General features: G+C 36.1%; 1 protein-coding gene across 1 annotated transcript; it reads right to left on the bottom strand.

Moving 5' to 3' along the window:
• Positions 1 to 29,214: 29,214 nt before the first annotated feature.
• Positions 29,215 to 118,875, bottom strand: galnt18b (UDP-N-acetyl-alpha-D-galactosamine:polypeptide N-acetylgalactosaminyltransferase 18b). Its single transcript, XM_032561444.1, has 11 exons — positions 118,342 to 118,875; positions 77,305 to 77,500; positions 72,652 to 72,818; positions 62,793 to 62,976; positions 60,677 to 60,874; positions 60,389 to 60,503; positions 45,616 to 45,801; positions 41,653 to 41,790; positions 37,799 to 37,894; positions 34,599 to 34,763; positions 29,215 to 29,934 (listed from the first exon to the last, which is right to left on the bottom strand). The coding sequence occupies exons 1-11, from the start codon at positions 118,577 to 118,579 to the stop codon at positions 29,788 to 29,790; spliced, it is 1,830 nt and encodes a 609-aa protein (XP_032417335.1). The 5' UTR covers positions 118,580 to 118,875; the 3' UTR covers positions 29,215 to 29,787.
• Between the last annotated feature and the right edge of the window lie 25,304 nt (positions 118,876 to 144,179).

Raw genomic sequence — 144,179 nt, 5'->3', positions numbered from 1 at the left:
TATTGCATAAGTGGCATCTTATCTGTGGTACCAGGCTGACATGTACTGAGCTCCACTCTTTCACAACTGGTGCAAGAGTTCATACACCGGTGGCTAAAGAAGTGATTGGAAATTCAATTACAGTAACAGTATTCACAAAATCACAGCCAGCACAGACACAACAAAGCAAACTGAGAAAGTTTTTATTTAATGCCTACAGAAATTGTCCTTATCCAAACTTTGATTCATAAGCAGAAATAAACATCTCACATTATTTTTCCTATCATCTCCTATCACTGAGATTTCTGCTTTTCTGAAACTCTGTGTGAATCAGGCTAAAAAACACAAAATGTTGCTAAGGTGAAGCAAAAGTGAACATGAAGTAATGTTTGATTTTTTTTTTCCAGAAGAAATCCCACTTGTCAGACCCCAGGAAGAATATTTCCTGCTAATGTTTTCAGGTAATTTTCTGTTAATGTTGTCTAGTGATTTAGTCTAAGTGCTTGGCAGAGGAAATGGGATGAGGTAGACAAGATATTAATGTCAGAAACATCCATGTGACATTTAACAAAGGTCCCTGACCAGACTTAAAGTCAATTCATGAACTGCATCTTAAATCCATTCTATCACATCTTAAACCCCTCCATTCTTGGAAGTTTCATGTGCAGCATGACTAATTCTCCAGAGTCTATGTGAGAGATCTTAAGCATCCAGGACATACAAAGGAGAATGGACACCTGCTGTCACTTGTGTTTAAAGTGTTTGCAACATTGTCCCTACACAATCAAGCCAATTGCTTTTCCAAAAATAGCGTACCCTGCTAAATCCAGATGACAATACACTACATAGTGCCCCAAGACATCACAGAGGGACAGACAATTTTCTTGAGCGTAGTAAAGTAGAAGAGCTGCTCCATCTCAAGTATAAATTTAGTCAGTTTAATATACTGTCTGCCTTGGGTGATGTCTGTTGGCATCATTCTGAGAAGAAATCTAATATACGGCAGAAAAACATCTTCCCTCGACATCTAAGCAAGTAATAAAGTCATTTATCAAAATCAGACTGCGATGACAATGCTCACACTCAGTGGTCTAATCTAAGGCCCAGCAAAAGGCAACCAATAACCCTTTATTATCTCATTCATGAAAGCTTATTTCTGCTCTCGTTCAATCCATTGAAAAAGGCACACAATGTTGCACATGGGGATTATGGCTGAGATGCAAATACTTTGCAACCAGAGAGCATCTACTGCAGAAAATAATGTATTAATTATTCTCCTCTCACATTTGATTTCAGAATACGTCTGTACATATGCTTCATGAGTACAAGATGTCGGCATTTTTCAAGTGTGAAACCAGCCCATATCATTGTCCTTCCTCCACTAAGCTTGATAGTTTGTTAGGAGATGTTTGTGGAGATCAGGGGTGTCTTATGGCCAACTCCCCTTTTAGTGCTTACTTGCCTAAAAGTTTTATCAGAAATGTTGAGGATCATTCAGAGGGCTTTTCTAGCAACAAGCAAGTCCTACTTGTCAAATATTTTAATTGAAATTCAGCATATGAACTCTAAAGTGTTTTCTTGTTGTTTGACTTGTAGTTGAATAAGTCAAAGTGCTAACTCCTTGAGAGACTGGTAGCTATCCTAACTATTTTGGATTTGGCATTATGTTAGCACAAACCAAAGGAAAACCTTCAAGCTTCTCTTTCACAGATGTGGTCACAGTTGATCATGCTCAGTTATTCAAGTTTATTTAAGTAGCAGCACCTGGCCGCTTCTTTCTTTCTTAAATTCTTTGAAAATATAGTTCAGTTATTACATAATGGACAATGTATCACTGGGAAATCTTTGTTGACTTTGTTCTTGTGTGGAACTGAATTAATACGTAGCAAGTAATTCATAGGACAATGAAATTTTGTTTTCACATCTTGCATGCATCAGCAACAGATCCATGATGCAGTTTTCAGAAAACACATGTAGATGCAAACATGCTCATCATTTCTAGCTGATGCGAGAAATTTTAACCTAGTTTTAAATCAGGGGACATGTTGTGTGTCTTGTGATACAATTTGTCAAAATAAAAAATAAACATCTACACTTTACAAACTGTCAACGCCTCAATTAAATGTGGGCAAACTCCATCAGCACAGAGATATACTGTTTGTTATGAACTTTGTATGCTGTTTGACAATTAGACAAATGCATTACTCTAGTTTGCACACATTTAGTCAGTGGAAATTGGTTTGTGATTTTTGACCATTTTTGTACTGCATCACTGAATTCAAATGACAAATTAGGAGCAGTAAGAAAATTTGGATTTCACAGAAAATAATGAGGTTTATGTCTTTAACTAATGACAAACAATGGTTTAATTAGTGTTTAGTGTTGATCGTTTATTATTACCTAGCAGTTAGTTGCTCCCTGCTTTTCATCTTATCACTTATTCAGTTCATACAGAGCTCACTTTGTTGTCTTTAGTGTTAAGAGTTTTATAACAGTGGAAGTTCATAGAATGGGGCGTTACACAGGGTTACATTAGAAAAGTCACAAACAATCATAAAAAGTAATTTGTCAGTTTTGTATTTAACATATATAGTATTTTCCATATTATATATGGTATCTATTAGTGTAAGTGTCTATAGTTTACCTCCAAGTGTTTATGATCTAACCTTAAATGATGTTATGTTAAATGATGAATCTTAATTATATAGTGACAATTTGGGGGTCAATTCTGTTGTAAACTCTGTTGCAGCTGTTTGTCAGCACTTAATTTTTCTAAAAGCAAATTGTTTAATGACCTTCTTGAGTACAGTTCCTTTTTATCCTCATTTATTATACTCTAAACATTTTACAGTGTTTTCCTCATAAACATCTCAACCAAGGCAGTCACGGGGGTCTGGCTGTTACATTTTTACACCCTCTCTACAATAAACAATATGCCAGGAAAATATTACTCAGAGCATGGAACTGCAGCACAGCACTGAACATATAAAATACTAATTGTAAAGTGTCAAGTAAAGGCCATATGGGCCTTGAAACCAAATGTATGTTGTAAAAATGAATGACGAGAAAAAGAAATGCTGTTTTGATGCTATGTCCTCGCTTGCATCTTTTAATCCATATGCTTACCAAAACCAAATAATTAACAAAGAACACTTCATTTAGATAGTTAGTCCAAGCCTCTTTTTATGAGTAAATGTCACTTTTTGCTGCTTGTGAGATTGGTGTCTTTGCTCATTCCACTTACCTACAACTTTTAAGAAATACATCTCAAATAAAAATAATCATTAGAAAGTCTTGGAGACATGAAAAAACGTAAAAAAGAGGGAAAAAAACTTCTGAGATGCTGCTTTCTGCTTCATGTTTTTTTTTCTGAAATACAAAGAGGAGCTGTGTTATTGGCCATGGCAACTGCTTAATCATAAAGTATTGATTAGCTGTAATAGTATTTATTCTGCCTTGCTCGGACACCAGACACCACTCAGCATAGGTCATTTTAAATCTTTATAGATTTTTTTGTGAGTGCAGAGGGCTCTCGTTGATGGGATTCCTAGACCATCTTTAATTTACTCACTGCTCTTTACCTTATTCACTAATTAACAATTACACATTGAAGTCATTAAGATCATACAGACCACAGAAATAGTGTCTAGAGATAGCTTCATAATTCACAGAATCTGAATTATATAGTGACAATTTGGGGGTATTTTTTTCCTTCTTTCTGACAAATCAAATTCATTTTATTAGTTGACAGGATTATGAACCACACAATAATGCTTGTAGTCAAATGTATTGCCTAGCAAACCATTGCATAGTAATAAAAGATATGAGTATTGCTCCTCTCACCTCTGACATGCCAAAGAGAGAGGTGCCAGTGCTGCATAGTGTTCAAGGCAAGTCTGTTTGCCATCAACTCACTTTGCCAGATATTTTCATGGAAATATTAAGAAATAAGATAAAATCAGCAGTCTTTATCATTTAATTTGACATTCTGCTCAAATAAAATTAAGGTCAAATAAAAATACATTTTAAAAAGAATAACATATTAAAGTGGATAACTCAAAAAAAACTTGAGTGAGTACTATTTTCTCTGGTAAATAAAAAAGGCAATACTGTTTCAGTGTTTTGCTGTTGTCAGCAAGGTTAGATGGCAGTGGTATTAATGACCAATATATTTTTCTCTAGTTCTGAAGACAAGGCACACAGAGAATAAGATGAATATTATTTTAAGAAACAGCAGAAAACAGAGGAGGCTCTCTCACTTTGTATGTAGGTATGTGAAGATGAATTGTAATAACATTAAAACATTCTTTTATGGCTGTTATAACTTCTGTATATTCCTAAATGTAAATAATTATATATTTTGATACCCAGAAAAACGTATTTGACTATTGCAAAAACCCCTTTTTATGTACTAATTTTCAGCCTGACATGTTTTCTCCTTGGTCTTGTTGCATTGATGAAACACCACTTAACAATTAGGTGACCAAAACTTAAAAAGATGTACAAACTTCAGTTTACAATTGCTTTAGAAAGACAATCATCATTCAGCCAACTGAAAGGTGAAGCTAAAAAGTTATTCAGATCATTTGCATGTTCTAATTCAGAAATGCAGAAGAAAATCTTACAAAAAAAGATACATTAAAAATGGCAATTAATATTAAAATTTATTACTTAGTTTGTCCTGATAAGACATTGAAACTGACATTTGCAGGATAATAACTACAGTATCTTCAGTATTTGCATGGCCAACGAGTATATTAAGTGAATATATTTCACTTAATATATTATATACGTACTTAATATAAGTGAAGTATATTAAGTGAATACACTTCACTTAATATACTATTAAGTGTAGTATATTTCTTCACTTAATATATTTAAGTGAGTCATGCATTTAATGTTTAGAATTAGAAAATATAAAGGCAATGATATTTCACAAAACTAACAAAGACAGATGTTGATACTGAGAGATGTGACAGGAAGTGAACTTGAAATTACATTTTGACAGCTTCATACATGCAGTGAAGTTAAATCCTCACAAATTAAACATGGCTTGATTATGTTCCCTAATAGAGAGTGTTCTTGTGACACAGGAAGGAGACAACTGGAGCACTTTGATATGATAGCTCTGGTCAGAACTGGAGCAAAAAAAAAATAATTTATAATTCTTTTTCAATATTGAAATGTAAAGGTTTCTATTCCAACTTTTGCTGCAATTCTATTTGCCATGGTGGGATCTTTCCGGTAGATTGGGCTCACTGCAGAACACTTTTAAATTTGTTTGTAGGGTGCCAGTTTACTTAGGTTCTAGCTAACCAACATCCTTGCAAACCTCTTAATTCCTATTTTTTTTTACATATTATGCATTGATATTCCAGTTCTTTATATCAAATCCAGTGTGGTTTGATATGAAGTAGTTCTTCAGCAAAAATTGCTCTTCATCGGCTTTTGAGTGTGTTGTCTGCTGATTTTTGTTCTTTTTTTCTGATATATGTCTTGATATCAAACATGAAAATAAATTAAACTACTGTGAACTAAAAACCTATATAAAGCTGAAAAGGAAAGCTATAAAATTTAAATGTACATACACTACTAGGTCATTCAAATCCATCCTCTCCCAATTCATAATAGACCCACTAGATCACTGTTTAATTACAATGAACATGCTAAGGCTACGTGCATTTTACTGCCACAGAACTGTTTTCATATTAAACTTGAGTTTGGAAAACTTAAGAGATTTAAGAAAAAAATAACACATTTAGTTCTGGTCCATGAATATGTGTTTTTATTCATTGTCCCTCACTTTATATCCCTATTAGGCTTTATTTTTTCTCCATGCAGTTTGAGATGTATTGGCTCTGATAGCTCTCTCCCACATGGTGCATACTTTAGTTTTGTACTTCGGGTGTGTTACACATGTTGACAGATGTCTCACAGCATAGACTCCGACAGCGATAGATGCCAGGAGAGAAGATTGATGGGGTGATGCTTCAGCTGATCGGCTGGGAGCTAAACTACGTTCAGACTGAGGTGATTTGACGGGGTCTGAGAGCGTCCCCTCAGCGCAGGGAGGCCTGTCTTCCTGGATATCCGCTATCAGAAGTTTTGTCTGAGATTTCAGTTTGTCAGCACAGATTAGTCATTGCGGTCGAGCCTGAAATTTAACTGCTGCCTCAGTGATTTATCACAGTTTATTGTGAAAGTATCAACAACACAAGGATGCATCCAAAGATACAGTGTTTTGCAGTTTTAGAAGATTTATCATTATCCTTTTTTTTTTGTCTACCGGGTTGCCAGGTTGCACATAGACTTTCATCGGCCCCATCTGTATTGTCATATAAATAAAACTAACCATTGTTTAACTTGCAAGAATGCACCTGTGACTCTTGCAGTGATTTTTCATACAGCTGAATTCACTGAGGTTCATCTCTTCTCAGAAGTAATTGATTGTGCTTGTTTATTAAGTTCCTGTCTCTTTCATTTGATCATTTTATAGCTCTAAGTGTGGAAGAAGTCTCAGCATATTCATCAGGGTATGACACGTAAAAGTACAACACATCTACCTTCCAGCTTCAAATGAAATGATTTTCCCGCCCCCACTAAAAATATGATCAAGGCCGAGCATGATAGATTGGCATTTAAAGGAAGAAGGAAAGCGACTCGGTCAGACTCTGTCAGTCAATTCTTGATCTCATAAGCAGAACTCTGTAATATTCTCATTTTTATTAAGATCCTCAGGAGAAGGTAGATGGTTTTCTTTTTAAAACATGAACTGAACCTGTTAACTTGGGTCAACAAAGTTCTGCAAAATTCAAAAATGGAGACAAAACAAGCATGCTTCAGTTGTTACACAAATACCTCTAAGAAAAAACATAATTAAGTCAAGAAAAATCTGAGAAAAGCCGACGCAATTAGTGGAAGAAAATTAAAATCCTACTGCAATTTGTATGATTAAAAAACATTGCATTAAATTCTGTTTTTGTTATTTTACTGGTGTTCCCACAGGGCTTTTTTTTTTTTTTTGCCAGCTCTCAAAATCACTATAGAAGTTCATAATAATGAATTGTTTAATTGAAACTAAAGTTGTACCATTGAAATAGATCCAGGAGAGTGAAAGAAATAGCAGTGCATTGATTTTCAGGCAAAATATTAGTGCCCTGCTGCTATTCCCTTATTCTTATTTCAATAAGAGATTTAGATTTCTTTTAAAAAACCACTTGAATTTTGTTAATTCATAAAAAAGGAGAACCACAAACCACAACTAAGGTAAATGCATTGTAAATAGTGATAGTAATAAGTGTAATGTAATTGTGATCAAAAATAACAAGCTAAAACTGTTTATATTTCTACTATGGAAAACATGTCTACTCAGTCATAATATCAAATGAGGAAATAAAGAATAATAAAAATATATTTAGTATTGTTTTTCAGGTTATTAATGCTGCTGACGTTTACCTATTACTAATGCACAGGAAGAATATGTTGTTTTCTGAGCAGCTGAAACCTTGTGCACATATAATGAGCAGCTAACACATTATTTGACCTCATATCTCAATCCAAGATTGCGTGAAGCTGTGGTGCTGCCAAGCATCTCAGTGGATCATTTAAATCAGAGCTGTTTATTGTGAGCTTTGGATTTACAATGGCACTGTAAAAGCAGCAAAATTTGATGTCTCTTTTAATACGCGTCAAGCAAAGACTCCAGCTGCAGCATGTGCCTGTTCATGTTGAGCTCAAAGCTTGACAGCATGTGAGGTCATTTTGAGATGCTGCGCTGTGGCGTTAGTGTGTAGTGGTACTGACTTGTCACAACACTTGTGTTCCGAATCTGTGGATATTCAGTACCTCCAGATAAAAAAAAAAATCCTGAAGAAAAGCACTGCAACAAATGATTTTCTTTTAATTGGAGTGGGAAGATTTGCTGGCAGCGTGTCAGAATATGATGGGAAGTGTTGACCCAAATAAATTTAATGTTGAATGATCAGCACACACCATTATCCAATCTACAGAATTCAGCATATTAGACGACTTAATCCTAACCTCTTGAGCTTAATGAACCATCATGTTGCTGTTCAGACATAAAAAGCAATCTGCCTGATCTTCCCCACATCCCTGAGAATCCCTGTATTTGTTACAGTTTAAATGTCAGAATGAGCAACACTGCACATTTGTTTGAGTAGTGACATTTATAGTTTGTAACTTTTGTTTTCACTAAGGATTTCTATTTATTTATTACAGAGCTGAGCACGTATATGCACTCCAAAAAGAGACATAACAATAATCTCACTGTCTGACAAAAACATTAATCCCTAAAACTGTTAGGTTCTTAGGTTCTTTTGTAGTTCGATTTGATTTGATTCTAGTTTCAATATTATTTTTGTGTTAGTTTCTTATTTTAGTTAGATCAGTCTTGTTCCTGTTTTTATTTAGTTCAGTAGTTTCTCAGTGATTCTAGTTTAATTATGCTTAGTTTGCTTTACTGTTATATTAATTTCCTTGCCTCCTGTGTCCCTTTTTCCCCTCTCTTTCTCTATCTATCTATCTATCTATCTATCTATCTATCTATCTATCTATCTATCTATCTATCTATCTATCTATCTATCTATCTATCTATCTATCTATCTATCTATCTATCTATCTATCTATCTATCTATCTATCTATCTATCTCTCCTCTTTCTGCTCTGTTGTCTCACACCTGCAACCCATTAGCTAATCAGTCCAGGTCCATCGTTTCAGCATTCAACCTGCCAGTACTTAAGCACCTCTTTCTCAGTCACTCCTGGCTGGCTCCTCCTTTTCCGTGTACTCCTGTGTCTCCTATTGTCTTTTTTGTTGGGGGTTACTTTTTGTTTCCACCCTGGCTCTCTGCGATTTATGTAAGCTTTTTTTTTTATCAATTTTTATATTAAACATTCATTATCTACTTTCTGTTTCTGCCGCTGTTGCATTTGGGTCCTGCTTTAAAACTTCATGACAAAATGGGTCAGATTTATTTTGAATATGACCCATTTTAGGTCATATTTCTTTTGCTATTTCAGTGATATCACACGAGGAAGCTGTGTGTTTGAGGTGTTGCCTAAAAGTACATCCACAGGTGAATCTTGATCTAACTCAGATGTTACAGAATCAAAGCCATTACATCATTATCAGGGCTTTCTAAAATGACTTTGAAGCTCAATAATTTTAGCATGGTCTATGTAAATTTGTGATTTCAAAAAATCTTTGAACACTTCTCCTTCTCATTCTGGCATTTAGAAAATAAAAGCAAGAATTTTGTTTATCCTAACTGATCAGAAATTGAAAAAAGTCTATTCTGATTTAATATCAGACAGAAATCAAACAAGTCTTTATACACAGTATGTAGATATTTGGTTTCAGTTGTTTACCAAATCATTGTTCAGCAATTTATTAAACAAAGCCCTAAACACCATTTACTGACACAACTCTAAACTTTAAACTTTTATTTACAGACAGATCCTTTTATTTTGCCAAAATCAACATTCTCGCCATTGCAGTGACTTCTAGACAATAATAAGCTGGTTTCTCAACATGTTGCATGCTGTTCTTGTTTGACTCTACAAACAATTGCTGTACTTTTCCCCTAATATTAATTCACCATAGCTGTGACTAAAGTCATTGTCTATTCCCCTTCTTTTAGATGCCATAAAGAAACTCTGAGTTTAGTACCATAAGTAGTTGATAAAAATCTATTTATAACTGGGTCCTAAGTGACAACTTTGGTCACAAAGATTCACCCTTTTCTCTTAATGAGAAATGCATACATTAAAGTTTATTATCATTAAGTTTTATAGGTGCAAGAATTTTCTCATCTCTGATCCGTCATCTCTTCTATTTACATATTTTTTACTTCAGAAGAATAGACTATTTAGGATAACTTGCACAAGACTGATATAAATGTGTGTTGCTATTGAGGAACCAAGTGTTCTTGTTCTGCGTGAGTTCAAAAATAAACCTGTCTGCCTGAATCTGCCTTCCTCTGCTGGATTGGGAGCCTGTTTATCAGGGGGGCGGGGGGGTAAATCTACAAGGACGTTTTGGCTCATGGATAATAAAACTCTTTTTTTAAAGCACAGTGAAAGTGATGAGAGAGAAACATTTGCTTGGATTTGCTCAGTGTGTGATCAATGCCTCTCACTAGGATGCCACACCTACATCTCCAGGAGGGAGACTGTGTGGCCAAATGTCTTCTTTGTTCTGTTTTCATTTTCCTCTCTTTGCCTTAGCTAAATATAATTCGAGCATGTGAAGCTGCTCTGCTCCAGTCAGTTGTGTTTCTGCATGTAATTTTCTCTTCATGTCGAGTTTGGATTTTTATCACTTTTCAGGTATTTTTAGGCAATGAGTTTATCTTCTAAATGTGTTTAAAGAACTATTAAGATAACTCTAATCTGTTTTATTCATTCATTGCCAAATAAAACATGTGAATTGAAATTCCTCCTGCCTGAAACCTCTAAATGTTCAAATACTTACACCAATGTCAATATTTTCTCTTTCCCAATGCTGAAAGATGTAGCTGATTTTGCACTCTTACTTTTTTATTACTATTACATGGCAGATAATTATTGAATTATTTCCTGTATATAAATTCAGGAACATGAAATGATGATCACCATTTTGTCTGATAGGTGTACATTACTTTCTCCAACCTCCAATCTGTATTTCACATTTATTCTGTCCTCATCTAAAAATATCCAAAATACATTGAATTTATACTTAGTTATTTTACGTGCTGATCCTGATCAGCACGTAATTCCAGTCCATGTTTTATTTGCCAATAAAGCAGTGAATCTTTTATAGATTGGACTGGCAGAACAATAAAGTCATTATAATCAATGCTATGTACATTAGGGCTAAGTTTATTTGATTTCCCTCTGAGATTAATAAAATCAATTTGAATTAAATTGATTTTTTTTTTTTTTTTGCTTTTCTTGCATTATTGCATTTTCCATGCACACATTTCCATCTGTTTCCACAAAAGTGCTGGAAATGCAGCATAGTTCATTTTTGATTAATGAGAAATCTATACAGTATGCAGTGAAACTAAGCATAACTAACATCAGGGAAAATTCTTTACTCCAAGCGCTAAAGCCAGTGGCATAAACATCAGATCCAATACCATGTAGGTAAGAATGGCTTTTTAAATTTAGCTCAGGTAATGCCGTGTCGAGAGGTGAAGATGTACTGTGGCTCCATCAGTTTGTCACCTATAGACTGATAAATTCAGCTATTTATTCTGTAACTCTTAGTGGCTAATGCTGTCATTTTCTGTTTTAAATGAGCAACTAACTGCAGGCAACAAAAGTTAGCATGTTCCATCATAACTGTATGTAAAATCACAGACCAGGGGTTGCTAATCCTCAAGATTTCAGGATTCTTCTCCCTGATGCAAACATATCTTGATTGGCACCTCAAACCTATATTCGGGATCAGACCAGGATCACAATATTTTGATAAAGCCTGTGCCATTCAAAAAATATTTTCAAACTTGTAATTTTTGGTTTCTAAGTTTGAGGTAGTCAAAATTTGTGATTTCTTTATTGTTGTGTTTCCATTATTTTCTGTGATTCTTTAAATGGATCCTTATTTAGTTGTAGTTTCCTCTTGATTTACTTCCTGGCTTTTGTCTAAGTTTCAGTATCTGCAACTTTTTAATTAATTAATTAATTAATTTTGCTTTTGAGTTCTTTGGCCACATTCACCCATAACTATATCAGACCTCTATATTGTATCTGGGTTTTATCTACTGTAATGTTACTTCCTTGTTTGTTTTCTTCATGTTTTTGTTTCCAAGCATTTTGTATTACCTTGTTGCAGAAATGTGTTATATAAATAAAGTTGCTTTGGCTTGAATTGGCTCTAAAAATATGTTTTAATTCTTTATGTTGTGACGCAGTTAAGTCATGTTTTACATGCAAAAATCTTTGTCACACTATTCAATAGTGCTACAAGGACTTCTTAAGGGGAGATTTAAAAAAATTAAGATTCACAAAAGCTGAAAAATCTAAATCGTGTAAAAAAAACCTTGAAAGGAACTGTTCCAATTATGTTCTTCTGAGACTTTACAGTATTTTTTGTCCTAGTTTTAATAAACTCCTCCACTGCAATGAGCAATCTTATTTTCTATAGTTTTGTTAAAATGTGTGGTTTCATCTCAATTTTCTCCAGTGCTTTCCACCCATTTTTCTTTTACTCTGACTGAATCGGTTTTCCCCAACAGGGAGCTTGTTGTCTCCCAGAGTGTGTTGAGCCCCATTAAATTTTTAATGATGCTTTTCAGCATGAATTAGGAATATGACACAACTGTCAAAACCTGATGTTTGTCTGCATTATACTCAATGGAAAAAGTGAATTAATAATCTGTCACAAAACCCAAAACAAGACAAGACAAAATGACCCAATGCATCACCTTATTAGGTCTCACTTTTTTATGAATTTAGCTCTATCTGCACATTAATAGATGTCTAAAATGTAAATATTTGAGTTTCTTCTTCACACATGACATGATGCTATTTTTGCTGCTTTTCACATTGGAATATTCCAGGGCAAATTATATTTTGTTTAAGTTTGTGGTCTTAGCCTTTAACCAAAGATGTTCCGTTATTATTATCTTTGTCATTATCATTGTTATGATTAATAATAATAATAATAGTAATAATAATAATAATAATATCATGTAATGTTTCCATCAAGGCAAAGGTGTGGAGAAAAAATATTACTGTACTGTAATAAACAAAATTGAACTTCCTTTGATGGTCGAATGACCATGTTTGTCTGTAAAAAGACATATGCACAAGTTTCTGACTTACTCTTCTAGTTTACTGATTTGTTCTCCACTTTGGTTTTGTTTTCAATTCTAGTACTAAAAAAAAACTCTTTTAGTCTAATAAATGCTAATGCTGCTTCCATCTGTATGGTTCTCCAGATATGATAGAGATGCTTTTTTCTACATAATATCACAAGACTTTTTGTTAAAAGAGTTATGCTGAAAAATACCCCTGTCATTCCCTTTTTTCAATCAAACAGTTAGAGATATGCAATAAAAAATAAAATTAATTCTTGTTCTATTGGGCTGATTTTATACAGCCTGTAATAAAAGAAGCTGCACCATGGATCTTATGAACTTGTCATTGTTTTAAACAAGCAGCCATCCACATAAAACGTATTGTTATTGCTTTAAATTTAAAATTCACAATGTAATGAACCCCTATCATGTGGTTAAACCAAACCATACATTTTTGTTTATCAATTTGTAGGAATGACTGTGGCATTAATATGCTCAGCATGATACTGAGTGCAAGATCGATTTAAACCACGTGTTTCAACTTCATTTTTCATTTGGATTAAACATAGGCAGAAGTTCTGTGTTGCACGGCTGTTGCAGGAAGGCTGGCGGGACGGAAGACATGCAAACACAATGCAAGACCCAACTGCTTTGGATGGCACCGGTTGAGCTGGATCACAGGAACCTGATCTTAAAGTGGTTTGAGCTGTTAAATATGTCTGGGGCACTTCCGCTTGACTCTGTATGTGACTACAGATGTCATGTTCATCATCTGAAAACATAAATAGGATGAAAGGTAAACAAAATGTTTTACCTAAAACTATCTGAAGTTTGCTTGTAGCAGCAGGTTTGATTTGGCTATGAATTACTATTCATCAATCAAGTTTATTTGTACAGCACGGTTCAGCAACAAGGCAGTTTAAAATGCTTCACATCAGAAAAACACAAAAATAAAAATAAAAGTAGCATACTGTCACCAATTAAGAAACCCGTAACAAGCATTACATTTTGCTGAGTGCCATGATCAAAATCGTCAACACACATCTTATACGTTGATCAATGTCCCATTTATTATGGTGCAAAAGCAACTCCAAACAGATGAGTTTTAAGCCTTGATTTAAAGGAACTCTGTGTTTCAGCTGTTTTGAAGTTTTCTGGAAGTTTGTTCCAGATTTGTGCTGCATTGAAGCTGAATGCTGCTTCTCCATGTTTGGTTCTGGTTCTGGGGATGCAGAGCAGCTGGAGAATGCCAGTTCCACACTCTTATTTTTGGCTATAATTTCAGTCACCAGTTATCCAAACTTTAGATTGACTATTTATGTTGGTTCCAAAATTAGATGTGATTAGCCTAATGTAGAAAACATCAAAATGGGAGTAATTGTATTATGTTATGGTAAAATCTTCCCATGCTTGAATGCAGAAAGTCTCTTTCTTTGTAATGAAAGGTTCCAAAAACTTACCAAGAAGTCCCTCATGTTCATGTTGAAGCAGTACACCAACAAGAACACTAAATCAGCAGGCAGAATTGATCAAATACAGGATGGAGTAACAGATCTATCCATATCAAAAAAGGGAGAGAATTTCATACAGAATCAGGAAATAAATCCCTTTGACCATCAACAATAGCCCATTAAAACATAGAGTGTCATGGTAAAGAATTATTTACACATGAGAACATGAAATAATCTTTCAGTTCAGAATCACTTCATTAAACAGAGAATCATCATAAGTGGCCATGTAATTTAAGCTTCAACTTGTCATAAGTGATGATTTTACATTCTAAATTGTTCAGCTGGAAGGAAAAATTATAGTTTGCAAAAATCATAATATAGGTGACAATATACGCTTAAAGAGGATTAAAGTCACGTTTGTGTATGCTGCATACTGTTATATGTGTTTGAATAGTAATGAATACATTTTATTGAAACCTTGCAGTTTAATTTAATGAGCATTCCTGGTGTTAGCGTTATTTATTATTCATTTTAGGAGCATTGGGGACATTGCACCGTGTCATTCTGTGAGGCAGAACTGGCATGGTTCAATGCACTAAAATAGGATTGTACTATTGTACTGAGATAAAATAATAGCAAGAAGGAGCACAACTTTCCATAACATCTTTGTTGTGTAAGACAAAGATAAGAATTGCTAACCTGGGTTCAAACTGCAAAGGTGCTGTAAATTCAGCAGATTTTATGACAAATCGAGGTTGGAAATTCAAAAGAAAAAAAAAAACTACAGGATATTTTTCTGTGATCCGTTTAGGTTTTGGTGGTCTGCTATTTTAGCAAAGTGGCCACCTTAGTAGACAAATGAGGAGATTTCATATAAAATAGATAATACAGAAACCCACCTGTTTCAGATCTTGATGGATTGGTATGTTCCAAACTTAGCAAAGCTTTCATTCTGATTTAAAGAGATAAGTTGGGATCTGCTGTTGTGGATGACCATTGGCTGGATGCCAAAGTCCTCTTGTAGACCACCTTCCTCATGCTGTCACTCACAGTGTAACAAGGTCAGAGGCGCGGATGCCTTATTTGACGTCCTTGCCGAGGTGATGGCCAAGATGATGAATCAGGCCCTAAAATGAAAAGCTTTGATTTGTAGCTTCAGTCTTTCTTATCATCAAGGTCAGAAAGAGAGGTGGTGGAGGTACGAGATGCAAAACTCTTTCATCAATCACACACCTGTCAATCGCAATACTATTATTATTATTTCTCCTCATGTGCGCTTTTATCTGTGCCAAACATAGACTGCAAGTGTAGCGTTATGACCTGTAAGCCAATACCAATAGAGCTGAAATGCATAATTTATAATCTGTTCTGTAGAACAAATCAAAGCAACACAGGCCATACACCCAATAACCAATAATGAGCATTTCCCTGGCAGCAAAAGGGTTTACTTTCTTCAAAAACCTTTGTAGATACACATGACTTTTTAGGTTCATTAGCATTTCAAGCATTTAAAAATCTGTCACATCTTCTTATTTGGGAAAACAGGATCAGAGTTGCTTACCCCAGCCTTCAGCTCCACAGGTCATTTGTTTTTATTGAAGATGACATTGTGAGCAGCATATTAAAGAAGTGAGCGTTATAATGTTGCCCTCTGCTTTTGGAGGTTAGTCATCTCTCCATCAACACTCTGGCCTTGTTTATAAATGACTCCAGAGAGTTATTCACATGAGGCAAATTTGATTCTTGGACCAATCATCTTTTACATATTTTCCAAACCTTCCCTCTTGAGAAGATTCCCAGTTTTTTGTAGATGAAGACATGGATTATTATGTTATACAATTTATAGCTATATTGGGACCTTTTTAATATAACAAAATGATAAAGGTTTCAGCTGGATTCATGAATTCACTCACGTTTTTGTTGCTGCCTCGCTTTAGAAACCTTAAGAGTTAAAAAGCTGCAAAAGTAGCCGGAAAACTGGGGGAATAAATTCACCCTAGTGAAAAAAAAGGTCTGAAGGCTGAATTTTGATACATGAAAGCTACTTGTAAGTTTTCTGGCTGCTTTTGCATTTATGTTGAATTTGCCCCACAAAGCAAAGACTAATTATGTAGTTAGTGCCTGGGTTTATCCTCTGGAAAGGTGTAGCACAAAGACACTTGCAGTCAGCATATTTCTATAAAAACTGGTAAAAAGTACTATCCAGAAATTTTTTTCACTATGAAACATAAATACACTACCATAAAAAAGGACTAGACCACATTTTGCTTTTAACGTGTTTCACTTTGGGTGTTATATCTTTTTAAAAAGCCTATTCAATATCACAACATATCTTTCTGTCAAGAGTTGTGCTGTTTATTTGCAGTTGAATGCGGAGTTGAACCATTTCATCAAGCCTTCTACAGAACATTACAACACTTCTTCATGGGGCTTATGCCTGAACACCATGTCTTCATGCCTGTCTTTCACAAATAATCCAATAATCCAGTTTCCATGTTTCCTTGTAAAGTTTTTGTCAACCTCAGTGATGGGTTGTTTTCAAAAAAGAATCCAGCTTGTTTGCTTGAATACTCAAAATTTGTGAAAATGTCAGAAAATGTAAAACTGCTTACTTCATTATGTGTGATTAAATAATTTGCTGCTAGCTAACTTAATGGACTCAAATGAAATGAGAAATGTGTTCTCCTTTGTTCTAAATTGTGTTCCTAATGTATTTTTAAACCTTTGGTCAGAAGCCTGGAAACATGCGCTAATCTGAGCCAATTTTCTTTCCAATTCTCTTCACCAATGCTATTGATATCTGCCATCCTATAAACTCTGTAAAGTTTCTTTATGTTTTTGTCACTTCTTAAAAAATATTCTGATGCATATAAAGTTTGTGTTTTTAAATGAGCTGATGGATCACTTCTATCAAAGAAGCATTCTAAGCAATATTTTAATATTTTAGGAGATTTGCCTAAGTTTATTCCAGTTTAGTGCAAGACCTTAGAAAGAAATCAATTTCCAAACATTAAATTTTGAATGAAATTGAGACACACCTAGAATCACACCTTCACGTCAGTGAAATCCCCCATCCTAAGCAAGCACGGGGCTACAGTGGAGAAGAACAACTCTTGTTTAACAGTAATAAAAATCAGTAGAACCAGTGTCAGAGTGAGAGCTCATCTGCTGCGACTGATGGAAGACAAATAGTAACAATACTGGTTTACAGAGACACACCATTAAACAGAAAACAGAAACACACTTACGAAAGAAAATCTAAAGTTAACATGAGGAAGCCATTACCGTAAGCTAAAAAAAGAAAGGTTTGAGACTGGACTTGCTGATTGAATAACTGGGAGGTAATTTAACAAAAATAGAGCCTGATAACTCAAGGATCCACCTTCTATTGTTTTAGATACTTTGGGAACCAAAAGTAAAGCGTTCTCTTTGGAGAACATATCACTTTGATCGCTGCAATATACAATAAGGCCGTCATATAAATAACCATATATGTTTGTATTCTATGTATTCAGGAACCAATGGAAAGTAGCTCAGATTAAAGAAACATAAAATGTCCTCTTAGCTTTCACCAGAGCTACATGATATTACTTGGTCTGATCAAAGATATTAGAATATTTCTATTCAGAAATGTTCCAGCATACAAATTATATACAAAACTGAAACTCGCCCTGTACTTGTCTAACCTATTATATTGGAGTTTCTTGTTTTTCATAAGCAGCGCTATGATGCTTACTTCTTATCTGCTTTGTTTTACATGCCTTCCATTGAAGTGTAACTTCTGGTGCTCAGTAACTTTCTGAGACACAATGTGAATTTTGCTTTTCATCAGACAGTGGCACATGAGGTGATAACTTGTTTGTGAGAAAAATGTTTTAAAAAGGAAAAACCTGACTTGTTTTTGATTGTTTGTTGAGGCAGCTGTAATTGAGTTCTGTAAAGACATTTCAGGAATAGCTTATTGATAGATTTTTGTCCAGCCATCTAGTGAGGATTATGGGTTATTGTGCAGTGAGTAGCTTTGATAGGACCAGAGTCAGGGGGCCATAAGAATGATCTTTTCTCCATTTAGAGCTCAGACCACATCAGTGCTCTTCATCTGCTCTGACACATGCTGTTTGCCAGCAGTGATTAATTTTGCAGCTGGGTTAGAACGTTTGTTCTGTGCTTTGAAAGACAAACACACTAATCATGAACATTATATTCAAAAGGGGCTCAGATGAAGGAACTGTAAAGAATTCCTTTTAATCTAATGCTGATATATTACAGATCAAACATAAGCCTTCTCTTTAGCTTTTAATACTTGTGGTGCACATTCCTCGGTACTTTAAGCTCAGATTTAACAGAAAGAACACTTCTATTGTTTCTAAGGTTTTCACAAAGAAATAACTAGCCTTCATTTATGAAGAACAACTCAAAAGATTACAAAGGTGTGATTTAAAAAAACAAAACAAACTAAGAATGTTCTTTTTTTAACAGGCAGAGATTTCACAAATGACCAACTCTTTTTTAAATCATCTGTATTCAGAGAAGACCTGTTGAATCCAGCTTTGACCCTTTAATGCTGTGCGTTTCAAATGTGTCAAGACCGTATTTGAAATGCAGTGGATGAACACCACCCGAATAACCTTTGTCACTTTGTTTGCTGGATCCTGTGTCGAGCATAGCTCTCTGTGTGGTAGGACCAGAATGGAAATAAAGTTTTGCTCTAATACCCACATGATGTCTTTCTTGACAGTGCTGCAGCAGTATGAGGGCAGACTTTAAATCCAGATTGAGGTGATAGGACATTGTTAGAAGGAAGCAAGGTCTTCTCCTTTCAACTATTGCAGTTGTCTCAGGCCAGGCATGTCAGGGTTTAGTTATTCTCTGTGAATTTGTTGAAACAGCAGATACTGTATGTGTCTGCTTGAACCCGATATGTGGAAGGTGTGACAGACACAGACTGAGTCAGTCCTTGAAGTGTGATTAAATTTTGATTAACCCATGCTGTCTTTGGCTCACCTCGTTTCTGTGAGGTCTGACATGCAATCTTTCACTGAGACAAAATATCACAACCTCTGTCTGCAGAAGGCATTTCCTCACTCTGACGGATTTTCGAACTGTGCATTTTTGAAGGCCATTCAATTATTGTCTGTTTACTGTTCTTTTGCTGCAGAAGACTGGTTGTAAGGCGGGAGTATTTGACAGAAGAAGCAAGAATTATTGATGCGCAGTTAAATTACTTGTGGGTTTCGTAAGATTTAATTCAAGGTCAACGGGATCCATGCATCAACATATAGCTCCCAGGCATTTAATAAGGGCCTTGACCACCGATATCTGACTCATAGAAGGAGCTTTTTTTGGTGAAAAAGGTTCAGTGTTTAAAAATGATTTTCTAGTGTATCTGTGCAGACCTGGTCAAGTAGATTTGAAAAACATTTTATTCAATGCTCATAAATGCTTCATGGGTATAAAAACTAAGTCTGTTTGCCAGCAGTTACGTCACATGTACACTTATAATAATCCCTATATGTAACCTTAAAATATGATGTTGTTCATAATATGGACATGTTAAAACATTACTAGCCTTGCCATACTAAGAATGGTTCTGATGGTATTTTGACATGTTGTTCACGAGGAAGTAGTTACGTCCTGCTTGTTTAAAATGTCTGCTTCTCTTTTAAACATTGTTTGAATGGTGAAATAATAAATTAGTTTTTAAAGTAGCAGAAACAATGTAGAGTTTGCTAAATGCCTTTTAGTAAAATGCATGCATGGATTAAATAGACAATAAAGGTCAGGATGTTGGAAAAAACATTTTAGGTTAAAGGTTTATTTTCTCCATGACGAGTGACAATGTGTGTTAGAGCTATATTATTTTAAAAATCCTTTTCACTGGCAGCAAATTAGCTACAGAGCATGGCACTGACAGATAGTACAGTGATGTTTTTGGAGTTTTATCCTTCATTTTATAGTTAAGAGTTGACTTTATAGTTAAGAGCTTCCATCCATGCAAAAAAAAAAAAAAAAATATATATATATATATATATATATATATATATATATATATATATATATATATATATATACACAACTGTTTCAGATTACAGCATGACATTTTTCATATTCTGGCAACATGCTTTCCATGTTTGCACAATACACTTTCACATTACAAAACTTTTCATATTCCTACATTATAAATATTTTTGTGATATATTATAAAACATGGAAATATTGTTAGAGCAACAAAGCTTCCATATTATAACATAATACCTTTATCGTTGGATAATAATATATATTGATAATAAAGTTGATAACTAGTTGAGAAAATGTCTTATCTACTGGAGATGATTAAGTTTCATTTCATTCTTGGCTTGGATCCAATGCAAACATCATAATGTAGGAAATGGAGACTTTATATTTTCAAAAACTGCTTCTGCAGTTTTCAGAAGGTAGGACTGAGAGTAACCTTTTTTATGTCATACTATTTTTATGTCTTAATTTATAAATGTTAAGGTAAGGATGTTAATGTTAAAACATGTTTTATATGTGTGTGTGTGTATGGGGGGGGGGGTGGGGGTGGGGGGGTGGAGGGGGGTTGTACATATTTTTGCAAATAACTTTCACCAAAACAGTCACAGATCAACTTCAAAATACAAACTACAAAACAGCAGCTTTAACAAACAACATGAGTTTATAAATGAACAGGAATGTATGTTTCCTTTTAAAAGGTTTGGCACAGCTTACCTTGACAAAGTATAACCAAATAAAGGTATACATTTGAAAGAAAATAGGTAATTAAGACATTATTGATTGCTGATTCAAATATGGAACGAAACTCAGATTTTCCAAAGATGTCGAATTAGCCTCATGATGAAGCTACTAAAATGCAAAAGCAAACAGGTTGCAGATTCCAAAGTCAATACTGATTTTCACTGTTTAATCTGATTTATGGACCTCTAAATGGGAGCTCATCCATCACCGTCAAACGCAAGATCGAATCGATAAAATGTCACAGCCTACATCCTCTCACTGACTGGATATAACAGGAGTAATAAAAGTAATGTAGAGAGTGATTCTGGTTGTTCAGGCAATTAATCTTCTTTAAAATCTGTGCTTATCCCTCTGTCAAGAGGGAAAGACAAAGTTGAAAATGTTACGGCGATGCTCAATTGAACTCACTTCATCAAATGTACAAGTAAACTTTTTTAGCCTTCAACGTGTCTACTTGAAGAGAAAATTAAAACACTGCATGGCTTCAGATGTGTTGAACCCTTAGGAAGCCATTGTGTCTGTTGTACACTTCTGCTTTGCAGAGTCCATTATTTAGTTTTCTGTAGTAACAAGGAGCTGCTCTGTGTGCTGTGAGGCTGCAGTTTGGCACCAAACAAGAAAAGAGAATTTGATGGACCTGGGGAAATTACAGGAGATATTACCTCTGGAAGCAGACAGAAGAATGACCTTCACACATATATTTCTCCAAAACTGCATGATTTAAAATGAAAAACAAGGTTGTGAAGATTCTTTTTGCAATATTTAAAGTGAGAGCTAAATGATGAGAAGTTGTTTTCTTATTACAACTCTTTGCTATTTAGGCAACACATGAGGAGAAGAGAGTACTGATGGTTTAACAGCAACTAACACCTGGATTTGTGTTTCTTCAATATGTTTCATTTTTTGTGAGTTCTATCAATAATTATTTTTGGAGACTGTATACAGTCATCTTTATGTTCAGAATAATAATTTTCACAAGTGTTCTTATTTCAAATCAGTTTAGTGTTTATTACTGAATTTTTTGCCTAGTTTGTTTTGCTTAATTTATTTAAAATACCACCCAGAATCAGGGCAAAAAGGTAATTCATAAATATACCTCAATGTTGTTGTTTTTTTACATCTACATATTTTAACTGTTTGTGGATTTTTTTCCACTTTTATTTTCATGAATAAAAGTTTATTTTCATGAATTCCATGTTTTTTATGTAAACATATTATAAACACATAAAGAGTACCTGGTCAGAAGGGCAATGTGTAAAATATCAACAGTTTAGAAGAAAAACAACCCAAATATATTGCAATTAAATTAGATTTTTTTTATATGAATGTATTTTTTGAGGTTCTATAAACTCAAACTGTTTTTTAAACTTCTGTTTTGTAAAAGAACAACGTGAATCTTTTCAAACACCTGCAAACTTGGAGTTCATCACTATTACATGTGTTTTTTGCTTTGCTGGTTTGTTTGCTTTTTGAGAGTGATTGATATTTTATCCCCAGAGGAATTTCTACTGAGCAGCCTTTTATGGACCAACATGAGGTTAACTGGGCTTATAAAGCTGTAATGACTTTCTAACAACATCAGAGAGCCACGCAGTTGTAGCATTTCTTTCCAGAGGAATTCCTTGATATTTTTCTGCTAGCATCATATATTTCTGGGCAATCAAACAAATTGCAAAAACATAAAAAGAAGGAGTTTTTCACAATCCTTAGTGTTTAAGCAATATGTTTTGAATTCTTGATGGCTACGTTACAGAAGCATGCAAAGAGATGGTCACATCTGTTCCACACAGCTCCACACATTCAGAGAGCAGCAGCAACTATGAGGTCCCTTTCACTGTAAACATCAGGGCAAACAGTGAAAACACAGATTGTTGGGAAAACCTTCATAGTCCGTGTAATAAACTGGATTCCATTGTAATTGTTTTATTTTATTTCAACTATTCCGTAGACTTTTCTCAAGTTGCCAAAATGAAAAAAGGACTTACAAAAATGCTTACAGGCATCAAAGCAAAACTGTTTCTGCGTAGCAACTGAGGAGGTTTAATGGTTCTCATAGTTTGAGATCTTAGGTGGAATAAAAGGTTGTTTTAAGTGGAACCCCATGAGGTTACCTGCATCGAAAAAAATTATTAGTGATCAATTATATAAAAAGTCATTAAACATTACAAATATTTATCACATATATTGTGGGTTTGTAGATAAGTTGGAAAGAAATGAGGATGTATAGACTTCTTGGAGGAGTTTACGTTTATTTTGGTCATAAGATTCAAATACAAATACCACTAAGGTTTTTCATCCAATACTGTTTTCAACCTCAAACTAAGAGCTGGCAGAGAAGTGCAAGTGTAGCTATGAAATGTGATCTTGCATTGGAAGCTCTGTTGTAATAGGACTGAATATATTTCCACAAATCTAGGAATATTTGTGGACTTGGCAAGTTACATTGTGAATTTGATGTAAGATTGAATTTGACCATTGGCACAGAGCCAGTGTAGCCCAACAGTGCACTGTTAATAACCAGTCCATGGATATATTTTCATGAAAAGTACTGGTACCACTAATACCTGCAATAACAGAAACAGAAGTTGTTTTTTCATTATTATTTTTGGAAATTTTCATTACTGCAAATCCCATAATGTTCTTCTACTTAAAACACAGACTGAAATGCATAAAAATAAACAGATCGGTCAACTCATTCATTTTAATAGGTCAAAACACTAGAGTGTAAAAAGTAAAAGGCAAAGATTAAACTGCATGTGAAGGCAATTACCTCCTGTCACATATTTTCAGCTGATTTGTTCAGCTATACTTTGAGGCCTGGTGGTATCTCTCAAAATTATTTTGCTCATTTGAGCAAATGCTAACAACTAAAATTTTAATTTGTCTTTCGGAAAAAAAAAAATTAATAAGTATATATACTGTATATATACCCACATGTACCTCCTTTCAGGGACAAATATAACACCCACCACTGTTCTGGGAAATCTGCTTTTCTCTGCTGGGGAGCAATAGATTTTAAACAACAATTCATTTCATCTTTCAAGGCTTCATGTTTATTTTCAATAGAGAAGCACTAGCTAAAACAATTCCCAGTTTCTGCATCTGTTTTTGATGTCCCACATGCCCTGCAGTACTGACAGCTTCTCCTCAGCTGTCTGTGGCTCTCCTTCATGAGAGACAGCAGAGGAAATTTCCTTCCTGCATCCTAGGAGGGAAACAGATACTCTCGCTTCTGACAGGCCACTTCCCTTTTCCATGTACTATTTAAAACTCAGGTGATTCCCCTGATCACATCATGACTTCTGCCAACGTATTCCTTCATGTTTTATGTTTCTGCGTCTCGTGCAGAAAATAATGACGAGATGTGGGAGGCCTCCTTTCAGAGTCTGCTCCCTGAAGAGGCTTAAAGATGAATTATAAATGGAACACAATAAAATATGGGAGACGACTTGTGTTTTATTTTTAAGAGGATAGGGAAGAGTGTGACATATTGGGAAATAAAGTTGTCTTAAAAAAAAAAACTAAAATAAATGTCATGCCAGTGCTATAGAAAAAGCTTGAAAATTACCACAGAACTAATACCATTCTAACTGGTGTGTAATAAGCACCACAAGTTTTAAACCCAAAATATTTTATAATGATATGACCTATTGATTTTGGAGGCCAAATAAAAGTTTCCCACATCACTTCTGTACTATTTTGTATATAAGTTACATTGTGAATTTAATGGGAGATTGAATTTGGGACAGCATCAGATGTAATCCTGCACTATTAGTTAATTATAATTTTATTTAGACAATGGCTTCACTGCTTTCTCGGTTGCCCTTTTTGACATCTACTGTACTACACTTTCTCAGCTGCAGAGTGAGCAAAAGTGTCAGGACAACCCTTATCTTAAATTTAAAATGTGTATATGTTACTCTATGAGCACTCAGTTATCCTTTGGTTCATGCCATGAGTTTTTTTGCAATATTTTAAACAAAGTATATTTCTGCAAAAAAAATAAACAGATGAAAAACATCTTCTGTCAAAATTTAATTCCACTTTAGATAAGCTAAACGTCAGTACTTCTCCACCGAGACAGGCCAAAGACAGTCATTTGGCAAAAACTAGTTCTTAGGGGAGGACAGATATATTATAAACCTGTCTTGATCAAAATTGGGCCAGCACTTTTCTGAGATATTACATGTGACTCATGGACATGCAGAGACATCTCCACAGCTCCTTAACAGCATGAGCCAGTCAGGCGCAGCCATTTCTTCACATTTCTAGGAACAACATTCTCTTTGGTGGTAGACAATCAGTAAAGAAAAGCAAGTTTTTAGATCCAGCCTCAGCATTTATCATTTTTAGTACAAGACAATGTGCTGAAGCAGTTAGGGTGAAAAATATGCATTTTATAATGACAATATCAGCTGCACGTATTCCCTGTTCAGTGTAGTTCAAAGCTAAAAGTACTGTTTGGAAAGCACACCAGCAGGCGAGCGATCAGCTACATGGAGATGTAAGTAAAGTGCATGGGCGTACGCTTTTCTTTCACTCACAAATTTGCACATGCAGAGCTGCTCTTATCGCATACATTAGAACGCATTAGCAGGGTGGTCCTTTTGATGAAAGTGGGTTTCCATGTAAATTTAATACTATGGTTTGCCAAGCTCTACTTGAATGTGGAAGGTAATTAGGACGGGCATGTTGGAAACATGCTGTGCTACTCGTCTCCACCCCAGGTGCCACAGCAGAAAGCTGTTCCAGTTCTCAGCTTCTCTCCTTTGCGTTTGTCATGAAAAAGAGACATCTCACCTTCATGACTCCCTCCGAAGGCTGCCTCTGAATGTTAGTAGTCTGTGTACACCGTGTTCCAAATTATTATGCAAGTGATATTTTCTCAGATTTTCTTAAATGGTCAATGCAAATGATGGTCAGTATAATTTTCAAGTCATGAACTATTACAGTATAAATCTAATTTTACTGAACAAAGCTCCCCATGAGAACAGTATTTTTTTTTTCAAAAATAAACTTAAAATGCACTGTTCCAAATTATTATGCACAGCAGATTTTCTAAACATTTTATGGATTATAAAGAACTGCAAGCGGTCATTCTTTGAATGTGAAGCATTAAGTGGTCACATGTACTAAAATCAAAGTTATTTCAATCAAAAACATCTTAACAGACCAAGTTACATGTTAACATAGGAGCCCTTCTTTGATATCACCTGCACAATTCTTGCATCCATTGAACTTGTGAGTTTGTGGAAAGTTTCTGCTTGAATTTCTCTGCAGGATGTCAGAATATTTTCCCAGAGCTGCTGTTTTGATATGAACTGCATTCCACACTCAGATCTTCTGCTTGAGGAAACTCCAAAGGTTCTCAATAGGGTTGAGGTCAGAGGAGGAGGGTGACCACACCATGAGTTTCTCCCCTTTTATGCCTATAGCAGCCAATGACACAGTGGTATTCCTTGCAGCATGAGATGGTGCATTGTCATGCATGAAGATGATTTTGCTACTGAAGGTACTGCACTTCTTTTTGAACCATGAAAGAAAATGATCAGTCAGAAAGTCCATATACTTTGATGAGGTCATTTTCACACCTTCATGGACTCTGAAGGGGCCGGCCAATGATTCTCTCCCCATGATTTTGGTCCAAAAAATGACTCCACCACCTCCTTGCTGACGTCACAGCCGTGTTGGGATGTGGTGGCCGTCCACCACCAATCCACTACTGCGTCCATCTGGACCATCCAGGGCTGCACAGCAGTCATCAGTCTGTTTGAAAATTAATCTTCATGTATGGCTGGGCCCACTGCGACCGTTTCTGCTTGTGAGCTCTGGTTAGGGGTGGCTAATAGTAGGTTCATGCACCGCAAGCCTCTGGAGGATCCTCCACCTTGAGGTTCCAGAGGCACCAGCAGCTTCAAATAACTGTTTGCTGCTTTATAAGGGCATTTTAACAGCTGCTCTCTTAATCCGATGAATTTGTCTAACAGAAACCTTCCTCATTATGCCTTTATCTGTACAAACCCATCTTTGTTCTGAATCAGCCACAAATCTCTTCACAATTCTTCAGTTTTTGTTAAATATTTAATGTTTTCAGACCTTGTCATTTGACACTACACTATCTGATGATTTTCATCAGCAGAGAGATCCTTTCTCTTTCCCATATTGCTTGAAACCTGTGGCCTGCTTAATAATGTGGAACATCCTTCTTAAGTAGATTTCCTTTAGTTGAGCTCACCAGACAAACTAATCAACCAGCTCTCTGAAATTAATTATAGTGATTCAAAGAGCCCTGACACACAATACCATCTATAAATTTAATAGCACAACAAAAACTTTTATCTTTATGACACTTGAATCCAATTTGCATAATAATTTGGAACACTGTGTATGTTTGATTTGTTAAGCAAAAGAAAAGTTACACAGTCTAAAGAAATGTTTAAGTTCAACATATTTGGAATAAGAGGTATTCAAGCACATGCAGAGATGACTGAAATAACTTATAAGTGACAAAATATTAATGTTTTCAAAATAACTGAAGAATTACAAAGTCTCATCATGAAATATCAAACTCTTAAGACAACAACTTCAATTGTTTTCAGTTTCTTGGATAAGCAGAGGGAGAATATCCCTCAAATCAGTGTGCAACAAGTGAGACAAGCAAAGATATGAGACAACACAACTATTTTCAAGTCTTAGAATTAATCCTGAACATAATATGTACTTTTCTATGCTGAAGGTGGTAACCAAAGTACTTCTAAAAAGCCTGGGCATGGACAGAAAGAACACACAGAGTACACAGAAAAGCTAGGGCTTAGTGAGATTTGAAACAAAGACCTGGCCTTCAGGTGACAGCCATAAACAATTCAGTGCTGGAAGACGACGCTGCCAAGGCTGCAGAAAAACATTATGTTGACAATGGCTATGTTGGTGTTTTAGACGAAGTGGAAACTTGAAACAGGGCAAAAATAAAACCCAGTTTAAATGGACTTTCCATTTTTTCCATCCATCCGCCTTTGGCTCTGTGAAGCGTAACAGAAAGCAGGTGCATGTCCCGCTCATAGACTATTGCACTACAAACATGCCTCATTTTAACCTGTTAGATGAGTGATGCTCATCAGAATAGTTTATCTAATAAAAAATAAACATGGGAGGCCATATCAGTCAGTGCTAGAGCAGGTGCATCATAAGCTGAGACTATATTATTATGCACTAATAACAAGCCCAGGGTCTATTCACTGCATGCCTTCTCCTTCTCTCTCTGCCCTTCTTCATGTCAGGCTGCAAATGAATAATGTCCACTAGTACCACAAAACCATTAATAATTTCTTGCAAACACTCACTAGTCAGTGTTTTAGTCAGACATTTACTTGTAAACACAATTCAGCAAATAACGAATTCAACTCATTGCATTTGGTTGTCTAGATATGGTAGACACAACATGCTGAAGTTCAAACTGAGAAAGATTGAGCACTGTTAAGAAGCCACAGGCAACCTGAAGATTGTTATTGAACATCTCTGTCCCTTTAGGACCACAGTATGCCCATATACTGACGGATGCTTCCAGCAAGATAATGCATCATGTCACAAAGCTCAAAACATCTTAAACTGGCAATGAGTTCATTGTACTCCAGGGGCCTCTGCAATCACCAGATCTCAATCTAATAGAGGATTCTCCTCAAGTGCAGCTGACAAATCTGCAGCAACTGTCAATATAAACCAAACTCTCTGAGGAAGGATGTTTACCACAGCTTGTTGAATCTAAAACGGTGAAGAATGAAGGCATGTCTGAAGGCAAAAATGGATCCAACTCGAAAACACCAAGACTTACCTGAAAAAGTAGCTAGTGAGTATGTTAAAAAGAGAATCAAATAAGTAGACTTCACCAGGTTGTCATAACTTAACCAGCCACATAATTTTCCAAATGTAATGTCTCTGGGTGGTTTAATGAAATCTTTATTGGTTCTAGTACATATCCAGAACCAATAAAGAAATTGGTGACCATTTCTGTCTGTTCTGGAAGCCGAATAAATGGGTAGAAAAACTTGGAGGTACAAAATTAGCTCTGCTTTCTTTAGGGTCATGTGATTTTCTAATTGTTTCTTTCCAAATCTTGTAGCACATTAAGCTACAGTACATACACATTTTGAAATATGTTACTTGGTAAATAAATCTAAATTGATGTAAATAAATCTAATAAATAAAATGATCAGCAAAATATACAGATGAATTGTAGTTTTGAATACTTTTAATTTCAATAATGGTATCACACACCTTTGGGCAACAAATATAAAAGGCACTTGTACTCAGTAGTTCTCATAATTTTTTTACTGATATACATATAAGAAAACCTTTAACATTTATAAAATATTATGTCCCAATTTATTTCAACATTTCTCACAACTGTACAGCTTCATTGAGTAGTAAATCTACAAACCTGAGACACAAAAATAAAAATAATTACAGGTTTCGAAAGCTTGCTACACAGTAGCAAATTTAAACAAAAAAGCAGGTCAACAGAAATCTGACTAAAATACATTTACCATAAAATATACTAAATATACCATCTTGTCAAGTATGCAAAATATCTGCAACCTATGGCTGATCTCGTTGGTGAAATAAAATGTTTAACATTTAGGATGAAATGATGGCCGTTCATCAGAGGACATCATGGCTCAAAATGAACTTATCCAACCATGCAGCGTTTCCTGCTTCTTATCCTTTCACCCAGCGCTGATATGCAGCCAGATACACACAAACGTGCTCTGAAAAAGACTCCAGTGTTTTCCTTCGGCACACGATCATAGCAAGTTGCTAAACAACACATTTGTGATGAACCATTTCTGTCCGGCGCATTTCTGCAGAGCCAGTTGGTAGCCAAACTCATTGTCGCTGTTCACCACAAGCTCTAGGCATCTCTTTGATTTTCTGTTCTGAATAGATCCTCCCTGAAAAAGATAAAAGCAGGCTAGTTAGAATTGTGCTCGGCTCGAGAAGAGCAATTTGAGCAGAATGCAACTTCCCCTCTCTAAACCCACACTGCTGTTAAGGAATATCAATGTAAGCTGCAGAAGTGCCTTCCTCGTTGGGCCCAACAGATAATGTCAACATAGTTAAAGGCAAAGAATCAGAAAGGATAGAAAACATACTTTCTCAGATTATTGACAAAATGAAAATATGTAGTAAAGGAGGAACTGACTTCATGTTTACGTTCATGGCCAAAATTTCAATATTAGGATTTAATGGATAATACAAAAATGCTAAAGAACGATGCAGAATAAAACAGTCTACAGTATTACCTATATGATGGCCTGCCCCCCCGCCCCCTGCAATGGCACGGCACCCCCACTAGGGGGCGCGCCCCACACTTTGGGAACCACTGCCCTACTCCTTGCAGGGTTGACCCTGATAGGACAAGGAGGTATATAAAGGTCACTGAGGAACAGGCAGTGTTCACCCAAGACAGGTTTCCAGAATTTGAATTAACAAAATTAATATAAAAACATAAGCATGAAATTAGCTTGAATTCTGCTTGGGCTGTAGATTCTTGAATATTGGCTACATTCACTGATACCCATAAGTTCTTCCAGCAATGACTCATGCTGATTGAGTTGGTGGGAAGGAAAGGTTATGAAAGCTGAAACAATGACTGTCTGCTTGAAACATATGGATAGAAAATATTGTTTTCTGTTTACTGCCGACATCAGCCCTGAATCTGATTATGAAGAGTTGCAAAAATCTTTTCGCATGCATGTTTAAAATATACTTCTTTTGTTGTAACATATTTTGTTCTCAGTTCTTTCTTATAGACTTTAGTTGGCCCTGACAGATATAACATTGTCTCAGTCAATAATAAAAGCAGAAAACTATGATTTGCCTATTGTTTAACCCTTGTACAGTATTTAATTAAAAACGGCAACCTTTTAAAGCTACAACAAACTTACTTTAGATAGAGTTGATTGCTTATGATGCAACATGCCAGGTTTCTCTTTGATTGCTACTTGTAAATTTCAATTTCATGACGATAAAATCTATTCTCCCAAGAAGAAGCATTTGGTGTCATTACAGATAGCCTAGGTTAAGTGATCCCATTTATTTTGAGTATTTCCATAAGAATTGTTCTTGTTTATGCTGTGTTGTTGCTTGTTCTCTCTTTCAAAGGTTTTTACTTTTATTCGCAATGTTTGAATATGTGTGAACACATTGAAGTATTCTGTGAAGCAGACAAGGACAGAATGAAACTCAAATGCTTCTGAATATATTTTGAAAACTTGTCTGTCACAGAGTTTACTGGTTGTTGTGCCTCTTGTGATGTCATTGACAAAATATACACAAAGCAAAAGGCTGATCACAGCAGGACAGTTGAGTTTTTCTTAACATTGACAATGTCATCATTTACAGAAAGATATCAAGCAATGAAAAAAAGTCATTCAGAAGGATTTCATTGCACAATTTTCCTATTGTTCACAAATTTACCTTGTCAGCTCTTATTTAAAATTTTCACCCTCAACTTTCAAGAATTGAGATAATTAATTTTTCAAACGTGAGGAGTAAGTCCAAAATGAAACTCTGAATGACTATACATCTATACAATGAAATGCTGAGTTGCAGCTTTGCTCCTTTGTACGTACAATACAAATCTCCAAATATTTACTGATCAGTGAATGTGAGAAGATCTAATTTATGCTACAGTCTGTGGGGTTTAAACTGGATTTTCTGTCTTCCTGATAGAACAATGGGTATTTGTATATAATGAATAAAAAGGCATTCCTGCAATTCATCCAAGTCTGACTAATCTGCGTGCACATCTATACACATTACATTCATTTTGCAAAGCACAACTTAAAGTCAATCATAATAAGTGGATTTTGTGGTGACTAAAAGAAGTGAAACAATCTTGCAGTTTTAATGGAAAAAGATTAAAATATCTTGAGTCATGAAGGTTTTCTGCAGACTGGTGTGGTGTTTGTAGCAAGATCAAATAAACCCTCTCTTTTATTTGCAGATCTTTCTGTTTCGTAAAGTTGCTTTGGCTGCATCAAAGTGATCTATTTCCGTTTCAGTTCAACACTTTGCACATGTGCAGTCACAACCATGTCAATAATTGATGCCACATTTCAGGGACATGATAAGCTTCAGCCTCGCTGACACGCTCCCATAGCTCTTACTGCATTATGCAGCGTTAACTAAAATAAAGATCAGTGTGAAGATCTGTGACATCCGAGCTCGAGCATGAAAAACCTTTTTGCCGATGATGGTGTAAAACCAGGCAGACAAATGAGCGGTGGCAGTGCAGCGTTGAGAAGGTCAAAAGGATGATGTTTTTGTTCTAAAACAGGCCTAATTTCAAAGCACTTACATGGAATAAGTCACATCTTACTGCTAGAGAAACGGAAGCCTGTGATTACTGCGGCAATGACAGCCTTCAGAGGCCACAAAATATATGTACCAGCTTAATTGCTATTATCGGGTATGCAGTGAGATGTCTCCTGGTTCTGTTAAAATAGCTTATAGTTTCAAAGCTTGAAATCTCAAATGCATAGTTTCAGTGACTCACAAAATAAATGGTTCCATAAAAAGGGAATCCTACGTATATCTTCAAGCACCTGCCACAAAAAAAAAAAAAAAAAAATGTAACAGTAGGTGTATTTAGAGTAAACAGTTTCAATGAGTCTGTGCAGGCCAGGAGAACTGCTGCAGTTCCTGGCAGAACTTTTAAACTCACTAAGTTCTTCTCTTACTGCTCTATATTATAGTCATGTGTCCTTCTGTTTTAAGGCACAGTTACAAAGTAGCATTAGCCCATTCGCTTTGCAGTCGTCAGTCCTCTCAGTTTCCCTTTTGATCCAGACATAGTATCATACAGTATGATAATGTAGTATCATACATTAATTTAGATCATACTCAACATGTATGCATTGGCATTACTAACATCATTCATTTATGTATTTAGCTTAAAGCATCAACGACCAATGTCATGTCACTTTAATCACTTTGCCTGTTTACATGCCTTGTCTACTAGGTGGCGCAGTAGCATAAATGAAGCATTATGCAGCTTCTGCTCTTGAATGAAGAATAGGATGGAAAGCTGAAGGGCTTAATGAAGCTTCGTCTTGCGATCACTGCTATGTTGTTTGCTACATTCTGTTGTATGCCAGAGTACTGTTAATAAGTTTGGATGTTGCCATGTGAGTGCGCCGTCTTTGGCAGCCATCTTGTGTTGTAGCTAAAAAGGATGTCTGCTTCAAAACCACCTGTTGTATTAGGACGTTTGATTGGGCAACATAAATTGTGTATGTGTATATGCATGACAAGTTTGCTTGACATTATTGATCAATAATAAAAAATAATGTCAATGTTGACATAATATTTGTCTAAGTCAGGGGTCGGCAACCTGCGGCTCTAGAGCTGCATGCGGCTCTTTAGCGCTGCCCTAGTGGCTCTCTGGAGCTTTTTCAAAAATGTTTGAAAATGGAAAAAGATGGGGGTGGGAAATATATATATATATATATATATATATTTTAATATAGTTTCTGTAGGAGGACAAACATCACACAATCATTCTTAACATTTTCCAATGCTATAAAAATGTGTCAAATAAATATTAAATTTCAACATTTCTGTCAACAAAGATTTGCGTCATAGCCTGTGACACACGTTTCTTTTAGCTGGGCGGGGTGCGAGGCATGTGGCTGTTGTAAACAACCTGACGGGTGTGTGGTGGGCCATGGAGAGCAAAGCAGAAAAGAGGAAAATAGCAGAGGAGAGATTCTATAATTCTTGGACCGAATCATTTGCATTCATTGCCAATGCAGAAGGATTACCTGAATGTTTGCTCTGTAGCGAGAAGTTGTCAAATAACAAAAAGAGTACCGTACTTTAAAGACGAGCGCACCTTACTATAAGCATTACACTGACTTGTTTGGCATTTGCACAGAAATCAAACTTAGTGTATTAATTCAATTTTATATACTTTACCTTTTCAAAAGGCTACTGCTTTATTTTTTTAACTGGCGGTTGCGTTTTATTGCACTCCGTTTGTTGCCCAAATAAGGGGCACGTTATGCACGTTCCGTTTTGTTGTTTTTTCGCACATTTATTTTTGATCACGCACTTTACGGTGATTATTTACAAAGAGCGATTGTTATGCAAACTGCATTTGGGAGATGATTTTCCGAGTTACAAAAGGAAAAAAAAAGACCCTTTCCCTGTCGATCTTCATAATAAAAATGTACATCGTACAACAGAGTCACGTGGTGCATCATTCCTTCCAGGATGCACTGCAGGGAAAATAAACATTTAATCATGAATGCTAATTATGTATACACTTAAGTCATTTTGATAATAGGCTAATATAAACACTAAAAGCCTGTTTTGCCTTCATTATAAGCCTTATATAAGGCTTTTAATTTTTTGCGACTCCAGACAGATTTGTTTTTTGGGTCCGATATGGCTCTTTCAACATTTTGGGTTGCCAACCCTTGAGCTAAGTTAACCTTGTTTTTCTTTTTATTCTCTGGAAGGCTGATGTGATTGGTCAATTTGATTTGAGAAGGCGAAAGTGTAGTAGGTGCATGTAGTAAAGTTGACAGCATGTTTTAGGAATCATCACCTGAGTAAAGAGCCAGTGGAGCTTCATACGTTTGGCTGCGGCGTAGTTACACTCAATGAGACGTGGCCTGCCATTTACGTCCACCAGGCACTTATTGTCGTCGTCATCAACTGTGGGACTGAGCAGTCCGACAAGGAACTGCTGGTTACTGGTGTAGTACACATTCTGAAAGAGAGACCACATGCTAACGTGAAAAAGTGTTTGCTCACCGTTGACATTTAGCTGCTCCCTCACCCAGAGCTCCATATGCCCATAAAGGTGCTTAACTGTGCAGTAAATGAGGCTAGGTCATTAAGGATGAAACAGACATCTAAGGCTAAAAATACCCCGCTCCTGGGTGAATAGAAACATAAGAAAGGACCAGGTGATGCAAACAGGCTCTTTATTTATTCAGGATAGGAGAGAAAAATAAGTAATTACACTCGCTCTGTTGGAATTTTCTCAGTTGTAAGTTTTCTTACGATAAGCTGGAAAAAAGCTGTAAATTATTTGCAAGAATAATGCAAAACTGTGTAATTTATGTACAAAGCCTGCCATAGTCTGACTTTGTGCTTTAGAGCAATTAACAATAAATTCTTTGTGCTAAATGAGTCTTTTAATTCACTCTTGTGTGCAAATTTAAGATCCAGAAGGTAAAAAAAAGAACAGAAAGAGTGTCTGATTTTACAGAAAATCTCTGGGCTTCATTTTTGTGGTTTAACAAAAAGTAAAACGAGAAAATACTCAGGGAAGCTTAAAGGAAAAAGAACTAATTTATGTGGCAGAACTTTATCTTCTTTTTCTCTCTCCCACTCATCATCTGACGACCCCACATATTTAGTAGACGACCTGCTATAAGGGCGTAACACGCCTACGATGACTGGACCACTGTATCTAACTGTGCACTGTTGAGAGGAGGGAAAATTAGCTGCCCGCCTCCACCTCAACCAGCAAGAACAGTCAAAGAAAATGAATAATAATGTCACAGGGAACCTTTTCATGCATACTGTGTGCTTCTAATTTACTGTATATTATTGCTCTCAATATCCTAAATATGTCTTTCGATTTTTAAAAAAAGACTGATGAAAGCAATGGAAACATGAACATACCGACTGGTTAGTAAATTAAGCATGATATGTAGTGAATAAGGAAAATAAGATGTATATTATAGTAAATGTGTCATTCATAATATACCTAAAACAATTTAGAGAAGTATTTGCCTCTTTTCTTTGGCAGCAAAAAATATGTAGATTTTCTTTCACTCTAATCTTATTTATCATTCTTTGCCAAAAGAGCCTCCTTCACACCAGACTTTTTAAGAGGCAGCAATGAGCAAGCTGTCTTTCTTGTGGCTTTTGTCTTCTGCTGCTCATTTTTGGAGTAGCTCCGGGTGCCGGGCCGTATATGACGTTGTTGTCTATTGTTTTTGGCTTTAAGACCATGTTTTTTTGTCATACGTCTGCTGACAATCTGCAAGCTTGGCAATACTCTTCCTTCCATGTGTGGTGTTTCTTTCAGCATAATTATCTCCTTTGTTTGCAACCACTACTTAAACACAATATCTGAGGTGTTCTCAAAGCTTGCTCAAGAAAAAGCTACTTATAGTAACACATTTATGACATACTGCAAAAAAATATTGTGTTTTCTTGGAAACAGTCGAATCCCCGGCCGATGACAGGAGGTCCTTTCTGATTCTGAGGTGGGAGAAAATGCAGCAAGTCCCAGTCAAAGCATGAAGCCAAATCTCCCTATTCTCAGTGGGAACTCCCATTGATAGCAGATGCCAAAAAGAGAAAGCAAAAGAAAACTTGTTCTTGGTACAACTTGCATTGTTTTGCCTTTGGCAACTCCCTACATGATCCACAGCAAAAGTCTCCACTGGTGGGAACTAACTGTAGATGCATGAGCCACTTGGAGCAGAAAACATGTTCAAAGAACCAAGAACCAATATAAATCTGGCAAGGGGTCATGGTTATATAACAAGGGGTCTCTCTAATCGTCTTTTGTTTGTTCAGATGTTGCCTACCATGCTGAACCCTAATCAGAGGAGCTAATAAAGTGTCTGTTAAAATAATAGTTTCGAACTTAATTTATAAATGCAGATTGTGATACTGTTCACACTGTTAGCAACTGAAGCTGTTAAACTCTTAAAAGTCCAGATCATAGGATAGATATAGCGGTTAGCTTTATAGAAGAAGGTTCACAAATGCTGTTATAAATTTCTAAATTAATGTAACATGTCCTGCTATGATCAGCATGATGTAAATCCTTCATTTCCAGGAATAACCAGATACATTTTGACTACATAGATAAACTGTGAAGCTCCACAGAAACTCAGAATACAACAGAGGGAGGATGAAAAATTTACTGGCAAAGATATGTCTTTGTGATATGACATCCGCTGGCAAACAGTGTTAATCTGTTTTTATTTAAGTTAGGAATCATGTGTAGCAGCAGCAATGTGGTGAAAAAAAACTCCAAAGATATCTCTCTTTTGTTTCTGGTGTGTTAATTTTTTGAACAAAACAAAGAAAACATTTTGTAATCACCAAACAAGGCTGTAAGTTTGAATCAGGTTTTAAATCTGCACCGCTGTGATGTCATCAACACAGGTGTAATAAGTCTGAAAATGTGTCCTGCAGATTCCTCCGACTGAGCAGAGATAATGGGAGATCTCTGTCTCTAGGAAAGTTTAACAATGTCTGAAAGCAATCTGTTCAGATGTAATGGGATGCAACAATCAATATGAGCTGGAAGAGGCAGGAGAAAATAAATGATTATCATGCTTTGCTAACACTTAAACTCCTGGTTATTTAGCTGAAATATATCCTGAACAAGCGGTTCAGAGAGTTTAGGACATTGAGTAATGAGAACTGAGAAAAAACCCGCCTCTTATAAACAAGCTGTTATGATCTCCAAAACAATGGGGCTGAAATTTAGTCTAAATGTTTTTACTCTCTTATAATGCACTACTAAAATCACATATTCTGACAGAAAACTGAAAACAACACAATAATGTTTATAGTAACTTTTCTTGGAAAAAAAATGCTATTTCTATCCAGAAATTCCTGAGAAGTTGATTATGATATTTGGTTAAAAGTTACTGAAAAGCAAAGGAGGGCTTTTTCTTGATTGTCTACTGATGGAGAAAGATGAAAAAACTAAAGATGTACCACAGAAGAACAGAGAGAAAGAAAAGAATATAAAGAGAGGGCTCTAACCTGTGGTGTCATCCCATGACACAGATATAGGATGGGGACGTTGTCGTTGTCGGGTCCCTGGTCCAGACACAGATCGTTCTTCAGAGAGTTTCTCAGCTGACAAAAAAGAAACATACATAAAAAAAGCATTGTTTTACAGAGGTATAAAACTGTGACACTGTTTGACCAGATATTTGTAACAAATATTGTAACAAGTAACACATCCACTTCTGACGCACTAATTTTTTTCTCTACATACTGGGTGAAAAGGATAAATAGGTGTTTACCACAAACTTCATAAATCCACCCCTCTCCAGCAAACTGCTTATTTGTCACCTGAAACATCAGTCTGGCAACAAATAAAGCTGTCTAATGGGACGCAGTACAAAAATGAAATTAAATAACTAAGAAAATACTCTTTTCAGGCAGTAAAACACTTGTTACTTTAGTATAAGACATATTAAGATTATAGAAGTTAAAAAAAAAACAAACAAAAAAAATCAACCCTTACTGACCCCAGAATCTGGTAAAACCAGCATACAGAATAATTTGGCCTTAAAATTCTAAATAAGAGATTATCCTCATAATCATTTGTTGAAAAGCAGATGTGTTTTAGATGATTCTAAAACAAACAGCCCCCAGTCCATCTGTTTTGTTAAATAAGTCTGAAAAGTCACAATATAACTATTTATTACGTTGTCATCCATAAGTCTATCAACAAATCACTGAAATGAAAAACATAAAAAGAGCAAGAAGTGTCGACCAAGGAAATTTATTATACCATGGGGACTGGGAGAAATGAAAAAAATATGAGTTTGTAACATGTTACTTCAGATCCTGGGTGGGATTTACTTTGTAAATTATCAATGCAACACATGAAGAGGTTGCTTCATCCATAAATTCTCCTAATTCCTGCAGAGCATTATTCCTCATCTGAATTGGAGGGATCATTAAGTTTTCAGCAGTTTATTTTAGTAATTAAAATGTTTCCAAGAATGTAGAAATTTTGCAACTACAGAGGCAAAAAAAGCTGTTCATTCCTCCCATCTTTGCTCTGATTCATATAATATAAAAATTTAATCAAAATTCAAAAGTACAGAAGAAGCTGGAGTGGGTAAGAACATCTAAAATGAGAAACATATTCAGAATCTGCTTAAAGTCAATTTTGCGTTATAAAAATGCAAATCAGATGAGATACGCTTCGTGAACATGACTCAAGTCTTTCCAGGCCCAAAGGAAAATTATTCATGCTCGTCATGACAAAGGTCTCCCTGATTGCAAGGTACAAAGTGCACAGTGGGAAGCTCCAGGGATAGTGGTTTTAGAGGAGAGAAAAATAGGCAAACACGGGTGATAATAAAAACACATCTGGGAATGATTTCAGCTCCCAGCTTGCATTGGAGATAAATACTTCTATCTGATAATCAGCAAACCCACAGGTAACTTCACTGTTAGGTAAACACCACAAGACCCGACATTTTGAATGCAGGGGAAAAAACAGCAAACAAACAGAACTGATTGACACCTGTGAATGCATAGCCACATTTAAAACCCATTTGGGTTCCTGTAATGAATGTTGTATTTCAATGAAAGGTTTGAATGATGCCTGGTGATAACAGTGGTTTAAAACAATCCTTCAGATTTAACTTAACTGCTCTGACATCATCAATGCAAAAAACAAAAACATGATTGAGTTAAAGTGACAACTCATACATTCACCCTCCTGGGACAAGGATGGAGAGTCGGGGTAACCGAAGCCTGGAGATGCACGATTACATGTCAGGTTAATAAAACCGAACAAAACATTATGACCAAAGAAGGTTAAAGTAACTGCTATGGTTGCTCTATACAATTTCTGTTCTGGGATTCACGCGACCTCTAAACTTCCTGGGAACTCGTGTATTTGCAGAAGAGGGATAATCCACAAAGATGCCACACTATGCATAGGGATCTAAAGATTTATTAATGGCATAAATAAATCTCAAGCATTAATTGCTTGAGCTCTTTCGGGAGCAAAAGAAGGTAAATGAGTTGTCATTTGTGGTGGTTGATTGGTTTAGCAATAAAAGATTAAATTCTCAAAACTGCAACAGAAAATAAATGGGTTTGTTTATCATTTTATAATCTATAGCTAACATTAAGGGTTTGGAGAAAGTGAAACCATATTACTTGTAGGGGGACTTGATTAAAAATTTTAATTGAGTTTATTGCATGGTTTGTAATTAAGCAATCAGTTATATGGAAAACTGTATATTGACAAAATACAATTTTCAGTTCACAAACCCTTGGTGCTGCTATATTATTGAGCTCAACAATAAAAATATTTGTTGTTTTTATTTTGTTATTTAAGTTATCCAAACATTGAATTGGTGCAAAATACAATAGTGCCTACTCAGCCTCTAGTGTTTCAGGAACCCTATATCATTCATCTAGTTTCATGTAATTTCTTTTAATAAATCCAAGTTCCAGGTTGTTTCTTGAAGCAAAATTAACCCCCAGTGCAGCTCACTGAGAGAAGCAGCTCAGTCATCCATCACAGTTATTTCTGGATGTTGGAATAAAAAGGTTTCAGCTCGAGACTTTTGAATGGAAAAAAATATGTTTGCGTTAATCTCTTTTAAACATGTTGATTTTAACATGTTAAATTAATACATACCATGGCAAACCAAGTTATGTATTAGTATGTACCAAGCTGCTTTGTTATGAAACTACAAATGCCATGCAAGGACAAATAAAAACACAAAGAAGACTTAAGGAGTCTTACTAATATTTTGGAAAGAAAGTCGTGCAGCATAATTATAATATATATAATATATAATAATAATGAATCGCTCTTATTCTCATGGAATTATTTCATTATACACTTTTTGAAGATATAAATGTAAAATACTTTTTAATAATTTTATAATATCTATTTATCCACATTAACCAAACTAACAATTTACCTCAAAGTACAAAACTGCTTGCATGGTTATAATAACCTAGAATAAGGTAACATTTTAGAGGAGAATGTTTCCTTAAACTGGTACTTCTATTTCACTTTATGTTTATAATGCTTCATTTAAAGCTGTAAAATATCCAGGAGAAAAAAAAATGCTCGATACAAAGAAGAAAAAAAAAATCACATCAAATTAAAATCACAAGACAGGTTAGCATAACAGAATTATTTCACTTTAGTTCTACGGAAATTTTAAATAACAAAATGTCATCATGGATTATAATAAAAAAAAGACCTGTTCTCTCTTGCATTAAATGAGGTCAACATTCAGCGGCATGTAACAAATCCTCAAGCCATCCTGACCGACTACAGACCATCAAATGCCTGTGACAAATGTAGAATAATGAAGTAAACTCAACTGAACAAATTATTCTAAAGACGCCAGTTTATTCTTCCTCCGTGTAAGTCCACTGCATGTCAGTTTATAAAATATACAAAAATATCCATAGGACAGAAAAAACCTCTGCTTTTACAGTGCAGTTTGTGTGCCAGTCTGTGTTAGGATGCATCGTATTGATGCAAGGTGGGAGGACTGTGGAAATAAAGCTATTTGAGAACAACTAGAAATGGGTAAATAGAAGCGCAGCCAGCTTGTCCTGCTGGCTGTCAGTATTTCTGTCAAGCGTGGCTGAAAAGCTCTTCAAGGGAATGTATTTCACATATAAAGCTAGATTTGGTTAATTTATCTTTTCATCAATGCAAAGAACAAAAAATATCTAATGAAAACAAGCAAGTAAAGCAATGTTAGATGTGCAGTAAATTTATGCATTATCAAAGTAGCATGGTGGATTTAAAGGATTTGCTTGGGCACAGCTATAGGCATGTTCTGGTTTATTTTAGACACTGGATTAAAGCGGTGAAGGCAAGGAAAGCTTACAACTCCATATGCGATGGTGTCGCTGTACATCCTCATCTCGGGGTAGATGTTGACCAGGTACCAGCGGAAAGTTTTGCACTGCAGTCTCTTCCTCAATGCTTTTCTCTCTGAGATGTTTCCAATATCAATCCCTGAGTCCTGCATTAAAAGAGAACATTCATACACAAAGACATGGATATGCATGTACAGACAAAACAAAAAAGTTCAGAAGGTTTGCCAAGAGGCAAATCATGTAACATATTGCTAACAGGTATTTTCTACTAACTACGTTTGTGCTTCTTAAAACCGAAAGCCCTTAATTTAAGTTTTTTTTCTTTTACTGACATGAAACAATTTATTAACCAACTGCTGAGTAAAACAACCCCCCACCCTTGGCCCAGTCTTATCATAACATCATGAAAGTAAGTGAGAACATTTGCTTTGGGTGAATATAGATCCTTCATATAGTTTAGAGGCAAAATTACATCTTACTTTCCACTATTTCTTTCCTGTTAGCTCATACTTTCCTCCTCACAGACAAAAACAAAGAGAAAATGGACAGTTCTGAATGTGCCACACATTCAAGAGTTGCCACTCTTGTTTGAGCTAAATTTTTTCCGTGTGCGTGTGATTTTTGTTTAATGATTTATGGAAGGCTGGAGATCAGTGAACATGTACAGTATGGAGGACAGTAATTATGAGTTTAATTGTGGACAATGCCAGGATCATATGTGTCAACCTTTGGATCAGAATGAACTTGATTTCGCAATCCTGCATTCACATCTGATTTCACATCTCTCAGAAGAATTTGCATGCAATAAAGACGTAAGAAACTGTGCAGCTCTGGTCAGAGTTTTGTCGGGAGTTACAGTTTTGCCCTTGCCGGTGTAAAACACCGTAACTGCATATTAGTTACAGTGTGACATGCATTTTTCCACGAACGTGGATATAAATGTACATCTTTTGACAGCATTAATTAAATCCAAAAGGTTGCCTGTCTAAGAAAATAAAAATAAAATGCTAGAGTATATAGATGTGTGTGTATAGCACAATAATCAACTAATCTTATGGGTTTCAGTATGCTTTTATTTTATCTTCATTAAAAAAAATCTGGTTTTATTTGAGTCCATCAAAAACAGCAACCTTGAGGTTCTCTGTTGCTAAGTGTCATTGCAAACAATATTGGAGTATTGACGATGGCTCCTGCACACTCAGTGTCCGACCATGATCCTGTTCATATTAACAGCCATAGTGAGGGACAGACCGTAATGGAGATGCTCCAATGTCCTTTGAAATTTTTGTCTGACAAGTAGGCGCTATGTCAAATTAACTTTGGATTTTGCTCATCCTCCAGAAATTACATACTCCTGACTGAAAATAACAATTGAGGACTCTTTTGAGGCTCTTTAATTGGAACGAATATGTTTTAATTAGGCTTAGCATATAATTTCCATGTACTTTAAGTTGAAAGTGGATTTAGCTGTAGTTTTTATTCCTTCTCCTTTTCATTAAAGGATCCATTTTTCATTCTGCAATCAATTGTTGTTCTGTTTTGAGTCAAACTGAAGTGGGTGTAAATGTTGCTGACAAAGCTTTCTGATGCTCTGAGCTGTTCAAATGTGACCTCAGATGGGTGCAAACTTGAGATGAACACTGCGGATATTTGTGCTCTCAATTAACACAGACGATTTTTGTGTGTAGTTAGTTCATGGGACCGAAGCCAGGGCTAAATTTTATGCTTCTTGAGGGGAGCCTCTGTTAAATGCCTCGTTATTGACTGAATGAATTGCCTGCAGATGTTCAATTCGTCTATTTATAAAATAGATTTACATAATCAAACAAATTAGGAAGAGGAAAAAGGACTCAACCAGCAAACATTTAACTTCCCCTTGAGGGCATGCGAAATTGAAAACATTGGGAGAATTTTTGATATGACTAAATCCAGCTTAAAATAAAAAAAAAGACACCACCTATATATTGTAAAAACACAATAAATAAATAAATATCAAGATGTCGAGCACAACTAATGCTGAGATAGCAAGCATTTGTTTTTAAATATGGATTGCTATTGCCATATACAATTTTAGATATTCACTAAATTAAAGAACTTTATATGATTAAATTAGGAATATGTTGGTTTTATTAAATTAACTTTAGTTTTTGGAATAATATGAATTAGTTTTCAACCAAGTCACAGCTTTAATCCAGTTTCCTTCCCTTGTTGATCTGTCTATGTTTTATTATCAGCCTCCATCATGTCTTTATTGCCTATGTTTAGAACATTTCACTGCATATTAAGAATCCAGTTATTCTGTAGCACGAATCTAATTCAGAGCACTCTGGAAATGACAAGGGGGTCTTTAAGAGGTGTCAGGGGCCCTTTTTTAACAAAACATCTGAAATTGGAAGAGAACTGATAGCTCTCAAACTGTGACCCTCAAAGGATGTAGCAGCAGAAAAGAGTTTGTAACTTATTGCTCCAGTTTAATTGAGTTGTTTTTGGTATTTTACTCAGTGTACTCATACATGCAGGTCTATTTTTTAAAACCAAGACTAATTGTTTAAGGTTTCAGAAACATAAAATCCAAAAAATATCAATAGTTTACAAACTAAACAGTTGTGAAAATACCATTCAATGGCGATTTGTTTTATGACCTTACAGCTCACACTATAGCCTATCCGCACAATTTGTTGAAGTATTTGACTTTTCAAACTTTTTAGCCAGTTTAGATTTCACATTTGAAAAAAATGCATGCATGCACTGGATAATTATGCTGCCCATAAAAACTATGAAACGTCGTAACAGATGGCTCACAAAGGACATGTGATGAATGCAAAATCTAACACATTCAGGGTTGTTGCTTCTGGTTTTCACAGAAGATAACATTTCTAGCTGAATTTGGTGGTTTAATAAAATAAACTCATGTAATCCATGTTTTGTCTTTACTGGTATTCTGCCACATTACCCCTGCTTTGCATTTATTACCTTGGAGAAATGATAGTTCTGTCTGTTGGGTTTTGGAATGATATTAAAGGCTATCTTTAATCTTAAGCTTCATATCATTGTAGAGTGAATTACTTTGTGTGTTTTCTGCACCAGGAACATCTCATAATAATACAGGAAATAAGGTAGCCTGCAGTTTTTAAAGAGATAAATCCTACAGTGGCAAAGAGAATCTTACTTAATCATGCACACACACACACACACCCCCACACACATATATATATATATATACAGTATATAAAGTATGTTGGATTGGGGGGATGAGAACATGGGTTGTGCTTAGTTTTTAAACATTGTTTTCCACTTTGACTACATGCTATACATTGACTACAACGTTTATGTTACACAACCTAGTGAGGTTGCACTTATCTGAATGTTGTACAATGCAATGTTGCAAGGCCATATATAAAAGTTTTTAAATAATACTGAGCCTAAATATTTTCATTAATTGGTAATCTCATTTCGTTAAATTTTAAATTCCAATAAAATTTGAAGTAGTTCACAATTATTTGTGGATTTAGAGAATGACTATTTACTCCCCCAGTAATAAATATTGACTGCTCCAGGTTGAATCCCACATCCCCAACCAACAAGATGTCGCATTAGAGTAAAATCATTTTATTGCTACTCGCATCCAATATTAGCTGGGAAAATTCACCCAGATTGAGCTGCAGCTACTATTTTCTGTTCAATATCTCTTCTTTCTTAGCATTTAATAGACAACACAAACATCCACAGTTCTGATGCAAAGATGGACATCATTTTAGTAATTTACAATCTTTTTAGTTTGCAATTTTTCTCGCTTTACAATTCAAATATGACTTTTAGTCATAAAGAATGGGGATGAAAACAGTGAAAAATATTTCCTTGCAGAAGGCTCCATGTTCCTGAGGCACTCCTCCAATCTGTAGGGACCACAGCTCACATGTTGAAATATCAATAACATGAAAAATGAAAACCAGATTAACACAATCACTCACCTCAATGGGGACATTCCAAGCCATGTAGACATGACTTTTGAACTCATCCATCCAGACCTCGGCTACCCTGAGGGCGTTTCGCCGAACGTGAGACGTCAGATCCTCTGTGTACGGCTTATGAGCACGTTCAATGTGGGCTATACGAGCACAGGGCAGGACCTCCACACTGCCACCACACTGCCACACCTGGTATAAAAAGATCATATAAAGAAAAGTCAGTGTAGGGAACTTCAGGACGTTTTTAATTAACACTAACAAAAACTGAAAATCACTAATATGGCTTAAGTTTATGCAAGAAAGTTTTTTGATTTACTGTTGTTTGTAGAAAAAAAAAATTATATATATATATATATATATATATATATATATATATATAGGAACTAACATCAGACTCAAAACCTGATTCCTGCTTTGATGTAAATGCAGTTTAGGGATGTCCTATAAATCAGTATGCCAATCAGTGTCAATAGTGGAAGCATGCCTGGACTGCTTAAAGTACGCACTGGTTGGCAAGCAGCTGCCCTTCATCACCTCAGACACCCGCCATGGCCCTGCCTGTGAAGAGGGACGCTTTGTGCTTGAGAATGTAAATAATCCCAGAGCAGACGAGGAAAAGCCAATACCACTAACTCTTTACATAATAAATCTCTCTGGGACGTTCAGGAAAAACAGGGAAGAAATCTCTATAACTTTACACACCTGTGGTGTCTTCAACTAACATTTCTTCCAATAAGATTTTAAGAAGTTTTTTTTTTTTGCATATTATGTATATTAACATGCATATTATTATGCATTCCTAGTGTGATAAATGCTCCAAGCACTTTCAATTAATATGCAATCAGACAACAGTTTGGTTGGTTATCTCTTTACGAAACCCACTTAAAATAATTACATTCTTTTGCTTTTTATTACATTGTTACACACTTTAGGAACCCAGTCAAATGCATTTAATCACTTTCTAATAAACATTAAAAAACCTTCTTCAAAATATAAATATTAAAACTTGGAGGGAGCCAAGTCAGATAATTAATTAGGAGGATCACAAAGCTATTGATTAGTTTATAAAGACTCTAAATGGTCACTTAAAACAGTTCACAAAAAGCTATGAAGAAGTGCTAACCCCTTTGAACAGATCTATCCGGGTTCATCAAGGATGATTTTACTTGTAGAGATGGTAAAGGGTACTCGGAAATCACTTGTGTGTGCTCAACACTTCCCCAACGCGACCTCCTATGTTTTGGATGAATACTGTTAATATCATCACTGAGGCTTTTCTGTATGCAGCAAATTCCTTCCTCTCATTACCATCCAAAACAAAGTAACAAACAGCATTTAGTGGAAATCAGCATCATCAGAGACAAAAAGCAAACATCACATGTGAGGTAAACTGTTGGTTTGATTTGGGGATTATTCATGAGACACTGGAAAGCCTTTCAAGAGTAAAAATAGTCATGAAAGCCGGTCAAGTAAGCGAGATTAGTTTTCAGACTACCAAGCTGATCAATGTGTATTTATGTGTGTACTTGTATTTGTTGGATTAAAGTAGTAATATCTACCAACAATGACAAAATAATACTTTTTGCTAATATTAGTGTTACTGTATTTTTCATACCTTCTTGAAATAAATAAAACCTAATCACCAAACATAATAACTAAAACTTAAACGATTAGAAAAGGGTATTTTTTTCAGTTTTCTGAGCGGTTTTAGGTATAAACCAGTGGTAGAACCAAATACAGTATTCATAAAGGAAGGGTACGGTATATGTTTTACAGATATTTTATTTATATCTGTTTCTAATGAAGCAAACACATTTCTTGATGTTAATGCAACACAGGATATTGTGCTGATGTCCGAGTAAATAAGGGCAGAAAATAAAAAGGGAAACAGCACAGTCTGATCTAATACTGGAGGGAGGAGGCAGTCTGTCATTGTATATTTCTCCTTTGCAATTTATTTTTTGATCTATCAATGATTCCGATGGAAAAATGCAGTGCTGTCTAGAAGTTTATTTATGCAATACATTATTTTTTCTCAGGTTATGGTTTATACATGGCTATACGGCTGTAGCTTTAGGGCCACAAGATTGACTACAACAAAAATGACTCAAACATTAATAAAACATTTTTTCCAAAACTGAAAGTAAAAAGGAAAATCTGGAGTGAGTGACATGGATGCCGTCTTAATAAATCAGAAAACTTTGGATAAGACATATTTTAAAACTATGAAAGTCAGATTTATTGGTACTACCACTAGTAGGAATCAGCAACAGATTTCATAACGTTGCATAAGAACACTTTTGAGACGTTCAGTTCAAAAGCTAAATAATCTAAATAGTTTATTGGCTGATGAATATTACACTGAGATACCAGAGGTCCAAAAATATTGGATTTGAAAAAAGCTCAAGAGATCAAATTGCTTGAAAGGCTTATGCGATCTTTTGCCTAGTTTTAAAGCAACATTTTCATCTTGAAGTATTTTTCCATTTATCAAAAGTTGGTAATTTGTATCTTTAATGCAATGGTGCAAAAATTGTCCTTCTATTGTTTTGAATCGCATTTCATGTCTGCCTAAGAGCTTTTGCTTGATGGATATCCGTGAACTGCCTTCAGTGTTTGTTCCCTAAATTCATTACAATAATAAAGCATTGCTGTCAAGACAGCAAATTTGACTCTGTAATAATTTCCACTGGCTGCCGTCAAAGCACAGCAGCCTTATATCACCATTCCCAACAGTTGCATTTGAACAATCAAACCCACCATCTAATTTGCATCTTGACTCATGCAATCTGTTTTCCTATGTGCTAGTGAGCGAAAAACAATGCTGCAGCAAAACAATTATAGGACACTTTGCCCATATGCAGTCTTCAGTGTGACAATTTTCTCAATTTCCATGCTGTCAAATAGCCGACAAGATTTGTAAACACAATTACAGACACTTGCTTCATGTCATTTAGGGATGGAAGCATATTTCAGCCACACTGTGTTCAATGAAACCACCGCTTTCCCTCCTCCAGCGGATGTTTGAGTCTGTTTTGTTTCATTAGGAGTCAGGTCCGTCCTCCGAGTCTCTCTGACTCCACCGCAATGAGTCAATCTCAATCACAAGAGCAAAAGCACTTTTTTTTTCAAAAATGTACATAAAACATGGAGAGACACCACACCTTCTGTTCCATCTTCAAGCCATTCTCTCCCACCCCCTTAAAAAATTTTTTTCCCAAATGTATTTTGGGAAAACATTTTTTGCAAGTTTTTTGTTAGAGCAGTTGTCCCATATCTAATGTCATATAACCATTAGCATTAGTGTGAGAATTGTGTGAGAGATTAGTGTGAGAATAGACCAGATCACAAATCCCTAATACGTCCTTTTTAAAGTCTGTTTATTTGCAGTCCTAACCCAGAGAGGAGAAAAGAAAAAGACAACAGTCAGCACAGAGAATGCAAAATGCTGGATTTGTCTCCTTTGTTAAAAGGCGTAACAAGGTAACAAGGTTTGAATTACAAGACATGATCCCAAAATACCCGTCCCTTCCCCAGGGGCCGTCTCTAGGATCGGTTACCAATCTGAAGCCCCAAAGCAACAATCTTATCTGTTGAGCAACAGAGTAAGAGACAGTGTGTCATAAACTCTATGTTGTAAATCACTGACCGAATCACTGGAGAGTGTGAGATGGGAAATTGTGTTAATCAAACCGATCTAAGTCATTCTGTGAAAGGAACAGCATGGTGTGCTAAACATATTTGTCTAAGCAGCATGATACATAGAGAACATCTGCATTCTTATCGCTGAAAAGCAGTTCTTGCTTTTTTTCAGCATTTTCTGACAAACAACAAATACAAATTCAACAAGAATGAAATAAAATATTTTCCAATATTCCAATGTGAATGTCTGTAAAGCAGAGCTGCTGACTGTAAATGATACTGAAATGGTTCCTTCAAAGGGTGTTAACTTTAAATAGACACGTGCCAGATTTTTCAATTATTGCATGTAGTTTCCAGGAATATGAGCTGTGCTAATCTGTAAGTTGTCAAACCACTTTTTTTTCTTGGCTATCATTGCTTAGTATTGCACTCACTCCATCCTCTTTCCACAGGATAGAGTCTTTCCTTCTCCCTGAAAGCAAAAACTGTGCTCAGCACAAGTTCTTATTCAGTGTTAGTTTGATTATTTTAAATTATTCTGGAGGTCACAACCTATCTATTGGCATGTACTATAATTATAAGGTTTGTGCTAAAACATTTATGCAACGTTTTAACAATTTGTAGATTTGCAAAATACTGTGCAACATCTCAGGCATCGGTAGAAAGGGTTAACTACTGTATATACTCTGACATCTATGTAAAGTTAGCAGTGCAGGTTGCTTTATTAAGACTTGCTGTTTACACTCATGAATTATGAACAACTTTCTGGAGAACAGCCTGCTTGGCGCAAACAGCACAAGCCTTTTGAGAATTGGACACTTATACCCTAGATGATACAAAATATGAACAGATAAACGAGAGATACTCCTCTAAAATTATGCCTAATACTTTATTTAAAAGTAGCCAAACCATGTCTGCACATACAGAGCCCAATTGCCTAGAAACTTCCAGTGAAGGATTTGTGAATGAAGCTAATGCTCAAGGTTTTTCTTTCTGCTTCTATAGTGAATCCCAAGTGAGCTTTGGTTAAATGGCATAAAATAGAAACTTCTGTGCAACACTTAATAAACCCTATTCTTTTTATTTTCCCTTAGCTATGTAAAGTTTTGTCACAATTTTCCTGAAAAACATCACAAAACAATGAATAAGAGTCATATATACACACACACTATATATACTCAATCAAAGGGACTAACCATGTATGTTGCAAAAACAGTTGTTCCCTCTGATATGCACATGGTGCGTGACTGCGGGAAAAGTGTTTCCCTTGCACAAAATAAATAAGCCGAGAACGTGTGCAAATGTGAATGTTTGTGTTACAAAAGTGGTTTTTCAAATGTGGATGTTTTCATTTAAACTACTTTTTTTTATTTTGAATCCTTGTCAAACTTATCAAGCAAGTAGCCTGGATTTCTGATCTTAAACTGTTTTATATGATATCTGTCAAAAATAGGACAGATTCAGTATGAATTCAGGTAAAAACATTGTTTTTAAATAAGAGATCCATCATGAAGCACAGCTCTCACATTTAAAGGATGGCACTATGTATTTTCCAAGCACATAGCACCGTTTTATACCACTATCAAGTAAGTATATAGCATAAAAATTCTCTAGAGGAAGCCTTAAGCCTTGAAATTAGCCTCAGTCTTTTTAAGAAGCTTCTACCCTTTCTGTCTTTCCCCCTTCAGGATGTCATCACAACAATGCTTCTCCCTGATGCTGCTTACAACCATTCTTAGAAGTGTTGGACTCTTTTTTTTCTGCATCGTCTTTCAGCAAAACATTTTCTGCCCCCTGAGAAAATTTAATATCTTGTGAAAACATCCTAATATTTCTTAATTCATTTGACTTTAAAGTTCCTCAGTAGTAAAATATTTAATATCAAAGCTAATGTTAGCATTAAAGTCAAAAGACTAAATAATAATTTGCTGCCTGATGCACAACTCAAAGCAGTGCAGGCAGCCAGCACTGCCCCAGTCTGACTACACCATCTGTACTAGATAATAATTGTAATTTTCATTATCTGGAGGGAAATTTAATGCCTTTTCCAGCTATTTCCAGCAATTTTGTAAAAGTAAATAGGAAAACATTATCTCCGCCATGCATGTATTTCTGTGCCATGATCTATGACGAAATCTCACAAAGCCTTTCATTGGGAACAACAGTTTTGTTTAGCTTTGTTCAGAAATGCTAACAGGAAAAATAAGCTACTTGAAAGCTAAGAATGAGGATTTTATTGCATTTCAAGAAAGCTGGAGAATTGTTTCTCATTTGACTATAAACCGACTATAAACTATAAACATGACTATAAACCACATGCTAAATAATATTACCCTAGAGAGAAGAAAACACTGAGAGCACTTGGTTCTCAGACTGTCATTCCTACAGTTTCTAAAAGTAAAAGATCTTTTAGGTTACATTAACACAGAAAAAAAAACTAAGCCTAACCTCTAACTCTAAAATGTCAAGACAGCAAATAAACAATAAAGAAATGATAAAACAGAAACATAAAGGAAAACAAAAGTAGTAATAAGTCAGGATCATAACACAGAGAAGCAGCAGTCATATAGTTAAGACAAGGCTAAAAAAACACTCCTCTGTGGCTTATGTCATCCTGACTAGTGCAGTTATGTTGCTTTAGGCTGTTGGAGGACAAAACTGACCGTTCCTCACTCTGCTCAACCATTTATTTTATGTTTTCCTTTTTGTTTTCTCTTCATAAAAGCTACATCTGGCCTGGCATTCTGTTCAGCTGTGACATCTTCCTGGAGGGGGACAGGAGAAGCTATTCTGCTAAAAGCCCCATGACCATTATTTTCATCCCACAGCGACGGTCTCCTGTGTTACAGTGAGAATATATTGACAATTTAAAGAAATTTGTGAAGTTACACGGTCAAGTTCTCCTCTAAGCAATCATGAATTACTTTGAAATCAAATCTCATCTTACTTTATACTTCACAAAAAAATCTCTCTGGCAGCCAACCCACTATGGCACGCTTCTGTCATCACTTGTCCTCAGAATTTATTGTTTTTGTACAAGAATTTTACTTGATTATGTCAAGACTTTGAAATATCTGCAGGATATTTTGTAAATTGTTCTGTATACCTGATTATCCATTATCATAATTTCAGGATATATAAGTATTAAAACCCCCCACTATGTACAACATTCTACGTAAAAGGACTCGTTCCGTTTTTCTAGTACTGATTTGTTAATAATGTAATACTTTTCAAGACTTCTTATCTAATAAATGAACACACTAATGAGAAAATTATGAGGGATTCTGAAGTTTCAATAAAGGTTGAGGGAATGTAGGTTATCATCCCTCTTACTCACTTGGGTCTTTAATTAACATAAAAAGATTACCCAAACTTTAAATGGCTTAAAGTTTTTAAAATCCACTTACTCACAGCACATATTAACCAAGCATCTCCACTGTAGGGGCTGTCCTTAGTTTCTAAAGTCTTATTTATGTAATAATTGTAATACAATTCCAACTGAAGTATCTATTTACATATTTATTTGAAAAGTACATTAAAGTATTTGCTATGTCAGAATTTGTCACTGTTTGTACAACGTTTCTAGTTTTAATGGTTTCTAGATTCCACTGGGCCTTTTACTGAATATTGTTTAAAGCTGAATTGTTGCTTTTGATATATAAAAGTAAAGAAAAACACAACAAAAATCTCAAATTGGATTCTGGTCCAAATCTTTTGAAATTCTTATAACTCCTCTTCACTATTACATCTCTAACTATAAAGCAGCAGAGCAATAGATAGTACAAAGAAAATAAAGAATTTATAATGTTATGGTTTTTAGTAGCTCACATGAAATTCAGGTTAATATGCACCAATAAATCCCAAAAGTGCTTCTCCAGCATTGCATGCAGCTCAAGTCACAGAAAAGCAACTTCAGAGTCCTGCAGCAGATGGTACGGACACTTTTTGGATGACATGGGGAGAAAGTACAGACTAAATTCACAGGGGTTGTGTGGTAAGATGCTGCCAAGTGTCTTGAAAACTCAATGTGTAAGTGTACTTAGAAAGGCTACTGCTGTGTGAAAGGCAGGAGGGAAAAACTGCAGCAGAGAGACTGACACATGAAACCGAATTAGGCTGGTAAAGAATGTGGATCTTATTTTAAATGCTCATCCATATCTGCATCTTTTTGGGGTATTTTCTTGATCCCCATTGGATTTTGAATTCCACCCTTGAAAATAAATAAATAATGAAGAACAAATGAATAAATAAACAAATGTAAATCGTAGACAAGGCTGAAGTATTCCATATGGACAGCAGAGAGAAAATTCACACAGAATTGTTGAATTATGAATAGATCTGTAAATATTGCATTTATCTATCCACATTTTAGAGTAGCTACTTTGGAAAAATGTTGTTGATTGGTTTATTTAACATAGTTATTTGGGTTGTGTTAATTATTTTCCAAGAACCTCTTTTAGTGTTCAAACACAGGGTGACTGATAATTAAATGCCCCAGAAAACCTTCATGAAGGTATTCAAAACAAAGGTGGTCTAGATCAGACTAAAACATCCTGTCATGATTTGTGTAGAGGGATTTAAACTCCGGAGGAAAATTACTCAATTCATATTCAGATATTGCGAGTGTCTCTGAGTATCTGTGCTGGGAAAATCCCAGGAGACACTTGGTAAGGTGCATCTTCCAAAATAAAAAAACCTTCAAACTGAAATCACGTCTTTTAGCTCAGTTTTGCTGAATAGAAGCGGCAGAAAATTCCCATTTCTGTTTAAATCTCTACTCATTGTTATACACAGGAATCCTTTAAAGTGAAAAGTTTCACCCATTTTACTAGCCTGTCATCTATTTACATGCTAATCCAGTGACAAACCATCCGGGGCTTCAAAGAATTCAGAGAAGCCCTAGACTGACGCTTGCCTATAATTTAAGAAAGTAAAACCTCTTTAAGCATTTCTTCAATGACGGCTGCACATCAGAGTTTTGAGTCGGAAAATAAATTAATTGATAAAACGAACAAAAACACAGCCAAACAGGTTTTAAAGGTGCCCGTCTGTAAGTGTTTCAGCTGTGTTAGGTGTTTGAGAGACAGTATTCTGTATCGCAGTTAAAATACAATGACCAATTAAACAAAGTGATTGAAAAACATCAGGTGGACAAACTCATCAGCAAACAATATTTTGATTTGTAGCCAGTCTTGAATATTTGTAGCCAATCATTTGATGAATTCTGTAGGAAATGTTGCTAGAGAGACCTGTAGCACTAAAAACAGCATTGATATTGCTGTGGATTAACTAAACTACAACTGTACAAATAAAAAAAGTCTCCCTAAAGATGCTATGTATTATCTACCTCCTTTTAAATTTCTGGGTATATTTTATGTCATATTCTATGAAACAGTACCTACAGCTCTTTGCAAAGTCAAATAAAATTAGAAACACTGTAAGAAATGTAGAGATGTGCCTTTTTATATTTCAAATCTCTTGGTTTCATAAATAAATTCAATAATATAGAAAGTATTATAGCCTATGAAAAAGTCGGTTATGTGAGTTTTGCAGCTGCACCATGTAATCCTTTGAAGGTAATGAAAATAACTCAGAAATCCATTTCGAAACTGAGTAATGGGGCCAATCAAATGCAAGTAGACTGCCGCTTGTTAAAATGTAGTTTGCCTGTCAATATTGCAGCAAAAATTTACATTTTAAAATGTCACATAGATAATAAGGAAACCATAAAAATGAGTAGCTTGCTGGCTACTGTGAACTATTTTTATTTCCCAGTACTGAATTATATTTGAATAGTATATTACCAGCAGGAGGCACCTCATGACAGTTTTCATTTTGTACCAGAGTCCCATCACTATTCACATCACCTGTTAGACAAAAGACTTTCTTATTGATTGAGCTGTTGGTCTGAGATTACATAGTGGGAGACGATGGATTTTCTGCAGTCCAGGGGTCATGAAACTCCATCAGTGCTGTTCTACAATTATAGCCTCAGTCTGTGGTCTAACACTTAGTTATTCACCTTTAATGATAACCTAAAGCCTTCTTTCTATACTCAAAGGAGAAAGTCAAAACATCAATGCAGAGAAAGGTAAAGATGCCCATATTGTTTACTTGAAATTGATTTTCAGTGACAGTAATTATATTTAAGATACAGTAGATGTTAGGTCTGAGTAAACAAATAAGAGTCATATTCTATTTATCTCTTTTATTATGAATACTGAAGTTGAAAACTTGAGACTTAGACATAAGTGGAGATTGCTGTGGTAAAATGACGCTTATTGTTATTAGCACTGACCAAGCTCTGTCTGTTATGATGGTTTTTGTATGAACAATATATTATTTACTACAATTTTTGGAACATGCTTGATTTAGAGCCAATACTAATTGATTGATGAGTTTTCATTAGAAACCTTCAGTGTAAATCATTATGATGACAGTTATGGTGTTTTGTTTCCATTTCCATAAGTAATGTGCATAAAATCTGCTAATAGTTGTTCATAGCTCTCAATGGTACTCATTTTTCAAGGAAACCTCAGAGGGAGATTTGCTTTGCTCTTGTTTTGATGCATTGTCCCAGGTTGTCTTCAAAAGTGCAATATTGAGGATTCACGGGTGTTTGGGGAAATTTCTTTAATTATAATTTTGTTTCAAGGTCCTGAGGTAATTTTAGATGTATTCTCTACAGACTATGTTGCAGGACCACCTCAGATAAACTTGCATGTTTCATTAGAGGTATGATTACATTAGGCTTTCAAAGAACAATTTCAACACATACAGACAGGCAGAACTCAAAGCGACATTTCAGATTTATGTTGTAACTGAAACACTGTGGTGTTATTCATCCTGGACGCCGATTGCATTTACCAGGACTCTATTTCAGGCTATTGCAGCAGGAAGCTATCATCACAATTTTGCTGCATCCACTGGATCAATATGGGTACATATAAGATGTCCATGTCTTTAGTGGAGATGGACATCACCACACTTCCAGTATTGCCACTGGGTTTCCTGAAAACAGATAATAGCTGAGAGACTTTATTGCTCTGATCACCTCTAAAAGTCTGAAAAATGCTAAAGGCTACAGTTTTGTGAGTGTATTCTGTTTTGTGCATTTTATCTTAGCTTATTTGTGTTCATCCACATAACTAAAGACAAAGAAAAATTGTTCATTCTAATGTATGCTTTGTCCTTAAATCAACCAACCACTAGCATTCTACAACAAAAGAAATTATATTTATGAAAAAATATTCTTATTTTTATGAAAGGAATGGTAAGTATAACAAAGTTTAGTTGTTTTGGTCATACCATGTCTGTGTGTGCAGTTCTGTAGTAGTCTGTGTACTTGTCAGATGTTTTTTTTTCCTTTTCATTTTTGTGTTTTTGTCAATAATTGCACAAACATAATCGTTTCCGCAAATTACCTTTTTCATGGATATGCTGCAGAATGTTTGTCACAATAATGATTTTAAAACATTTGCTTGCAACCATAGAAGACACACGTGGGATCAGGGTAACGTCGAGCAAACTTCTGTTTTCTGTTAGCATTTTTAAATTATACATGAAAAGTCAACACAGTGGAACAAAAACCTGCCATGAGCAAGAACTGCAGCTGTGCATTTGCATAGCAATATAAATACACAATATCCAGATGTACGCATGTGTAATCGCAGAAAGTATTAGAAATCTAAATTTCAGGCATGCATAAGTTGGAAGCTTTATATAAACTCTGACATGGCTGTGAACCCAATCACTGACACTAACATTCAGTTGTTAATGACACCATTGTTTTGGTTAAATGTGCTGACATGCAGACTTAGTTATGAGAGGCATATTTTTTCTGTTTAAGAAAACTAAACAGTGTGGATCATTATGGAAAATTAAATGTTCTTTTCAACAGTGAGTGACTGCTGGAAACTGGAAAATTCCTTACAAACATTCACTATTTCTGCCAGAAGAAAACTGGCCTTATATTTCCCTTAAACTGGATATAGTTGTAAGCTGTCCAATTGTGCATGCATGTCCATGTTACCATGCTTCCTTTGGGACTATGCTTTAAATCTCAAAGTCCGTACAGATCCAGCCTTTGAGGAGGCAGAGAAATGGAGAGCATTGCATATTGCCTCAGAATGATGCTGAAAATCTAGTTCATACCTTTGTTACCTCAAGGCTTAGTTACTGCAATGCATTATTACCTGGATGTCCCAAAATCTCTCAAAGAAATCTTCAACTTATCCAAATTGCAGGAGCTGAAATATTGGCAAAAATGAATAAAAGAGGCAATATTTCTGTGACTCACTGTACAATACAGAAGTAATTTAAAATTCTTCTTTGTACCTAGAAAGAGTACAATAACCAGGCTCCATCTCATCATGAAGATCGTATGATTCCCTTTCATCCAATCAGAGCACTGTGCTCTAAGGCTAAAGGACTACTTGTGGGTCATAGAGTTTCCGCACAGAGCCTGTGGCCATCAGGATCCTGCCTGATTCAACAATCAGATGAGGTCTCTATTTTCAAGGTTTTTATTTTCTTTTTAACCACACAAAACAGCTTGTTTGGCTTTTGATTAGACAAACAATGTCCAGATAAACAAGGACGTTGTTTATCTGGTGAAACTATAACTCTACAACTGGATTTATCTTGTCTAGCATGTAAAAGCAGCATAAAATAATCCACAGTATTTCACTAAATACCCCAGAGAATCCTATAAAATTAACAGTTATTGGTGTCACAATATACAGTAATGTTTCCACAAAGCAAAAACATAAAAAGAAAACTAGGGCTTATTTTAACCATGTTACCACTAAACCTCATAAAGTTGCGGCCAAAGACTGTAGCTGCTGGCCTTGTTCAAATGCATCTCTGAGGACACAATGAGAGCCAGCCCTGTGTTGGCAGCCGGTCTGGGGGCCATGACCAGTATGCTGCAGGCGGGCAAACTCTGCTGGTGCTCCATAGCAGTGGTTCCCAACCTTGAACCTCAGAGCATTTTATCCTGAATGATTTAGATACTGCTCTTCTTCAGAATACTTGATTAAGATACATATTTATAAACAACCTATTTCAGAACCTTTAGGAGGTAAATCAGTAATTTCACTCTGATATGTGAAATTACAAAACAGAGCAGCAGGCCCTAAGGATCAAGGTCGTGGACTACCTCTTTCTGGGATTTCAAATCTTGGGTCTAAAATATATAGGCCTAACTTTAAATCTATATTTACCTAAAGTATGCCTGCTTTTAACCATATTTTTTCACTGTGACCAATTTTGCAGTGTCTTGTAGTCTGACATGCTGTCGACAAAATGTCATTGTAATGTTATACAAAGACAATAATTCTACCTAAATAGCAACTCAGTAAAGCACTTAGGTTAATTATAGTTTGCAAAATGTCAGCACAAAATTAATCCTAACAAAGGTTTTGAACTAAAGTGATGCTACAGAACTGTATGTGTTCTGTTTTAAAGCTGTGAACAAAAATCCAAACACTGCAGCTAAATGATTTCTGGGATTAATCTTCCTTCTGCTCTGCTAATTTGATCTCTGTTATTAGCTAGGATGGATAAATCCACATTTGGCATCCTGCTCTGAAGTTCCTTTCCACAGTATACTCCAGTAAGAAGAGAAAAAGGCACTCCTCTCTTGCTTTTATTGAAAAGGCTGTTAGCTCATATAATGGTCTTTGTAACTTTGCTGTGAGCTACCATTACCAATCCTTGAGAAGGACAGCTCCTGCTCTGACCTTTCTGTGTGTCATACTGCTATAATAAACACACACCGTGTATTTTTGTGGTTCACAGTCAGAGCTGACGGTGTATAACATAATGATATGGTGGAAATTATGGAGAGGGTACATCTGTCTGCTCTGTCCAGCATTATAAAAAGCAACACAGACTTTAATGCTGACAAGTCTCAACAGACGGATCAACGGGGGGGAAGATGATTGTTCAGACTTCAGAATCAATCAGTATTGATTTTTTGTTCTTGCTAAAACTACACAAGTAAGAAGGTATGTTGCAATGCCTTCTGAGTAGCTAAAGGATAATTTCTTCTGCTGTGTTGACTATTTTAGAAGTGTTGGGTCAAGTCGTTAAAAAATGTGATCTGCAAAGTCAAGATGACTATTTCACTGGTTTCTAACAATCTCTCTGAAGAATCATGAGTTACCTTTTAAATAATATCTGGAATGACGTCTACCTTGTTACATTTTGCAGGCTGGGGTTTTCTGAAACTGCCCAAACAGCTTTTCTTCTGCAGTAAATATCTGTATATGCTAAAATAGATAATGACTAACATAACTCCCCAGCTACATGTGGACAAACTGCTGGAATATTACAGACATGCATAAGCCTGCATGTGTTCATAGCATTTTGAGATCAATTGGACAGATTCATTCATGAGCTTGCGGTTGCCATGACAGCATTGTAGGTGGAAATAATGGAGCAGTATATTGGAGAAAAAAAAGTTTTTTAGAGTGATATCTGACCACAGATTTGGGAAAGCTTTTGAATTCCTGATGTTCAAAGGGGATAAATGATCAAAATTTGTATTCCTTTTAAATCTGGTGTTTCTTTAAAAAGAAGTGTGCTGCTCCAGATTTGATTCCTTCTCTGTGGTGTGCTTTTTACCACCTTCTCAATGGGGTTTTTATTGTCAGTGTTGCGCAGACTCAGCATTGTCACTAAAATCAAGGCTGCATTCAGTTGCAACACAAAAAGACCGAAAGGATTCTTGTAGGCAGGAACAGAAGATGAAATTTATGTCACAGGAGCTTTGTGGATAAGCCAAAGATCAAGCCAGCCTTGGTGTGAATCCCTCCTAAAATTGATTCGGACTCAAAGGCAGACATATTGTATGACAAACTAAAGTGATTTCAACTAGTTTTAGAATTTAGAAATGCCCAGCAATTACTGCACCACTCTGTAAAAAGCTCTATTAGCACTAATTGTTTAACATACTGCAACACCACCAAAATACTGCCACACACTTAAATCAAATACCATGTATCGAATACTTTTATGGTTTTATGGAAAAAGGTGAACCCTGGAGCTCTCCCCTTTACAGCCACTGTAATATTTTTCCCTCACATTTTCTGAATAAACAATGGACTTCATGGCCAGAGGCATTACTCACCCTGATGCCCAGCTCCACATTTTCTCCCCCATACACCTCCATGCCTTCATCCAGCAGACCAATCTCCTCAAAGTACAGTCTGTCCACCACAAAGCAGCCAATCAGAGCCGGGCTCCTGAAACATTTACAATGAAGATCAGTTTTGTTCGATGGTTCTCATACTGACAGTAAGGACCCAAATATATATATACAGTATGTAATAATGTTAAAAATCACAATCTAGAATTTTTAGATTACTGACATTTAGTAATTTAATGTCAGACATATAACGGTGCAGGTTTTACTTACTGGATTGGGGCACTTTTGTTGCCCCTGTGCCACCAGGTCTTGGGTGGATTGAGGTAGCGGCACCAGAGTTCCCAGTCAAAGCCCTGGGCGGACAGTGGATACTCTTCAATCTCAAACGTGTCGTACTTGATGTTGTCAAATGATGGGGAGATTATGCGTGTTCTGTCCTCTTTAATTCTCAGCAGTATTGGTTCAGCCCTGATAACATGGAGAAAGATTTTAATTTCATCATTTGCATTTAGTTTGACAAACTTACTCTCCATAGAACATATTTTAAAAGTGATTTCCAATAAAATATGAAAAAAAAAGATATCTACTTATAACAAATTCAATTTTATTAATGAAAATATTTGTCAGTAAAAGATATTTATGTAAATATGCTAGAATTAGATCAAAAAGCTACTTAACATATTTAATCCCCAGTAGTTCCAAGGTTGGAGTCCACACACCTTTGAGGTGGCTGTGTTGCTAACACTAATGAGTCACCTCTCCAAATCACTTAATTCAGTTATATGACCACAAGTGTATAAAATCCAGCAAAAAGATATCTTCTATAAAAATTTATGAAAGAAAGGGTAACTCTCAAGAGCTACATGAGTTCCACTGTCGAACCAGGACAGGATCCCACCTGTGCAAGTTTAGTCTAGAAATCTCTTCACAACTAGATAATGTAGATATGTTAGTAGTTTTATAACCAAGAAGATACAGTTGTGAATGAAAGCAACTCAGCCACAAAGTGGAGAGACAGAGGGGTCAGCAGATGCTGAGGTAAATAGTGCACAGAGCAATGTGCTGAGCAATATCTTTTTTAAGCAACACTTGTAGGCATTTAGGAACTGTCCAAACGCAGTTGCAGTTTCTTTGATGGTAAAATGTTTTTCTCCTAATTTCCTAATGTCAGATTTCAGCTTCTGAGTAGTTAGGGGTCTCCTATATCATATCTATTAATCACAACAACATTCTCTACGGACTACACTGTTATAACTGAGTTTTTTTTAAGAAATGCAAATGTATTTGATATTGTCATTGTGAATCAAATAAAACCTCTCCTAAATAAATGTAAAAAACAAAAATCAAAACAGGTTCAAAGTAACTACTGCGTATTATAATAGAAGGAACCAAGTCTCTCTTTTCAGAGGAAATGTTCCAGCAAGTTTAAAAGAAACTCTTGAATTACAAATGAGAGACAGAAAAGTGCATCAGTTCAAACAAGTACATCAGGCTGTTTTGTGAAGGATAAACACGTTGCCTGTATAACAGGTCACACACCTTTGTGTTGTAATGATCAGAAAAAACAGAGTTGGACAGTTTAAATGTGGTTTTGGTTTTCCCGTGTTTGTCTGAGAAAATGTTATCTGTATGCCAGGAATTCAAAACAGTTTCCACAAATCCAATTTCTTGTCTCAAGCTGATATACAACTTTAAACAACATAGTATATATGTATTTTATACATACCTAAGACCATTGTTTTAAACCCATGTTTACATAGTAAGAAACCATAACTAACAGTGACAACAGTCAGTGTCATAATCCTTCTTTAATTCAGATTGCTTTAAAAACATGCATATGAATGCAAAGTATTAAGAATGGATTAGCTGCATGGAACTTCACTGCAAACTTATTCTTGATAATTACCAGCTCAAGGGATTCACCTGCATTTTGTTTTATTTTTATAGTTTATGCATTTGGTTGATGGTTTCGACAAAGCACAAATTGGCTTAAGTGTGTGTGTGTGTGCAAGTTTAAGTGTCACAATAGTGTAAAATAAACATACGGTACATATTTTGAACATTATTAATACTAAGAGTTATAGTTAATAGCATACACAGTAATGTAATGAATGCACTGTAAATACAGACATATTTTAGTTATTGCGTTGCTTGAGAAATTAAAGAAATACAATTTCTTAGTCGTACAATTACTTATCAGTTATTACCTATTGTTACATTTTATATACAATGCTAGCTTTTTAGAATAACATTAATCTACTCAAGATTTATTGAAACATGATGCATTATTCTAAATTTCCAGAATGACTTTAAATGACTGAAGAACTTGTGAACATCTGTTAAACCTAGCTAATATCACTTCACGCTGCACTTGTGAGTGACTCACCAGCCGACATTGAACTCAACGTGGGCATCAAATAGGGCAACAACTGGGGCAGTGGCAGCCCTCCATCCACTCACTCTGGACCGGATCAGCCCCTCCTGCCTGGTGTGACGTACTATCTTTATGAATCCTGGATGCTGACTGTTTGTTTCCGACACAAAGTCCTGCAGTTTTTCCTTGAGCTCATCTGCGAACAAATCAAACAGAATGTATTTTGCATCAGTATCAGCAGTGCTTTTGAAGATTCCCTTCAGGATTAGGTGAGTAAAGTGAGAGTTGCCTCAAGCAAACCACCCACAAGACATCATCATGTTCTCCTCCAGTGGGCAGTTTTTCAATGGGCAGAGGCCAAAGGCACTCATGCTTCATTGCTTTGATCAGTGGACCAAATAGGGAGCAGCTTGAGCAGACTGCTGACTTCCATGGGGTTTAACAGCCATAACAGGGCCTCTGCAATATTGAGTGTCAGCCTGCAATCCTTTTCAACACATGGCAGATGTCCATATTAAAAGTTTATCTTCATTATTACCTGACTCATACACAGTTTGAGTGTGTATGAGTCAGGTAATACACACTCTGCAAGATGAGATCATACTGAGTGTTAGTGGAGCAAAATCATCATTTCTGGGCTTTTTTTTTCTTGGAAATGTAATGAACTACAATACTGGATTAAACTTTCTATTTTATTTGGTATTTATACATATCAGGATTTTTCAAGATATATCATTAGCTGAACATTTGTAAGTAATTGAAGGCTGTTTTGTTTTTTAAAATAATTTTACAGAAATAAGAAAGTGGCTTTTTCTGATTACAGAAAATTAAATATATCCTTCAATTAAATCCATACTTTATGGTAGAGAGCACCAGCTGTAAAGTGGAGCACTAGTACTGTTGTATCACATCTGGAAGGTCTTTATATCTATGGATGGTCTTTAAAGGTGGACTTTCCATATGCTCCTCTAGTAACTATGAATTTTCAGAAGTTACTCTGCTTTCCTTCCAGAAACATGTGTTAGTTGAACTTTGTCCCAGAATTTACTGGATGACGTTACCAGCAAGCTGTTTACTATTGTGCCTATAATGCCAAAGTACTGAAAATGGCAATTTTGCATGGCTCTAAATGTTCAGAACAAAGTAAAGTTTGTGGGACATCAACTCCTTTTCCTTCATGTTTTCTGTCTTGGCATTTCAGGCATACCTTATAGAGCAGCTTGCTGCCTTACATAAAAACTATGTCTTACGACAAAATTTTAATTCAATGATTGACATATTGGTATAACCTAAACCAGTTAGCTTATTTGCATGGATTTGTGGGTGTGTGGATGCATGTTTGTGCCAGTGGAGGGAGTGGAGGGGTGAACTTGTCACCTGAAGTCACAAAGTTGCTATAGCGGTGAGAAGGGCAGGAAGCCTGCAGCACTCATTACCCAAGAGCAGCAAAGAGCAGTTAGCCTTCAGTCATAAATGCAACAGCAGCCCCAGTCAGACACACAGGCACCCCCACAGAACAGCCTTAAATAGAGATAAGTTGGCAGTAAAGCACAGCAACAGCAGCCCTCAGGCTAAAGAGGCACTGGGAGTGAAGCAGGCCACCGAACTTCTCGACCTAGTCCCCTATTCCAAGAAAGCCTGGACCCAGTTATCAGGGTAGCCAGGCACCTGCACAAGCCCCGGCAGCAAGACTGCCCAGCACCCGCCAAAGAGGAGAGAGACCATCACACTGCAGCTGTGGGTAGTGAAGAGAGGGCGGTCACAAAGCCATACCTACTTCCTGAGTTAGAACCTAGAGTGGAAGGAGGAGTATGTGTTGCTTTTAATGCCCTCCTGTTTTGAATAGTGTGTGCATATTAGGATCAAGGGTATAGGATTTAATGTTCTTCTGTGTACCGCCATGACAAAATTCATTTCTTTTTTAATATTTTAGAGTCAACCATCTTGAAATAAAATTTCAATGTTTTATGAGTGATTCCACATCATTTGCTGAATTAATGAAAAAGTATGGCACGACTTCAGTTTCATTATCATTTTTAAGGACCTGGCAAGACATCTTCATCTCACAATGCACATAATGAGATTACTTTTGTGTTGTTCTAGAGTCTCTGCTACAATATTTAAGTTTTAGTTGTGTTGATTCTGTAGCAGTGATGCCATGCATAAAGTGCAGTACCCATCCTGCAGAATTTGTTTTTTTAGCAATGCCCAAAAACATCAATAACAACCAGGTTTATCTGGTGACCTGACTGTATGTTTCAGTGTCAAATAAGTTAGATATTTTTCAATAGCATCATGTCATTCTGTGCCATTAAAAGAAAGGCAGATAGAGTGAGTGCAAAGTTCTCTGATGTAAATTGTCTCTTCTTGCTTAATGACTAATGGGATAGACTCTATAGGTGTTGCATTACAATTTTACAAGTTAGAAAACCGATTATGTCTGTGTCTAGACTTAGCTGGGTAAATTAATACACATGTTTACTGCTTTTAAGAAGGAATGATTCATGGATAAATAGCAGAGACATTAGGTTGTTTTTCTCTTTTCTGTGCCTGCTGATTCTCAGCAGGGGTAGGTGTTTTCTCCAACAGACAGAAAGTAACTTGCAGCAGCATATTTTTTCCCCTTTCTATTTTTCTAATGTGCACAGCATGAAACAGGTAACTATCATGTTTGTTCATTATGGGGTGGTCAGAATTGTGTTCTCATAGACTTAATCAACCAGCGGTACCCTGTACCAACTCATGTTTTACAACACTTATCAGAAAAATTTGCTTCTGAAGTCATTTACGTTGGTCTTCTAAAATTAGCTGAAGGAAGTGGCAGAGATTTGCGTGAAAAGGCTGCTGCAACAGATTTAATAATGTTTATTTCTTCAATAATTAAGACACCCTAATGTGTTGGGAATTTAAAAATAAGAGTGATGTGGCATTATGGCTCATAACAAATCACAATAAAGCACACACCATTACGCGAGCAATGGCTGATGGCTACCGCTCATCAATCTTTCAGGACTGATATCCCGCTGTAGCTCTGCCGGAGTTACACTGAAGTTACACAAAAAGCAAGTGAGTTTTCAAGCATAACTGTGCAGTCATGAAATAAATCCAGCAGCTTATGATTGTAAATCTAGCTGAAATGTCATCTCAGAAGATAATGAGCAAAGTTAATGGTAAGTGAAAAAAAAATTAACATGTTATTTTGGTCAGATCAGTCTTGCCTTAAATCACACATAACACAGAAACAAACCACATCAATACTGATTTAGATTCTTGCAAAATATAGAAAGCAGGGGATATTTTAACAATTAGGATAATACCCATGTTTTGTAATATAATTTACACCTATTTTATACTTGTACAATTATGCTCATGGAAGTCTAACCTGAAATACGATTTTTGTTTTTAGAAAATGAACACTGCATTCATGCATGTTCCTCTGCAAGCATCATCTATTACCATTAGAGCATTTCTTCTCACACAGCAGATGGCAGATCGGCATGGTTACAGGTCTCACACTTGCTTTTTAGTTTGAGCTACAACACTTGCTTGGCAGCTTCTCAGTACATAAGTCCACCACAGCAAAATTTGTGTCTGAAACATCCAGCAGGTACTGGCTCTTCCTCGGCAATCAAACCCACGGCCCACTGGCAGTTTGTTAAAAAACAGTGTGAGTGAAGCTCTAGCCTGAAGTTTGGCTTTGCTAGTTTTGGCTGATATCACCCCACCTTTGTGTACCCTCCAGCTTTCATTAGCTGGTTTGGGAACAACATCGTGCAAGATATCCAACAGTGACTGGAACGTCTCTGCACACCTTAGGCTGCTGAATAAATCCACATTAGATTACTGCTCTCACAGCAAAACACAATGTTGAAATGGAAAGCGAGATTCAGGTTCTTCCTGGCAGACAAAACAATGCATTAATGAAACAAAAAATGTTAACATTTTGAACAGGATTAACATAAAATTAATATTATGACCTATTTTTTCATCCCAGATCAGTCTATTTTTAAGTGCGATAAATTGACAAAGTTAAAGTGTTAATTAAGAGCCATCAACCTCACTGTCTCCTTTTTAATTAGTCAAAAAAAAGGCTGCTTAAAAAAACTGAAATAGCTTAAAACACATTCATTGGAAGCAGTGGCTGCTTATTAATCTGTTCTGGTCTCTGATCTACCTTGTCTGGTTCAGAAACATGGCACTGAAGCAAAGAGGAGCCGCACCATCTGGAGGTATAAAATTTTAACTCCAATATGATGCAACATGTACTAGTCCTTAAACCTGATGTGATTCCATTCATATTTTATTGTAACATAGAATAACAATTGAACATCAATACTTCAATGAAAGTTATGAAGTCAGTTGCTTGATGCAGTATAGCAAAATTATAATCTTAAAAAAAATAACTGATTTTAAACAGTTTAAGTTTTAAAAAATCCTCAAAAGCATATTTAGAACAATTTAAATAATATAACACTGCATATGGATGTAACATAATATCTTACTGAGGTTATTCGGTGTGAAAACAAAAATTTAAGTTACTGTAATTATTCAACTTTTTCAACCAATTTGATATCCTGATGACTTGTGAAACCAAGCTACTATTGAATCTGCAGGTAGTTTTGGTAACACAAATGTCAGCATCACATTACATAAAAAGTTAAACAAAAATCGACAAACTTCTACTAAAAAAACCCCCAAAAACATAAACAACAGCAACAAAAAAAAACCTTTATGGTTAAAAAAATCTAATAAATTTAATAATATTTGACAAAAACTGGACGCAAATCAGAAATTGTTCCCTCTGTGCAATAAACCTCTGTGGTGTTCCCTTCCTGTAACTGTTTCTTCTCTATTAGGGGTCAGGGAAGAACAAATCTCCTGGAGCTGTGAGGATCACTCACAGCTGAGTCACCAACACTGGCAAGAAACCAAGACATCACTGACTGAGCTGAGTGTCTATCCTCATTTTCACTCTCAATGTGTACAAAGATCTTGGTATTATAAGACATAAAGCAATTTCACTTCCAACAGTAGATATGCTTATTTTTATTATTTACTCTATATGACATAAACATTTTAACTCTAAAATTCTCTACATCGTATTTTCCGGACCACAGAGCGCACCTTACTATTCGTTCACGCCGATACGTGCAGCGGCTCTATTTTCCTCCTGTACTGCCAGATCGATAGTCCTCAAATTAAAAGCTGCATCATATGAACTTCTTCGTGTGGTTTCCATGATGAGGAGGTATGAGTTTGAAAACATTTCTCACTCGTGCCTGCTGCTAGCATGTGCTTATTCTAAATGAAAATTAGCGCTTTCTTCTTTGATTTCCAATTTTGACTTATAATGATTCACTTCCTGTTAAATAGCCCCCTGTTGGATGAAGAAAAATCCACAGAAAAGCCGCACCAGGCTGTAAGTCGCATAGTTCAAAGCGTGGGAAAAAAGTACCGGCTTATAGCCCAAAAAATACGGTAGTTGATCACTTGAAAGACAACTTGGTAATGAATGCAACAAGCTCAGGTTGTTCTGGGTCGCTACAGATTCTGTAGTGACATTTTTTATATTTTCCATCTATGTGAGGAGATTTTCTCTGAATCCTTTACATGTAACTTTAAAGATCTAATCATTGTCTTCTGTACAGATCGTTTAATAGGTGAGCCCCCCTTCTTCAGTTTTCTTCCAAATCTGGCTGGGAGTTCACCAGTCGGGAGTTTTCAAGACACAGCTTGGAACACTATCCAATTACAAAAGAATCAGCTGGGTCAATTTGCCTTTTTCTCCCTTGATGGCTATGTATGTTCTCCTACATGCTAATGTCTTCTGGAGTTGAACTGTGACAACGCCAGGTGACTAATGTGAACAAGAGGGTGGCTGAGAGGTTAGGTGTGGACCCCTTCAAGAATCTCAGCAGAGTCAGGGGTCAACAGCCTGGCGATATTTAGAGCTCAGTCTTGGTTGAAATGATAGCACCAGGCCTATCGGCCGCAGTGTGGCAGAGTGCTCAAACAAATAGAGTGAAATGCCATCAGCAAAATGTCGCAGTGTCACTTGGGACTCTGAAGAAGCTGAAGACGACAACTCTCCAGCTCTCGGTTATGTAATGAAATATGAATGTTCCTTGCTCGTGATGTGGTAATCTGTCTGTGCTGGAAGGAGAATAGAGGTTGTGGAAACTTTTAGGTTTTCACATTTACATTTTTTAATAGACATCTTAAACTTTCTGGTCAATAATAGCCTGAGGGAGCACGACCATACTTATTCTAGAGTGTTAAATTAACAAAATTTATTTAAATTCAGTTTCAGGAGCCTCCAGGACATGCCACATTTTGGTCGATTGACTTTGGCAAACAGTTTTTCCCACGTTGATAATCTAATTCCTTTTTGAAAGCAGCAGAGCCAATTAAAAAGCATAAAACTTATAAATGGCTTTGGCACTCAGTCATTACCATTTTTAATAATGGCTTTCTGCCTTTATAATATAGTCCTGTAGAGAAAACTACCAGCTCCACCTTTCACATATAACTACAGGTTGATGTTTTTCCCTTATACATGGTACACTCTAACCTGACTTCTCAGGATACACTAACTATGTTTCTAAGTCAACAAGACATGCAGCGAATGCAGATGAAAGAATTAGGCTTAGAAATAAAGACAAGGCTCATTGCAAACACCTCATCACCTTGCTGGATTGTTGCGTGCCTCTGGGCAAATTTCCTGGCTCTGCAGCTAATTAGTGTTATTCATCCATCGGCTCAACCCAGCGAACACGGCCCCCTAATTAACATTAAGAGAGCCTGGAGACCATCAGAGGAGCAACGGACATCATAGATTTCTCTAAACATGTAAATGCTGATTTCTGAATTACCAAGGTGTTCCTGAATTTGCATTTTCCCCTCTGGATATTTTACATACATGAATGGTTAATATCAAGTGATTTCACCAGAAAATTTCATTTTTAGATGACAAAATATATTTTGACTTTGAATATGAGGCTAGTATCGTCACTTGAGAGACATTCGGACCATCAGCTGCTTAGTATTTCAACTAGAAGCTATCACTTTGAGACAATTGAGTCAAAGGAAGTACTCCTGCACAAAACGTTTCAGTTATTTATTTTTATATAAAAATGTTAGTTTAGTGTATTGAACAAAGGTATTTCATTATGAAAAACAAATCCAAAACATTTGAAGCTGTCATTGCAGCAAAAGTTAGTTCAATCTATCAAAACAGATCGCAGAATACATTTTGATTTTTATTTGGTAAGAAAAAAAGTTGACTACCATTAAACTTTTTTCTTACAGTTTGAGCTGGACAACCTAAAAAACACAAATAAAAAGTGACGTTTTTAGGTGTAAAAGGACAAAGGTTCAAGGGTTCTCTCAATACATTCACAAGATTTTGCATACCTGGTTCAGAGCAGATTTATTGTTTAATGGACATTTGTGCTAAAACATGCCAGTATTTTGACAGTGTCACAGGAAGTTTGAGAAAAGTTGGCAAAGAGCACTGGATTATTTTGTTGCCACAATCAAAAATGTGCAAACACAAACTTTTTTTTGGTTTAAACTTTAAGACAGCAAGTTGCTCTTTATGTGCTTCAACTTTATAAAGTTCTTTCCAAACTTCTGTGGACAGCTCACTAGTGTCAGTCGTCATAACACCACAGTCATCCTTCAACAGCTCATCTCCTGGGAGATTTCAGAGCAAGACATCAATTACATGTGAGACGCATGCTTGTCTTTGTTGGCATCAGGGATTATTGTGAGGAGGGAAGGACTAAGGTGCAGACCCACATCAGAAATTGACAGACTAAAACTGAAAGAAATGTTGACTTACTCTGCACAACTAGCCAATATTCTCATAAAAAACCCATAAGCAAGGTAAGAAGAAAATCATCTAATACAAAAAATATATATATACGTAGTAAACACAACCTTATCACCTTTGCCACTAAATTGTTAATTACTGATTTGATTGTAGATCCTAGTTCAAATATTTTTAGCTAAAATCAAAACAAGCAAACCCACACTAAAATACATATCAATTCATGTGTTTCCATCTTGTTTTAACTTAATAATAAAATACAGAAAAACCACTGACCATAAAAATGTGTTGCAGGTTTCTTTCAAAGTAGCAGAAGATGGGGAATTACAAGAAAATTGTCACATATGCATCAAATAACAGGTTATTAACATGTTTCGATTCTTATTGAACTCAAATGAAGAATCACATCAAAACATGTTCTGTTTGTTGATGTGTTTTGCAGACTGAAAAAAGTATTTATGGTACATTTAAGGATTAGAAACCCAGCCTCATCAGAATTTCCAACCTTTGACGTACTACTAACCAAACACATTCAGGGAATAGCTGAACTATTTCAATTACTGACCATTTGATCAGTGCATTTCTAATCATGTGACAAAGCCAGACATGCACAATATATTGATTCATAATCATCATAGCAAAATCAATATTACCAAGATCAAAAAACTAATGTGCTTTGAATTTCCACACTACATTCCAATAATATATCTGTCAGATTAGGTGCTCTTAAACACCTTTGATTGCACCATATGAATAGTTTTAGGGGTTGAAAGGCAAAATTGTACATTTTAACTATGGAACGGAGACAAAAGAAAAATGTGGAATAGTTGTAATTGATATCATCATAAAATTCAGCAACAGTCTCATAACTTCATATTTTTCTCATACATGAGAAAAACATGTATGAACTAAGGACTAGCCCAAGATGTCCTTAGTCCCTGTTGCCAGACATTAATCAAAGGTACATTTATGATTCAGGTTCTGTTAAGGTCTTTAAGCCTAAATTTTTATGTAGTTGATCTTTTTAAAAACTTTTTATGAAAGGTAATAACATGTAACTTTAACAATAGAGTAAATTAACAATATTTTATTATATCTAATAAAAGATTATGGTTCTGGGAGAGATTCTTAATGCATTGTTAAACATTTACTGTATTTATAACAAAACTGTTTTCTTAGCACAGTGGCACAGTTGGTAGAGCTGTTGCCTTGCAGCAAGAAGGTCCTGGGTTCGATTCCTGGCCCGGGGTCTTTCTGCATGGAGTTTACATGTTCTCCCTGTGCATGCGTGGGTTCTCCGGACTCCCACAGTCCAAAAACATGATGGTTAGGTTAATTGGTCTCTCTAAATTCTCCCTAGGTGTGAGTGTGTGTGTGCATGGTTGTTTGTCCTGTCTGTCTCTGTGTTGCCCTGCGACAGACTGGCGACCTGTCCAGGTTGTACCCCGCCTCTCGCCCGGAATGTTAGCTGGAGATAGGCACCAGCAGCCCTCCTACCCCTCTAAGGGACAACGGTGTACAGAAAATGAATGGATGGATGTTTTCTTAGTTTAGACTTGCCTACATTTTACTTATTATTATTTTTTTAAAGCATTTTAGTCCTTTAAAATGTGTGGCAAACAACTATTAAACATTTTTGTGTAGATTGTATTTGCTTCTTATCACTAAACCCACAAAACTCGAAAGCTTTGAGTCCAAGTGCACAGTGTAAACTTACACAACACAGCGAATGCACTGATATGTATGCTGTTTATCAGAAGTTAATCTCAGTGGCTTTGGAAGCATGTGCAGGTTGAGTAACTGTGTATAAACAGGCTGTTATCGTACAGCAGCCTATAAAAAAAAAAAGTACTGAAGAATTCATAGTATCTTCTGTATGACAGACTGGTGCACACTGCTTCCACATGCTGATAAAGTCAAAGCTGCAAAGTGCCCGTCACACCTGCATTTTCAACTCAGCTAAAGCTTTAAAAAATAACTTTAAAGATGGGACTTTGCTGTCAGCTGTTTGGTGGAATGAGATTTTTTTTTTTTCTTTACCGTTATTGCTGTTGTCGTCCACTAGGATAATCTCTTTAAGAAGGTGGGAGGGTGTCCTGTTGATGGCAGAGTGGATGGATCGCAGGATGACTGACAAGGCTTCATTCACAAATATGAACACAATGCTCACTTGAGGAAGGTTCAGAGGATAAGTGATGTTTCTGCACCTAAGGAAGACAGATAAAAGTCCTGGTAAGTGAGGCTACAGATACTCAACCAACCCCCCCCAAAAAAACCTCTTTGTTTTTAAATAAAATGATATTACCATGATTTATATCACAACTAACTGGTTTGTTTGGTTAAGGAATTATATTTGTTATTTTCTATACAACACAGCATTTGCTAGTAGGAAGCAGTATTTTTTTTACGCACATAGTACCATTTTATAGCAAATGTGTGGCAGAGGAGCGTGGGATGTAGTCCCACAGTAAAGTCCGTGCCAACAAGCAACTAACAAATATGCGCACCCGACAGAACTTACTTTTTGGCGTGGTTCGTCGTGGGTGCACACGCGGTGTTCCTGCCACAGTTGTCATATCTATCCTAGCTTGTAATTTTCAGTGTCAAACATTTTGCCGGTTCCGATATTCAAGCAAAACAATTTCCGGATTAATGCGCCCCAGGGGAGGAAGTCACGTGATGACGTAATGATGTCATCAGGACGTTGCATCCATTGAGTATTGCTGGGTTGCAGACACGTGACCCGGATGGGGCGCGAAATTCAGATGGAGGTCCGGAAGTGGATTTCTCCGGTTCAAAACAAAGCAAACTGGATCACAACCAGTATGCTAATGCCCTAAATAGGCTGAAAGAGACGAGGCGTCTCAAAAAACACGCGTATATTTAGGATATGATCCGTATTATCTCGGTAAAAAAAGACTTCTTGTATAATCCTGAGGATTTACCCGGTGTCAAAGTGATCCACATAACTAACAAGATATCTCTGGAGCTGCAGGGTTCATATTATACGATGAACCAGAAGAAAGTTTTCAAAAGCCTGGAGAATACAATTATTTAATTTCAGGTTGGGTCAAATATTTAGGATCAAAAGAAGCATTAAACGACTGTGGACTTGTTTCTGTCAGGTGAATAATGAGTTGTGCTATTTTAAGTAATTTGTCTATGATAACGATGCTATCGCTAACAACGAACTAACCCATGTTATTTCTATGTACTTGGATCTCCTGGTAAATAATATTTATCTTCTGTAAACCCAAATTCATGCTGGAGTTGTATGTTAATGTTGAGTCGTTATAGGATGCTGGATTCAGGTCCAATGTAGGTCAACTATTCGCAGCTATCTACAGAAACACCATGTTCATGTCTGGCCACAAACTATATTTGTGGCCAGACATGAACCATGTGGGGGAATAGTCATCTTAGGTGATGGACTTTTGAGCTGCAATGAAGGTACTGTTGTTTTTTGTCTGGTTTTTAACCTGCCTGGATGTCCATTGTAAATATGCAGCACAGCTTCTCCAGTTTTTTTTTTACCTGAACACCGTCAATAAACACCAGCTGATGTGAACTATGGCATTGGGCTATCTTTTCTTTTTGTCTGCGTTATAACAGAGCCCTGCCACTCTAAGTATCTATTTTATCTTCAGTTGTTATAAACATGACTTATAAGAAATTTGACTTTGCATTTTGACATATTGAAATCCGTCTCTTTCAGAAGCTCCTGCTCCTTCTGACACTCCCCCTTCAGCTCGTCATCACAACAATGGTCCTCCATTATGCCGCTTACAACCATTTTCAGGAGCGTTGGACTGAGAACTATTTCGTATGGTTCAGCTGATGCGCAGTTCCACCAGGTGTTTGCTAATTGCTGCTAGTCTGGTGGAGCTGAGTAGGGAAAAAGTGGGAGCTGCAGACTGTAGATCGGAGGGTAGACTGTAGATCTACCCTAACGTTTTGTGGAAACAAGCATGTAGAAACCCTTGAATGGCTGCCAAAGGAGAGTCAAGGATTTCTCAAACAGGCCTGAAAGAATCAAGGTAACATTCCAGGTATGTTTGTGATGAAGGAATAACATTATATTTCAAAGCTCAAAAAATACATTTTGCATAACACTTCACCCCTTCAAGCTATTATCATATATCTACACTAGAATTATGTAAAATAAATGGATCTGTATGGATAGAAACAAATATTTATACTGAGGTCTGGAGTGAAATCAGCTCTCTTATGCTCTCTTATAAAAATGTATGACAATATGTTCATATTTTTAATGTTTTCATCTATCCATAAATACACTTTTTCATTTTTAATTGGAAATATATACATAATATTTGTGCAAGACCTTTCTTATAGCTGTAAACGACAGGAGTAGTAGTCTTATGTTTAAATCCTGTAATAATGTCTTGGCACAAGCTTTTAGTTTAAATGTAGAGAATGAATTGTGGTGTAATTCTAATCTAATTCATTACCAACTAGTGTGTTAAATGTCACACTGCTGTTCATGAATCTCCTCTGCTCCCTGTTGGATTCACACAATGTTATGGCTGGGGCACTTAAAATGTGAAACAAAGATGCAAATTATGTATGATTAACGTCTTCACCTGAAACAGTTTTGCATGTGCAAGGAAACAGTATTAATGTAACCTGCTCCTGCAAGAGTTGTGGCGAAAACTGGGTCACAGTCACCATGTTGTGGTATCAACAGTTTTCACTTTGTATAAACATGATGCTTTAAGCCTAGGATTAAATCAAAAGTCAAATTTCAACTGTAGGGCCGTTCTTCAGGGATAAGAGAATTCTGCAGAGTCTATTTAATAAAAAACCTTAATTTCTACCAAAAGAGCTAGGGTCTAAACAAGACACCAGGGAGTTTAATCCTTTTATAGCTAGAAGCTCCAATAACATTTTTTTCTTGTTATGGCTGTACTTAAACCTCCTGTTATATTTTGGGTCAATTTGTAACCATAATGAGCATTAAAATGAGTTATTTTACATAGTTGCAATCCTCTACACATCTATTTAGTACAGAGATACTGTTTGGGTCAATTTGACCTGGCAGTCAAATTAAGGTATAAAAAGGGTCATAAGTGTTTAATACTAGTTGTTTCCGACTGGGAGGCTAATTTAACCTCATACAGTCACACAAACACACACCTTTTCCCTTTTCTCTTTACCTCACTAGTAAATTGTGAGAATTCAGGTGTTGTGAAGGCTTCTGTTTCCATGGGGAAACTTGATCCATGTTACGTGGAATCTCAGCAGAGGAAAGGGTAAGCACATAAATATTCTCTGCATTCTAGTCCTACAACATTACACACTGCATGATATAGTATTTTCCATAATTTCAAGAAAGAACCAGCAGAAATAAAAAGGTGACAGCCCTAGAGGTGCTGGGACTTATCTTCACTCTCATGGCATTGAGGTACAGAAGGATGTGTCTGAAATGTGAGCAGCCATCAGCATTAAGGTCAACTCTTAAGTCTGATGATTCTGATTGTGAAACAAATGATGAAAATATTAGTCATGTTCCTCCAAGCAAAATATCTGTCAAATGATGAAATGCAGTGGTTTTGACCTCCAAGAAAACTGCAGAAAATATAATAGACAGTAACACTAGTATGGCAGTAACTTGTGTTAAAGACATCAACTTTTGAGGTACTCTTGCCTAATTCAATGCAAACAATCTTTCTTGAAATGACTAAACTAGAAAGTAGGTATGTTTTAGAGGAGAAGTAGAAGGAGCTGGATAAAATGCATTTTCATACATATTTGGGTGGCGGTTCTCATTCTAGCAATATACTGTATGCTTTTCAAACAGCTAAATATGGCTTAAAAATCTCTGCAGCATGTGTTGCAAAGACCAGCTATGCATAGAAGATCTACCTTGCAAAGCCATCTTTAGGAGAAGTGTCAGCATACAAGAGTTGTAATTGATATGGCAAATGGTCTCACTAGGGGTCCAACATAACCTGTGACAATTTCTTCACATTGCCCTAAAAATGGAAAAAATGTTGCCCTAGTGAGCACTTTGCACTAAAGTGATGAAATCCGTACTTGAAAGGACCAGAAACCAAGTATGGACCTTTAGTACTATGGTACCAAAGGGGGGAATAGTTAGCTTGGACAAGGTCACTGTGTCATACAGCATCATGTGAATGACTGAACACTTGCTGCAAAAAAGTAAAAATATAATTTTCATGTAAAATCACTGACTTTTCTGTGTAAGCTTTCCTAGTGGACATTAAAAAAATAAAATAGTTGCATTTTTGTGAAAAATGAGTGAATTATCCTCATCCATCCTTCATATTTTAGAACATCATTGCGCTAAATATGGATTAAAATTGTTAGTAATGGATTTAATGATCAAATACACAAATGTTTTGGGTGAATTTTTTGGGTTCTGCTCCTACTGCTTTTTTTTTTTTTTTTTTAATCCCACGGTCAAATTAGCCTGGGGACATTATTTCTGCACCTCAGAAATGAACATAATAGGAGGGTTTACAATCCCTTTCTCTTTTGCATTTTCTTCACAAAAACTGTTACAAAGGCTAAATATCCAGAGGAACTTTAATGAGTATGAACAACATATGCAAAAAGGACGAGTGCAATAGGATCGCTGGTAAAAAAGAAAAAATACAACATAATAAACATTGTAGCATCTGTGTGCTATGTAGGTAAAGTACTTAGTTTTACCCATCGGGTCTGAGGTCAGGAATTGGCCTGCTTAAGGACAGACGATCACTGAGGTAGGCATTATATCCGTAGTACTGGAACATCTTCAGAGCCACCCTCCGGTTGTCTGGACTGAGCTCCTGGCCCCAGTGAGCGAACAGGGATGAGTCAGAGAATGAGGTGTCTGGTAGCCCATCTTCTCCCTTCCCTGGTGTTTCTGGGAGGCAAAAACAGATAAATAGTATGAATATCTGTCTGGGTCACAAGGCAAGGTTGATTTAGCACAAAATGACCTTTAAGCTGGTTGAATAAATAACAGTGCTTATAAAAACTGTGATGAATGCTTTATTGCTTGAGCTGCAATCTATGCTATCAGCTGAAAGGTGGTATATTATTTAAATATGTAGACTACTTGTCCTTCAGCAGAAATGTGATCTTCTATGAAGGCCCATGAGGATGGAGAGAATTATTTATCTTCTTAAAGAATCTGTTCACTGTCAGCTGTGATTAACTGTACTGAAGATGGCTTTAGGAAACCAATTTCTAAAAATATCTACACTAAAACACTTTAGTAAAGAACTAGGGTAGTATTAACTAATTTCTGCTCCTCAGAGGATTGTAGGAAGTCTTTTTGTTAAAATAAAACCTAAAAATAGACTGAATCAAAACTAACATCCATGAGAAGGAGGGATATTTCACAGTTTCCTAAGCCAAACACTACATTCTTGTTCATGATCCAAAACTCTGTGGATATCCAGACATTTTAAAACATTGATGGCATCCCTAAATGATTGGCATAGCTTCTAAGTCGCTAATCTAAACCTCCAGAAGAATGCCTGTTCTTAGATGGCAGCTTTGAAAAAATCAACACATAACATGAATAAAATCTGAGCAAAATTAAGCTGGAAATGAGAGTAAAAGTGTGTTTGCATAATTGTAATGTTTTGTTTATAAAACCTACAAGTAGGCTGTATTTGTTGCAGTTTTGTCATTTATCACATTAATGTGGTTGATTCAATGAGTTTGTGTTCCTGCAGAAAGTAATAATGAGTAAGGTCTGGGGAATAAAGAAAGTATTTACATTAATTCTGTAAGAGTCTTAGGTCTTTAATAGACTGCCTCAAAACAGATGCCACAAAACATGCAGCAATTATTTTTCAATTATTGATATCATTACTACTGCCAAGAGGTCATCCCTAAGAGGAATTACATTAATTTCTGGAAAAAGAGTTTATTTCCTGATGGTCTACTTCTGAGTCACAGATAATAATTCCAGAGTTTTAATTCAAATGTCCAAATCATGCATAAATTAAATCTAATTAAAAGTAACTCCTGAATCATGCATAAACATTTAATTAAAAACAGCATATGCAGGCACTATAACAACAAAATTAAGGCACATTTCATTGGAGATTTTTAGCATTTCATGTTGTTACTGACATTCAGGTTTTCAACTATTACTCTCATTTTATAGCTTTGTTTTCCTTTTCAGTGAAATGTACCAGAGAAAGAATAAGGATGGTTTCTGTTTATTTTGGCAACATGATAAGGATGAATTAAGAGCTTAGGATAGTAAATGAGGCTCGAGAGCCATTTTAAAGAGCTGAAGAAAAAAAAAAGACAGGACAAAAACAGGGGAAAAAAATAGGCTTTAGGTTTTTTGTGACTGCCTGTAAAACACAAGGTGGCGTGTGTGTGTGTGTGTGTGTGGGGGGGGGGGGGGGGGGGGGGGGGGGGCATGTTTGTATGCAGTGTGTTAAGCAGATTGTACTTTAAGCAGATTGGGAGTAGTTAATATTTATGAGCAGACTGTTTTTACGCAGGACTTACATTTTGTGTCAGCACAGTAAAAAAATAAACCACAGAGAGAAGGCAGGTGTGAAAGACTTACATTAAATAGCAAAACAAGAAGAATTTTCTCCAAAATGGCAGTAGATAACATTAAAAAGCTTACACTGTCGCTTAATGCTGACTTTGTTCAAATGTAATCCAATCCAATTATGCATTACACCATGTTTCAGATCTCTAATGTTGTCCATGCTGACACCTACCTACGATCAGAGCATATGCACTAAAAATGAATGATGCCAGGCCTGATTAATATCGTTTTTAATCTCATGAATGGATGGGTAGGTCATTTATCACTGAAAAAGCCTCTGGGGAAGAATGTAAGCCAGCAAAGGTAGCATGATGCTCACCATACTCAGCTTGGAAACATTGGGGTTAAGCATTTGTGTGAATGTTTTATTTTTGACATATACCACCTACTTAGACAACAACACCTTTGTGACTAGAATGACTTGTGGCTTCAGACTTCAGAACAATATTTGAGAATTTATCTATGAACTTTGCAAACAGTTCAAAGCATTAATTTGGCTTCCAAATAACCTAAATCATAATCTGATGAAACCAGGGGACTTCAAAGCCTTCAAGGTTCTGCTGCAAACATATTGGTGCTCAGTAGCAAAGGACACCTTCATAAGTTTCTGTCTCTATAGACTGGGGCTAATTTGTTGGGCTAAAACAGAACTTCACAGCATTAAGGAGTTTGAAAGTTATCGTTACCCACTGATCTCTCTGTTTGATTGATGAATCACAGTTGGGGTTTACATACCCTTAATCCACCATGTCAAAGTAAAGGTTAATGATATGTAAATTATGCAACCCTCAGGGAACTAAAAGTTCTTTTGCAGATTCATGGAACGACTTTAGGTAAAGTGTTTAATTTCATGGTATTAAATGTGTGATGACAGCCAGGGGACTTATTATCTTAATTCAACAGTAGAAACTGTAAGGTCACAAAATGCTACTAGCAACAAGTGTTAAATTGAACATGTTTGTTGTTTGTTTACCACACATTAATTCAAGATCATTATGTAAAGTATTTTGTTTAAGATGAACAGTGTATAGTTTAAAGTTAGATATGTAAAGAAAAAAAAATGTTTCTATGTCATTATTTTAATTTTCCCCATGAAAACAATTGCCAAACCATGTAGGGAAAGTCCAGTTTTCCATCTCCATGTTCGGTGTTCTCCACGACGTGTAACAGTGACTGCTATGATACTGTGTATCACCACATGGTGGCACCACTTGTCTATTATGATCAGAAGGTTACCCTTTTAACTTTTCTTTGTGTATTCCTTCTGTAATGGACTGCTCCGTGTGCGCACAGGCTAGTGTGCTCCTGCAGTAACATGTAGTAAATCTGGCACTATACTTTTTATATTTGAAATACATAAGTACTCGTGGAAAGTTACAAGTCGTTGCTCATTCGCTATCCACCTGCACACCTTCGCAGCTGGCTTCATGTCCGCCTCATGTTACACATGACTATCCTAAAGTCCTGATAAATTATTAAGTAAATTAAACAAAAAACAAGAATAACTTCCCTGCTTTACTGAATACTTCAAATATTCAGCATGCTGAGGTGAGGGAATTTTCCTCAGTGCAAACATAGATCCTACACATTATAGCATAGCACCACATTACATATGAGGTTAATATTTGAGTGTTACTGTGACATCACACCTGCATACATAGTGCAACTTCCGGGCTTATAAATGGTATATATGGAGTAGTTCTCATCTGACAAAATTATTTGGCATGTCCAAAGTTGTTGGTGGCAGCCTAGCTTAGCTGTGGTTCACATTAATCAATTATGGAATTTGACTTAATGTCGTGTTTTGATTGTTGATTCTATGTTGCATTGTGTTTCTGTGTTTGATATGATGTAAAGCACTTTGAAATGCCTTGCTGCTGAAATGTGCTATACAAATAAAATTTGATTTGATTTGATTTGATTACATCCATTTCAGGATCATATCTGTAGAAAGGTGATGTTGGGGCATCACCAATTTTTATGCCATATGTATCTTCATATGGCATAAAAATTCAAGGTAGTTATCCAATAGTGTAATTGACTATTAGTATTTATTTATTTGTTTATTTATTTATTTATTTATCTAATTTTGATTATAATAATTTACCCTAAATTATCTGATCCCAATGCGAAGGTTTGCATAATACCTAGCTAGGGACAATGTTGAAGCTGTGAGTAAAGTCCTTGTGTTATTATTCCAGCTCTATGCCATGTTTGGATGTGCATCTCTACGAGGTAGAGCAGTATTTGCAGAAAAGTTTTCTCACTGTCAAAACATGTGTATTACAAAAAAAAAACACAGTGACACATCAACAATCAAAAATAAAGAAGAAAGTCAACATCCAAGTTGAGTGAACACAGTGAACATATTAGCCTGAGGCAGGATAACTTCTCACATCCAACATGGTTGTTGAAATTTTGCAACTGCGAAACAGATGGGAAGACTCCTAGCCCTTGATAAGACAACCCTGTGATTAGACAGGATGAAAGTTCTGCAGGTCTTTCAATCTAGACAAGTGTGCCTGAAGGCCCATTCATCAGAATTTTCATGGTGTGATTAATTAGGCCTACTGAGACGGTTCCTTCAACAGTGAATCCCTTAAGCATCAGTGAGGGCACATTGGTGTTGTTTGAACATGATAAGTTGGCCAACTTAGTCTTTTCAGATTATGTTCAGAAAGATGGTGTTAGAAATAACAACACATTCTTACAGTAGAAGAGCAATTAAACTACATTGGGGTGTCAAACTCCAGTCGTCAAGGGCCGGTGTCCTGCAACTTTTAGATGTGCCTCTGCTGCACCACACCTGAATAGAATAATTAGGTCATTAGCAAGGCTCTGGAGAACTTATCTACACAAGAAGGAGGTAATTAAGCCATTTCATTTCAGTGTTTTGTACATGTGGCACATCTAAAAACTGCAGGACAGCGGCCCTTGAGGACTGGAGTTTGACACCTGTGAACTACATCAACAGCAAAGCACACTCTACATTACATGACATGTTTCTATATAAGTACTTAAACCTTTTGTTTAAAGGATAGTTTTTTTCTAGAAAATCAATTCACAAAATTAACACTGATACTATTAGAAATGAATTGCAGCTATTTACAAAACAGATGGATTCACATGCACAGTCTGAGCTCATAGACAGTAGCTCTCCTGGCAGTTGAAGTAATACATTTGTCAGCATTTGTTGTCTTTACAACAGAGACACTAAGCCATAGCTGTCTGCTTTCAATGTTCCAGAGAGGAAAAATAGGTGTAAACATACAAGAGAAAGACTTTGATGGTCATCACCCTAACTGTAAGGAAACAACAGAAAACAGGGAAAACATCTAACAGAGCACAAGAAAATCAGCTGACATAAACACATTATGCTGTGAATATGATCCCATGAAAAATCCCACACAATGCATTAAGATTTTATCACATCATCTTGTCTCTTTCTCTTCCTGTGCAGCGAGAAGGTTTTAAGTTTCAAAAGATGATGTTGGTTTTTTGTAATGTGAACAGAAAACCTGTGCTGCATAGACTCCTGGTAAAAAGTTACTACAGGCCAAAAGGGAGTATACGAATGTATTGTGATAGCATATTTTCAAGCCACATTATGTCTTATTTTAGAGGCAATTTTAAGTATTTCACATACAACAAACTATAGGAAGAACAAAGTTGTTTTGAAAAACTTAAATAATTAAAGTGGGGAATATTTGAGGGCATTCAATAAACACAAGCATATCCTCAATTATGCAGGCTATCTGTATAAAAGATCAGCCTTCCTGGTAAGGAGTGTCCCAATGTGGCCTTACTGGCTCACTAATGGATCATTTAAATTTAAGCACACTAAAAGTTGCCAGGTGGAAATTCTATACTTAAATTAAAGCTTTAAGACATATAAGAACCTGAGATTTCTCACACTAGGGCTGGTGATTTTTACTGTAAAACTTGATAAAAGAGATACAGATGCTATTTTGTTTTTCTTTTTACTTATTTTACTGCAGTAATAAATATGAGGTGGACTTAGAGTTTCAGAGCATTTATTCAGACTCCTTACTGTTTAAAACAAATTGTGGTCACTGGCTTTATAGTTATAGGCATGCAGTTCAGTTCTTCTGCAGATTTATTGTCCTTTGAAGAACTTTTGGATGGTGCATAAGCTGAAAGACTCATTCAGTTGTTCTGTCATCATTGTACATTTTACAAGTCATATCTCTCTTAAACTTTGCAGTTACTGTTTATTAATATTCTGAAAACAAATTATAAATAAAAAATGTAAAAGCAAATACAGTCTTATTGCCAATTTGCTTAACTATCTTAGGATGCCTCAGTTTGACTTGGACCAGAAAAAATTGAAGTAAAATATGGTTGCTTGATCTCATGCAACGCTTTGAAGATGCTCTCGAAGATGAAGATTTTAACCCACAGCAAGATGACTATTCTCTCCAATGAACCACAATCCCCTATTGTTCCTACTCTTACATGGAGATATTTCCTATTAAGTTCTATATTACTCATCTGGGTTTATCCATATTGTAAAGTAAAAACAAATGAGTTTGTCACAAGGTGACTTTCCCCTTTTTGTTGCTCATGGACAAGCATTTCAGGATGACTTTCTCTTTGTTATGATTTTGCTGTGTTTAAGCAACCTCCAATTAAAACTGAGTTTATCGTCTAACCGGGTTGCTTAACATCCAGAATAATGAGCATTGGGTAAGAAGCCAAAACATCAAATGCTTTGTCACTGTCAAAACAAGGACATTAATTGCGACACTGAGAATGAGGAGATAACCTTCAGGAAGTCTGCTAGCTGCATGTGTCGTCATTCATTTGAAAAACGCAGAATTTGTTGACAATTTAAAAACACTATCAACTGTGTCTGACGCACTGCTACAGGAGTCTTAGTTTTAGCTATATAATTTTGTGAATAAACATTTTATATGCTGCAACATTACAACCATAAACCTTATTGTTTTTATTCAGATCTTAACTAATAGATGCACACACAGTAGAGCACAAATTAGGACAATTAAAAGTTTAAAAGAAAACAATACACAGTTTTAAAGATTTGGGTGTGTTGTTCATTTCTATCCGCTCCTCTGTGTTAATATATTGCTGAACATTTTGCTGCAATTACTGCTGCATGTTTGGACATCTGGAGAAATTTTTGCCCATATTTCTATACAAAGTAGTTCCAGCTAAGTGGTCAAAGAGCATCTCAGAATATCCGTTTTTAAGACTTGCCATATATTCTCGTTTGTTGTCACGGTTGCCTAGGAACGGACACTACATAGCCGCGGTGAGCTGCTATCAACCCTCATCCTTATAAAATGTCCACCGATTCTCCACCATCCTTAGAAGCAAAACCTCTGGCAGAAATACAGACGGAAGTGTGAAGACACACATTCTGGGCTGAACAATTTCGCTGAAGTTAAATATGGGCGATTTAAAAAGAAAATGTGTCGGCGACATTCAGTGACGCACGGAGGGCTGTGTGATATCCGACAGAATGGATCAGGAGAGGAACACTGCAGACCGTCAGAACCTAAAGTACCAGACATCAGAGTCTCTTCATCCCTCAATCATCTCCTGAGACTGAAAAATGTAAATGGCAATGTAAAGAACAAACCATACTAATAGATTAATGGTAAATAAGTAAATATTGTGAAGAGAAACCGTTTATTTTTTTCTACATTAGTTTGTTAGGGCTTTCTGTGTAGGAAAAATGTTGATATTTTTATAAATACAGTGTTATGTGGTCAATATTATTTCACTATTTTATTAATGTGGGTTGCCAGTTTGGATAACCTGACTTCCTATCAAGCTATAAGAATGAAGGAAAACATGCTGACAAAATGCCTCAGACCTGCAGCCCATAAGCAATTCTAGAGGCTGGCTGAAGTGGCTCTTTGGCTCACTTATATATTAAATGGTAAAATATTGCCCTATTTTTTGTTTCATTCTTTTTTAATTGCTTTCTAGGCTGCAATTTATTCACACATATGTACATTTATTATTATTGATGCTTTAATTAAAGATGAGTTGTACATGTTTATGTATGTATCAAACAAATTAGTCTTCAATGTCACTAAAGCCCTCAGACTCAAAAAGCTTAGTTGTTCTAGGACTTGGTAATAACAATAATAATAACAAAATAAAAAAGGGGGGAATATGACTAGTTTTTCCAGGATGAGCACAACAAACTTGAGTTTAAATGTCTTTACTCAATATTACTACAGTGGTGTTGTGATGTATCTGATAAGTCAGATCAGATGCAGTGTCCAGTCAGTAACTATTTTCCAACAAGGACATCATTTAAAGTTTGTTTTTATTTTTTTATGTGGTTTGACTGCTGTATTTTTAAACCTACTTAACATAAAATTAATGTCATTCAGCTGTGAGGATGGAGAGAAAGAAGAGAAGATGAATCAGGACAGACAGGGGAAGGCAACAAATAGATCTTAAATTGGGTGGAAATGAGGAAACAACTACTTAATCCTAAGCAATATTTTTTAAACATTATTTTTAAATCTGTATTAAGATGTGTAATTTTTTACAACTAATATATAATGCTTTTCTGATCATATGATTTAGTGGAGAACACCAAAGACGAGGGGTGAAGGAGACAGACATGAGGTCAGTGATAGAGGAGACAAGTGATAACATCAGGAAGGAATAATAACATTAGGGAGGCAACAAAAACGTAAATACCATGATGGTTTGAATTTAATTTCTGTATTTTATAAGTGCATGAATGAGGGAGAGCTATATGGACATATTAAACCTGGGGGAAGGGGAGGCGCCGATGACATGTTCGCATACACCTCAGAAAGTATGTACTTGTGCCCCTGACAATGAGGCTGAGTTCATACAAATTCCCTCCACACTATTCAGATATTTGTAAGAAAAATAAATAAATTTGCAAACCATATATCATTTTGTTTCTACTTCAATATTTTAAAGCATGTGTTGCTCTATCAGATCAAATCCCAATGAAGTGCATTAAAGTTTGTGCCTTCTACAGAGATTTGGTATGTTAACTAAAGAGTTTTAATTTCAACATGCAAAGATATTTCTAAATGGTGCCAGTGTTTATTAATACATATGACTGAGTACCAGTCAAATTATTTCCTACTAATTTTTTTGTGACATATCTCAGCAACATTTGTCACATGAAAGATTATGATAGCTAAATCTGAGTAACACTGCTTAAAATATTTAGACACTCTCAAAAAAAATCTTGTGCTTATGTAAAATTATATTTCTTTTCCGTACCTTTTACTGATGTTGATTATTCTTGCTGAAGTTTTTGGGATGAATGCACAAAAAAAAAAAAAAAACATCTCTCATTCCAGCAGCTGAGATGCTGCATTCAGCAGTCACACGTATCCATCAGATTGCCTGTTTTGGCATGTAAGTGATCACTATTCAGGTATGCTTGGGTAAACGACACTACATAATATTCCGACAGACATATTTTACGTGACTACTTTATGTTGTTTGCTCAGTGAGAGAGTTGGAAAAAATCTGGGGTAGAAAATGATTTTTTTTAAATCTGTGCTGACTGTCTTATCTTCATTCTTGTTCTGTTTCCAACAAATCGTTTCCATATCTAAGAACTATGATGAAAAGGTTTAGAAAACAGCACACTTGTTTTCTTGCAACAGCTTGACTTCATTCACACCTCTTTCCAACGCTTTGGTCTAAATCTGTATTGGCTGAGAATGTCTCGATATTTTCAGTGCAACTTGACACGTGAGCAGATGAAGAGACACGTTCAGCCATTTCAGTACATACTTACTTTAAAGACTGCTCTGCTCTTACAACAAATTAGAGGTCAGTTGTGCCTTCATCTCCTTAAAAATTACCTTCTCTGTTCCTGCTGCTGCTGCCAGCTGGAGGTTTTACAAATCAAAGCTGATAGTCATTTAGTAGAGGCTAAATGACACAATAACATCACTTCACTTTTATTACCTTTGGACCCTCTCTCTCTCTAAGGTTTAGAATGAGTTTAAAGGTTTAATTGATTTTGGCAATGCTTGGTTTAAAACCATTTCACAAGGCCCAACATGGGTCTTAAATCATAAAAAATTAACATCCTGCTTCCAGTAGTGTAGGTTAATGATGGTCTTAGCTTTTACTGAAATAATTTTAATGCACTAAAATATAAAAGAATGCTTTTATTCAATATTTCACTGAATTAAGAAAATATTTTTAAAACTCTGATAAAATAGACATAAAAATAACATTCAACATGATGATTTTTAATAAATATAAAGCAAATCAAGTCTCCCTGAAACACATCAAATTAAATATGCCTAAATGAAAATGGTGGGATTGCATTTTTATTTAAAATACAAAACAGGGCTAACAGTCACATTGATTATACAACATGAACTTGATGAATCTTGCCAGATATTGTTTATATTATTTTAAGGTTAATTAAAGAGGCAGGTCCCATGATTTTAGCTTTGCATTTCAGCTTTAATGCAATACGTTACACTTTGTGTTGAATTGTAACCAAACAAGCATAAATTAAGCTATAATTACTTCACAGCTTTCCTAAAAACATACAAATAATATGCATTATCCACAAAAAAGTTACAACATTTTATCGGTGTATGTGAAAATAAATGATAGTCAAAATGTGCCTTGCTTTTAAGTTTTGTTGTCAAGTTTGTTAGGCTTGACAACAATAATTTTAAACATGGTTTAAGTAAATTTTTTCTTATTCTCTCAAATGGACAAGGAAACAAATCACTAACAGTTAAATATTTTGAATTGTGATTTTGTTTTAAATTGTAATTTATGTTTTGTTATTTTAGCAATCTGGTTGCTCATGCACATTTGTTTCTTTTAACATTTGGCTCGTTTTCTGTAGAAAATCTGTTTTATGTTTTGGTGTTTTTTTTGTCATTTGGTACATACTGCACATCTGTGAAGTATTTTTAATATATTTGGTGCCATGCCATTTTTTGCTTTGTTTACCTGGTTTGCTTGTCCTTTCTGTGTTTTACTCTCAGCCACATCAGTCTGTGCTCTCCCAAAACTGCTCCAGGTTCAGTTAATCAGTCTCCCTTGATCCCAATCAACCTCTCAGTATTTATGTTCACTGTTTACTTTCACCTCTTGCTGGACTTTCCTGTGTGCTTCCATTTGGGTTTTCTCTGCTAATTTGATTTTGTCAGCTTGCTTCTCATTAAATCATTTATAAAATGATACTGCCTGCCTCCTTCCAGCTTGCTTTTGAACCACAAAACATCACAGAATTGGTATACTCTGACATTTTCAACTAGTCTGAAAATCCTAATAATTAGCTTTGGACATTAGGAACAGTGTAGTAAGGCTCTCAGCATATCAACGTACATTTTTGTTACAAATCTGTCTTTGAACAGGATCAGCTGGGTCTTGGCGTTTTAGTCGACAGTGTCGGGTCTTAAAAGGGCAAAGCTGTCAACACAGTCCCACGTAAAAATCTACAAAAAATTTTAAATATAATGCATTCTAGAAGTTATTATAATGAAGCAATCAATAGTTTCATCTTAACATCGTAGTCTGTTTCAACAAGTAACAGCCGTGGTGCTTTTGCTTTGAAATACAAGCAGATTTAAAATAAAAGTATTGTATTAAGAAGTAACAGTGAGTATACAGATAGAAGAGGGAGCTTTAAAAAAAAAGTCACTTTTTGCAGGAAAGAAGTTCTTGTCTTTAGCATGTGCAGTGGCTCTCACACATTACGGCCAGCTTTGCAGACTGTTTCACCCATGTTGCTACAGCTGTACTAACTAGAGATCCTATTTTCTCCCTGAAATACAGACACCAAGTATGGTGTCCACTTACTGGGAGGAAGGCTGTGTTCACCACTGTTTGGGCCTCTGTGACTCTCTCATTAGGAGCCATCAGTAGCCGGCACATCACACTGACATTTTCCCCATGAACGAGGAGAAGGGTGTGTGGCTTTCTTCCCCCTTGTTTATTCCCAAGAGACGATATGCAGTGGCAGAATTTAGGGGGACGGTCATGTTTATTTGGTGCAGCTTTTGTCATCTCCTACCCTCTTTTGTTCCTTTCTCCTCATTAAAGCGCTGAAATCACTCATGCCCTTCAGAAGGATAGAAAGGCTTTCTTTGTGCTTTTTCATTCTGTAGGAGAAGGGTTCCCCTCCAGAAATATAATGTCATTAGTGCCTAAAAGTCTGAGCAACTGGCTCCAGTACGTTCTCTTAATTTGAAGAGCAGCCATTATCATGAAACAATGATAGAGAACCCTGGATATTTCTTCAAAGCTCACTGTTATGATTGTTTCACAAACAAGGTAAGAGTGATGTATTTTCAATACATTCAGTTATCTGAGATGATAACCTGTCAAACCTAGCAGCCCATGTAAAAAAACAAACTGAATATATAGTTTATCATCTTTACCTTCCAACTATCATCTGAGCTCTGCCTTTATCTTTGCCTTTAACAGTATTTGACTTTTAAGGAGGTCCTTCCTTGGAGAAGCAATAAATAAATCTAAAAATATTTCAGGGCATTTCTATGGCTGAAAAATATACCTATGTGGCTGTGGGCACGAAAAACACAGAGTGACGAATTCCATTAATCTCTTATCCATCAGTCTGATTCAATCCCAATAATTCACCTGTGATGAAGTTTAAAGTATAACCCAAGACCCACTTTTCCTACACTTTTTCCCACATACTGACTTATTGCTTCTCAGTGTGGATTTTCAAGATGCATAATAACACAAGGGGACAAGAACAGAGATGAGAATGAAGAAAATGAGAAAGTGTTGAAAGGACAAGGGTTATTCAGAATGTCAGGTAGATAAGAGTATCACCATATGGGTTTTTAAATCTAAAAGAGCGTCCTGAAAACGATGGGAATATTGAAAATGTCAGCATCCACTGGAACAATAGACTCAGAAGTCAGAATATCAATGGAAACATGTAATGCAGCTGCAGAAAGAAAAGTTTTCTGGGGGTTCTGTGTGCTTTACCGTTATTTATTTTGCATGGGCTACATGGGTGTACTGTATACCTGTCAGGGGTGGAAGTGGCATTTTCTGATTTCTGTGGTCCCTTTAAGTCAGATATTGCTCACTGTCACAAAGAAAAGTGGTCCAGGAATAGCTTAAGTAGCAAAACACTACGTTTAAGGTCTTGTTTTGGACTCAATTTTTGTAATATTTCCATCTGATTGAGCATCTTTGTGATCTGCTTGATGAACAAGTGTGATCCTTGGCGGTCCTATCCGCCAACCTACAGGACTGAAAGGTGCTACTGCTAACATATTGGTGCCATATACCAAGGCATAGTGGGGCTCAGGCTTTCATGGGTCAAGATTGAGATTGCAGCAACAAGTGAACGAACACGCAAAAAATGTTTTAGCTTAAATTGAGCCAAAAATCTCATAGTGAATATATAGATGAGCTGAAAATGCCTATTCGAGAACATTTTTGAGCAATACTGGTATTTGGGGTACAATACAAGATGTGGTATTAGAGTGAGACAAAGTAACTACATGAAAATTAGCAAAGGATACGCTGAACATGTACAGCAATGTGTTTCAGAATGACACACACCTGTAAACCATAACTGACCTATGCCCTCTTTAATGCAAATAACCTCAAAGTTAGCATATGAGAATTTAATGGAAAAGTGAAATCTGTAAAAAGCACATTAACCTAAACTCTTTCATTCTATTCACTATCAACTTCTCTATATAACATTGCTTAAAAATCCAAACTATCTCATTAAAACAGATGTAAGATGCTTGTTCTGCTTATTAACTTTAAAAAGTAAACATTTTAACCCTCTTGTGATTTTTATATATTCCATCTAATCTTACATTCACATTTCTTTGCTCATCCAAGTAAGTTAAAGTATGGAAAGTTTGTCAATATTGCCTGTTTTTTCAACCACATCCACCACAAATCTTAATGATATGAACACGTGTGTTTATCTTTTCTTACATTAGTCAATGTCTTTCTGAACACACCAACTAAGGAAATTATCCCATGGAAGTGGTATGTGTTTGGCTTCCCAGTCTCAACCCACATCAATTTCCCATGTCTTCCCAGGTTGACAACGTCCACATTTAGACTTTTACATGATATTAAAGCCAATAGGCTGTGTAAGTAAATTTCTCATAATTTTCTATGAATCAATTCGGATTCTTACAGGCTCACAGGAGCCATTTTTTGCCGTGAACAGATGCACTCATGACTAGTCTGCTCCCAGACAATCAGTGATAAATTTTGAGATCTGATACAATTTTAAGCCAGGATGATGCTTTTCATAAATTTTTATGTAAACCTTTAAACCTGGTTTGCTTAGGAAATTAAATAAAACAACTTCCTCTAGGACTTTATGTTTTCAAAAGGGAGAACACACTGGACCAGTCACACCAAATATAAATATATATATATATATTTTTTATCATATTATGACTCCTTACCTGAAGCTACATTTAAGCTTTGGCAGTCAACATTTGCAACTCATTTTCCAATTGGTTGGAATTCACTTGTGATGGTGTGACAGATGGTTAATTTAATGACTTGCTAAGTATTTCTTTGAAAGTGGCTGCATTTTTCCAAACAGCTTTGGCAGAGGACTTTATAGATTGATTGTTGTGTATAATTACCCATCTGGCACATTAGTTTATGATCCATTCAAACTACACACTGTGGACTTCACAGCAAATGTCCCAGAATTTGGTGAAATATTTTAGCCTGAATGACTCTTAATCAACTTCCCTGGAAAAGTGGCGACCGGCTAAATGGTTGTGCTTTGGTACGACACACAGAAGTGAAAGCAGATACTTCAGTTTATTAGCTTTTAGTCTCAATAATTCTAGTTGTAAACAATGTTTCCTTGTACAATAGGTTATGTTTTTTATGCGACTGCTCTATTAACATTATCACTTATTTCAACCTTGCAGAAGGAGTAAAAAAACTGTGCAGAGGTTTTAAAGATTTTCTTACCTTCAGTATATTAAGATATTCACTGGATTTCGGGTAATGCAGGCAAATCCAGCCAAACTATAACTGTAAAATTAGTTTCTTAATGAAATCTAGATATACAAAGGTCTGCATCAGTTTTGATCATTGACAAGTAAGAACAAACCTTTCTTAAAAGCATTTTCTTAGCCACTACAGCTGGAAAAATGTTCTTTAATTGTGTTTACGAAGTATGAAAATTATATGATATTCTGTTTCATATTTCCTTTCCTTTGATAATAGCTGATGGATGGTGAGAACCATTGATCAATTATTCAACAGGAGAACTTCTTGGATTTTCATTGAGAGTATTGAGTAGCAAGAAAATATATATGTAAGATCTGAGTTAGTTGGGGCTAAAGTGAGAGTCACAAACTCCCTCTCCAGAGTTGTGTTAAAAAAACTCACAAGCAAAGACAAAATCACCACTCATGTTTAATATTGGTGATTTTGTCCAATGTAAGATTCCATAACTAAAAACTTAGACATTACTGCAGCGTAGCCTTGAGAGACGTATTGCAAATAAAGTCATAATAACAGTGAAAATATCAACTAGAAATTAAATCATGAGAGTTTTGGTCAATAAAATGTTTTTTTTGTTTTTGTGTGTTTTTCTGTACATTATTCACACTGCCAGGAACAGCCATAAAGTCTGTCGTCTAATAGCACCATTAGCCTTCTGACACACCCACACACTAAAACGGCAGGAAATTTGATTTATGAACAAGTACGGTAAAAGGCCTTCTTAGAAGAAATCTAAAGTGCACACAAGAAAAAATTATGGAAAAAAGGAATGGAAAAGCCCTATTAGTTTTTACCCAACTTCAAGACTCTTTCATTTAAGTATTCTCTTGCATCTTTGCTGTGTGCAAAATAAGTTATCCTGCAAAGTGTCATTAAAAAGACAAAATATTTGTCTTCACTCTGAACCAGTTTCCAAGTACTCCAACTTCCAAGTCAACAAAATACCAGTGATACAAACTTAGAACCCTCAGTGTTTTGGTGTGCACTGCCAATAAGCCAAAGAGAATCATTTTCTTTTCTTCGTTGACAATTAGTTTTTTTTTTATTCAAGTATAAGTATAATAAATAAAATCCAAATAACGCACAAATAAAAGATTATTATTATTTATTTGCCAACTTAAAAATGTAGGCAAATAACTATATACTCCTGGGATAAACGGTTTTGTTCAGCCTCCAAAGATTTTATGTTTGATCTCTTACTCAACATCTTCAACTACACATAAAGACTTGAGAATATAACTATATAACATTGACACTAAAGATGCTTATTAAGTAAGCATGACATAAAAATAAAAGATGGCCGTGATGTTGGAGAAAAAAATTAAAAACAGATTAAACTTTTTGCATCTGAATGTTACATTATTTTGTTTTGGTAAACTTGTGTAAATAAACAGGAGAAGGAGCTTTCAAGGGACATCCGACTTGTACACTGTTTATAAATTGCTGAAAATGAGACGTCAGTTCGACCGCTGGAGATAGGCAACAGACGCCCTGGAGACCCCTCGCATGCATGGATGGATGGATGGATGGATGGATGGATGGATGGATGGATGGATGGATGGATGGATGGATGTATGGATGAGTAGAGAAGTCAGATGAATTAAATAACCTTGACGTTGGTTTATTTCCAGGTTGTTACTGTAACTACAGATGAGATGTGTGAATCCTATCCAAATCAAACATTTGCTCAAACTGAAAGAGTTTTCAAATATGAATACATTGATATTCATCTAACATTTCTTTTAAATGTTTCACATCACTTTACAGCCACCTTGATAGTCACTATAGTTTCAGATTAGCCATATATTTTTCTTTTCCCAACATACTGTGTAAATTTACAGATAAGTAGTTTGAATAAAACTGTTTTACCTCTTGCTAAGACCCCAAATGCCGAGATTACAGTTCCGGGTACCTAATTGTTTTTATTAATTTGTTAAATTAGTCATTTTTGTTCTTTCTGATTCTAATTATTTCTTTTCTGCGAACCAAAAATGTTGTAGAGGCAAGTCAAGCAAAAGCAGGAATCCACAACAAAAATATAGACAATGAGAAATTTCACAAGACCTTTCTGCATATAATAGAAGTAATATTGACGGCAAATAAAAACAGGAATTTTTTCTTCAATCAGAAAGAAGCATATTGGATATGTTTTTCTTTTTTTAGAGAATACATTTCAAATTTCTACTGACATAAAGACCACAGCATCAGCAGCACCCCAAGTAATCTAGACATACAAAAAAGGCAAATTAGTCTATTAATTATAAGTCAGGTTATGGGTTCAAAGTATGGAATGACACAGTTGTTAAGTCTTGAACACTCTTTTATTAAACACTTCACTCACCTTGCCTGCTAGTGGTGGACAGAGGGCACAGTGGCACTGATACATGGTTGCCAGCGTGTGAAAGTGTCCGTAAGTGGGTGAATGCCTAAACCCTGAGCTTCACTGGCATTTTAAATATTTGTGACCTGAAAAAAACAACTAATTTTAAATTACGAAGCTTGTGTAACTAATATTATGGCTGCAGTAAATATTTCAATTGATGATGGAATATCAAAAAAATTGTTTTATAGTTGGAAAACTCTATGGGCAAAAGTAATAAATTTTGTAATCATAAAATAAAAACACAACCGTAAGGAAATTGAATTATATTCTCGCATGCTTAAAACTGCGCCGTTTTGCAGTTCAGCCATGGACAACAAAAATGTTCTGTTTGAGGTTAAGACAAATGTATAACTTCTTATAAGTTTTGCACTTAAGCTAAAACCAACAAAGAAATCTTTGAACTAACCCTTCAAACATTATGTGGTATGATTTGAAGATTAAAGGCGAGTGAACATACAGATGAGGCAGTGGGATGCTGCTCATGCTGCTAAAAGAAATAACTTTTTTTCACTGGAATCTTTAGCTTCCTAATGGCATAAAAATATTTCTCCAATTTGGAGAGGAGAATATTTTCAGAAATATTTTGGTTTGTGTTAGCAACCAGACTAGAAGGCCAAAAACACACCATGACAAACAAAATTAATATAAGTCAATGGAAGGAACATTCATATATACTGCATATATATATATATATATATATATATATATATATATATATATATATATATATACAGTGGTGGAGAAAGTACTCAAAAAATGTACTTAAGTAAAAGTACAAATACACAGGCAAAAATGTACTCAAGTAAAAGTCAAAGTACCACATTAACATTTTACTTAAGTAAAAGTAAAAAAGTACTGGCTTTTAAAAATACTTAAGTATTAAAAGTAAAAGTACTTGCTGAATACATAACCTAATCGCTAATATCATTAAGTGTGCCGATAGTATTTAATTTGAATACATCATAAATGTGCCATTTTAATAAACAATGTCACAGATTAAACATGTTCTTATTGTGTTTATTCTCTGTAAGAGTTTAGACTTAGATATGTGATTCTATGCATCATAATTTCAGGGATGGAAACATCTTATTTCCTGTCCTAACGTAGCATGAACTTCATTAGTGACATTTATTTAGAAAGAAATCCAACTGAAAGGGGATGGAACGAAGGTGTGGGGGGGAAGACATGCAATCGAGGAGCCACGTAGCAGAGTTGTAGTCAAGACCACTGAACACGAGACCAAGACCAGCGCCCTGCGCTACATGACACAATAAAATGAAGTGCACCTATCAAAATTGGTTCTCAGATTGATCTGAAAGATCCACATTTCCATAAAAACACCTAGATATAAATACTTAGAGCTGAAATATATTTAACCAGTATCAATTACAACTCATTTCATTCTGTTTTGCTTTCATCGCTGTGCTACAATCCGCAGAGGTCGCCTGCCATCCCTATAAAAATAACGCCCTGGGCGGTTGCCCATATTGCCCATGTCGGAAACCACAACTGTCTGCACCATTAAACCATGAAACATAGCAATTAACTGTAATTGTTATGTTACAATTACAGTTGTAATTGTAACATTACAACAACACTATGAACACTGTCCAACGGCGCAACAAGCAGAAGGAGCACCATGACTGTTTTCATCCTCCCTCCCACTGCATGTTTGCCACCATGACAGGAGACAAAATCAATCAATGAGCATGCTCTGTGTTCATACGTTCAACTTTTACTTATTCGGCAATTAAATAAATGTGTGTGTGTGTGTATATATATATATATATATATATATATATATATATATATATATATATATATATATATAGCTATATATAGCTATTGCAGTGTATACAAGAACAAAGAACGGCTCTCAGTGAGGCTTCAGTCCCATCAACCTTAGTAAAGATCCGTCCAGAAGAATCGGATCGTTCCTGAATCCACACAATAATTCAGCGCATGAGTGACAACTTTTTTTCATCGCAGATGCAACATGTGTCTCAGTACAGCTAGCTTTGCTAGCATCACGTCCACAGATCTTACCTTTCTTTAAGCTTTCCTTCCAAGTGACGCTAAAAGTTGGACAAAGTCCCACCGTCTGTGAAAGCGAAGCGCTGCTGGTTTTACATGTCGTCATATCTTATGATTTATGCAGCTATTATCAATTAGTTAGACATCTTCTCCCGCTCAGAGGAAACCACTGCGCATGTCTGGAGCTCTGCGTGCTAGTAAAGGGGGAGGCGATGGGTGACAACAGACACTAAGTCACGTTATTGCTTGGATTTTACGGCGCCACCTTAAAGTCCCTGAACTTCATATTTTAACGGACAAAAAGAGAGCAGTGCGACTTGGATGTAACGAGTAACGCGACACTTTTGTAGAAATGTAGTGAAGTAGAAAGTACAGATACTTACTGTAAAATGTAGTGGAGTAAAAGTAGAAAGTACCCATTATTAAATCTACTTAAGTAAAGTACAGATACATGAAAATTGTACTTAAGTACAGTAACGAAGTACTTGTACTTCGTTACTTCCCACCACTGTATATATATATATATATATATATATATATATATATATATATATATATATATATATATATATATATATTTATAAGGCAAGAAATCCCACTTATTAACCTGACAGGGCACACCTATGAACTTTTGGTCTGTACTGTATATATATATATATATATATATATATATATATATATATATATATATATATATATATAGCATAAATACAGTGAATGCCTGTAGTCAAACACTGTACATTACTCACTGATTGGAATCACAACAGAGTAAAACACCTTACAGTCAGGGAGGTTTGGAGGGAACAATCAAAGCACAGATTGGATGTATCGACTTGTTAGTTTGTTTGCTGTCTGTGCTGGTCCAGGAGTTGAAGTAAAATGGAGAACACAGTTTACTGCCCACTTGCACAGATGCTACACTGCTCAACCGGCAGGCAGAACTAAAACCACCAATTTACTGCTGGGAAGACTATGACTGCAGCCAAAAAAAAAAGGAAAAAAGACAATGTAAAAGAGGATAGAGTGTATAATGAATCACTTATTGTTTGGAAAGAATTTGACATTTCTGTAATTCTCTCAAGCACATAAAAGCAACAACAACAAAAAACCGACTGATGAAGCTATTTTTGTACACCGCAAAAATTAAACTTAAATTTTTTTGCCTGAAACTAGCGACCAGCCATTCAGTGTTTACTGTCATGGCGAGTCCACCTGAGGCAGCTGCCAGCATAAGGACCACATAGAGAAATACGATATACAAGCCTATTTTTATTCTGTTTCAAGTCTGTAATCGCAGCAGAGCACAAGTGCTCTTGTGTTATAAAAATCATTTTGAGAAAGGCAGCTTGTACTGCCCTGTGCTCGCTATCACCAGTGATGATTTTGTGCAGGTTCAACATTAATTTCAGTAGGAGCATAATGGGATACATAATTAGTTCCAAAACTCTGTACTTTGTTGCAAGAAGTGAAACAGTCGAGTTCTTATCACCACTGAGCAGACGGCTCACAGAAGGCACGTGACAGGGGAGTTTTTGCACAGCTCTGGTTTGCACCTCAGGCCAGGCGGGAAAAAAAAAAAAACGCTTTTGGCTGGTTACTGGTGGCCACTGCGGGGCTCTGTGCAGCTACATGTTAACAACATTGTGGTCATGTGGTTTTAGAAAATAAAGTGAGATATAATAAAAATGACGACAAGAATAATATTTACACTTCATGTTCAATGTTAAAAAAACAGCATAAATGTCAAGACAATTATATTCTCTCTGTCTCCCCTCTGTCTGAAGCACTTAAAACTCTTGACACACTTTAATGGCTTTGTCACAGGGCAACTTATCAAGCAAAGAAAGAAAATCTTGGCTATAAGCAAAGTATTCACATAGGCTGCAAGTAACCTTTTCTCTGGAAAGAATAATTTGTTTTTGAGGACTTTTAGCACTGCAAGCTTTCTAAATGAATAAATTGCTGTAACACTTTAGAAGGAAAGGTCAAAAACAAAAAGCTATTATGCAACCTCCAAGATTCCCATTGGCACTTGTCCACAACATTTAAAAGATGTAATCGGTGATGTTAAGACTCATTAAGCAGAGTTGATGCAGATACATTTGCAGAAGGATGAAATTTTCATTTTGTAATATATTTTGGATTTATAATGTCCCAATTCTTTGACAGATTCAACCTCTTAATGGGATTGTTTCTTTTAAATGCCAAGAATTTGCATTCAAGAGATAATGTGTCCTCTAACAGTTCCTCTAGCAACTGGAACAGATTGCTGCGTATCTATGTAATGGCTAAAACAGAAACACGTGTGGCAACTGATTCACACAGTGTTTCAGCAGCAAGTTGCAAAATGACTTCAGAATTTGCTCATTGAGAATTTAGACTTATGGGGGCATTAATTAATTAATTGATTTTTCATATAATTTCAAACAAAAGTCCTTTGTGTTTTTATTGCATTTTCAAAGCATTGTTGATGTAATACAAAGAGTGATTTAGCAACCAACTCAAACTGATGGATGTATACTTTTTACAAGAACCTTTTGTAATCATTTCATATTTTACTTTTCATTAATGCACTGTATTGCTTTATAAGTTGTTAAAGCTGTGCTGTGATATGTCATTTATCTAAATGTTTGCATTTGCAAGTCAAAATGAAAGGGAAATTCACCTGTTTGATAGATTAAAGGTGGAATGTTTGATCTCTATAAATTTTGGAAACATAAAATACTATTTAAGCTTTTGTTTGTGCAAATCTTCTTTACAGACCCTAAATGTGGTTGTCTTGCAACATTTCAACAAATCTTTTATTAATATTTGGAAGAGCAAATTTAGGAGCCTCGTTACAACCAGAACACTGTGTTAAATAGGAATTGCAATGAAAGAAATAGTTTATCTTCCAATATTTATTCAAAATGCAGAGACAATTTGAAAGTGCTACCATTAAATGACTTTGAAAATGCAAGGCATAGTCAACTAACAGGACTTTATCTTTCCATTTCCCATGGAAAGATTTAAAGAAAAGTCCACAGAGTAATAACAGCACTGAAAGACCTTGATCTTCACACAGAACTCTATTTTAATACAAACTGGAATCTATGTTGAAATTCACTGTATGAACTCAAATACCAGCAAGGAACATTGATTTTTTTTAAATTGAAAGTCCAACATGGCTGGAAAAAAGTAAAAGCATGATCAGTTTCTTTAACTGTTTTGTGACCTAATCAATTAGGCAGCTGAAAGAGGCTTGAAAAGGTTTAACCTGCAATGGGGTGTAATGTTTTATAAAGGAATCAGTCCAGTTGTGAAATATAGTGCAAGTGACAGAGTGTATTATTATTATTTTTATACATCATAACTCCGGAGTTGACTGAGGTGTAAACTGGGGCCTTTGTTTCCCTGGTAACTACATATTACAAAATGATTTTGTGATTCTTATAACTTACAAATTTAAACTTAACTGAATGAAAATGAAACAACAAAATGTGGCTAATCACAGCTAATTATATAACATAGAGGGTTTATTACTTTATGCGTAAGTTGGTTTGGGTGGCTTTATCCTGAATAAATAAAATTATCATTTGAATTCTTGTAGTTTTTTGGGTTATCTTAGTCAGATTTTGAAATTGGCTGATATTAAATTCTTGTGTGACAAAATAAATACACAAATAAATTTGTAAAGGGGTAAAAATACTTTTCCCATCACTCTATGTCATTCAATATGGCCCCTAACATGATTAGCTGAGGTAATACCACCAGAACAAGACACTTAAAAGTGGGAAGCATACACAAAAAACAATTAAATGAATGTGTTTTAATTTTACATCCTACCACTGTAGTGACAGAAAAACCCAACAGCTAGTAAAAGGAGCAAAAGAATCTTAAAGAAGTAAGAGAAAAAAAGTAAAAAATTTGTGAGAAGTGCAGACTGTGGCAGTGCCATTGGGGATCGAAGCAATCAAGGTTGTGACTGCCAAACGAGGGAGAGTAACTCCAGTGTGGGCGTGCGTGTGGGTGTGGGGGTGTGTGTGTGTGTGTGTGCGTGGGTGGGTGCGTGCGTTCGTGTGTGTGTGTGTGTGTAAAGAGGTAATGAGAAAATGGGGAAAAAGGTAACCAGAGCTGCCAGAGGAACAGCAGAACTGGAAAGGCAGAAAGGGTCGAGGTCAGTGCAGCGCAGATGGTGGAGCTGTATCTGAAATGTCAGGAGAGTTTGTGCAGCGGATAAATAGAAGAATTAATAACTGACTGATTGCAAAACAAATGAACTGTGAGAGCATTAAAATAAAATAAAAGTATTAGAATCCATTCTTGACGTACAATTAATTAACTATGCACTTACAACAGGTGTGCCCTATTCAAGTTATCAGGCAAAAAACTATTAATCCTGTTTTCATGCAGCACACATTATAGTCCTTATATATCAAGCATAAGTGGTTTAAATTATAATAAAAACATTTGCAGTTTAAATAAAATGCTTTACACTTCAGTGACTCTGCAAGATGTAAAACTGGCTTTGTTTGGGACAAAACACTGAGGTAAAAAATGAGTTACATACTTTTCTAAATATTATGAAAAAATAATTTGGTGAAAGAATGTCTGTGCACAAAAATAATGGCAATAATAAAAGAATAAAAAGCTGTCTTTTTAATTATTTCAGGGTTTTTTGTCATTGCAAAGTAACTGATCTGTGCCTCACTTTGTCACAATCACTGTTGTGTTTATATAGTTCCTAAATAGTTACAAATAAAAATGTAAAACCATTTGTTTCTACCTAAACTCTAGCTACACAAGACAAATTTAGTTTTAGGACCAGTCTGACTTTGCAGTCCATCTCTACCTTCTTAATCCCTCCCTCAAATCAATAATAACTGATCTAAAATAGATTATGCTCTCGCTGATTGAGACCAAACACTGTTAAGTGAAAAGTTCATGTTGTGTTGAAACTGCAAAGCTGGACAAAACCAACTTGTTTAAATGTGATGCACATGAAAAGACCTTTCCTAACCTAGTTCCAGTTTAAATTCCCCATATCACACTCAAGGTGAGACATCACTGAATTTATTTAAGGTTTTTGTTTCCATGTGAGACTGAGGCTGGAATTGTTTGCCGACAATAGACATTAGTCATGCAGGCAGCACACCCCATGCGGGTCCACATGGTTCTGGAAGACAATCCGGAGCAGGTGTCAGATGGGTCATGGTCTGTGAACACGAGCAGCACCAGCAGAGGAAATGGTTTCTTCTCAATCATCCTCATTCTGTCAATAGAGACTTGAATGACAAGCTCACCAACACAAAGTTGTACAATGCCCTTTTTATTCTTTTAATCTAAGTTTAACCTTTTTCCAAACATGTGAAATTTTAAATTTTTGTAGCTTAATGTCTCTTTTGAAGACGTCATACAAGACCTACTTGTTTGGCTTTAATTTTTGACCAAACTTGAAAATGGAGCACTTATCTTGTTTAGTGAAAATGAGTAAGAAAAAAACAATCTAGCAACAAAACACGGAAAAAAGTATCCCCAAAAAGACATTTCTTACATGTACAATTTCCTGGCATGTTAGCTGAAAACTTTTTAATCCTGGTTTTGAGTCTGTATAGCCATAGCAGTATGTTACTGTCTTTTGCTGTTTTTTTTCTGTGTTTTTGCACCATTTAATGAAAAGAGCAACATGCTGCAGAATTTGCTGTTCCACTTATGGAAAGTGGTTTTCAACTTATTAACCAGCGAACCCACATAGTCATAGATTAATTCTACATGGTAAAAATGAACTTTTCAGAAATAGAGAAAAGGAGTTTTTCTATTTGTAAGGCTAACTTTATCAGCATTCTTTCTAAGACACAAAATTAGGTAAAATTTCATTCCTTAATATTGGATATGTAAGATAAAACATGAAGGCAATGATGAGGTCTTCCTTAAGCTGTCTCAAATCTCTCGCCTCCTTGGATGATAAGTGTCTTAATAAATAAGATTGACATCATGAGTCCATGACAGCAGCTCTTTTAATTATAATTTAGCAATTACACTCCACTTCCACTTCACTTCACACACACTCAACAACTCGCCTCTGTCACTATATCACATACTGGTTTGAAAGGTTAATAGAAACTTTTCCTAAAAAAAACAAACTGAAGTATGAAGAGATCTTCTCAAGCTAGACTCTAAAGTGTTTTGTGAAAGAGGTCTGGGTCGGTCCATCATTTCATGACATATCTGTGATCTCAGCTGGATGGTAATATATTGTGTCCAACCACAAATATATTCTTCTCACTTAAAATGAACACTGGCTGGCTGAAATTATCATTTTTTACAAGCAGAAACTCTCAAATAGATATCTGTAGTTAAAATCCAAATTAGAGATAGATGTGTTTTTGACTAAAAGTGAAAATGGCCTTGTCATAATCTCTCCCTGCTCATACTAGGCAGGTTGTTGAGACAAAGCAGCTGTTGTACCTACATGACATTGTCAATAAAGTTTAATATGCTTTCAAAAGTTAAATAAGAAAGTTAAGAAAGAAAAAAAGGGGTGAAATTTGAAGCAAGTTTTTCCAATTGTTAGTGTTGCTATGCTTCCACATTCTAGATTATATGTAAATCATTTAAATCCTTTAGATCTAAAATTGATAAAGCTGTGATTTCAAACAGTATACCAGAAATAATGATTTTTCGCTGCCTTATTTCTTTTTTAAAACATTCTAAAGTAGCATGACTTTAAAGTCATCCTCATAATAAAAGGCTTCCTTGAATCTGCCAAATCACCCTCAATGGACAGTAGTTATAGCATCTAGCATTTTTCTGTTTCTCTCACTACATTCAAAGCTCTCTGCAGCAAAGGTCCCATCTACCATATCATGAAATGCACATACCTGATGTGTGCAACCCCCCCCCCAACATATACAGGATTACTATTGAGCATATAAAATATTATAATATCATTAAATGTGGAATTAATAAACAAACAAATGAGAAATTGAGAGGACTGAATATCTAAATCTGGCCTTTTACAGATATAAATTCTGTAACTTTACTCAGTTCATCTCCTCTTTAACACAAGAAATTTACTTTTATTGTGAAGAAGGTGTTTTATACCTGCAATGCCATAAAAAACATTGCTGTTCAGTACTTTATTTTAAAGTTATTTCTTTTCTCAAAGTTTTAACTCTAATGAGAGAACTACTGTAGAAGTGTGGGATTACTTTCATCTGATTGCTTTAATTCATTTTGACAGGTGTGTCCACACAGAGCCATACCTATTGAAATAGGCTTTTTTATTGACAGCCTCAACAATAATATAGTTATTATAAGCTAGAACATTACAAAAGAAAACAAACCTTCTTGACTTTGAAATGGAGTACAGAGAGATTGTTTGATTTTCTCTCATGAGAAGAGAGAAAATATTAGCCTGAAGTTGTTTGTACATGCGAAGAAAACAGCTGGTATATAATAGCATATGGGTTTGAGCCAGAGCACACTTTCTAATTTAGTGCCATTAATTATGAAAAAGTGGTGAGGAATAAGAAAGGGCTGATGCAGCAACAAAACACTTAGCTGTTTATTGCTACTTACCTTCACCGAAGGTACTAGATACTTCGGTACCTTCTAGTATCCTGGAAGGTACTAGATACTTTCCAGGATCGAGACATAAAGTTTTTACAAGAGACTGGGAGTAAAAAATTGAAGCTCTCCCTCATTGCAAACATTTTATGACTTTGAAGCATTAAATCTTGAGCCAAAAGTATTGTGGTGTCAGGCTTTGTTGTTTCGTCATTGTTTAAATGTCTATTTTGTTTCCAAGACTGTTCCGGATATAGAGGCGTTTTAATAAGAGAACTTTAAATAGTGGATGCAGCAACGAGCAATGTTGATTATCTTGGAGTCTTTCTTAAGTAAACAAATCAAATGCCCCCAAAACTGCTGACTTTACTGCCGGACATCAATTAAAAAACAAGTGATTTGATTAGTTTAATTCACTGAGTTCAGGATATTTATGGGTTTTTCACAGTGAAGCAATGAGTGAATAGCTTGCTATAAAATCAGGTTGTAATATAACCTTCACGCAGTTCTAACCCAGATTTCTGACTTACTAGCAGGAACAATTTCAAAAACTCAATTGGGTAGAAAACTACTCTAAAAAGCTTCTGCAATAGCCAACTGATGCACTTATAAAGTCTCAAGGGACACTCTTTGATCCAAACCCCTGTAAGAGCCTTTTTTTCAGTGTAATTTTGTCCATTTATGATGATTTAGCCCTTGGAAACCAAAATAATTGATTATTCTCATTACAAAATGTTCTCCAGCGGACTGTTCAGCCTGCAACCACAAACCGATTCAATGAAATTATACAATATTGCTCCATTTTACATTCCAGCCCCTCTCCATAAACTCTGCCTCACACCTACTGCAGATAGACCATATTAAAGAAATCCACAGCAGATTATGATGTAATGAGCAAATAATGGTGTAGCTACTGTATGTCCAATGAAGGCATTTAAGTGTCTCAATATAGATTTACTTATCTCCTTAAATATGTCCAGAGTCATCTTATGCAGCTTTCTGCAGTTATGGAAAAATAATACCAACTTCCCAAAATGGAAGAAGTTTTTTTTTTTTTCACTGACCAGTATAAAGGAAAAAATAATGCCAGCATTTTAGCTGATTAAATTTAACATGCCTCCAATAGGCTGTTTTGCAATTTATCAAAATTATATTGTTTAACTGAATGTAAAACTGTTGTTTCATGTCACATATTTTTAAACCGTTACAGGACACATTGTCCATTCAATATTTTAAAAGGAAAAAAACTTAATGAAAAGGTTTGTTTCGAGTCACTTTACTCCCAACACTCGTTCACATTTAGGGTTTGGAGTTTAGCTGTAGCTTTGTCTTGTTTTACTTTAGAGTTACTAACCTTGAATGTCAGTGTTGGTTTTGCTCCAAATGTTTTTTCTGCTTTTATTGATTTCTACACTTTTGTAAATTTCATTCAGCCCCGTTATTAACTTTAGATCAATAGGTTCTCTCTATTCTGGCTTGCAGGCACAAGATCCAGCTAAAAGTGATTACAAGCAGTAGAGGGAAAAAATTCTCACACAATCTGTCAGAGCAATCAAAGTTTACCATGTCATTAGTACCTGACAACATAAATGTGCAGTAACAAAGAAATATGTTAAAAGAGCATATCTAGCATTTACTCATTAATTCTCCATGTCAAATCAGCTCTATTATGATTCTCTTAGCCATATTCTTAGCTTTGGAGTACATGGTCCTTAGTGACTGACTGATTCGGCTGCATTTCTTTAAGGAGTGTGCACAACGGAGCCAGTTCAATCCCTCTTGCTAAAATAATGTTCTTTTGTCTTTTAGAAGTCAAATCCCATTTTACTTAGGGTGCATTCACACCAATGTCTAGTTTGTTTGGCAAAGTCTGAATATTAATTGAACTAAAATGCGGGCCACCTTAAAACCTAGATCTCAGTTTGCTTGGTTTAAATTCTGGTGCGGATGTGTAACTGCACCAGAATGTGTATGTATATGTTAACGCCTAGCAGACTGGATACCAATGTAAATGGAGGAAGCAGACCATAGTGCAGGGCATTATAGGTCAACTGAAGCAATACAAACATGCATGCACAGTACCAGCTGGAGACATGGCTAATAGTGATTTGCCAAAGATAGAAAAGAAATCCTGCAGCTGCTAAAATCTAACAACTCTACTTTTGTTTACATGTGAAGAAGGAGGTTGTGCTCAGTGTCTTCTTCTGAGGTTTTTGTGAAGCTGCATACCTCTGTCTTACTATACCTCTCCAGTCAGTTCAATACAGCAATGTCTGCAGTATTGATTATATTCAATGTTGCTGTGTTATGAAATCAGTGCTTCAATTTCAGTGAATGTGCACAGCAAAATGCAACTCAAGTCTGAAAAACTTTGTACATGTTTGCTTGGTTAAGAAATGGTGACATGTAAACTGCTTACAGCTGAATTCCAACAAAAGTGTTACATTGATTATTGCACTGATGAAAAGATTCCTGAAATCTTAATGCACATTAGTTTCCTAAAGGCGCTTTTCCACAAGAGCACTTCTAACTGGTGTGGTCTCGGCCCACCACGGTCAGATTTTATATTAGCAGATTTGGCATGGCTCGACCTGCCTGTTCTCAGATTTTCATACCTACTTCAGGGGTACCACTAGGAGGACTGAGCCAGGTACAGTACCAAAGAAGTTTGATTGCATTAGTTGATTGGCTAATCAGCTCATCTAAGTCTTTATCATTATGTTTGGGCTAGCAATGGATTTCTTTAAGACCAAATGAAATATCTGGGTTTATTCGAGTCCATGTTTGAACCAGAACATTGAACCAGAACATTGAGGTTCTCCATTGCTGAGTATTACAATGGCAGAACTGATACATATGCCTGTTTCCTTATTTTAAAGTCGTGTTTGGTTAATTTCCTTTATAAGTTCACGCACGCAAGCAGAAGTTTAGCGCATACTTCACGTAGCAGGTGCACCCAAAAAGTCAGACAATGAGGGTGAAAACCACAGAGAGCAAGAAGAGTTCAAGCAGGTGTTGGCTTAGATTGTATCTCTATGAACCAAGCTGTTTGTTGTTACTGACAGGGGCTGAGTTTTTTCCCCTTTTGCTCTTCTCTCCAATACTTTTGTGTAAAAACATGGTTAAATGTGAAGCATATAAAGGATTGTATACAACTTCATTTCAGGGCTCTGCTTCTCTGACGTCCAGGTAAAGAGACTTTGAAAGCTTTTTCCTTTGAATAAAGCCTTTTGAAAGATTGATCTTTCTCTATTCCAGCAGTTTCTCTACCCTTTATTAAAGAATTTCCACAACACTGCAAACATCAGCGGAGAGATGACCATAACTGCTGCATGTTCACGATCTGCCCACAATAGTAAGGAACAGACTGTATAATGTACAACTCACTACCTGGAGTGAAACCGAGAGGCACATTAACTGGTTAGTGAGCGACTTGGCAGTGGAAAAGTGCCTTTAGATCCTCTGAATCTGATCTGAAGAATCTGGGTGTGATTTCTGACAATTTATGTTCCTTGATCTTCATTCCAAGCTCAAAATTGGTTTTACAATTTAAGAAAAAGATTTCTAAGCTCAGAACCACGCTGTCTAGTTGTGAACTGGAAGTTATTGTAAATGCTTCTGTCTTTTGTAGTGGATTATTGTGATGGTCTTTTCACCTGTTTTAACAAATCTGCAATGCATCACATTCAAACTGTGCAGAATGCTGTGACAAAACTTTTAACAGGAGCAAGCAGGGGACTTTATATAACTCCTGTCTTAGCTTTTCTTAAGTGGCTACTAGGTATTGTAAGGGTTTGTTTTAAACTTTTTGTTTGAACTTTTAGGGCTCTACATAGTCAGGGAACTCAGTAGAGCTCATGCTTGAGCCTCAGTCTTTTGCCAGAGCCAGGGTTACATACCACATACCAGGTTTAAAACCGGTGGGGATCAGTCATTTCAAGCGGTTCTTCCCCAGTTGTAGAATTCTCTCCCATTGTTATGTGCCGTATCAATCCTATTGATTATTTTAAAACTTATCTAAAACATATTTGTACAGACAGGCTTTTAATTAATGCGATGTTTATGTCTGACATGCTTTTCGTGTGTGTTTTGTTAAAAATAACATGTTACTTACTTACAGTAAGGTCAGTGAAGGCAAATCAGAATTGTCGATATTAGGTTAAAACTGAAATATTGTCATAAAACATAATTGAGAGAACTTTTGGAATCAAAATCCATACATCAGATACTGTTACAAAGTGTATTATTGGAAACCATCTACCTTGCTTCTGCTTTTAGTTGACGTAAGATGTTATTTTCAGAAAGATTAAGTGAATAAGCACCGTAACATTTTCATTTCAGTGGCTCATGCTTTTCTGCCAGTCTAAAGCTGTTCCATCACTAAACATTTTTTTCTCTGCACTAGTCCTCAGCTGTTCTTGCTCTCCTCATCATCACCTGCACCACCTGTCCCTTATTAAGACTAATTATATAAGCAAGTTATGCCCACAAAAATCAGGCATCTTCCTAATGTTTGTCACTCTGCAGAAAAACTCATTAGCAAACTTAATTACAGTCTTTTACTTTTTAACCCTGTAAACTTAAGAGGAAAAATTTAGATAACAATGCACAAGATAAAATCACATTTACATATGATAAATGAAGGTAAGATTTAAAGAACAGAATATTACTTCTTCATCATATCGGCAGCATTAGTTTGGAGCATCAATCTTGTACCTGCTGCGATAATAAATCCTCAAATGAAACTCTGCTTAAGACCTGGCATGATGAACTGAAACAGACAAATCATCTCCAAAAGTAAACAGTTTACTAGACACTCTGCATATTCAGAGTGTCTCGTAAACTTCTTTTGCTTGCTAGGTTTTTCATACATTCATTACATTTATTTGTATATAAAACTCCACCATTCAAAACTTTTCTAAATTTGGATTTTAAAAGGGGAAAAAGGATGTCATCCTATAAATTTACAGCTTTGTGCTTGTTCTCTAAATGGCCTAGTGAATAATGTGGTGTTGCATACCACAGCCTGTACAAACATGCAGACCATCATGTGGCTCAACAAGCAGCCACCACTGTGTTTCCAAAACTCATTTAAGCCAGCACTGCACTGATTAATGCTCTGCTAGAATCCCATCAGATAAATACCCGAATATAACTGTCCTCTAAGCATCAGCAGAGTCTCCAATTTGCAGAGACTCCCAATTGACTTGGTGGCAGGATTTGTTTGAAGCGATCATGTCACAGTCATTTTCAGCTATACAAACAGTAATGTATTGGTGTTGTCTCACAAGCTTTACGGCTGCTAAAACATGAAACACACTACATTCACAGTACTTATTCTCACACAGGTAAAATGAACAACAGATCACATTCTTTCAAACCTAATCTTGCTCAGACATGGCTAAAGCTCCATGTCTCCCATTAAATCTGAGGCTGTAGACTAATCAGATGTTTTGAACTAAACCAACCGAGCAGTTTGTATTTTTTTAGTTCTTATATACACGAGAAGATACTTTACGATATCTTGAGATTCTTCTTGGCCTATAATTTTTAGTCACGAGGGTAGTAATTAAAAATAACCATGAAGAAATGGGACATTCCCTCAAGATCCACAGCATTAGTGGTCGCCAATTCTTTGTGTGTAAAGACTTAATGCTTTTGCCTCCAGCTGATCTTATTCTGAGTCTAAACCAAGACATACCCACATTGCAGAGGTTGAGCATACAGTTAAGCTGCATATTTTTAATAATTTTTTTAGATTTATATTTAAAAATACTTTTATTCACCCATGAATCATATAAATAACATTGAACATGTTGAAAGTTATGTATATCTTTCCCAATATTCCATAGAAAAATCCTGTAATGGCACCGGGAAATAAAACAATCAAATCTTTCCTATGAGTGCTGACATTTTTTTCTGCAAGTTTATGTTTGTTTGTTTTACCCCTCCAGGGGGTCTTTTGTGGGCTCTAGTGTCCCTTATATGATAGTAGGCTGACAGGAAACGGGGAAGGAGAGGGGGGAAGACATGCGGCAAATGTCGTCGGGTCCGGGAGTCGAACCAGCGACGGCCGCGTCGAGGACTCAAGGCCTCCAAATATGGGTCGCGCTAACCGCTACGCCACCACAGCACGCCCAAGTTTATGTATTTTGATGATGCATCAGACAGAATCAATCAAATCAATCAAACCAATCACACTGCTTTGTTCCCATGGAAAAATCTGTCTTGGACTCTGGAGCTGATTCAATAACAACCTTGGCAGCACAACAAAAACAGTGAATCTGCATAGCGTTAACTCTCCCAGTCACATGAAGAAACATACATGTATCCCATCATTTAGAGTAAAAAACTATAAAATAAAAAAACTAAGAAATCAATAAGAAAAAAAGGGAGACATGTCTTTTCTTAATGTTATTTAACAAGATGAATGAATTTTTAAACTGATTCAGTTTGCACTCTAAATCTTCTACCAAAAGGTTGTAACTCATACTCGGAAGTATGTGTAAACAGTATGTGTAAAGGAACTGATAAAACGCTCTGTGCATGTCATGAACAGATTGTTCATGAACGTAGTCAAAGGAAGAGTTTCCAGTCATCCCAATCACTTTCATGGCAACCTGAAAGAGCCGCAGCAGTTTAGCTTTGGACTGTGCAAGAAGATTGATCATTAGATCACACCATATCTAATGATGCTCTCTGATACAGCCTGTTAGGACAGGAACAAGATTTTTTGATTCACAGCAAACGTCCTAAGTCTGCGTAAACAATAGAACCTTTGCTGTGAGTGAGAACACAATCATTGTTTGTTCCTCCTGAAGAAGAGGTCAATAACACCATGTCACCTGTAAGAATTGACTCAACATTCACAAACAATTGTTTTTAAGTCAACTGTCATGCAAAGTCACAAGTATTTCAGGGACAAGTCTGAAGAAGAGTTGAAGGTTATTTCCTAACCATGCAACAAAGTAAGGATTTTTTTTTATATGAAGTTGCCAGAGTTTCGCTTAATGCTTGACTTTAGCCTTAAAGCTAAGAGTGCACAGAACAAGACTCATGGTGGGCATGTGGAAACCTGCTCAGCACAGCTCTTCATTACATACTCCACGACTGACAGTGCTTAATCTAAGAGAAAGTGCAGCCACTTTACATTGCTGTCGCCATGTTGCTTTTGTCTTGGTAACAGCCCGCCTAACTTTATCACATCGTGGAATATTTCTGTCTCACACCGAGTGAGAAACTGACATCAGATACATCTCTGCTGTCAGCAGTGAGTCAGCCTGCAGAGATTGTTCGCTTCCTCACATGCAGCCCTGCAGAGCTCTAACACAAAGTGCATGTGATGGGAAATGTGAGCAAGGACAGATCAAGTGTGGGAGTCACAGTAGTATGAAAATGAAAAGTGTGAGTCAGAATTTACAACTTCGGTACTTGTTTGACATCCCAGCTTTGGAATAAAATGTATTCTTAGATCGGTAAAGTGTCTCTGCCTCTTCACTTTATTTGAGATTCAGTCTCCCACATATAGATCCAGTTCAGAAGTAGCATTGGAAGAAAAATGAGCTCCAGTTTGTCTTTCAAAATATTTTCTTTAGAAAATAAAAAGCATGGAAGCGTCCTGTCATTGTGATTTGACACTTTTGGTTAAAAAAAAAAATTCAGGGTTTTAAGATCCTTAAAATTCTTTGATCTACAAATCCTTTCATGGGATTATACAGACAGTGGACTGTTTTTCCCAGTCATGTGAAGTGTAAAGTGCTCCCCCATCCCATCTTATTGTTCGATGTCGGTCAACTATATGATGTTGGAGTGACAGGAATTCCCTTGGACATTTCCTTAGCAGAAAAAAACAAGAATATCACACTTAACTAAGCTTTCTTAAGGTAACAAGCTTCAGCAACAAGCTATGTGTGTCAGACAACAATATGCTCAACCATTTATAGCAATTACAGAAGAACAAAATGCAGCAACTTAATTACCAAACATAGTTTTGGCAGATCCAAGACAATCATCTAGATTCTAGAATCACAGAGCAGACTCAGTGGATGCAGAGGCACAAAGTCAATAGCTGCAGACCTGCAAACATCAAGTTGTCTTCAGATCAGCTCAATGATAGTACAAAAGTAAAGCATTGGCTGCAGTGGTGTAAAGAATGTATTCTCTCATGTAACAAATTATTCCCTTTCTGCCTATTAATTCAATGTGCAGGGATTGTATCTTAGAAAGATACATCTTCATGCTCCCTACTTTGCGTTGACAGTTTTTGAAGATGGTCTTTTTGTATTACAACGTCTGCTCACCTGTGAACAAAATAAAGTCATAGATGAGCAAGTTTAGTATGGAAAAATATGACTGGCCAGCATAAAGCTTTGACTTCAACTCAATAAAATATTGTGATAAATCTAAAGGAGACTGCAAGCAAGGACTTCTCATCCAACATTAGTTTCTGATCTTACAATTTCTCTTCTGGGCTAATAGTAAAAAAAAATCCATAAACACACTGACAGATCTCATGACAAGATTTCTGAGAAGATTTGAAGTTGGTGTAGCCACAAATGGTTACCCAACTGTAACTGATTTTAAACACTGCTAACACCCTCATCTGTGTTTTCCTCTCTTTTAATGTGTATTTGTACATCAGTATTAAAATGGATGTAAAGAATACAGTAAATATTATTGTAGCTGCTATAACAATAATCAATGTTGCAACAATATGTAATATTTCTGCTGCAGCAGTAATTGTATTTTTAAAATAGCAATTTAAACTGCTATGCAGTTCGACATTTTGTTATACAGCACTATTTTCTAAGACTACGAATGGTACACTGGCTGTGAGTGTAATCTTTGCTGTAGGCCTGCTTCATTTTAAGTAGGCCTACAGTTTATGAGCTATAGTAAAAACAACCCTCAAAGCAGCCAATAATGATGTAAATGACTGTGGAATAGTCTGTAAAAATATATGTGCACAAGAATTGAAAACAATTTAATTCAGAACATTAAACTGAATTAATGTTCAGTTTAATGAACTGAACATTTGTTGAAAGTGTGATTCAACAAAGTGAATCACATTTTGTTTCATCGTTTTATACCTGACAAAACAATCAGGTACACTAGGAAACTAGGGGCAAAAAATAAGCACCACCATTCTTTGAAGTCCTTAGAGAGAACATCAGTAGATGAAGAAGACAAAAGAACACGTCAGAAAATTAATACAATTGTGCAAAAGTTTGAAGCAAGATTTGATTAAAAACAATTTGCCAAGCTTTGAACATCTGACAGAGTAGGAAAAGTATGAGAATCTGTTGACAGCCCAAATATCAGTCATGCATTCTTTAAAAAAAAGCCTTTTCTGAAAATTGGCAACAACATATCTATAGTTGAAAGTAACCCATAAAAAGTCCTGAAGCCCTATTTGGAGTTTGTTATAAGTCACATAGGGAACCAGCAAAAATGTAGAAGAAGGTGTTTGATGCAAATTTTTGTCATCATACTGAAAACTAAGATAAAAAAATAGAAAACTTTTTTGATGCAAATGAAAACTACGTTATTACATGTAGTTGTAATTGAAAAAAATATTTCCCACACTTTTTAGATGTACATTTTAAGTGTTCTCTGCCTCTCAACTGCAGACTGCTGGAGATAGGCACCAGAACCTCTCGCGTTCCTGAAAGGATAAGTGTGTTAGATAATGAATGGATTTAATGTGGGTGTGCTACAAAAAATGTCCTAATACCACTTCATGAATAATTTTCATAAAGGTTGTAAATACTTTTGCAAGGGACTTACGTCTTTGGGGTAATTTCTTAAAATATAGTTGTGTTATAGAACATAAAGACTAGAAGAACAGAAGAAACATGCCTTTATCCAAAAAATAAACAAAACTGCCACCTACTAGCTCTTCAGTTATCATCAACCAAGTCTCATGAAGATAATCCAGTGGTATGTTCTTTGGCTTAATTGTGGTAACTTTGGATATAGTCCATTAATTGATCAGCCTTAGAGGTTATTTTGGACAAAGCACGGCCAGGTAAAAACCAGCCCCTGATTCCTGCAGAGACTCTGAACCCTCAGCTATTGAGCAGCAGTTACTTGAAGGTGTAGACTCTGACAAAGTTTAATATTTTACCCAATCACTAACATTTGGCTGTGATGTATGCAATGTGCCAGTTTGATGTTATGAAGCATATTAGCAATTATGTAGTCTCGAAACAACCATCCCCTGCTGTGAAGAGAGAAGTGCAGAACCAAATGAGACAGCTGTTAATTTAATTCAATATTTGGAAGCGTGGCAAACACGGACTGAATGGCCTTGTTCACTGCGTCCGCTGCCATTGCTAGAACTACAGCCAGACTACATTTCTAAATTAGTGCAGAAAGTCAATGTCCTCGCTCACATCGCCTCCTTTTCGCTGATTGACCCAGTTGAAGAGAAATTGAGCTCAATGGAAGAAGTCCCATTGAGCAGGAAGTGGACAGGGAGATGAGAATCAAGCGCAATTATTTTAAGCTCACATAAACAACTTCTGACTTAGTAATAGCTGGCACAGATAAGAGCTGCACCTACACATTACCAATATTCCACAAGTAATCATATTGTTGTAATGGTTATTTACAAGAATACACATTTTTTTAACACCACAACACTTTTCTCCACTGAAAAGGCAATGCAAGTTGTACATTTTGATAGATAATTGTTTTTCCAGCGTTTTGTTTTAGCTTTAGAAGGTATACATTTCTTACTCAAAACTAAGCCATTTCAGCTTTATCACATTTAGGAGCCCGTCCCGTAGTAAAATACAGAGGAAAGCTCTCCATATTGGCCTTTATGAACTAACATGCAGATATTTCAAGCACATCACTCAATATGTTCTGTTGCTTAGAAATACTTTGTTTCCTTGTTATTGAGAGATGAAAGTGTTGAAGGTGTTTAATAGGAAAGTGAAATGTTTGTTATGTATCTCAGATGTGTTCAAGACCTCAGAATATATGTTGGAGCATTTTGATTTTTGCTAGATGTACGGAGAACATTTACAGAGAGCAAGTTGCAGATTTTTTGGCATTAATCTAGCATGAAATGCTCTTTTCTGCCAGAGTAATAGAAACTGCAGAAACGTGGACTTTAGAGGTATGTCACTGAGGGCACCGGCACAGAGCTCCACCCCACCAATGCCTATTGGTGCCAAGCTAAAATGGAGACCTGCCTCTAGGAGGAATGTTTATCCAAGCTGAGCACAAAGCCTTATTGCTCAAAGAAGCATGAGTGGATTTCTGTTCTGCAGCAGCTCTGTGCCATTTCAGCCAGAGACCTGCACAAAATGAGCCTTCTCTCACCCGTGACGAGAACAGCTCTTTTAAAGAGGCATAGCAGAGATAAATTAACAAGGTGTGATGAAGCGTAACATGTGCGCACCAGAAAGAAGGAATTCAAGCACTATAAAGATCCCTGCATTCCAAAAGATGTTAGAAGAGATTACATTTTTTTTAACTTTGAAAAATCATTTCTTAGTGAGCTTACTAGGGGCAAGCAAGAAAATTTGAAAATATTATTTGCATATTTCTTACATGCGTGAGTTTGGTTAGACAAAAACTTTAAAAAGAGAGCTCAGATCAGTTAAGCTTTTTCCTGAAGGATCAATCTCAATCCACGCTGAATCCAAGTAGAGGTCCAACCAAACTGGTGGAACTGTTTATGCATTAGCGTAGACTTAAATCGGTGTCCTTACATGGCTCAATGGAAAGAGAAGTTGTCTGGTTATTTAAAAGTTGCCTTTCTAATTCCAGCTTGCTCAAACCATATGTTAATGAGCTCTTGGGCAAGCCACTTAACCCCAAGTTGCTGACTGATCTGCATATTGGTAAATTACTGTGAGAGTAGCAGAGTGAGTGAGACTTGTAGTGTAAAAGTCCATTTAGTGGCGTGAAAGGCAAATGGACTGAATTTATATAGTACTTTTCTAGCCACTGACCACTCAAAGTGCTTTACACAAGAGCCATGCGCAGCCAAATGCACTCACATTTAATTTGGAGTTAAGTGTCTTTCCCAGGAGGGAATAAACATGTGACAGGAGAAAGATGTAATTCAACCAACAAATTTCTGATTGCAAAACTAGCCCACTCTCTGAGCCTCAACTGCTATGACTAGAAAAGGACTATATAAGTTCAACTGATTTATTTTGAGTACAATTGGAAAGCCAGACAAGCATGAACTCTTAAAAATGAAAAACACTTATTCACTAGCTCAGATATATGGATGACACCTGGATCCAAATGCAAGTCGAATAAATGGAAGCCTTTAGTGAACACTTCAGCTCAGTGAACCACAACATCAAGTTCAGAATGGAGTAGAACCTACATTTTTAGACTGCTTTCTGCACAGTGAGAGAGTTGAAAGTCTATTGAACGTCTATAAACATGGACCAGCATCTGGTTTTTCAATCACATCACCCGCTGAAACATAAAGTGCCAGTCATGAGAGCTCTCCACATCATGAAAACACTTCAAACTGGTATCCAGGATTTTGTGAAATCCTGGATACCAGGAGTTGCCTGTTCAACTCTGTCCAATGAGGGACACAAGAAGAAGCAGGGGAACACTGACATATGTGGCTTAGAGAGTATCCAAGAAACTGAGACTGATATTTTCCAAACATTATATTCCAACAGCACACTTAGGCAGGGACCAGTTCGTCCCAAGGATAAAACACTCAAACATAAGCTCAGTAGTGTGATGTGTAGTCTAGGACCATGAGGACTGTTTAGTTCTCTACACTGAAGAAACTAAACAGCAGCTACACAAATGGATGGCCCAGTGCAGAAGAGCAAACTCATCGGGTCAAGAATCAGTGGTTCACTTGCATCTTAAGGATGCATTTGTATGGAGCAATATGAACATTTTGAACAGGGAAGACAGATCTGAGAGAGGAGAGAAAGACGGCATCCAGATTAAACATGAAAATACAAAACTAATTAGAGGAGATGGCCTCAGATTTGAGCTTTCTGACACCTACTACAATCCTGACTCATCTCCCCTGTTCCTCAGCAATAAACATTTTGGGACATGACCAAAATAACTCCCATGGCTTCACTAGGGACATGTTTGGATCATCAAGCAACAGTGATGCATACAATGAGCTAAATAATGAGCAGGACTAATGACTCATCTCCTAATTGCTCCATTTGTGACTTCAATAGCGCTATTAGTTTTTGATTGTTCTGAAAACAACTTATATGCCTCCAACTTCTTATCATATTCACAACAGATGAATCCTTTTGGATGAGAGCTGAGACATCTTAAAGAAACAAGAGAAAAAGTCCTGTTGCCTTCTACTCAAGCACTTACTGTCAGATTGAAGTTTAACAACTAAATAAGGCTAAAATAAATTATTTCAATCCAACTACTTTAAAATATGCTTATTCAAATTTATCTTCTAATTATTTTTTGTGCATTTTACTTTTGTACATCTAATTTGTTCATGTTAGAAAGAAACAAGAATAAGAACTTGTGTTGTGATAGTGGCAAAAAAGGTAAAGAAATAGTAGTAAACTATTTAAAATCTATTTTAACAAGACTGTGTCTTAGTTGTCTGCCCTGCGGCTAAAGCTAAGACGTTCATTAGCAATGATTGCCTCAGGTACAGAAGCTGAACTTGGTAGCCACATACATTTTAGCATTAATTACATCACTGAACTATAACTCTGACATTTTTCAAACCACAAATCTTATGCTTGTTTTAATTGTTTAATCCATCAATGTAAACTGGGAGTGTTAAGGTTAACCTATTTTATTTTTTGCATGTTTTATTAAAATTTTAAAATTGTTTGGGTAATGTTTAATACCTCCCAGAATCTTCTTGTTGTGCATGAAATCAACAATAATGTCAGACACACTAATATAATACTGTATCTGCCTGCGTTTGGTCGCTTAACCTTTTGTCTCCGGCAAAACGATGCAGTTTTTGTTCTGTTCTTTATTCCGCCGTCTAAACTGTGTGATTTTCAGAGCTGGAAAAAAAGATGTTCTTACTGTCCCCAAAGAGAAAACAAGGAATTACAGGTACCTTCCCTGCAAAACCACCAGACACCAAAAACATTTACCATTTAGGAAAGTATAAGGCACTTCATTCAAACTTTATCTCGGAGGAAGACAGTTTGCGTTGACCCGCTTTCCCTCAGTTGTAATTTGATATCAGGAATCTTACCCTGGATGTGCTGGTTCACCACGCTCTCCAGCCGATCCAATCGCTCCATTATGCGGAGAGTGTCCCCTTTTTTGTCCCCTTCCAACTTTCCCACTGCTAAAGGCATGGGGACCTTGATGTAAATATTGGCGATGTAGTTAGTAACCCATCCGACATAGAGCAGGCAAACAATGTTGGTCATGCCGCTCAGGATCACGCATGTGGACACCAAAGTTTTGGTTCTCCTGGTGCAAGCCATGCCGACATCCCTCCATGCAGCACAGCCCGCAGTCTCCCCTCGGATCGCGGCACAGGGCGACAATTTCCCGGACAGGCACACACAAAGAAAAAAAAAAAATCAAGCAAGAGTAAAGTTATTCCTAGTGAGTGCGCAGCAGTGCAAAAAATGCCAAGCACAGAGCGCCTACTTTAAAAGTGCCGCGGGTTTATTTGTTACGTTGCTGAAAGACAGGTAAATGGTACAAAAGAAATCTACAGGTGAAGGACCCTCCTCTCCTTTTCTCTCTCGCCCTACTGCGAACCTCCGCGCGTACAGTTGCATTTGAGGTTTGAGAAAACAGGAGGGACAGAGCGCATCCTACTGCAGCCAATGGGAGAGATGGAGAAGACTGACAGCCTCCGAGTCTCCGCTTATCGCTGATTCACTCTGATCCGATCGGATCGTTCTTATCGTGCAATTTAAAAAAGAATCTACAAACAGCTATTGAAACAACAACATAGTGCACTTTTATATGTCATTTATGGTCTTTGCCCTTTGCAAATCCATTCTAAGTATAATGAATTTTTCATTTTACCAAAGAAAACAATCATCACTCTTATCTGCTGTGCATCTGGATCAGCTCATAGGGTAGAGCCAAAGACACATCAGATATGAAGGTGTGCAGAGGTCGTGTGAGGTACTCCGGATTCATGGAAGGGGTCGCTGCTGTGGTCAAACCAGCGCTCAGGAAAACGCATCAGGGAACATATTGAGCATGACCTTAACCTTTCAGCATCTAGATCATTGCAGCATTGTGTGCTCCTCTTTCTTCATATCCTCTTGTGTTAGGATGCCCTCTCCCTCCATGCTATCTTATATTTTATGTGCTTTTGATAATGGTTTCACCACAAGAAAAAAAAGGACCCTAAGTTATTGGTGAAGATTTTGCTCAATGTCATACCTGTGATATTTGGTGACCTCATTCTGATTTGAGAGTTTAATTCAGAACCCTCCTGGCAAGTCCTTTGTTAGACTGTGATTTACTTTTTGACTATAGATAAACTTTTCCAAAAGCAAGTTTTAAATAATAAGATTCATATTTGCATATTAACTGCGGCGCTTGAATGAATACAATGATTTTCTCTATATTTTCTTGTTTACAAAAGACTTTTTTGTTTTTTGACAGCAGTTTCAAGTATCATCTTTGGCAGATGACTATTTTCAAACAGCTTTTATATTCAATCTGCCAGACTGGCACAACACAGCATGCTGCCAGAGTGAAATGATTAAATCCGGTGTCACAATCATTTCTATCACCAAAGGCATATTGTGACACTTGATTTCCAATATGTTTTCATGAATACGACTCAGACAATATTTAAGAATTACTGTCAAAGGAAACAGAACTAACACTGGCAAATTTCTGTCTGTGCAGAATTACCCAGCTCGCTGACTTCTCATTGGGCATTTCAAGTGCAGCCAGTCTTTTTATTTAGTAGCACTGGTCTGGATTGCAAAACTGCTGCAGTGTCCCCTTGTGGTTCCTGGAGGACATAACAAATTACTCAGCAGTAACTTCAACACAAAGCAGCAACAAACTTTTATTTTTAATAAGTAGAGGCAATAACAAAGTCTTGTAAGTTGTAACACTGCTCTAAAGGAGGACATAAAGAAAGGTAACACACCTGCAACTGAAAATCCAACTTTTGCTTTGGTTTATGTACAAGCTAACGTTAGCACTGCAGTACAGACAACAGCTACAGGAAGTCGAAAAATTAGCAGCTTAAAAGTGTTTCGTCTTTTTTTGTGAAACTCAGTGACACTACCAATCTCCTCGTGTACCGAAGGTTTAATTTAATCCTGGAAACATTAGTTTGTAGGAGAAAAACAAACAGAGTAGGTAATTGTCTAACGTATTTTCACTTTGAAAGCTGGACATCTTTACTCTAGCTTGGCCCTGTGTTACTTTTTTATTACTATTACTTATAATTTGAGGTTCACTTCTGTTCCTTAGCCACAGAAACATGTCACTATAACGAGCGCCACAGCATGGATCTATCAATAGTTTTTCTTTTTTTCTCTCTTTTTTTGCCAATCTTATGTAAATTCTAAGTTTATATGCAGTTAAATCCAAGAGGACTGGGACTCCTCTTGCATGATTTACTGCATCAATGTGCCGTAGCATAGAGGCAATCAACCTGTGGGACTGCGTAGATGTATGTAAACTCAGATTGCTTTGATAGCTGCCTTCACCTCGTCTGCTTTGTTGGTTCTGGTGTCTCTCATCTACCTCTTGAAAACAGCCCATAGATTTTCTATGGGCTTCACATAAGGGGAGTTCGCTGGCCAATAAAGAACAGGAACTCATCACTGAACCATTTTTTGGTACCTTGGGGAAAGCAATTTTAGGTGTGCCCCCTGCATTAGGGGAAGCAAGTTCATATGTAAACATTTACTCAAAATATATCTTTGTAAAACTTAGTAAAGAGAATGTCTTTAGTTATTCACTCATTTTCAGGTGGCAGAAATGAGTCAGGAGTTGCTTAGCGCCACTTAACAAAACACTCCCAAGTTGTTTTTTGGTTTTGTTGACCTTATCAGCACCTAAGTCAGAAGATAATTATCTTTATTTTGTACTTTGTCATTGGACGTCCAGAGACTGCCCTTCTCCTTTGTGTTATGGCTATATGACTCAGTGCTGGGTGGTGGGTCATTCATCTCAGCTAACAGAGCTGCCAAAGTGCAAAAAGGTCATTTTCTTGAGTTTGTACTGTGTGAAAGGGTTTTCTGTTTGCTAGGAACATGGGCGTGATGAAACAGCATTTTTCCCTCTCTTTGCAGTTGCTCACCACTTTCTTAAGGCATTTGATTCTCTTGAAAATCAATAAATTGTCTAAGGGATCTTGAGTGCTGAAGTTGCTCTAAACAGTCCTTGAATTAATGCATGAAGAAAATAAAACCTTTGGAGTTGTTTGTGCATGCTGTACAAAATTCACAGCACTTATGTGAGCTTAATTTAGTCCCCATTTGAGCCCAGGTACATGTGAGGTACTTCCATAATTGATCAAGTCTGAAAAAAGTAAGAAGATATAGTCATTCCTGTTCCTTTGTTCTAAAAATGTCACGCTACAGAAAATTTTCACATAGAGACACTGGACATTATATTAGATGACGAGGTTTACAGTATAAACACCTTCCAGGAGTTATGGCTCGTCCTCAACATTCTGTCATGTCGGTGTTCTTATTAATGCCTCAGGCATGAAGTGCTTGTGTAAAACATTGCAATGTTAGAGGAAAATGAAATAGTTTTTTATTAACAAGTGTATGAATCATAGCTATGCAAACAATGAAATTTTACTCCAGCAGCAAGAACACAAACTGTTGCATCACCTGAGGAGAGACTTTTAACCTGAAAAATTTTGCCAGAAATGTTTTGTACTACAGTTTTCTCTCCCCCACTTGCTTTGGAAACAGAATGTATTTGACTCTGCAGCTTGTTGTGACGACAGAGAGGAGAGCTTGAATGGGACTGCTGTTCATCCTTGATGTAATCTGTCAATCAAATCTCAAATTAAAACTGATCTGTCTTTCTCTTTGACTGCAGCAGTTCAGACTTGTGTGCAGGTCATTCATATGGATTCATTCCTCCTGGTAATCTTTACACTATCATGAGCATATCAGTGTGTAACATAAGCTGCCTAATTGTTACAACACGAACAAATGGAGCTGAGTTTAAAAATTATTCAGAATGATCATTTAGTTTAAAAGCAAGATTTTGTCTACAATACGCATGGTAGTAGAGGTAATGATAAAGTATATTTTCAAGCCTAAGTCAAGCAATTTAAGAAACTCTAATCATGCTGTCTATGCTGTCTTGCCCATCTTTGTTTTTTATTCCAGCTGAATCTTATAGGGTTGTAAAAGAAAAAAGTATCTGTCTCTTAGAGATCGATAGGCAAGAGTCAGGACATTTCACCCGTTCTTCAAGAACATACACAGATATACACAGATACGCTGGACTACCAAAAAATACACCCAAACACACACATCAAAAAGAATTATAGAGTCTCTAAATAATTCACCTAATATGGGTTCGAGATGGAATATCCAGAGTTTAGCCAAAGTTTCAACTGGGATTCAAACCTAGAACATTCTTGTTACAAGGCAAATCTCCTGCATTGTGCAGCCTCTGATCGTACCTGTGTTTTCTTTGAAGCAATTGAATTTCTTAGATTTTTGTAGCCGTTATCTTAGCATTACTCTGTTGTTGTTTCACAGTTTCTTGTTCTCTTAATTTTGTTTCTCCTCTTTTTCTGATGAAACTGACTCAAATGTATTTTTTGCATTTCAAATTAACTAACAACCTTAAGAAACTGATACTGAAGAGTCGGTTGTCGACCATCTAAGAGAGGTTCTCCATTATATTTTGTTATGAACTGCTGTTATTGTTCTGAGACTCTGGTTTAAAGGGCAATATTGGAAAAATTAGGCTGCCAGATAAGAGTGTTGTCGTTGGGTGTCCTGGTAGCGCCACAGCATTACCATGACAACCTCAAAGTGTGGTGCATTTTTAATTGACAAACCATAAACACCTGCAGGCATTAGATGTGTGACTTCTATCAGTTTCTTTTGAACCAGGGCCAGGCTGGGGGACACTTTGAGGTTGATATGAAGGGCCCTGAAGCTCCTGCTGAGTGATCCCCTCGCCAAGCGACTGTCACATTTAGTCAGAGCAAACGGGCTTCCTCTAGGCTGATTAATTACTGTGTGCAATAGGTTATCCTATAATAATCACAGTCAAGTTTCAAAGACAAAAAGACTACCAGAGTAAGTTCCTCTATCTAGGGGAGAGAATAATAATTAATGAGCAAAATGCATCACTAACAACAGCAACACAAATACAAAATACCAACTGTCTGTCATTATTAACCGTTTAATCTTCTGATGTGTTTTGTTTTTTAGCTCAATCTTTACACCTAAATAGAAATATAACTCTGCAGACAAAACAAAAGTTTGCTTTTAAAAACTATACACCTTAATACAGTACATTTACTTTACTTTCATAATGTCTGCTCTTACACACTGTGACACTCTTCATCAACTTTCAGGCAGGACTTAATAAATCTATGACAGTCATGAACAAAAAAAAGTCAACATTGATTGACTGAAAGGCCTTCGCAGATCAGAGAAGCTTGTAAAATGGTATGCCAAAGTCTTTTGATATGATTTCCTGAGATTTTAAATTAAATGCTGGTGGCAAGCTTTGGTTCAAATCCTGTTATATTACAATAGAAAGAGAGGAAATGAGGAAAAGATCAAAGTGTCTGAGCTGAAAACCAAAAGCAATATTCCCTGTGAATGTTAAAAAAAAAAAAAAAAAAGCTAAAGCAATTAGAAATTGAAATATACATGCTAAGGAGTCATTCTTTCTGAAAATATAAACAAATAAACTAACTAGGCAGAAGTAAAATCTAAACTATTTTAATAACTGAATGGAAGAAAACAAGAATTTAGTGGGTTAAAAAGAAGCAGAGAAATAAAGAAAGAGGAGTCATATTTCATAAGTGATACTTCTGTCAAGTATCACTCGACATATCTTCCGTTGCATAACCCAGTCCTTCTCTTTATGCTGAAAGTGAAAGATTATTTACTCCTCGTCTCTTTGGGCTGCTCACCTGGAACTTACCTGGTACCCAATCATGTGGCCAAATATTGATTTATTTCTCAACTGTAATCCTTACCTGGGAAACTCACTGGGGTCTGGCTGTGGATCAGTGGTTAACGTTTGTCTGGCTGTTGGAAATCTGTTGGTTTGTGCCCAGAATCCCCCAGAACTTATTGAGGTGTCCTTGGTCAACTGATCTGTGTATCAGTGTATAAATATGTGTGTTTTGGGATTGTTTGAGTGGCACTAAATGTTTAATCCATTAACCATTGACTGAAGTATCTGTACAATATTCAGACATCTTAACCTCAACTGTCTTCTTAAGTGTGGATAGTCTTTAATGACAAAGTATGGATTGTATTTTCGATTATATCTTAACAGTCAAGCTATCTAGCTATTGCCTTTCAAAGCCACAAATTTTGAGATGCATGAAATAGTAGGTTGTTCATATATATATATATATCTATATATATATATATATATATAGATATATATATATATATATGTATACACACACATACATACACTATATATAAATAATCCAACAAATTTGAATATTATTGAATTTATTTTATCTGTAACTCAAGACAAGAAGAATAGAAAATGTATCCTTTTTTGTGTTCATTACCAGAAATTGCTCGCATGTCGTTGGCGTTCATCTTAGCCTTTTACTAAAGACTTGAAGGGTTTCAGGAGATATCTGTGTTGGCAGGAGCTTAAGGGAGAACATTCAGATCAAAACCGTCTTTTTTTAATTACATGAGTGATTCCATCCACACTTCCCTAATCACAATCTCCCAGTGACAAAATGAGGTGTTGTAATACATGATGAAACAAGTGAAATGCAAGACGAAAAGCAGAATACATCTAATTATTCTCTAAGAGGTGGACACTATCACCAGTACCTGTTCAATATAATGCTGTGAAATACAACCCAGCAATCTTAATAGCACTAATAATGTATAATACTTTTAGTCATGACAGATAATTATAGATGTGCAGGACATTTTTTTTTCTGCACGCTGTTTTACCAACGAAAGGTTTGGCCTGATTTAAACCAAATTTTCCAGTTGCGGTACTCCTGCACAAGAATCATTAAGCTGCAGACATATTGTGTTCACCCCAAGTACACTCTGTGGCCTGGTCTTATCTGCTGGAGTCAGAGATGGTCAGGAAAAACCTCCATCTTTCCCAGCACCAGTTTAAAGCCGCATTCAGCTTGTGAAATCTCATTTGAAGTAGAGCCTCCTTTCACTAAGCATAATTTTATAATCTCATTTCTCTGGGCTTTCTAAGGTCAGAAGTCTGAATCTTGTTGACATGCTGTACTCTATTAACACTGTGCTGTGAAAACTGAGTGCGGAAGGAGCACGGCTAATCTTTTTAAATAAAATCAGCAAAAATGAAAATCTGCTGGTCTTTATGTACCGAGAAAGTCTTTAATTTTAGCCTGTATTTGCTGAGTAAATTGACTTGGAAAATGGCAGCAAAAGCAAAGGCAGACCAAGAGAATAACCGAGGAGGTAACTGGTTTTAAACTCTCTCAGTTGGGTGGAAAACATACTCAAAGACAAGGGTGCTGCAGTGTCGGTTTGATGTAGAAAACTTTGGTAATATAACAGAAAGCGATGGCAGAGGTCTTGATGAGAAGCAGGGGCGTCCAGTTTGGCAGAATGAAAAGGAAAAAGATGAGAGAATTCACCTCAAACTCTGAAAAGCTCAGCAGGTCCCTGAAACAGAAGTCACAGAGATTTTTCTGCGCTATTAGCGATTGAAGTAAGGTTATTGTCAGTGCGTGAAAGAAAAGTCAAGAAGAAGAAAGACTTGGTTAAAGAGACAGCTTTTCGTGTTGTGTTGTGCTCACTCACACTCAATAATATGAAGATCTAATAAAGAGTAGACAGATTTATCCAGGTTTCAGAATAAGCCTTTGAGGAAAGTGCTGGACACTTCCCCTCTTCCCATTTTACACCTTTACAGTTCTGGTTATTTTATATCTCATTATATACTGTATATTGTTCTACAATCTATTTATAATTTATTATTTGTGAATGTGGTTTAAGTACTTTAGAAACTTACATGTACCAACAAGATTTTACCAGTCAGTTATTTTCAAACAGGGATAAAAACTGGAATAAATATAAATAAGATGTAACACAAAGTTTCTGACAATAACATTCAATTAAATTCATTTTTATATAAGATTTGATCATTTTCCTGACTATTTGTCACCACAATTACCACAAAAACAAAGCATGCAATGGTTTGAGTTTAAAGGTACAAAGTAGTTTGTTTGACGGTACAAAATGGGAATAAAAGAGGAAAAAAATGATAACATGGAGGCTCAGAATCAACAAATTGACATTGGGGAAAATGGTAATGAAGTTTTTCAGAAGACATTCACTCTCAACATACAGGTAGTTCAAGGGCGGATGGAAATCAAATGATTTGCTGTCATATTCATGGTGATTAGGTTTTTGCATCTACTCGTGTTCAGTCATTTGTCTTGTAGGTTATTTCTGGTCATGTAGTAGTTTTCTAATTTCTCTGTGTATTGTTGTTTCTAAGATATTGTCATATTAGTTAATTTCTCACTTGGACACTTTAATCTTATGCTCTTGTATATATTTGCTTTCTTTTTAGCTTTTTGTCAGGGATTATTTTCCCTTTTTTTTCCATTTTGTCTTAGTTAAGCTTTATTAGCGTTCCCCATTTCCATTTCATTTATGTCCTCCAGTAATCAAGCTCATTCACCCTGTTCACAAAGTTCATCTGCCATTTAAGCCTTTCCAATTGTGCTATTGTCTGTCAGATTCTTCAGGTCCATGTGATATTCTTGTCAGTAACTGTGTTTTCATTGACCATATAATAGCGCAAATTGGAGTTATGAAAATAAACGTAATAGAAAATCCCGCCAATTTTGAAAAAAGTCAAGTTTTTTAATAAAAAGTTTTACCACTAGGATGAGGTGGATTTTAGTCTGTATTGAAAAATTAGTGAATTTTGTAAAATCACAGTGGAATTACTTTTTTGTATCACACAAGTCATGTGATCAACATCCGGATGCATTACTGGTGGATGACGACAGAAAGTGGTCTCGCAGGAACAAATTTAATTGCGTTTCTAATGTAATGGAAACACTGCCATTGCAAAACTATTTTTTTCTACATTAGCAGAATATCATCAAAGTTTTGTGCACATTTGTAAGGTAAATGCAGTTACTTTCTGAGTATTGACAAGGTGTGCCAAAGTGGAAGACTACAAATAAAATAGGAAGAGAACAAAAACGAACAAAACTCAAACCTAAAGCAGAATAAATAAATGTAAATCTCCAAAACAAAATCTTTGACCATATTTAGAGCTCTCTGTTTAGGATTAACGCTGATTGACATTTTTACTTTGTAGATCCTCTGATTCTTAAGATGATACCAAATATCTTCAAAATCAAGAACAACTATATTTAGAATGTGTAGAACAGCCAGAAAACTATTACAACTTGCACTCTTCCTGCACATCTTGCACTGTGGAACTGAGGCAAAGTGGAAAGTTCTTATTGTTAATGATGTGCCTCCTGAAATAGGAATGATGGTCCAAAAGACACATCAATGACCAAGACGTTGATGTTACAGTGAAGTTGTAAGATTCTGTCCAGCATTTTTGAGCTTGTTTATAGATATTTGCTTTTTGCTATTTCTATTTTGTTGCTATTTCTTATTTTGTATCCTAAGAGATTTTCCAAAATGAGGCAGCTGTACTTTATTCAGAAACAGAGCTTCAAACATTTGCTTCTCAGGTTGATTTACTTGGTGAATCTTATGCCCAGTATGTCATCCTTTTTACTTGTCCCAATTTGTCCTTTCTACTGTCTTGATTTTTCCAGAATTTGTTTGTTCAAAACAAAATTCAACAGACTTCTGAAAGAAGTGTCTTTATTATGCAAACTGATCAGGAGCCAAAGAGAGTGCAGAATGCACTTGTTGTAGAAAAGCAGACACTGTTGCTTTTCTATTAATTTTAAAAAAGTCAATTAAAGCACGTTTTTAGCATTCAGTCATTTTCAAGTGGATATTCTTTTCAGATTTATCTTGATAGAAGCATATAATCAACAAATTTGTTTCAGGATGCCATTTTCAAAATGGATGGATTAGGTACGCCTTTTTTAAAATCCATCAGCATTTAGTCCTCTGAAAATATGTTTCTTGTCTGTCTTGTAGGAACCCTTAGGTGCTTTAAGTGTAATCCTAATTACATGAGCTTTGTGAGGAATAAAATAATCTGTCTCAAAATCCCTTTGTGCGCCTTAAAGCTGATGTTGATTCCCATTTCCTAACAGGCCTCAACATTTAATTCTGAGCCAATGTTTGGCAAAAACAAGTCCTGGAATGTACCAGGCAGAAAATCTACTTAGGTTTTTTCCCTGTCTTTAAAAAACGAACCTCATTGCTGCAGGAAAATGAATGAGAAACTAGCAAGCCACAGTCAGAAAACCTTTAAAAGGTGCTGACACAATAGATGTTCAGGATGAAATGAGGAAGAAGTGAACATGAGCTTTATGAGTCCAATTCATGTAATAACACATTTCTGTTAGGCCTGTAAAGGTCAAATCATGGCCATTTTGGATTATATCACTATCTTCTCTGCTGATCATTTATTGCAAAAAATCTGTTGCATTGAACTAAATCTTTATAATGCTGAGGCATCGGGTTTGGGAAACTGTTGGCAAATAAAGGCTGCAGATCTTTGCCTATGGCTGTTTGCTAACACTTATGTTTTTGTCTTGATATGACACAGGGTTAAAAGGCAAGCTGCAGATATAACTCCTCAAAAATAGTAGCTCTGTCATTGCTTCATTAATTTTAGTAGAAGATTGGTTTGCTAAGTGGCTTCCCTCAGGATTTTTGAATGCATCATTGACCTTATACAGTTGGTGAAAAAGAAACACCACTTATATCTGGTTATACCCTGCATGCCCTCGATGCTGAAAAATCGTCTCTGGTGTACAGTCAGCACATACATCAGTAGAATCTGATTTACACTTCAAAGGAAGACAGAAAAGGATAAAGGGAGAAGAAAAGACAGAAGAGGAGAAACGGAAATAAAAGTACAAGAGTTAGTGGCCCATGGCTTAGTTTCAGTTTGATTTTCATTAAGCAAGAGAACATAAAAGTAAGATAAATTTAAGTGTATCTGCACTCCTCAGTCACTGTAGGTTGCTTTGTTTTCTGCTTGACTGCAAAGAGTTTCTACACTGCTGAAAACAAGGCATGGGTTTAATTGGTGACTCGATCTTGAGCTTCTCACTTATGGCTTCTTCTGCTTCTTTTGTTGCTCAGAGGGAAATGACAATAACACCTTGCAGGTGCACAGAAAGACGATTCCAACAGCGTGAGCTGTGGTTGAGTTTTGCATAAGCAGTTTGCAAACCAAATCTTTGCAGCAACAATTCCCAGTGCAACTAAAACAAATGAAAATTGCAAAAATAACATAAAAAAATATATATTTAAATGGCCAAAAATCTATTTAAATACAAGACAGAAAATGTTTGTGTCTTTATTTTCTATCTGATTGAGGGAGATTTGCTAATATGTTAGTAGGTTGTCTGGGAGCATAAAATTTTATTTAAGTTATCATTCATTATTTTATAAATTTTATTTCTTTATTTTACTCTTTTAAGACTTTAAAAGAGATACATCTTTTAACACGCTTTTTAAAATAACACATACTGATAGAAAACCGTCAGCAGTGCAAATGATCAATTCAATTCTTTTTTTAAAGAAGATTTTTGATCAAGCATCAAGTAATAGTGTGTATTATGTTTTTAATACACAAATTAAGCATGACTATCACTGATCTAAACACTCACACAGCCATTCTGGTAAAAGATACTATTTACAGCTTAAACTGTATACTACTGTATATTCTGTATACTACTAAAATGTGTGTGCATACATAAAACATTTGTGGGATTTTTATGTACTTAATTAAGTTACTAGTGATGTACTTTTGTTTCATTTGTTATCAACAATCATTGTATTAAGTAGCATTTATTTTAAAAGCTCTTTTTGGATTTTATTATCCATTGTGAGGACCAATAGGATAAAAGTAGTTGCCAAAACATTTTAAATGTCATTGATTTGAGATTTGCTTTAAACAGACATGGGATGATTAAACCCTTAAACAGTCACATTCAATAAATTAGAATATTGTTAAAAACTTCATTTAAATAAAAAGAAAGAGATTAACTAAACATAAGCCGATGTCTTCAAGCCTTTATTTCTGGTAATTGTGTTGAGTTTTGCTTACTAAAGAAAATTTGACATTTAATATTAAAATATCACATCAGGCCATTTTGCATGTAAAATATGGGCTTAATGAAAAGCATACTTAATTGCTGTTTTCAAAAGATGCTTTTAATCTTATTTTCATTTACTAAATGTGACTGTATTGCACCATTGACGTTTTTACGCTGTTTTCAAGCTTTGTTACTTTAAACTACTTATCAAAAAATTACACAGAGACCCATGAATTTATATATATATATATATATTCATAAATCGCAGCAACCTGAAAGACATACGCTTTGCTTGGTAGAGTCAGGGAGTTTCTATTTTTGGATTTGCTACTTGAGAACCAGTCTTTACTGTTGTGCAAGTTGCTTTAGTGTTCATTTGACAGATTTGCACAGATGTTTGCTCTGCAGATGTGAGGTAGTAAAAGACAAACAACTCATGCAGATCAAGTCTTAAAGGAGAAAGTGGAGTGTCCAAATTAATCTTTTAATGACATTAAAATAGAGAAGGAAAGGCAACATAAAGAAATATGTTGCTTAGGAGAATTACATTGGCTGTCTTCTGTCCACAAATAACTATGAGTTGCAGGGTTTGGTTTTAAATTAAGGGACTTGAAATAACCCCACAGGTGCATTAAATCTCACAGCTTGCTTTTCATTTGTCTTAATTATATGGTGCAACAAAAGAAAGATATTAATCTTAATTAGTCTGACCTGCTCAGGCATGTATTACTTTAATTCAGTTTTACACCTGTGTCCTGTTTGTCACCCACTGAACCTCAGTGGTATCCCAAATGATTCAGTCACACCTCTCAACCTAATACGTAACGTTCACCATCCAGAGTCACGGGAGTAATGCGAAATGAGCTTAATGAACATTAATTATACTAAAGTTTAAATAATTTGTCTCTACAAAGGACATTGTACTGCAAATGCAAATTTTTATTTTACATTTAACTTGTTTTGATATTCAAATTCTCTCTTGTTTTGTGTAAAACAGAAATTTAAGTTTCTTCAATTGCAACTTGAAAAATACACATCTACATGTTTTTGCTTTAGACACAACTTTAAGAGATAAACTATACATTTATGTCTGTGTTTAAAAAATGATGTATCTTGTTCACTTGTGTTTTTTCCATTCTGAATGAAGAGGTGATAAACAAGACTGTTAAAGGCGTCAGGTACAAGTTCAGTGCAACACGTTTGAGCTCCCATGACTCGTGCCTTTATGTTATGTCAAAGCAGCAACAACAGTAGTGTCAAAACAGACCTCCTTTCTTTCTCAGTAACAAATCACAACAGAAGGAGAAAGAGAAGACATTTTATTTTTGTTGGAATCTCAGGGCTATTCCTTATCAACTAAAATATCTGTTCATGTTCATATTTGACATTGGTTTTAAAACCAGAGCAATACTGCAAGTTGATTGATAATATCTTCTCTAAATCAGGTGTGGAATCAACATGTATTTATATATATGTAAAAAAAAAAAAGCATTTTAAAAATTTGGTAATTTCATTGCTTTTATTTCAAGCTTGTCCCAACTAAATGCACAACTTGCAGTCAATGAAAAAAACAAACCTATAAACCAAGTTTGATGTATTTTGATCATATTGTTTTACTCCTCCCCAGAGGTTAGTATTTTACAAGATGGTGTGACACAAGCGTCATTCTGATTTGTGTCACATCACAAAAAAAAAAAAAAGATCAAGAAGAGAACTGCAGCAGACTCCAACAGGCTGGATTATCCATGGATTCAATTTCCAGATTACCGTACATTTTTATCTTCCTGTTCTGATTTCTGTCTCTCTCCAAAAAGAATATTGCATTACTCCTGTTTATTGTTCATGTTTGAACACACAAAGCTAACCATCCTATAGAAAGTAATTTAGCTTATGCTAACAACGGATGGACTAGCAGAACAGCCGTGTTTTGATGAAGAACAAGATCAATAGTGATCATGACTGTGTATATAAATGAGTGAATTAATTAACATTTTGAACACAGCTAAAGAGGCAGAGGCACCACAGAGCAGGATCTGAATGCAGCACAACTCATTTGGCTCTTTAAGAATCACAGCTTTAAGTTCCCATTCTTTTGCTTGCAAATTGGATGTAATTGCACCTATCTGTGACACATGCTGTTTATTCTGAATAGTTTCCCCCTTTGAGCTCCCTGTTGACTCACTCCAGGTGTTTCACACGGATCGAGCGCAATTTTGGTCCCCTCATCGTTGAAAGTTGCAAAGTCATCAGGCTGGTTCTGTTTAAAAATTTCAACCTTGTGAGAGTCTCCCCACCTTAACTCACTTTTATCAAAGTTCTCAGCTGATGATCGCACTGGAAACTTTCAGGTTTTCTCCAAAAATAACTGGAGGGTGAATGATTAGCTGTGCATTTGTTATAGTAAATGAAGGTGCAATAACTAAGCATGACAGACTGATTTTGATCTTATGCTATATCTTAAGAAATCGTTGATCATTTTAGAAGAATGTTTAAAACAACAGTATTATTGAAATGTTTTGCAAATCTTTAGATTCTGTTGTTAACATGGAGAGAATGAAAAAGAAAATAACACCTAGCTTTATTCTACCATTTCTAAAATTCGGGCTCGATTGTTATCATCCACGTTAGTGATCAAATTAAAAAGAACAGCAACTTTTAAGCTTTTCGATTTTCTATCTGCCCCAGTTCAGCAGGGAGGCAGCAGCTCTAAAATGCTCTAAAATCCATTTAGTACTACCCGCAGAGCACCAAACAACAAACAGACGGGGACCAGCACATAAGAATAGTTTAGCATTTAGATCCTGAATAGCCAGATATTTCCCACAGGAGTTTGTAGAGAGCAAAACAATGTATGAAGTGCTTGTTAGCTGCTGTGCAGATACATTACGTACACAACTACTGCTTAAAAAAATAAACGATGGTTTCATAGTTCTGTTTTTATTTGAACATGTCTGGCTTATTTGAAAGCACAATAGTTTGTTTTGTCACTGAATATTTATGGTCTGTGTAGGGAGATATGTAAAATAACTGTTTAAATCTGCACACTTAAAGTTTTATACTTACTGCTGCTCAGCTTCAGCAAAATTATGTTAAAGTTTTTGATTCTCAGATGTAATCAAGACAGCACAATCATTTTACAGCTATGATTAAGTTGGACATTGTAAATGTACACAATATATGAATTTTAGAGTTAACTCTGGTTGTTATTATTAGGAATGTTGTATGCAAGATTATGTTTAGAGTCAAAAGTTACAGTTTAAAACTCTCTTAAGTTATTGCTTTAAAAGACTTAGATGTGTTTCTGATTAGTTTTCAAGTTGCATCTGGCACATTAACAAAGGCGGTCCTGGGAGTGTTATAATAAATGTTTATTCTTGGTGTTGCTGAGAACATTGATTTAATCATTCCTCCAGCATTGAGTCATGTGCTGCAAGATAGCAAAGAGTGTTGAGAACTAAAGCATTGATATTCTGATTAAAAAAAAACCCAAAGCATTTACATTGTTTCTAAGATTACATCTGGCACAAAGATCTCTGCAAAAGTGAACTACTAAATGCAACACTTTCATGGTGTAAGGCAATTATGACTCCTGTAACAGATAAAAACACTGCATATACAAGGCAGTAAATGAAGCTTAAAACATCACTGACACATATATATATTTATGCTACCATTTGGCATGGATCACTCTGAAATGGTTGTTTCTCATTTTAAATCATATTTTAAATCCCTCCACAGACACATGAAGCCTAGGCGCAAATTTAAACTGGAAGACTCTTTTATCCCCACCGGGACCCGTTAATTGAAGTGACCTGCCCACAATCGTCGACCTATCAATGCCGGACCAAGCCACGTCACGTCCAATCACCGACCAAGTCCCAGCTGATAAGGACCTTCATCCATGGTGTCCTTCGCTCTCCAGCCGAGCTCAACCCACCACCACCCCTTCTCCTCCATTCGCCCGGTCCTGAGGCCCGCACCCTTCTTCAACCTCCACCACCAGTGCCGGGCCCCGGGGGATGACGTTCCTAACAGCATCGGGGATGCTCATCTGAAGCCTATCGCTAACGCTGCGATAACCGTTATCCCCAGCCGGGGCCCGAGCGCCAAAGACTTTAAATTCTGTTTGTCAATAAACTCTTCTAATTGTCTTCTCATCTCCGTCTGAGTCTCTCCAGATTGAAATAGCAGTAGCACTGGTCTGTGCCTTGATGACTAAGTCTTATCAAACTGATTAATTCATTACAGCTCCTTCAAGTCACCATAAATCAGTGTGTCACTCTCCAGCTGCTAGCTGATGCAGAGGTCAGCCGACAGTCTATTATGTTCATGTTTGACTTTCAATTCAAAACACCATTATGTTGCTAAGGATGAGAGGGCCCAGCAGCCTGATGCTGATAAGCAGGATTTTTAGCGACGTTCAGCAACATAATTGTGCTGAGAAGTGATTGTACATTGATTTACACCGTTAAATCTAATATAAAACACAATGAGCCAACTGGACCGTTTTTCTATATTATTAAAAAGTAATTTTTCTTCTTCTTTCCATGCTCTTAGAAAATTAAAGATGTATTGTCATATTTTTCATCCACCACGATCTATTTCTTTCCTTGACATTCATTAGTCATTGCACAAAAGAATTTCAAGATTTATTCTGACTCAGGTCTTTAAATTTAGTGGTGAGTATTTTTTTCTTTTCTTTCTTTTTTTAAAGAAAAGGTAAAAAAAAACCGAAGGTGACATGTGTGGGATGTTTGGTTTTTATTTATTTATTTTTCATACTTAGTCTGGATTGTTTGTCTGTTAACCTGGCACTGACTTACAATTAATAATTAATAATTAACTATCTGTCCTTGTTAATCAATTTTTCACTTTTGAACTTTTAGAAGACTTGCAAACTTCCACTGAATTATATGTCAACAATATTGGATGAAGGCAAACTTCTGATGGCTTATGATCATATTTTTTCATTCACATCTTCCTCAAGGTCTCTGACACTCAGATATGTTTTGCTTTTCTGGCAGTCTAATTAATACATTTCTTCTCCTTTGTTTTTTCTAAGCTCACATGACCTCCCAGATTATTGTTGAACAATTTTGCTCCTTTTGATTGCAGCACTAATTGAGGAAACAATTACAAAAAGCTGTTTTGTTTATTTTCCAATTGCTTTGAGGTTATGAATACTGACTGTGTGTAGATTATAGGCCATGGCTATTAATGAGTCTCTGAAATCTTAAAAGGCTTTCCGCAGCAATATTGCTGCCAAATGTTATAATGAAGAAACATGAATAAGCAAATAAATTTAATGAGAATTAAAAAGATTCTGTTCATCACTTTCATGGACAGAATTTCTAGGCGCAGTCAAGGTGTTGAGGGGATCCGTTTTGGTGGCCTTAGGATCTCATCTCTGCTTTTTGCGGATGATGTGGTCCTTCTGGCTTCATCAGGTCGTGATCTGCAGCTCTCGCTGGAGCGGTTCGCAGCCGAGTGTGAAGCGGCCGGGATGAGGATCAGTGCCTCCAAATCCGAGGCCATGGTCTTGAGCCGGAAAAGGGTAGAGTGCCTTCTCCGGTTCGGGGGGGTGTCCTGCCCCAAGTGGAGGAGTTCAAGTATCTCGGGATCTTGTTCACGAATGAGGGAAGAAGGGAGCGGAAGATCGACAGTCAGATTGGCGCAGCGTCTGCAGTGAAGCGGGTGCTGTACCGGTCCGTTGTGGTAAAGAGAGAGCTGAGTCAAAAAGCGAAGCTCTCGATTTACCGATCGATCTACATTTCTGCCCTCTTCTATGGTCATGAGCTTTGGGTCATAACCGAAAGAACGAGACCACAGATACAAGCGGCCGAAATGGGTTTTCTCTGTAGGGTGTCTGGGCTCTCCCTTAGAGATAGGGTGAGAAGCTCAGTCATCCGGGAGGGACTCAGAGTAGAGCCGCTGCTCCTTCACATCAAGAGGAGTCAGATGAGGTGGCGGTGGCTCGGAAATCTGGTCAGGATGCCTCCTGGATGCCTCCCTGGTGAGGTGCACGTCCCACCGGGAGGAGGCTACCCTGCAACCTGACCCCGGATAAACGGAAGATGATGGATGGATGGATGGATGGATGGATGGATGGATGGATGGATGGATGGATGGATGGATGGATGGATGGATGGATAAAAAGTACACACTGCAAGTTAACACAAGATGTTAACACGTGGAGTATTTCTGAAAACACCTGGAACTAAACATTTGTGTGTGTACTTAATTAGATACTATTTTGGCATAATTGCTAACTTTCTGAAGACAGATGGGTCTAATGGGAACCAAAGTGTGAATGAAGTTTTGGTTAAGTTAGGATTAGGAATAAACTAAATAATGGTTAGGGTAATGGAAAATGCTAGGGTATGGCATAAATACAGTTACTAAAATGAATCGCAGTCAATGCAAAGTCCTAATATGGGCAAAACCACAAACTTGGGAAATACAAACATCAACCTGATGCACAGAGAAATGTATCCTTAATTTTACCTAACTCCATTATTATGCTATGTCTTTTGTCACGGCTGCTAAAGCAGCAAGGTCTTGTACTCCCAGAGGGCACCTCATGTGGTATGTCACCACCCAGAAACCTATGTATGACCAGCAGTGTTTTGTTCAGGTGTGGACCTCTGAGAATGCCAGAGTGTCACTTACCTGTCTGCACCTCCACCCGCACACTAGCTTTAATCCTCTAAGTGCAGCAAATGAAAGCGCTGCACATTAACAAAGGCTGTCCTTTAAGCCTCGAGCTGAATGGATGTCCTCAGGATGTGATTTTTTTTTTTTAATGGAAAGGTTTTTAGGAGTCACCCTCTACTTTCAACACCTGAGCAAATAAGACAATAACAGAAAAAAACAAGATGAAACTCAAGAATTCACCTCTAGGCAATGACATTACTTACCTATCTATGTCACATGAATACAGCTACTACTGTTGTTGCTATCTAATGACCTTGCACTTTTCTTCTTATCCTAAATAGCATCTATGCACATTGTAGGTCTTTCAGACTTTCATATGTCATTTGCTGCTAAAACTTGCAGAGAGAAACCAAACCCTGCTGACAGCACACTGTACCAGATTTGTGTTGGATTACTTTGTTTTCTGTATTTTTTTGAATTTCTACCATGTGTCTTTAAAGGTCGTCGAAGTTATTGAAAATCTTTTTGACTCCTGGAGGTTAGGATGAAAATTTCACTCATACAATTAGTAGTCTAATTTGGATTTTTCTTGATTATTTATAGTTGAACTCAAGATTGTGGGATTGATGATAGGCAAAGTTTACACACAAAGTTTTTTTGTTGTTTTTTTACCCCTTCAGGGGATCTTTTTGTGGGCTCTAGTGTCCCTTGTACAAAAGTAGGCTGACAGGAAGGGGGAAGGAGAGAGGGGAAGACATGCGGCAAATGTCGCCGGGTCCGGGAGTCGAACCCGCGCCAGTCGCGTCGAGGACTCAAGGCCTCCAAATATGGGTCGCGCTATCCCCTACGCCACCACTGTACGCCCCACACACAACGTTAAAAAGATGCAATGTACGATAATACTGGTGAAATGTGCAATGCCACATGACTTGTGAATGACAAACAAATGCTAATGTTAATGTCTGTCTGCAATAGGTTCCTTGTAAATCCTGTAAATACGCTTAAATATTTTGTCCAGCTACTGGTCCAATCCACATCTCCACTGAGTTGCACTGTATTCTGTTAATTGGACCTGGTTTCCTTGTCTGTGCTCACCTCAACAGCAGTCATAAGTCATTTAGTTTGTTTCATTCCTTGTCAATATCCATAGTTTACCTGATATGCTTTTTTGCCTGTCTTTCCAACCTCATTTTGTGTTTGTTCAGATTCTTTGTTGTAATCAATGCTCTTAAAACTATTTTATAAATGATCACAATCATAATGAGACTACCATTCCTCTGTTTATATACTTTTGTACAACTCCACTATGAAACATAACAGCAACAATAATAAACACAATGTTCAAATACACTTAAAATTTGTTAAATCTCAAGCTAAAACCGCCAAAAATGTATGCAAAAAATAAAACAACTAATGTCTAAACTATTAGTTAAAGCAAAACTAAACTAAGTCTACATTTACACAGCAGGCAAATTCTACACAAGCTTTGATACAAGCTTCTGATAATATGAAATATAACTTTCAGGCAAAAAAGAGATTACAGTCTTAATGAATGTTTTGCCCAGAAATTGCTCTTTGTTGACATTTTCTCATAAAATACTATGACTATGTACTACCAGCACATTAAGATGCTTAAAGAAGCTTTATAAAGTTTTCCTGTTGTGCAGACAGAAGCTGTTCTGCCTAAGTTGCATGATGTTGGGTTGTTTTGTCATGTTATTTTGGAGCTGTTCTTGTTAGTTCATCCCCTGATGAGATTCTAATGCATAAACCTGCTGCCAGAGCAATGTGTAAAAATCACTACTGATTGAGCTTTTTGCATCAAATCAACATTTGAATAATGACTTTGGTGTTTTCAGCAAGGACCTCAAGCAGCAATGTGAAAAACTAAACCACAGGCAGAAACATAGAAAAGTGAAAAACAAAAGCAACAATTTGTTGTGTGATGTGTGTTCAGATGCAGTTACTTATAAAAAAATCTTGAAAACTCTGGGACTCTGTCAAATTAACTCCAATTTATTCACTTTAGCAAATGGTATTTCAGCAAACAAAGGACTTTGTCTTGATTTGAGTGTTATAACCCACAAAATAATTTTGTGCAATTTTGTTTTAATAGAAGATCTGAGAAAAAATTTACAGTTTTATCAAATCCAGATTCAGATTTATGACTTAGGCTACAAGTCTACCAGAGTATTTAGGTGACACTGGTTTACTCATCCAGGCCACAAATGTTATTGGATTCATAGTGAGAATTACATCTAAAAAAGGGTGAGTATCAGCTTTTTTTCACCAAAGTTCTGAAACAAACTCAAAAAATAATTTTATTTTACTGTCAAGTATGAAGTAAATCTAACAGATCTGCCAGACAGCTTTGACACTTTGCTTTGTTTTTTTTTTTTCAATACTATCTCTAGATAATCTTATTGTTGGAATTCTGTTATTTTGAACTCAAATGTATCACAAAGCTCTTCACAGTCTCTAAATCTGGGATTTCTTAGAACAGCAGATTCATGTCATAGATATTCAGCTGACAAATCTGGAGCCACTTCATGATACTATCATGTCAACATGGACCAGAATCTCAGAGGAAGGCTTCGGACATATTATTTCTATGCTTCAAAGACCTAAAGCAATTCTGAATTCAATAAACACTCTGACCAGGAACTCACAAGGTGTATTTAGAAAACTTGCAGATGAGTACAAGTGTTATTGTAATTAATTATTTAAAACTCTTGCTTGTCTAATTATTAAAATTCTGACTAGATATTCTACATTTAAACTACCAATTTTTACTGTGTGCTCACCTTAGTTTTTATAAATGTGTTTAATAAAGGCAACAATAATTTAAAAATATATGTGTTTTCTTCCCAGAAAACGTTTTTGCAAAAGTAAGTTTTATTAAGACAGAAAGATTCTAAGGATAAGCTGTGAGTGATGCCCATTATAATCCACATTGCTCAGTTGCTTCAGCTTGCTTAAGGGTATGGATGTATAAACAAGGATGTTGTGGAGACCATGAAACATCGGGATGAATACAGGAAACAGATAATAAGTGGAGCTGCACACAAACACTGTCAAAGATACCACAGCAGCAAAACAAATAAGTTATGCCTTGGGGTGCAAACAAGTGTTATTCACTGGGGACATGGTTGCTTTAGAGGATGGTGGTGCAAAACTATGTAAATGACTGAAAGAGAGGAAGTTAAAACAATGGTTGTTGTTGCATACAGACTGTAAAGCTCAGGGGAACACACCAGAACCGTCGTCATAGAGGTGGCAGCAGAAAAGTAATTAGTCCTTTCCCTGTGTGCCTTTCATTAATTAAAATTGTTCAAGGGTGTCACTGAGGGTCAAAAGGGAAGGTGAGAGAAAGCTAATTAATAGGAGTAAAATGTAAATATTAAAAAAGTATCAGAGGAAGAGCTCTCCCTGTCCGGTCTCTTAACAAAAGTTCGAATGCATTTTTTTGCAAAAACTCTATTTAAGATTTCTAGTTTCTGTTCCCTGGGAAACTATTCCAGTCTATGAAGAAAATGGTCATCAATGGCTTTTGGTAAAATCTTACAGCAATTATGCATACCACCTTTCTCACACTGTGCAGAAGAGGAGCAGCACATTCAGCAGCATATTCAGTCTATTGGTTAAAAGTCAAATGAGTCTCATAGTCTGTCGCTGAAGCTAATTTATTTCTACATGATTTATTGATCTTAGATGCTTAAACTTTTGCCCTGGGTTCAAAATTGGTGAAGTTCTACTCCATGGATTTCACTTCAGCTTGTAAATGCGTAAGTGCATACTCAAGAAGTTAAATAATCAAGAAGTCAAAAATAAACAAGCGTAAAGCATCCAAAATAAACATGTGTACCAAAAACAAAAAAATATTCTTATGTGAAACAGGCACTCGTGGTTGAGGGTAGTTTAATCAGAAGTAAACTTTTAGGTAATGCAGCATTTATTATACAGATAATTATTATAGGGAGTTTAAAGTTATCCAGTTACCAGCAGTTCTCAATCTCTGATACTGGAGAGGTTCAAAGATCTGAAACTTTACACACAACATTTTCTCTTAACCAAAACAACCCAGTTGCTACATTTTCTTTGTCAGATTACAATTTACAGGGACATACTGTATGTATTCAGAATTTTGACAATAGAAAACATTCAATATTAAATTTAATCACTTCTGAATTATTTTTAATCCAGCAGCAGATGGCTTTCAAATTAACTGAACAACACAACAACCTGGAACTGCACAAACACCAGTCCTATTTCAAGAAACCATGTTGATATTTTAAGAAAGCCACTCTGACCACTAAACTAATTTTTTTTCAAATCCTAAAATACAGCTAGTCTGCAGAAGTGGAAAGCAGAACAATGAATCTTTGCAGATGAAAAGTCAAAATGCAGAGGGTGGTTCATGTTACACTATTAGTCTGTAAAAATATTATCCAAAAAAGCAACAGTAAACAAGAGCCGCTGAGTGAGCATAAGGAAAAGGCAGGAATAACCTGTAATGTAGAAGCTCCTCTGTAAGAAGAAAATCTGTATGCATCTCACTGTCTGTCTCCAATCACCTTTGCCCATGTACACTGGAAAGAAAAGGCCTCAAGTCCAGTAATGTTTCTGCTGCCCTTCATCTGTATCATCCAATTTATTCCTAATTAAAGGTTTTCTTCCCCTTCTTCCCTCTTTTCTCTGTAATGGATCGTCTTCAAAGTTATTTGTCATCTTTTACTTGGGTTTAGTTGGGCTTTTGGAAGCTCATTTGTTCCTGTCTACAAAATCATCTGGTTTGGGTGATCATCATAAACATGTCAAAAGGGAGAAATAGTAGCAGAAACCATAAATGCTTTGTAGCCTTGAAATGAATACAAAAATGTATCATTCTCTTGTGGAAAATTGTAAGTAGATGCAAAGATAAATATAACATGACCAAGGGGTCCTACAGCAAGCTGCCACTATTGCTATGGATACTAAGCAAAGATGAAGCGAGTTCAAAATTTATTTGCTGTTTTTTATGTTTATTTTCATCCTTATACTCACTTTATATCCTAAAAGTGAATCATTTTTGACAAATTTTAACTAATTTGGACATTTCAAAGTTCAAAAATCATGTCTCATCCAAAGATGGAACAAAAATGTGTGACCAAAACATTTAATCACTTCATTTCTAGAAATTGTTCAACTTTGACCGACATCAACTAAAACAAGAACTTGAGAGATACTAATGCATCACCACAACTGGAGTACAGAGTTGTTGAGCCAGAGTGCAATTTCTACTGATTCAAAAACTAATAATTTAGAATAATGTATGTCTGCACTGGTTCATATAGCCCCATTGCTCATTCCTAGTCTTTAATCTCCTCTTTTTTTCACCTCAACAATATAAAAACCTATTCACAGGTAGTTTATTACTGCCTTAAATGTGCTGTGTGTGCATCTACACCACAAACTCAAGCATATTGCCGATCAGAATACTCATAAATATTGACTTCCCAGCTTTCCTTCAGGTTATTTTGTTTAGAGCAGAGGATCACATGCATTATTAGGTGGAAATAATAAAACTGCAGTAAAAGTTTTGAATTTCTTTTTGCCACATCATGAAAAACAGATGATCTCAAAAGACCCATTTCTACTGGTCCAAATCTGATCGCTTTTGCGTAATAATAAAATGAAAAGTGAAAGTTGACTTACTTAACAAAGTGAAAAAAAAATCTGTTACTGCCTCTGTCCTAATTTTTTACTCCTGAATGGCATGAAATTCTTCACAAAATGGGGAAGAAAAGAGCCGGGATAGCAGACAGGAAAAAATGAGAGTAGGTGTAATCATATGCAGCTCAGCATGCAATAATTTGAAAGTGGATATGTTAGCAGCATAATTGGTTTTGCATTTTTACCTCATATGAAACATATTTTTCTTCCCCCGTTTGCACTGGCTTTGTGATTAAATATGAATATGTATTTGCTGGATGGACTACAGACATACTTCTGCATGGAGTCCAATTTCTGCAAACACACTATTATTTTTGTTACCTGTAGCTGCTCTTGAAGTTGTCAAAAACTGTGAAGGATAAAGAATTTGAAGGCAATAATTACACCTGACGCAAATCACATGGAGCCTAATTGCCGTTAGATGTGTGTGGCTGAATCATTTTGCATTCATCGCATTCTGCCTAATGAGGCATCGCTTTCTGATCCAGATTTCGCATGGTAGCAACACTACTGGGATCCTAATCTATACAGTGAATTATTGTTATGTTTAGACTTGGAAAAAAATACCTCAAAATGTCAACGTGTTATAACTTAAATTAAAGTTGGAGCTCAGTTTTAATTATTTGGACATAAACAACTCTAGAATGTATTTTTAGAGGACTGTAAATATGTTTACTATGAATGAAATCATTATAACAAATTATTATTAATTACTGCTTCAGCTCCGGCTCAGGAAATGAATATCGAAAAAGTGTCTTGTTTAATCAGAGACATGGGTAATACAATTTAACATCAGATTTATAAAGACAGGTGGTGTTAATTATCATGTTTACAGTAAAAACAGAATCACACCATATTTCTCCTGAGCTTTAAAAGTGAATTCAATTGATTTATATTTATGCAGCACAGAAGAGAGAAAAAAACTGCTGCCTATTCTTGCACAGTAGTTTGGCTGCACAGTATCACAGTTGTTCGTTTTTTTTGGCTTGCAGCAAGAATTTTGTGGATTCGACTTCTGGTCTGTATGGAGTTTATGTTCTCCTTATGCATGTTTGGGTTCTCTCCACGTACTCTGACCGTCTTACCATAGTCCAAAAACATGCCTGTTAAGCTAACTGGTCACTCTAAAGTTGCTGTAGTTTGTGAAAGCATTTTTGCTCATACTGCATATCCGTCTTTGATGCCCTGTGATGGACTGGTGACCTATCAAGTGTGTACCGCACTACTAGCCCAATGGCTGCTGGAAATGGGACTCCATAACCCAAGCCAGGACAGGCAAGTATAGACAGTGGATAGATGTCTAGTTAGATTTGGTC

This window comes from Xiphophorus hellerii, chromosome 4, assembly GCF_003331165.1.
Source record: "Xiphophorus hellerii strain 12219 chromosome 4, Xiphophorus_hellerii-4.1, whole genome shotgun sequence".
Classification (NCBI taxonomy): domain Eukaryota; kingdom Metazoa; phylum Chordata; class Actinopteri; order Cyprinodontiformes; family Poeciliidae; genus Xiphophorus; species Xiphophorus hellerii.
This window is presented reverse-complemented; position numbering and strand designations above follow the sequence as displayed.

What these genes read in the sequence shown, in the direction of transcription:
- galnt18b (XM_032561444.1), bottom strand. Translation starts at nt 118,579, where the DNA reads ATGGCTTGCACCAGGAGAACCAAAACTTTGGTGTCCACATGCGTGATC. An exon ending in GGTGAACCAGCACATCCAGG is followed by an intron (nt 77,501 to 118,341) that starts GTAAGATTCCTG and finishes TTTGCCTCCCAG; the next exon opens with AAACACCAGGGAAGGGAGAA. An exon ending in CTTGGAATGTCCCCATTGAG is followed by an intron (nt 41,791 to 45,615) that starts GTGAGTGATTGT and finishes CTTTTAATGCAG; the next exon opens with GACTCAGGGATTGATATTGG.